This window comes from Thalassophryne amazonica, chromosome 1 (assembly GCF_902500255.1).
Source record: "Thalassophryne amazonica chromosome 1, fThaAma1.1, whole genome shotgun sequence".
NCBI lineage: Eukaryota > Metazoa > Chordata > Actinopteri > Batrachoidiformes > Batrachoididae > Thalassophryne > Thalassophryne amazonica.
Genome location: NC_047103.1, coordinates 3,849,406 through 3,993,584, shown reverse-complemented (window position 1 = coordinate 3,993,584; position 144,179 = coordinate 3,849,406). Strand labels below are relative to the sequence as shown.

At 44.1% G+C, this 144,179-nt stretch overlaps 3 protein-coding genes and 1 long non-coding RNA gene across 4 annotated transcripts in view; 1 reads left to right on the top strand and 3 right to left on the bottom strand.

Annotated features, from left to right (window-relative positions):
- Nucleotides 1-40,128, top strand: part of LOC117523559 (LYR motif-containing protein 4B) — a 69,195-nt gene extending 29,067 nt beyond the window's left edge. The window contains exon 3 of the mRNA XM_034185153.1: nt 38,671-40,128. Within this exon, the coding sequence (XP_034041044.1) occupies nt 38,671-38,718 (48 nt within the window). The 3' untranslated portion in view covers nt 38,719-40,128. The remainder of the gene's footprint in view (nt 1-38,670) is intronic.
- A 10,450-nt stretch (nt 40,129-50,578) lies between these two features.
- On the bottom strand, nt 50,579-51,715 carry ppp1r3g (protein phosphatase 1 regulatory subunit 3G). The gene has a single exon (XM_034180220.1). It carries the CDS (start codon nt 51,527-51,529, stop codon nt 50,762-50,764), a length of 768 nt encoding a protein of 255 aa, XP_034036111.1. The 5' UTR covers nt 51,530-51,715; the 3' UTR covers nt 50,579-50,761.
- A 2,307-nt stretch (nt 51,716-54,022) lies between these two features.
- LOC117518936 lies at nt 54,023-59,228 on the bottom strand. The gene is made up of 4 exons (XR_004563123.1): nt 58,708-59,228; nt 57,863-58,300; nt 57,656-57,738; nt 54,023-54,305 (listed from the first exon to the last, which is right to left on the bottom strand). It is a non-coding gene; the product is annotated as an uncharacterized LOC117518936 (long non-coding RNA).
- A 29,042-nt stretch (nt 59,229-88,270) lies between these two features.
- LOC117523467 (cytochrome b5) lies at nt 88,271-130,403 on the bottom strand. The gene is given in 6 exon segments (XM_034185052.1): nt 88,271-89,596; nt 104,074-104,108; nt 104,192-104,221; nt 105,393-105,505; nt 105,508-105,520; nt 130,127-130,403. Coding segments are annotated over 6 exon segments (414 nt in total). The 5' UTR covers nt 130,265-130,403; the 3' UTR covers nt 88,271-89,511.
- Nucleotides 130,404-144,179: the final 13,776 nt, after the last annotated feature.

Sequence of the window (144,179 nt, the reverse complement as noted above, 5' to 3'; positions counted from 1 at the left end):
ATTTGTCCATTTTGTTTTCCAACAATCTTACATTCCCCATCACAATGTAAGAAGATACGGCTGATATCTCCTCCCGGCTCTACAGCCCCGGCATTTCCTCCGCAGTTCTTTAGGGACATCATGTGTTTCCCCGTTCGGGCTACTGTGTCAGAGCTCCATCAGCTGGTCCCTCATGAAGAAAAGAAGCCCTGTGGCTGCTCCGCCATGGCCGGAACCCCGCACGGGAAAAGTAATCCAAATGCCAGTGAAATGATAAATAACCAGTGAAACAGCACGTATTCACTGGCCAATAAATTATTAAAAACTGTTATCTAAAAGAAAGTGTTGGAAGAAAAAATAAATGGTAAAAAGTGGTGAATGTCATGTGTGGCACAAATGGAGCAGGACACAAATGCAAAACTCTCCCAAGCAGACTGGTGCAAGAAAACAGGTTTAATATAATTAAACAAGCAAGGATTCAGTACACGGGTGGTCCAGACAGGTGTGAGGCTGACCCTTGGTCCAACAAACAGGCAGAGGTCAAAATACACAGCGTGGTGGCATTCAGGGCCAAAGATAAGTGCGAGGGCAAACCAAGGTCAAATACCAGCAGCTGGTTACGAGGCAAAACAAGACAAGGAACAGCTGGAAAGTGAAAAACATTCAACAATCTGGCGGTGAGCTGTGGAACAGTGAGGGCTTAAATAAGGGGCAGACTAATCAGGGTGTGAGTGAGCAACAGGTGTAAGGAAGGTTCTGGAAGGGGCGTGACTGACAAACACAAAGACAGGTGCAAGATAGTGAAGTGACCCAAAAAGCAAAGCAAACCAAGGCGTGAGAATTAAGAGGCAGAAAAACCCAACAGTGAAAAACATGATGTGCCCAAAGACCTACAATAAGTGACGTGAACAAAAGAAAAGGAGCAACCAAGGAAATAATGTGACAACCCTAACAGGACAACAACAAGAAAATAAAAGGCTATAACCAAAACTGATGCTGGCTTAAGTATAAATGCTATAACTGATAATAAAATGAAAAAAAAAAACAGACTACTAGCTAAACAGAAAAGAAATGACAGAAAACAAAACCAGTGACTAAAGAATACAGATGAAGGACAGCACAAAATAAATGATAAACAGAGAATGCAATAAATAACTAAAGGAACATAACCAGATTACTAAATGTCATAAAATAAATGGAGCAAAACCAGAGACTACAAAATCATAAACAGAAAACCAAACCAGTGACAAAAGCTTAATACAAAAAATTAGATAAACAGAACCAAACTGAGACTGAAGTGACTAAGGGACCAAGAGCGAAAAAATAAAAGGTAACACAATAATCGAAAACAATACGGCAAAACTGCTACTGAGACAAAACTGCACAATCACTAACAGAAGACCACAAATAAATGAATGATGAACAGAAAACAAAACCAAGGATAACATGAGCATGATCAGACTATAAGTACAGATGTACTGAACAAGGAAGCAGAAATCAGTACAAAACTATGACAGGAGGCCCAACAAGGGCAGGATCATGAGAGTGAAAAGACACAATGACGAGGAGCACTGTGGCAGGCAGCTGGCTGTACCAGTGTCATCTTGAAAAAAAAAAATGCAGTGCCTAAGAAAGGAGGAGGAAAGAGGTGAATGATTATGAAGGACCAAAGCATTCACTTTTTTGTATGTTAACTCATTGAGTGCCAGCCATTTTCAAAGTTCAGAAAATCCCAGTGCCAGGATTTCTTCAGCATTTGAGTGTTTTTTCAGGACCCATAGAAAATTGAGTTCTTTGTCCATGTCAACAACAAACATACCACAAGAAAAGAGAAGAAATGAAATTGGCTCGATGACGCGTCTTTGGCGCGGGGCGTTACTATCGGAAAAGACGCGATTTAGAGTCAATGGCATTGAGTGAGTTAAGCCTATATGCAGAAAAAGATCCACAATTTTGGAGTACTGCCATAATCGATGTTAAATGTCTACTTGGATTTGAGACATATAAAAGTGAATCATCTGCATACAGCGCAACCCTATGTTTTTAATTCTACGAGTCAATAAAGAGAGAAGGGGCAGACTTGACGTGTACCACGTGACAGAGTAAAATAGTCATATTTTACATTATTAGTACAGACAGAAGCTAGGGGCGAATTATACAAGAGACGAATCCAAGAAATAAATCTATTGCTAAAACCAAATTTCTTCAGGGCTGAAAAAAAGGTACTCCTATTCCACTTGATCAAATGCTTTTTTTGGCATCCAATGCAATTACCATTTCAGGGAGATTACTATGGTGTGTGAATTGCAGCATATTGAAAAAGGTATGTACATTAAAAAAGGAATGACTTCCTTTGATAAAACCAGTCTGTTCATTTGATATCTTAGAAGGGAGGATTCTGTCTATATGCGAAACTAACAGTTTGGCAAAGTTTTCACATCTGCAGTAAGGAGGTTAATGGGTCTATAAAAAGCACAGGAAGTCGGATCTTTTCTTTCTTCGAGCAGTAATATAAATGGAGACCTGTCTCAGTGTTGTGGGGAGAGAACCCTGTTCCAGGGATTACTTAAAAACTGACAAAAGTAGTGGCGCTAATTTCATATGAAATTTCTTATAGCAATCAGAAGGGAATCAATCAATCAAACAATTTTATTTATATAGCGCCAAATCACAACAAACAGTTGCCCCAAGGCTTTATATTGTAAGGCAAGGCCATACAGTAATTACGTAAAAACCCCAACGGTCAAAACGACCCCCTGTGAGCAAGCACTTGGCGACAGTGGGAAGGAAAAACTCCCTTTTAACAGGAAGAAACCTCCAGCAGAACCAGGCTCAGGGAGGGGCAGTCTTCTGCTAGGACTGGTTGGGGCTAAAGGAGAGAACCAGGAAAAAGACATGCTGTGGAAGAGAGCAGAGATCAATCACTAATGATTAAATGCAGAGTGGTGCATACAGAGCAAAAAGAGAAAGAAACACTCAGTGCATCATGGGAACCCCCCAGCAGTCTAAGTCTATAGCAGCATAACTAAGGGATGGTTCAGGGTCACCTGATCCAGCCCTAACTATAAGCTTTAGCAAAAAGGAAAGTTTTAAGCCTAATCTTAAAAGTAGAAAGGGTGTCTGTCTCCCTGATCTGAATTGGGAGCTGGTTCCACAGGAGAGGAGCCTGAAAGCTGAAGGCTCTGCCTCCATTCTACTCTTACAAACCCTAGGAACTACAAGTAAGCCTGCAGTCTGAGAGTGAAGCGCTCTATTGGGGTGATATGGTACTATGAGGTCCCTAAGATAAGATGCGACCTGATTATTCAAAACCTTATAAGTAAGAATAAGAATTTTAAATTCTATTCTAGAATTAACAGGAAGCCAATGAAGAGAGGCCAATATGGGTGAGATATGCTCTCTCCTTCTAGTCCCCGTTAGTACTCTAGCTGCAGCATTTTGAATTAACTGAAGGCTTTTCAGGGAATTTTTAGGAGAACCTGATAATAATGACTTACAATAGTCCAGCCTAGAGGAAATAAATGCATGAATTAGTTTTTCAGCATCACTCTGAGACAAGACCTTTCTAATTTTAGAGATATTGCGTAAATGCAAAAAAGCAGTCCTACATATTTGTTTAATATGCGCATTGAATGACATATCCTGATCAAAAATGACTCCAAGATTTCTCACAGTATTACTAGAGGTCAGGGTAATGCCATCCAGAGTAAGGATCTGGTTAGACACCATGTTTCTAAGATTTGTGGGGCCAAGTACAATAACTTCAGTTTTATCTGAGTTTAAAAGCAGGAAATTAGAGGTCATCCATGTCTTTATGTCTGTAAGACAATCCTGCAGTTTAGCTAATTGGTGTGTGTCCTCTGGCTTCATGGATAGATAAAGCTGGGTATCATCTGCGTAACAATGAAAATTTAAGCAATGCCGGCTAATAATACTGCCTAAGGGAAGCATGTATAAAGTGAATAAAATTGGTCCTAGCACAGAACCTTGTGGAACTCCATAATTAACTTTAGTCTGTGAAGAAGATTCCCCATTTACATGAACAAATTGTAATCTATTAGACAAATATGATTCAAACCACCGCAGCGCAGTGCCTTTAATACCTATGGCATGCTCTAATCTCTGTAATAAAATTTTATGGTCAACAGTATCAAAAGCAGCACTGAGGTCTAACAGAACAAGCACAGAGATGAGTCCACTGTCTGAGGCCATAAGAAGATCATTTGTAACCTTCACTAATGCTGTTTCTGTACTATGATGAATTCTAAAACCTGACTGAAACTCTTCAAATAGACCATTCCTCTGCAGATGATCAGTTAGCTGTTTTACAACTACACTTTCAAGAATTTTTGTCAGTCAGAACAAGATCTAAGATATGATTAAAGTGGTGGGTGGACTCATTTACATTTTGAGCAAAGCCAGTTGAGTCTAATAATAGATTAAATGCAGTGTTGAGGCTGTCATTCTCAGCATCTGTGTGGATGTTAAAATCGCCCACTATAATTATCTGAGCTAAGCACTAAGTCAGACAAAAGGTCTGAAAATTCACAGAGAAACTCACAGTAACGACCAGGTGGACGATAGATAATAACAAATAAAGCTGGTTTTTGGGACTTCCAATTTGGATGGACAAGACTAAGAGTCAAGCTTTCAAATGAATTAAAGCTCTGTCTGGGTTTTTGATTAATTAATAAGCTGGAATGGAAGATTGCTGCTAATCCTCCTCCTCGGCCCGTGCTACGAGCGTTCTGGCAGTTAGTGTGACTCGGGGGTGTTGACTCATTTAAACTAACATATTCATCCTGCTGTAACCAGGTTTCTGTAAGGCAGAATAAATCAATATCAATCAATCAATCAATTTTTTTATATAGCGCCAAATCACAACAAACAGTTGCCCCAAGGTGCTTTATATTGTAAGGCAAGGCCATACAATAATTATGTAAAACCCTAACGGTCAAAACGACCCCCTGTGAGCAAGCACTTGGCTACAGTGGGAAGGAAAAACTCCCTTTTAACAGGAAGAAACCTCCAGCAGAACCAGGCTCAGGGAGGGGCAGTCTTCTGCTGGGACTGGTTGGGGCTGAGGGAGAGAACCAGGAAAAAGACATGCTGTGGAGGGGAGCAGAGATCGATCACTAATGATTAAATGCAGAGTGGTGCATACAGAGCAAAAAGAGAAAGAAACAGTGCATCATGGGAACCCCCCAGCAGTCTACGTCTATAGCAGCATAACTAAGGGATGGTTCAGGGTCACCTGATCCAGCCCTAACTATAAGCTTTAGCAAAAAGGAAAGTTTTAAGCCTAATCTTAAAAGTAGAGAGGGTGTCTGTCTCCCTGATCTGAATTGGGAGCTGGTTCCACAGGAGAGGAGCCTGAAAGCTGAAGGCTCTGCCTCCCATTCTACTCTTACAAACCCTAGGAACTACAAGTAAGCCTGCAGTCTGAGAGCGACAGGGACTTAGAAGAGAGAGACCTAATGTTTAATAGACCACATTTAACTGTTTTAGTCTGTGGTGCAGTTGAAGGTGCTATATTATTTTTTCTTTTTGAATTTTTATGCTTAAATAGATTTTTGCTGGTTATTGGTGGTCTGGGAGCAGGCACCGTCTCTACGGGGATGAGGTAATGAGGGGATGGCAGGGGGAGAGAAGCTGCAGAGAGGTGTGTAAGACTAGTGCCGGGAGATTTTCGTGACTGTAGCGATTTAGTCGAGGATAAAATCTCTTCCAGATTAAGAGGAGCATCACCTTCTACTGCTTTTAAAGTATCAACTGTAGGGATTTCTAGGTCACCAAGGAATTAGTGCACATTTTCAGAGTTGGGAGGAAACTCGGATGTGTAAAGAGTGGCATAAAATGATTTTAAAAACAATTAATTTCAGTTGGGTCAGATATCAAAGTACCTGATGTATTTTTTTATTTGTACAATTTGCTGTGTGATGTCTGAGAAGGTGGCCCAGTAAGCGAGTAGCTTTCTCACCATATTCCATACCTCAAAATAAGTTACCACAAGACTGTAGTAACACCTACTCAGCTTCCATCATCAAGACCAAGTTGAACTGAAGTTGCAAATTAAGACTTTACTTATAAACGCCCAGGGAAGATTTCTGGGCACACTGATGGTCAAGTTTTAAAATTTCTGTCTTACGGTCTTTTTGTGTGGTTCTCCTGGACCTGGACAGGTGAGACAAATAAGAAATAGTTTGTCCTCTAAGATGAGCCTTTAGAGTTTCCCATAATAAAGTACTCAAGATGGCATCAGATTTATTAGTAATTAAAAAGTTAGCGATAGAAGATGAAATATACTCAAAGAAGGTAGAGTCAGCGAGTAGCAAGGGGTTGAACCTCAGAGGAGGTCGAGATGTATGGTGAGGGGACAAGACAATATCAAGAGCCAAAGGAGCATGATCTGAGAGGACAACTGGAAGATATTATGATTTTTTTATTTTTTTTTTATTAAAGAGCCACTAATAATAATAAAAAAAATTAAAACCTCTATATGAGAAAATGTGTGATGAACATGCGAGAACAAAAATAATGTTCTCTGTCTTGTAGATGATGAAATCTCCAAGGATCAGTTTTTGAGTCATGAATTCTGAAAAAGATCTGGATGGAGCAGAGGGGGTTTGTCCTGGAGGCAGATTTATCAAGTAGAGCATCAATAATGCAATTTAGATCACCTGTTATGTGTCGGACGCAGCCCGGAGAACCGACCAGCGTTTGAAGGACCCAGTATAAAATAAGCAGAGCACGGTACAAAGGATAACAGAGTTTAATAAACATAACAGTGATGTGATAAATATACAAAAGAGTGCGCGGTCTGGCGTGGTGGATTACGGTGCACTCCCAGCAGCACTAACGGTCCGGAGCCAGAACCAGTTCGGACCCAAGGACCCCGCCGACACCCCCCAGGTGGCCGCGACAAACCGAGTCTGTGAATGAAGAAATCATCATGTGAGTCCACACTCCACACACAGAGAGACCGCTCAAAGGTGTACAAACAGCAAACACTTCCTGGCTTAATTACTGATCAGCTTCCCACCCTGCAGGCATGGAACACCCTGTTCACAAACTCACTGCAGTGGAAGCTGATTAAAACGACTAACATAACAGCTTAATATAATAAGGTGTGAGGGACACCACATTTACTGACTGTACAAATGTTAGTCACAAAACCTGACGTACCTCAGGTAGTGTGCTGACGAGCGTGAGACCTCACCCTCTCCTCTTTCACAGACCATGCATCAAACCTGGATGTTCTCTGCATCCACTGATGATGAGATGGCTCTCGAGACGACGATCTCACCCATCTGGTCACAAGGTCGAGTCTCTGGCAAATACACACTGTGTACTCCAGACTTAAATGCCACCATGTTCCAATCCGTGTAGATGCACCACAGCTGTGAGTCCTGACGAGCCGCACCTGATCAGCCTCAGGTGATCAGGGTGAGGTCCTGGTAACTCAGCCACACAGCCACTCAGTCCCAAATGCGCACCACCTGGAATGAAAACCAAAAGACAGAAACAAAAGACAAACAAAAGCCAGCCAGGCACGCCAGCCACAACAGCACCCCACCCTCACGGGAAGCCTCCCGGCGACCACACAAACCTGGCCCAGGAGAAACACCCCCCTCCAGTTACCATGGCTGGAAACCGTATCTGCATACATCTTCCAACAGAATCTTCATTTAACAGAACGGTTGATGTCTTCTCCTCTGGCTGCATCTTTGCCTTTGTTTCTGTCTGTCAATTAGCACAGGTGTGGCCAGGAGTTCTTAAACCTGTGCGGTCAGCCTTTGTCCAACCATATTCACAGTCTGATTAGTCATAAAACAAAAAAGACAAACACAAACAACCAAACCACCCCCCCCCCCCCTCCCCAGAGGACCGTCCCATCAAACCCTGGGAAGAGGAGAAAAGAAAAACAACCCAAACTTAAGCTTGCAAATAAAAACGCTAACACCCCCCCCCCCCCCCCCCGACGACATGTAGGGACCAACACCCCCCAGAGGACATCCCGCCAGCTCCAGGAGTAATAACCACAGCCGAGCTCCCTCTGGGATCCAAAGTCACCCACGGGGACTCCCAGCGCCTCCCAGAGGACCGTTCCATCAACCCCAGGAGACGCCCCCCCTCATGACCAACGGACCCAGCCCCGGCCGTCTATGGCTAGATGGACCCACAGCCCTTTCCCCCCCAGAGGACACCACAGTCACACCCTGAGGGCGGAAACTGGGGGGAAAAACAAAAGGAGAAAAAAAAAAACAAACAAACAAACAAAACAACCCCAACCCCACCCCCTCGGCGCAGTGGAAACTGGAAACACGTCCAGCGTCACCAACCATGACTATACCCCAGAAGTCAACCGAGAGGAGTGGAACAGCGGTTATGGCAGACGGCACAAAACGGCGCCACCCCTCCGACTTCCAAATCAGCCACCAGCTGCGGGTATATTCCACTGCCCCAAACCTCAGCCACACCGATGGCAGACGGCTCAAAGGCGCGCTGAAGCCGGAGGTGGAACAGGGAATCAACAAAAAAAAAACAACACACCAAACCCCCCTCCCAGGTGCAGAGGTTACCTGGGAAACGCCCAGCATAACCAAACTGCACCACTCCAGCAACGCCGACAACCTACGGCTCACACGGCTGAAGCCAGAGGAGAAGAGAGGGAATAAAAAAAAAATACCCCAAACCCCCCCCCCCCCCCCCCCTCCCGGGTGCAGAGGTTACCTGGGAAACGCCCAGCATAACCAAACTGCACCACTCCAGCAACGCCAACACATACGGCTCACACGGCTGGAGCCAGAGGAGAAGAGGGGGCATAACAAAAACAAAAAAAAAGAAAAGGCAACCCAATTACCCCCCTATCACCCCCCAGAGGACCGTCCCATCAAACCCTGGGAGGTGAAACCAAAAGAAATAAAAAGAAAGGCTAACAGACTAACATACAGTTGCTTGGGTCCTTTTTAAGCTCCAAACAGACTGCAGGGTCACTACCCCAGACACTAATAGTGTAAAAAAAAATCCCACACAAAAACCAACTCAAAAATCACCCACAAAAAATGAATCAACACAAAACTAATAAGTGACTCATACCGTTAAGCTCAAACAAATGGAACACACCTGTTCCAACTTAAGAGCTTAACGGTAATGTGACTCAGTCACCAAAAGAGGGAGCCAGAGTGCTAAAAATAAAACCCCCTTTGGTAACAGAGAAAACAAACTCAAGCTGCTTTTCTGTGCGCAGCTGTGTGTAACACACAACCAAAAATGTGCTTCAACTAAGTAACGCCGGAGCTGACACAACAGACGCAGTAGTTATCTTCACCCGGGGAAACGGGGCTACAACTGTAACACAGTAAGCTCAGTGACCCGTGCCACAGAGCTCCGCCGTGCGCGTTCACCCATTACAGACACACTCTTGCAGCTCCCGTTTAAACCTCTTATCCGGTCGGAGCGTGACGCGAAGCCGTCGCCAGTCACACTCCACCACGACCCACGGATAAGGCACAACACAGGAACACAGCTGCAAGAGAGCTCAAATCAGTATTCAGTAATGGGTTCTCAAACACGCACCATCCGGGCGGAGAGCACCCGCAATTGATCCGGATAACGTCTGAACGTCTGCTGCCGCCTTCCCGGCGCGTTACCGTCTCTGCTACCGCTGGGTCCGTGATGTATGGCCAGAGACTACTGTTATGTGTCAGACGCAGCCCGGAGAACCGACCAGCGTTTGAAGGACCCAGTATAAAATAAGCAGAGCACGGTACAAAGGATAACAGAGTTTAATAAACATAACAGTGATGTGATAAATATACAAAAGAGTGCGCGGTCTGGCGTGGTGGATTACGGTGCGCTCCCAGCAGCACTAACGGTCCAGAGCCAGAACCAGTTCGGACCCAAGGACCCCGCCGACACCCCCCAGGTGGCCGCGACAAACCGAGTCTGTGAATGAAGAAATCATCATGTGAGTCCACACTCCACACACAGAGAGACCGCTCAAAGGTGTACAAACAGCAAACACTTCCTGGCTTAATTACTAATCAGCTTCTCACCCTGCAGGCATGGAACACCCTGTTCACAAACTCACTGCAGTGGAAGCTGATTAAAACGACTAACATAACAGCTCAATATAATAAGGTGTGAGGGACACCACATTTACTGACTGTACAAATGTTAGTCACAAAACCTGACGTACCTCAGGAAGTGTGCTGACGAGCGTGAGACCTCACCCTCTCCTCTTTCACAGACCATGCATCAAACCTGGACGTTCTCTGCATCCACTGATGATGAGATGGCTCTCGAGACGACGATCTCACCCGTCTGGTCACAAGGTCGAGTCTCTGGCAAATACACACTGTGTACTCCAGACTTAAATGCCACCATGTTCCAATCCGTGTAGATGCACCACAGCTGTGAGTCCTTACGAGCCGCACCTGATCAGCCTCAGGTGATCAGGGTGAGGTCCTGGTAACTCAGCCACACAGCCACTCAGTCCCAAATGCGCACCACCTGGAAGGAAAAACAAAAGACAAACAAAAGCCAGCCAGGCACGCCAGCCACAACATCACCACCAAAAATCAGAAGGTGTTTTTAAATCTGGGATCATCCCCAAAAGGTTGTCAGCAAACTGAGCATTACCAAAATATGTAGCGTAGACATTCAGCAGAACAACAGGACTGTGCAGGATTGTCCCCATAATCATTAAATATCTTCCATTTGTGTCTGTGACCATTTTAGAAAGCGAGAAATGTATTTTGTTACTAATTAAGTTTTCTGGGGGAAAATCATGTGTTTTAAGATGTTTCAATGAGTGAAAAACCCTCAACCTCTTTACAGGACCAGGTTAAGAATCTAATGGGACTACCTATAATACTACAGTCAGCCATATGTGCAGTTTTCCAGCAGCATTACTGTGTGGGTACGGTCCCATGTTGACAATAGCAAGCAATGCAAACATTGGGCCACCTTAAGCATCAAGGGTGTGAAACAGACAAAACACAGTAAACCAAACTAGAGCACCGCGCTCATAGAGTGCAAACCTCCGCCAACACTATTAGACAACTCCACAAAACTCACCTTGGGAAAAATGTAAGGTTAAAGTCCTGTTAGAAGTGACAGTAAATATGAAAAACTGGGATTCCAAACAGAAAGAGTAAGGTTTGCAAGGCAACAGATGGAAGTGTGCAGCTGGTGGAGCCGAATATGTGTCTGCTCACATGTGACTGCCCTTTTTGTTTTGTTGCTGTGCTCATGCTGTGTCGGTCTGATGCCGTCCTTCACACGCAGACAGACGTCACTGCAGCACGGAGCACAGAGAGAGGTGAAGTGGGTGGAGCCGCCTCCATGAGCCTGTCTTAGGTTTCTGTTTTTGGCACCATGATCGCACCGCTCTGATTCACCTTCTTGAAATGTGGGTTGTTCTGAGTGGAAATGCAATCGATTGGTTTGGATCACTTTATTTGGCTTCTTCCTTATCTGTCCCATTGAACGATGAGTTCTTTGAGAACTTCAGCACATGTTCTGGAGTTCAGCAGGGTCATATCCCTGATGTCATGTCTTACACACCAAGGGGCTCAGGTCCAGAGGTGCATCCCACAGGCCACAGCTGGACCGGCAGGAACTCCAGGAAGTGGCTGTGTGTGCGCCCCCTGCTGGGGGCTTGTTCAGACCAGACTCCAGCGATGAATTCATTCCTACTTGAGTGTAAAAACAGTCTACATGCAGCAGGTTCAGTTCACTCTGTGGGGCAGCCAGTGCTCTGTTGGCAGAAAGGTCCCACATTACGCCCGTCTGTCTGACAGCAAGCCCTTGAGTATGGCACCGGACCTCAAATGACTCGTGCACATTGTGTGGAAGCTCCTGTTGTCATTCTGTCTGTAATTATAACTCCCTTTGGATGAAGGCATCATAACGATTAACAAAGCAAGGCTGTGCAGCAGACCTGCCGGTAGAAACCAACACGCTGAGTTCACTGCGAGTTCTGGACGAGTTTGAGCCTTAACATGATCACGACTCCGACACGAGCATCATCTCAGGTCATATATTTGAAGACACGTGTTCTGTGATTTAAGAATGAGAGGACGGTGAGGAGGAATGAAGTTACTGTACTCTTGAAAATGAAGAGCATCTTCACCACGGGCTGGTCCAGATCGATGTCTGCTTCTCCTCCATTAGTTTGAAGTGGACTGCTGTTTTGAACCTCGTTCCTACAGCGGTGTCTCTTCAGATTGCCAACCTGCCATATCGATTGGCTCCTCTCAAATCACTGCCTCTCGTTGTCCTCGGCTTTGTCCTATCGATGTTTGTGTTCAAGTGTTTTGTCTTTTGTTTGTGTCCTCTTCTGCCAGAGGAGGAACCTCAAATTGTTAACGGCATAAACAGGCTGTGGAAGCGCATAAACAGGCTGTGGAAGCTTCACAGCCTGTTCATGCCGTTAACAAACACAAGAAGAAGAAATGTCCTGCAGCGAGATATACAAATGACATAAAAAATGAATAAATAAAAAGTATCTTGGCCTCGCAACATAAGCAGAGATTTTAAGTAGTTTTTGAGGCGGTAGGGGTCAGGTTAACATAGCAGACCACCTTTAAACCAACTAAGGGACATTTGTGAATGAATGAGTGAATTTATTTGGCACACAGACTTTTTTTTTTTTTTGGAACTTTTATTAAAACAATTCCTTGACAGATAGTCACACACTCACAAAGACAAAATTACGCTTGCCATTTGTTATTATAGACATGGTTTTAAAAAAAGGAGAAATAGCGTATAAAAGAAAATAGGCATCAGTGCACTCTAAATTCCCAAAATCTCAAAATAGGTGATTACAGATGACCATTTCCTTAAGTATGTCTCTCTCTTAAGTCTTAGTATTGAAGTGACGTCTTCCATACAGTTCACAGATCTCAGTCTTTGAGTCCATTGTTCCAGTGTCAGTGGAAAAGGGTTTAAGCCAGTTAATGGTGATGATTTTATGTGCTATTAACGCAAGCACTCTTAGCATGTATGTTTTGTCCTTATCCAAAACATCAGGTATTGTACCAAGCAACATAACCAGTGAAATATTAACTGGTGTATTAACATCCAAAATCTTTTTTATTTCTTTAGTCACCTGTTCCCAATAAACAGTTAGCATTGGACACTCCCAAAAAATGTGCGAAAAATCACCAATTTGTCCACACTTTCACCAGCAGAGGGCACTGGTGTTGTTATAGCTGGCCAAAACAGTAGGTGTCTTAAAAAATCTAAGTCTTAATTTCCAGCTAAATTCTCTACAATTTGGACTGCTTAAACATTTGTGCAATCCTCCCATGATTTATCCCAGTCTTTGTCCTCTGTTATAGTGTTAAGTTCCAATTCCCATTTATTCTTAATATCTAATGTACTGTCGTCTAGTTCAATACGTATGAGTTTGTATAAAACTGATATTTTCTTTTGTATTTTTTTGTCTTCTACAACCTCTATCCAGTATTGTTCAAAATCTGTTGGATGAGCTTTAATTTGTTCAAATTCTCTGTTTTTTCTCAAGATAATGACGTATTTGAAAGAATCTGAAAAGATTGTTACTTGGAATATTGAATTCTCGTTGTATCTGGGAGAATGATTTGAGGGTTGTTCCTGAAAACAATTGACCTATCATTTTTAGTCCTCTGTCTTTCCATTGACTAAAGCCACCATCTTGTCTCGTATTTGTTATTTCTAAAGCTCTAGACAAAGCTAAGGGTAATTTAAATTGTTTCCTAACTTTCTCCCACACACCTAAAGTAAATGTGATCCATTCATTCAGAATTTTAAGTTTCTTCCATTGTTTTCTCTCCATAAATAAAAGAGCTGATATTGGCCTATCTGGAACTGAACTCTGCTCTAACTGAAACCATCTCGTGTCAGTATCTGATTTACACCATGTGACCACAGCTTTTAGCTGAACAGCCCAAAAATAACTTTTAAGATGTGGAAGGGCTAGGCCACCCTTACCTTTTGGGGAGCAAAGAACTTTGAGTCTCACCCTGGGGCGTTTGTTTTGCCAAATTAATTTAGTTAAAAGCTTGTCCAGGAGTTTGAAAGTGGTATGAGGCACTGTAACTGGAAGAGAATTAAAAAGAAAAAGAAATCGCGGCAACACATTCATCCTTATAGTTTCTATCCGGGCTATAAGAGACAAAGGGAGTGTCTGCCACTTCTCTAGATCACTTCTGATTTGGGATATTAGTTTTCAATAATTTGAATTGTAAAGTTTTGATGTGTCGGGTGTTAAGATAACTCCCAGGTATCAGAAGCCGTCCTTTGACCATTTAAATTTAACATCAGAGTTTAATTGACACGGCCATTGTCCTGAAATCATCATAGCCTTTTTTATTTACCTTGTAACCAGATACGTCACCAAATTTGCCAAGACAGTGCATGAGTGGGGGAATAGAATGTAATGAATTTTTTATGTACAAAAGTATATCATCAGCAAATAAAGATATTTTATGCTCTATGCCTCCTTTATCTATAATGCCAGCTATTTGATCATTTATCCTTATCCATTCAGCCAATGGTTCAATGCTGAGAGCAAACAAAATTGTAGCGACTGTGCTGCCCTGCCTCACTCCCCGTTTTACCTTGAAAAACTCTGAACAGTAACCATTAATTCGAATTCTTGAAATTGGATCTCTGTTTATAGTATTAATCCAACTGATAAAAGTAGGGCTGAATCCAAATCTTTCCATTGTATAGTTCAAATATCCCCAGTCCACCCTATCAAACGCTTTCTCAGTGTCCAACGCCAGAAGCATTGTTGGGTGGTCAGATTTTTTGGCAGTGGATTGGATATTTAAAGCTCTTCTGATATTGTTTGAACCTTGCCGTCCGGCTATAAAGCCTGTCTGATCAGGATTAATAAGTTTTCCAATATATAGTTGCATTCGCTTTGCTAAAATCGAACCTAGAAGTTTGACATCGTTCCCTAATAAACTAATGGGCCTGTAAGATGCACACTCTTTCTGGTCTTTTCCTTCCTTATGAATTACTGATATTGTAGCCTCAGACCAGCTTTTTGGTGGGTCCCCTTCTTTTAGAGCATAGTTAAACACGTCACATAATATTGGGGTGAGTTCTTTTATAAATGCTTTATAAAATTCCCCACTTATCCCGTCAGGTCCAGGGCTTTTGTGATTTTTCAGTAATTTGATAGCCCCTTCTATTTCTATTTTTGTAATGGGTTTAGTTAAGTCCTCTGCTTCAGCCTGTGTTAATTTAGTCAAAGTCAAATCTTTAAAGAAGTTATCCAAATCATTAGTCATGCTTGAAGTCTCTGGTGTGTAGAGTTTTTCATAGAATTCTCTAAATGCTCCTGCTATGTCTTTTGGGTGCAACACTTCCTTTCTCGTTGTGGGATGAATTATTTTAGCTACTATGCGGTTGGCTTGGGCTTTTCTTAATTGAAAGGCCAGCAAGCGGCTTGCACGGTTGCCCATCTCATAATATTTTTGTCCTGTGAAACGCAATGCTCCTTCTGTGGCACACAGACTCAAGTGGGCCGACACAAAGCTTCTAAACACCCACCCCTTATACATACATACATACTTACATACACACACACATATACACACACACACACACACACACATATATATATATATATATATATATATATATATATATATATATATACAGTAGTGTTCAGAATAATAGTAGTGCTATGTAACTAAAAAGATTAATCCAGGTTTTGAGTATATTTCTTATTGTTACATGGGAAACAAGGTACCAGTAGATTCAGTAGATTCTCACAAATCCAACAAGACCAAGCATTCATGATATGCACACTCTTAAGGCTATGAAAGTGGGCTATTAGTAAAAAAAAGTAGAAAAGGGGGTGTTCACAATAATAGTAGCATCTGTTGTTGATGCTACAAACTCAAAACTATTATGTTCAAACTGCTTTTTTAGCAATCCTGTGAATCACTAAACTAGTATTTAGTTCTATAACCACAGTTTTTCATGATTTCTTCACATCTGTGAGGCATTAATTTTGTTGGTTTGGAACCAAGATTTTGCTGCTTTACTAGTGTGCTTGGGGTCATTGTCTTGTTGAAACACCCATTTCAAGGGCATGTCCTCTTCAGCATAAGGCAACATGACCTCTTCAAGTATTTTGACATATCCAAACTGATCCATGATACCTGGTATGTGATATATAGGCCCAGCACCATAGTAGGAGAAACATGCTCATATCATGATGCTTGCACCACCATGCTTCACTGTCTTCACTGTGAACTGTGGCTTGAATTCAGAGTTTGGGGGTCGTCTCACAAACTGTCTGCGGCCCTTGGACCCAAAAAGAACAATTTTACTCTCATCAGTCCACAAAATATTCCTCCATTTCTCTTTAGTCCAGTTGATGTGCTCTTTGGCAAATTGTAACCTCTTCTGCACATGTCTTTTATTTAACAGAGGGACTTTGCGGGGGATTCTTGCAAATAAATTTGCTTCACACAGGCGTCTTCTAACTGTCACAGCACTTACAGGTAACGCCAGACTGTCTTTGATCGTCCTGGAGCTGATCAATGGGTGAGCCTTTGCCATTCTGGTTATTCTTCTATCCATTTTGATGGTTGTTTTCTGTTTTCTTCCACGCGTCTCTTTTTTTTTTTTTTTTTGTCCATTTTAAAGCATTGGAGATCATTGTAGGTGATCAGCCTATAATTTTTTGCACCTGCGTATACGTTTTCCCCTCTCCAATCAACTTTTTAATCAAACTACGCTGTTCTTCTGAACAATGTCTTGAACGTCCCATTTTCCTCAGGCTTTCAAAGAGAAAAGCATGTTCAACAGGTGCTGGCTTCATCCTTAAATAGGGGACACCTGATTCACACCTGTTTGTTCCACAAAACTGACAAACTCACTGACTGAATGCCACACTACTATTATTGTGAACACCCCCTTTTCTACTTTTTTTTTTTTACTAATAGCCCAATTTCATAGCCTTAAGAGTGTGCATATCATGAATGCTTGGTCTTGTTGGATTTGTGAGAATCTACTGAATCTACTGGTACCTTGTTTCCCATGTAACAATAAGAAATATACTCAAAACCGGGATTAATCTGTTTAGTCACATAGCACTACTATTATTCTGAACACTACTGTACATTTACACATACCCAGCAAATGCCAGCACAGACAGTATAAATTAATAAAAAAGTAAATAGCCAGACAAACAGTGTACAGTCCTCAAAAATCAGAAACAAAAGTCTATAAACCTACTTCATCATATTATAAAAAGCTATCATATTGTTCTTATAGAGCCTTTTAAAGCTGAATAATGTACCAGATAATTTGGTGTTATTGGGACAATTTTTGTTGTGTGGGCTGCCAGAAGAGGAGGTACTGCTGGCCCACCACCAGAGGGCGCCCTGCCTGAAGTGCGGGCTTCAGGCACGAGAGGGCGCTGCTGCCACGGACACAGCCGGGGGTGACAGCTGTCACTCATTATCTCATGACAGTTGTCATCCATCTACACTTCATCATTCCACTCCATAAAAACCGGACGTCATCTCCACCTCGTTGCCGAGATATCATCTACCTGTGAAGGTAATAGTCTCAGCCTTAACTGTGTCTTAGTCTGAACTCTTTTTGCAGCCGCTTTCCTGTGGTGTTCCCTATCTGAGAGATTGGCGTTTGGTGTGATCAGCGACGGCTTCGCTTCACACCCCAACCAGATAAGTGGTTAGACAGGAGCTGCACGAGTGTGTGTTAGAGGTGGAGGTGGAATTCCCACCATTGTTGTTACTGGGTGTGCACGCACCCACATATGACTGTTTTTGCTCCTCGCCAGCAGTACCAGATCCGACACTCAGAGACGGTGGCCACCTGGGGACTCGGAACCTGGCGGCTCCAGTATTCTCCAGGTTCGGTGGCAGAGGAAATCGTGTGGTTCCGGTTCTTCTCAGGACGGACGTCTTCTATCCTCGAGCCTGCCCACACGTCACCTTTGTGGATTGACTGTTTGCTCAAATTCTGTAATCCTCTGTGTTTTTGTTGTGCTTTTTCACAACAGTAAAGTGTTCATATTCGACTCTTTCATTGTCCGATCATTTGCGCCCCCTGTTGTGGGTCCGTGTCACTACACTTTCCCAACAATTTTTCCAAATATTACAGAAATGCAATTTTTTTTTTTTACAGTAGTTCGAATCTGTGACTTCTCAAATACTAACGTTCTTCTCAAACTGTAACTGGACTCCCTCATTTTAAACAGATCCTGGACACGTTGAGGAAAAAGTTTGTTTTTGACTTTAATCTTTCTTTAACTTCTGGATCTGTTCCTAAATGTTTCAAATCTGCAGTGTAGAGAAGCTTGAATCTTCGACTGGACTGGGTTGCTTGACGCAAGGCATTTCGCTTCAAATCGCAGAAGCTTCCTCAGCTAAAATTCTTGCTCTGGTAGTCTGACTTCTGACTGACCCTAGTCAAGAACAAACAGAAGCCACAAAAGCTGGACTTTAAAACCTAACCAGATGCCTCCTACCGAGAGGCAGACTGCCATTGGCTAGTGACTAAACGATTGCTTTAATTAGCACCTATTGTGCTCTAGTTAGAACTCTCCTAATGACAGGGTTGCTGTCCCTCCTAACGATGGGACTGATGCCTCCCCTGATGGCGTGAAAGATTCATTACCATGAACAAAAGACTGAAACTGCTCAGACTACCAGAGCAAGAATTTTAGCTGAGGAAGCTTCTGCGATTTGAAGTGAAATGTCCTCGCATCAAGCAACCCAGTCCAGTTGAAGATTCAAGCTTCTCTACTGTGGAAACCACCAGGACAACTGAGAGCCTACACAGAACCAAATCTGCAGTGATTAAACCATTACTTAAGAAACCTAATCTTGACCCTAGTGTATTGAAAAACTATCGGCCGATATCAAATCTGTCATTTTGCTCTAAAATTCTGGAAAAAATTGTGTCACGGCAGCTCATAGACTATCTTACTGAGAATAATCTCTTTGAGCCACTGCAGTCTGCTTTTAGAAAATTTCATTCCACAGAGACGGCGCTCACTAAAGGGGTGAATTATCTTCTGCTTAAAATGGATTCGGACACCACTACGGTTCTGGTGCTGTTAGATCTCAGTGCTGCGTTTGATACCATGGATTATCATATTCTACTTGATAGGCTGGAGAATCATTTTGGGATTACTGGGAGTGCCCTTGCGTGGCTGATGTCATACTTGACCAGTTGTTCTCACTGTGTTTTGTACAGTAACACTACCTCTAACCTTAGTGACATGAAATTTGGGGTTCCACAGGGGTCTGTCTTAGGCCCCCTGCTTTTCTCCCGTTATATGGCACCCCTTGGGCACATATTGCTGTGTTTTGGGATTACCTTTCACTGCTATGCTGATGATACTCAGTTATACATGCCGATAACTGCTGGTAATCTCGTTCACATAAAATCCTTAGAAGATTGCTTTGCAGCAATGAGAAGTTGGTTGTCTAGAAACTTCCTACTTTTAAACTCTGATAAGACTGAAATGATTGTTCTTGGTCCAGTGAGACATCGGCATCAATTTGACCAGTTAACGCTCAGCCTCGGCTCGTGTGTCATACATCACACTGACAATGTGAGGAACCTTGGGGGAATTTTGATCGTTCGTTGTCCTTTGGCCTCCACAATAGAAATATTACTAGGACTGCTTTCTTCCAACTGCGAAATATAGCGAAGATTCGTCCCATCCTGTCTATGGCTGATGCTGAGACCCTGATCCTTGTGTTTATCTCTTCTAGATTGGACTACTGCAATGTTCTATTTTCTGGTTTACTACAGTCCAGCATTCGGGGTCTCTAGTTGGTTCAAAATGCTGCAGCCAGACTTTTGACACAAAGCAGAAAGTACAACCACATTACACCCATTTTGGCCCAATGGCCCAAGTCCCAATGAGATCAGATTTTAAGGTTCTGCTACTAACCTATGAAATTATTCATGGACTGGCACCTCCCTACCTAGCTGACTTAATTAAACCTTACGTACCGGCCCGGGCTTTACGTTCTCAGGGTGCAGGACTACTTTGTGTCTCTAGGGTGAATAAGAACTCTGTGGGTCACAGAGCTTTCTCTTATCGTGCCCCTGTTCTGTGGAATGATCTCCCTGCATCAATAAAACAGTCAGATTCTGTGGAGACTTTCAAGTCCAGACTTAAGACGCACTTATTTTCCCTTTCATATGTCTAGCATACTGGTACAGTTTTGTTTTATGCTTTTTACTCTTTTAATTCATTTTATTAGTAAACGGAGCGTGCCGCGGCCTCAGCTTTACCTAAATTCTAGATCTTTTAGTGAAGCTTAGGGCTAGTGGCCGGTGATCACCTTATCATTTCTTCTGTTTTCCTTGTTGATTAATGCTGGCAAATTATACAGTATTTTTGTCTTTCTGATGCCTGATTCTGTTTTTTCTCTGTTTAAGGTGCAGCTCCATCCAGAGGTGGAAGTTGTGTTTGTGTTGGAGACCCTCCTGTCCTGTTCACCAACAGCATTACTTGTATATTCGTCTGTGAATTGTTCTGTAATTTATGTCTGTATCATGGCCCAAGCAGAGGGTCACCCCTTTGAGTCTGGTCTGGTTGAGGTTTCTTCCTCAGACGGAGTTTTTTCTTACCACTGTTGCTCTGGGGGTTGGTAAGGTTAGACCTTACGTGTGTGAAGCACCTTGAGGCAACTCTGTTGTGATTTGGCGCTATATAAATAAAAATAAATTGAAAAAATATATGATTTGAATTGTGGCGTACTCAACCAAGTCCCAGAATTTTAAAATACAGCTGTATGTAAAAGTTTGTGCACCCCTGATGATTTCCATGATTTTCCTTTATAAATCATTGGTTGTTCTCAATATAGATTCAACAATACAATCAATGATAATTTTTTTTTATCAAAAACATATCAAAATTTATACTGTCAGTTGATTTTTTTTTTTCCCCCTTTTAATTTATGAACTATGTCAGTTATTTCAGTTTCATCTGTTTCTTCTTTTTTTGGGGATACAATTGAATTTGCTGAATTTTTACCCACATTGACAAAATAATCATTGAAATTATTAGCTATAGCATTGGTGTCTTTAACAATTTTGTCAGTCTTTGCATAAAAATAAGACATCTTTTAAATCATCTTTTTTTTTTCTTTTTGATGATTTCATTTAAAAGTTTCCAAGTACCTTTAATGTTAGTTTTATTTTATTATTTTCCATTAAATCTACTACTGTTTCTTACAAGTTCTCATAATGTTAGTCAGTTTGTTTTTGTATATCTTATATTTTCTTTCGACTTCATTAGTTTTAAATTTTATAAACTGCTTGCAAAATATTTTTTTTTCTTTTACATGCTTTCTGAAGCCCCTTTGTAATCGATGGTTTATCAGCATTCCGTTTATAACCAACATTTGACACAACCGGGCAATGTTTATCATATAAATTGGAAATAATACATGATTTATCTATGAATCATTTGTTCATTGTAGTAATTCCACATCCACAGCAAAGACGACACTTGTTTTTCACTTGGCCACTTATATTATGACTGTATACGCCAACTGAATGTCAAATGCAAAAAAAAAATGTCTCAAACCAGTCATCTTCAGCCTTTCAATAAGTGTTTGATTTATAACGTATCTACACATCGGAACACCCCACCGGAACACTCCTTTGACCATTTGCCCATCCCCCTTTTTAGATGAAAACTGATTAAGCGCCCTCTGTTAAATAAATTAATTTCATTACCTCAACACACTGGAAAAGCAAAAGAATAATCAAGTTTCACAATGTTTTTCTCAATGTTTCCACAGCTTACTTGTGACGATGTCATCAGTAGTATTCACATGACAATGATGTCAGTTTGAGAGTTTGCAGTACGACAGCCAATACGAAGACCTGGCAGTACTCACACTGTGACTGACTGAGTCAACTGATTAGTCATGGATTTAAATAATTTGCCTGGTGGGAAAAAAAATGCATCTCTGGTGGATTTGGGACTCTGATGGAATGAGTGGACAACCACTATATGTGGGTGTGCAGCACTTCCGAATGTGACCACAAGACAAACAGCTAACACATGGATAAAAATAGTGTCTACCGGATGTCCACTGACAAGCTAACGAACAAGTACAGGACAAAATGGTAAGCAAACGTGCAACCACTGGGAAACCTCTCTCTGAAGTTTTGAGCATGCACAAAACTTCAGACTCACTACACTACACTACAGACTCACTGGACATCAGCTGATAAGGAATGAAATTAAGGAATGAGAAAAGGATTTGTACAGAACAAAAAATGACACAATGATGAGATATTTGTGATTTATGACTGCTATGCTGTGGCCTGCCAAAGATTTAAATTCTGGGTCTGTTTATGTGTTTGGATCATTTACCTTCAGTCACAAACAGCCAGAAACATGTTATTAGCACTGTTCTGCTAATTGGGGGGGGGATACCAGGCGTTTCATGAAGTCATAATTGTATTGATCATTCTGTGCCTGGATCACAACAATAAATCACGTGCTTGATTTGGTACAAGAGGCCGCTGAATGTGGTGGGGAGATTTTAGCAAATGATTTTTTGGAAACAATCTACAAGTCACTGGTGCACACGGCCGCAGCTGACAGAAATCCTGCCAACTGCTTGCCTCATTTGAAAGACCTGTTAAGAAAGAACACTGAGTGAGAATGTTACATCCTCATGAGGACTTCAGAACCGTTTTCACTGTTTGGTTGGGATTTTAAATCAAACTGTAACACAGGAACATGGAAAAAACAAATAAAGCAGCAAACCTATCGTTAAGGAATAGCCATGGACATTTTGAGCATAAGATTTCAAAGCAAGTTTGAGTTCATACCATTGATCTAACATCAGCTCATTGATGTGTCATGGGGATCAGCAAGCAGCTGTTTGTCATTATTTTCAGCCAGTACGCAGGTACTGTGACTGCTTTACCAGCCGGGCAGAGTCTCTGACTTCCTCCCAGTTAATTCTGGTGTTCCTCAGGGATGTGTTCTGGCTCCTACGCTCTTCAGTGCTTGCATGGACTGGGTGTTGGGTCTGGTTGTGTAAACCTTTGCTGGTCAGGAAAGGTTTACTGACCTTGACTTCCTCGACATTATCTTTGTGGAATCAAAGGATACCCTGATCACAGAAGTTGTTTGAGTGTTTGGGTTTAAGGCTCTCCTGAATCAAGACTGCTTGAGGTTTCTTCCTCAGAGGGAGTTTTTCCTTACCACTGCTGCTCTGGGGGTTAGTAAGGTTAGACCTTACTTGTGTGAAGCACCTTGACCTGTGACCTAAGGAGATGACTGGATGTCTTTGGTCTGGAGTATCCTTGGATCCTGCTGGAATGTTTTTGTGTCAGACGGTTGTTTTGGGAGATTCCGATGAGGAGGATCACTGACATTGTGAGAGAATGTCAAATTATTCGTCGTGACCTTATGGTCAGGGTGGGGTTTTTTTGTCCTCACTGTGTCCAGTTCACAGTCGTGTGTTTGAAGCCTTTAAGCTGAGGCCATTGTTGAGGAAAGTGAAGAGTGATTAAAGTTGGAAAAGTGAGAAATAAGAGGGAACATTGGGAGCGTAGCAGCGCTGGCGGTTTATTTCCAGCTCCCTCCTCCTCCTCCTGTTTGGTGCGGTGAACTGAAACGAGATCTCAGCAGAGTCTGGCTGTTAGTGAGGGAACTCCACAAACACTGGGATATTTTTTTCCCTCAGATATGTGAGCACAGTTTGCCTTCTTCCTCTGTCGCTGTTTAATTAGTTTGTGGGCTGTAAAGGGGGGAATTAAGGTGACTGTGCCACAAAGAAAACCCTCATTACATTTTTATCTTTGACTTACCGCGTGTGTCACGTGCAATCCTCCGACTCCTGAGTGGGGTGCGGACATCATGGTTCATGTCCCACTTAATTAATCCTTAATAACGTTGTGATTGGTCGTTTTGAACGGTGACAGCGCGGGCAAATATTTCAATTCATTGGACCCAATTAACAAGCCCAAAAAACAATCCGGTGAGCTTGTTACAGCTGGTGGGGCGAGACTTAATGAGATAAAAACTAAAGGGGATTTCCAAGGTCACACGCACAGTTACAGTTACAGAGACGGGTAACCTGGACGTCCCACTGGACCGTATTTAAGATGTCTGTCTCTCTGCTGTTGCTCCATCAGCTCTGGTTTTGGTGGCAACAGGGAGAGCGGAGGGAGGTTCTGATTGCGCTCGGTCCTGTAAAAATACCCCGTGTTTGTGTTTGGCCTTCAGAGGTCTCCACCCGCAGAGCAACTCCAGTATCACTGTCGGGCCGATTTCTGTGCTCATTTTGTCTGAGTCACACTTTTGTGAACAGGATCAGGACAATGACGACAAATCCTGAGTTAACCCCAAACTACCAAGAAAAGTCAGACCTCAGTCATGTATGATTAAACCTTGGCAAATGTCTTCCTCCTGCAGGTCCAGTTGTACTTCTCTCAGTCTCATTGGTGTTTCTAGACAGTTTCCCCTGGAAAGTGAGGGTGGGGCCAGTTGTTCTCTCAAAGGAGTGCCTGGGGTGGTCTGGTCTCGATGATCTGTAGGGTCAAAGAGCTCCCTGTAGCCCACAGTCCAGTGTTTACCACACACCAACCAACCTAAAACATTAGTAACACACATTGATCACACCAGGATACAACATTTTAAAATCTCCTCATTAGCTCATTTAGCATCAGCAGGTTGACTTTTTTTTTCCCGAATGTGTGGAATCTGACTGGCTGAAGTGCCAGATTTCCCCTGAGGGCACATGGACATTTCTCGCCGAGCAGACGGCAAACGTGACTATTCTAAATGTTCTAGCTGAGACGTGCTCTGCTGCAAAGGGGGCAGACATCTGACAGTCAGAGTTTAGCGTGGAGGTGACGTTGCCCCGTTAAAGGAAAGATGCCGCGTGGGCTGTAAACGCGGTGTGGACTGGAGAGGAGTTGTAGATCCACTCGGAGTGCGCTGGATGTCCTGTTCTTCAACGTAGATGAATAATGAAAGTGAAGCCAGAGGAGACTTTTAGCTAAACTCACACAGGATGCTCGTGCCACAGGACACGTTCAGGGACAGGCGAGCACAGACACCCCTCACAACAGCGTGACGTCACTGATGGACCCGAACTGAAGCAGCAGCACGCTGTGAGGTGCAGAGAAAATGTCCTTCAAACCAATACCCCGCCCTGCCCAAGTGTCCTTGAGCAGGATGCTGAGTCCCACGTGGAGCGACGTGTGTTGTGTGTCTTATTTAATCCTCAGTGCCGGATCCTGCCAAGTCCAGGGGGGCTTTGAAATCTGGACTGAATTGGGTTTTATTTTTATAGCAGCATACAAACACGCTTCCTGTCCAGAGTCCTCACAGAACAAGGAGACAGATGGGGAATCTGACCGCTACAGAGGAACATCATTTCACTAAGACATAACAAGACAGTCAGACAGACATCATGGCGTCTCCGCCGACCTTATTCTGGAGCCATCTGAAGGTCACGATGGAGGAAGGACATAATTATAATTAATTAAACACATTTCAGTCGCTAAAAGGGGCAAATTTCTACAGTTTATTTATGCGGTTATTGATTTATATTAATCTTTTTTTTGTCTTCCATAATTAGTATCTGTTACATATCCTCGGTAAAGTTAGCATAGCTAGCCTAAGGCCCCACACACACACACACACACACACACACACACACACTTAGCATACAGACAGAAATAAAGAAAAACATCAATGGAGAAATAAAAAAAAAAAACCCAAAATGATAGTTGATCAACTGTAAAATACATTCATGACATTTACTTAATTGAGTCCCTTTTCAATCCTAAAATTGATTTGATTGATTGACTGAATTTTGTACTTTGTCTTTTTACTTCCTTCGCATCAGAAAGGACAAAATAAAATGAGGTCCAAGTCTTTAGGGTCCTGGTGCGTCCTCTCTTCCTGTCTGGTTGTCAGACTTGGACTCTAACCAGTATCCTAACATGAGGGCTGGATGTAAAATGGTAAATGGACTGCATTTATATAGCGCTTTTCCATCTGCATCAAATGCTCAAAGCGCTTTACAATCATGCCTCACATTCACCCCGATGTCAGGGTGCTGCCATACAAGGCGCTCACTACACACCGGGAGCAGTAGAGGATTAAAGGCCTTGCCCAAGGGCCCTTAGTGATTTTCCAGTCAGGCGGGGATTTGAACCCATGATCTTCTGGACTCAAGCCCAACACCTTAACCTCTAGACCATCACCTCCCCTCTGGATGTCTTTGGTCCCAGGTCTCTGTGGAGGATCTTTGGGCCCTGCTGGAATGTGAGAGAACATCAGACACCACATTTAGTCCATGTGGTCTTTGTCTGGACATGACCAGTGGAACTCAGTATTGAGGACCCCAGCAGCTGGAGAAGGCCAAGGACACGCCCACGTTTCACCCGGTCAAGGACATGCGCACGTTTCACCTGGTCAAGGACACGCGCACGTTTCACCTGGTCAAGGACACGCGCACGTTTCACCTGGCTGCAGCAGGCAGGCGGTTCACTGATGTCATGGACTCAGTTGTTGTTAGTTTGATTGGGACAGTCGCATGTTTGTGCACTTTTTGACTCTTGTGCATTGCGTGTTGGACCTCAGGGCAATGCGGCGAACAGGCAGCTGCTTTCCTTCTTGTTCCGTCTGATTGTTGCTGTTCTGAAAACATAAATAAATAGAGATGACAGTATCTCGGTGACGGTTCAGCGCCGGCATGTCAGAGAGTCGTCCCTCGAGAAATAAGACATGACTGGACTCAACCTTTTTTAAAATTTATTTATTTATGTTCTTGCTTCAGGCGGCTGCGTTTCTGAAATCCGATCAACCCGAACAAAACACACCAGGAGAAATGATGGCGGTTTTTATTTTTACACTCTGGTTAATTCTCCGTCTGTGCACTGAGGATGCCGGTGGAGCTTTTCCACAGATTATCCGTCTTAGTTTTCTTCTTCTCACTTTTATTTTTGGCCAGATGGTTGCCACAGCAACGCTGCCAGGTGTGTGAAAGAACTGATGCACGCTGCAGAGACTGAAAGTCGGTTCTTTGTGCAGCAGTCAGTGAAGTGACGTCTGTCTGGATATCAAAGAGCTCCTGACCCTGAACCCAGTGTCAACTCCGGTCTTAAGGATTCACTTACATCATCCTCATCAAAAACCTTCTGCTGGAAGTTCAACAAAATAAAATATGAGATGTGGAGTCCCACAGCCAGAGCTGTGTGTCCACTTCCTCTGCACAAAGGCAGAAGTGGTTTTCAGCAGTTCTTTGATTCTGCAGGTTCTGGTTTTCTGATGGTTGAGCAGCTATGGAGTCACTTCTGGTGATCTCAGGGTGACATTCTGATGTCTCATTGGGAACATCTGAACCTGATTCTGCGTCTCGCACTCCGGGGCCCTGGTACTCCCTGAAGCTGGGGTCCGGCTCGGTCCAACAGGCCAGTGGCTCAAAGTGAGGGTGTGTTTTCTGGAGGAAACTGGACAACAGATGTGAAGCTTTAAGGCTGAATGGCTTTTTATATTGAGTTGTGATTTTCATGTTTTCGTCCATCCACTGGTGTCGTTATGGGTCGAGGAGGACCGGAGCCTGTTGGACCACCTGTGGAACAAGAGGTGGTGTCAGTGTGCTGTCAGACATTTTAGAGACAAAATAATTAATGGGTCAATGAATACAGAAGGAAAATTAACTGCAGGTTGGCTCCAGTGCAGGGACCTTGACCTTGGGGGGTCTCGCAGTGCCCTGTTGGGTGGTCCCGGGAGGCACTGGCCCACTATCTCTGTAGGGTTCCAGGCCTCTCTGACAGTCAGCCCAAGGGCCTGTGTCTTGTATCTGGTGCTTGCAGTGCAGGTTCCCTCCTACCTGTGGAAAAGGTGGGGGAACCTTCTCCTGAAGTGGTGAGTCTGTGGCTCCAGGATGAGTTGACATTGATTAGCACCTCCGTTATTAGTCACATGGAAGCACTTTCGTAAAACTGTAGAACACAAATGAACAGTGAAAGCATTTCAGTTTGCATCTTGTTTATAGTGATAGTTGTTTGTTTTTTTTCTTTTTTTAATGAAATGAGGTGTTTTGTGAAGCTGAAGATTCAGCTGCTGCTGTTTTTTTGTTTTGTTTGTTTTTTTGTTTTTTTTTGTTTTTGTTTTTTCATCTGAGCCTCAGGATGGCAGAATGTTTTGTGGCACCTGAATGTTCTCGTGCTCTCCTGACATACGAACAATAAAAAGTGTTCAGTTTGTCATCTACCATCGAACTTTCTCGTCTTCCTCCTCCAGAACTTCCTGTCTCCAACCTGCATCTGTTTCCTCACAGAAGAAAGAGAACCTCATTTCAAACCTGTGTCCAGGAAAGGCTGCAGGTCCTGACGGCCTCAGCCCCAGAGAGCTGAAGGGATGTGCTGTCCAGCTGTGTGGGATTTTCCAGCACATCTTCAACTTGAGCCTGAGCCTGATGGTTGTTCCTGAGCTGTGGAAAACCTCATGTCTGGTCTCTGTGCCCAAGAAGAAGAACCCCAACACACTTAATGACTACAGACCTGTGGCCCTAACATCACATGTTCTGAAGTCACTGGAGAGGCTCGTCCTGAGGCTCCTCCACACAGTCACTGAATCATCACTGGACCTCCTACAGTTTTCGTACCAGCCCAACAGGGGAGTGAAGGACTCCATCATCTTCATGCAGCACAGAGCTTATTCTCACCTGGAGGAGGCAGGCAGCACTGTGACAGTCTTCTTCAACTTCTCCAGTGCGTTCATCACCATCCAGCCTGACCTGCTCAGCGATATGCTACGTGACATGAAGGTGGAGGCTCTATTGGTGGTCTGGATCACAGACTACCTCACCGGCCGTCCACAGTATGCGAGGCTTCGGGACATTACATCCAACACCATCAGGAGCAGCACAGGGCACCACAGGGGATGATCCTGTCTCCCTTCCTGTTCACACTCTACACTTCAGACTTCAGGGTCTGGTCACAGTCCTGCCGCCTGCAGAAGTTCTTGAAAAACTCTGCCCTTGTGGGCTGTATCGGCAGGGAACAGGAGTCTGAGTACAGGTTTGTGGAGTGGTGTGGACTCAACCACCTACAGCTCAACATATCTAAGACAAAGTAGCTGGTGGTGGACTTCAGAAGATGGAAGTCCCATCCAAATCCAGTTACCATCAGTGGAACTGAGGTGGACATTGTGGACTACTACAAGTACCTGGGTGTTCACATAGACAACAAACTGGACTGGACTGTAAACACAGATGCTGTGTATAAGAAAGGTCAGAGCCGACTACTTCCTCAGGAGCCTCAAATCTTTCAATGTCTGCAGAAATATGTTGATGTTTTACCACTCTGTGGTCAAGACAGAACTCTTTAGAGACTCTACAAGAGTTCTGTGTTGACTCTTGTAGACTCTACAAGAGTCAACACAGAAGTCAGAGTACCAGAGCAAGAAATTTAGCTGAAGCTTCTGCGATTAGAAGCGAAACGTCCTCGCGTCAAGCAACCCAGTCCACTCGAAGATTCAAGCTTCTCTACTATGGAAACCACCTGGACAGTTGAGAGCCTTCACAGAAATTTCTGTGCTGTAGTGTGCTGGGGCAGCAGGCTGAAGGCAGCTGGGATGAACAGACTCAACAAGCTCATCAGGAGAGCTGGCTCTGTCCTGGGGGTGGAGCTGGAGTCTGTGGTGGAGATGTCAGAGAGGAGGATGCTGAGGAAACTGCTCAGCATCCTGGACAGCACCTCCCGCCCCTGCATACCGGACTGATGTCCTGTCAGAGCACCTTCAGCCACAGACTGAGACCACCGGGGTGCACCACGGAACACCACAGGAGGTCCTTCCTTCCTGTGGCAGTCATTCTGTGTAACTCCTCCCCCTCTGCAGGAAGAATACATGATGAACAGCATTATTGTCGAACATCTTGTGCAAAGTCTTAAAAAAAAATTATTGTCACTGTTTCAGTACTCTGGCAAAATAATTTCCTTCGGAATAAATAAAGTTGATCTTATTCTTATAGACGTGGTCAGAAACCTTCAGAGTCCTATAAAAGGAGGGGATCGTAATCTAATGAGGTCACATGATCACTGTGGAACCAGCTCCAAAAAGCTCCCAATCCCAGTATGGTTGACTTCCGAGCTCCTAATCCTGTTGGTAAGGTCGACTTCCGAGCTCCCGATCCTGTTTTAAGGTCGACTTCGCAGCTCCCGATCCTCTGAAGGAAAAGTATGTATGTGTGACCTTGTTCTGTGGTTCCCAAAGTTCCTGACCATAGATGAGGGTTGGAATACAAATCCACTGATAAACTGAGACCTTTGCTGTCCAGTTCAGCGGTTGTTCTCTGAAACCATTCCAATCCATACGCTGTCTTCTGGTTCCATTTTGTCCTCCTTCATGGTCAAGACTCTGACACAGTTCAGGTCTTTGGCTTGTGAGCAGTGACGGGCGCTGAATGTAGACGGGTCGGTCCACATTTTGCAACAGAGAACCGTGGTGGATCTCTCCGTACTTTTTGAAATACAGATTTGCAAGCGCGGCTGATCTGCATCTTGCGTTGGTGTATTTTCTTATCATCAGTTAGGGCTGGCTTCAGCTCATCTGACGTTGTCCTGGTGGGAGTTGGACTGAAGGTCAGTCTGTCCACAGAAGTCTGTTTGTTCGTGATGATCTTCAGGATGAATGTGTCAGTATGTGCAGGAGGCTAAATTTACCTTTCCATTATAACACCGATCCAGCAATCAATCAATCAATTTTTTTATATAGCGCCAAATCACAACAAACAGTTGCCACAAGGCGCTTTATATTGTAAGGCAAGGCCATACAATAATTATGTAAAACCCCAACGGTCAAAACGACCCCCTGTGAGCAAGCACTTGGCTACAGTGGGAAGGAAAAACTCCCTTTTAACAGGAAGAAACCTCCAGCAGAACCAGGCTCAGGGAGGGGCAGTCTTCTGCTGGGACTGGTTGGGGCTGAGGAAGAGAACCAGGAAAAAGACATGCTGTGGAGGGGAGCAGAGATCGATCACTAATGATTAAATGCAGAGTGGTGCATACAGAGCAAAAAGAGAAAGAAACAGTGCATCATGGGAACCCCCCAGCAGTCTACGTCTATAGCAGCATAACTAAGGGATGGTTCAGGGTCACCTGATCCAGCCCTAACTATAAGCTTTAGCAAAAAGGAAAGTTTTAAGCCTAATCTTAAAAGTAGAGAGGGTGTCTGTCTCCCTGATCTGAATTGGGAGCTGGTTCCAGAGGAGAGGAGCCTGAAAGCTGAAGGCTCTGCCTCCCATTCTACTCTTACAAACCCTAGGAACTACAAGTAAGCCTGCAGTCTGAGAGCGAAGCGCTCTATTGGGGTGATATGGTACTACGAGGTCCCTAAGATAAGATGGGACCTGATTATTCAAAACCTTATAAGTAAGAAGAAGAATTTTAAATTCTATTCTAGAATTAACAGGAAGCCAATGAAGAGAGGCCAATATGGGTGAGATATGCTCTCTCCTTCTAGTCCCCGTCAGTACTCTAGCTGCAGCATTTTGAATTAACTGAAGGCTTTTTAGGGAACTTTTAGGACAACCTGATAATAATGAATTACAATGGTCCAGCCTAGAGGAAATAAATGCATGAATTAGTTTTTCAGCATCACTCTGAGACAAGACCTTTCTGATTTTAGAGATATTGCGTAAATGCAAAAAAGCAGTCCTGCATATTTGTTTAATATGCGCTTTGAATGACATATCCTGATCAAAAATGACTCCAAGATTTCTCACAGTATTACTAGAGGTCAGGGTAATGCCATCCACAGTAAGGATCTGGTTAGACACCATTTTTCTAAGATTTGTGGGGCCAAGTACAATAACTTCAGTTTTATCTGAGTTTAAAAGCAGGAAATTAGAGGTCATCCATGTCTTTATGTCTGTAAGACAATCCTGCAGTTTAGCTAATTGGTGTGTGTCCTCTGGCTTCATGGATAGATAAAGCTGGGTATCATCTGCGTAACAATGAAAATTTAAGCAATACCGTCTAATAATACTGCCTAAGGGAAGCATGTATAAAGTGAATAAAATTGGTCCTAGCACAGAACCTTGTGGAACTCCATAATTAACTTTAGTCTGTGAAGAAGATTCCCCATTTACATGAACAAATTGTAATCTATTAGACAAATATGATTCAAACCACCGCAGCGCAGTGCCTTTAATACCTATGGCATGCTCTAATCTCTGTAATAAAATTTTATGGTCAACAGTATCAAAAGCAGCACTGAGGTCTAACAGAACAAGCACAGAGATGAGTCCACTGTCCGAGGCCATAAGAAGATCATTTGTAACCTTCACTAATGCTGTTTCTGTACTATGATGAATTCTAAAACCTGACTGAAACTCTTCAAATAGACCATTCCTCTGCAGATGATCAGTTAGCTGTTTTACAACTACCCTTTCAAGAATTTTTGAGAGAAAAGGAAGGTTGGAGATTGGCCTATAATTAGCTAAGATAGCTGGGTCAAGTGATGGCTTTTTAAGTAATGGTTTAATTACTGCCACCTTAAAAGCCTGTGGTACATAGCCAACTAACAAAGATAGATTGATCATATTTAAGATCGAAGCATTAAATAATGGTAGGGCTTCCTTGAGCAGCCTGGTAGGAATGGGGTCTAATAAACATGTTGATGGTTTGGATGAAGTAACTAATGAAAATAACTCAGACAGAACAATCGGAGAGAAAGAGTCTAACCAAATACAGGCATCACTGAAAGCAGCCAAAGATAACGATACGTCTTTGGGATGGTTATGAGTAATTTTTTCTCTAATAGTTAAAATTTTATTAGCAAAGAAAGTCATGAAGTCATTACTAGTTAAAGTTAATGGAATACTCAGCTCAATAGAGCTCTGACTCTTTGTCAGCCTGGCTACAGTGCTGAAAAGAAACCTGGGGTTGTTCTTATTTTCTTCAATTAGTGATGAGTAGAAAGATGTCCTAGCTTTACGGAGGGCTTTTTTATAGAGCAACAGACTCTTTTTCCAGGCTAAGTGAAGATCTTCTAAATTAGTGAGACGCCATTTCCTCTCCAACTTACGGGTTATCTGCTTTAAGCTACGAGTTTGTGAGTTATACCACAGAGTCAGGTATAACTCACAAACTCGTAGCTTAAAGACAGCAGCAAAGACTCATGGAAAATATTCCCACCAAATGCTCCAAATGGACCCAAACAGTAAATGTCACTTTTCGGGTCCTAACCACACACTCCGAGGTGTGTCCGAGCAGTTAGCACTCAGCAAGATCATCACGGGTTTGGTTCCACCAAAGTCCAGTTCATAGTCTTCTGGGCACTCTGCTTTTTCTTCCACCAGTAACACAAATATGTATGTTCATCTGCTAGCGGGAGTCGCCGTAAAAGCATCCACTCAGTTTGAAAGAGTGTGAGGGCGGATCCTGCTAATGGCGCTAAAGTGTCGTCACCACACAAATTCAACAGCATGATCCACAAACAAATGAACCTCCTCAGTGGCCGATTCCTGTCCGATAATGGGGGTCGGCTGGTGGATTTCACGGTTTTGGGTTTCAGCCTAATTTTTTGTGAAAACCATTAAAGCACCAAGGCGTTCACTTCAAAAGCAGGAAGTGTTTCCTGAATCAGCATCAGAACTTGCCCCACATCAGACCCGTCCTCATCACGTCTACTGAGAATAACGCTGACAACGATCATAAAATGGAAAAAGAATGGCAGGTTGGTAGTTAAAGTAATTGCAGGGTGAAGCCGCTGTGATGTAACCTGAAACAAGGGGCGAGATTAATGGAGATGATGACAGAATGAGAAACAAATACATGTCGAGATAAAGTCGAGTGATGGAGGGAGTCGGGCGGAGGGAGGGGGACAATCCTTTGTTATGCTGCCACAGCCGCAACAATTTACATGAGACTTAGGCCTCCTGTGTGCTGATTGGTTCATAGAGCCACCGCCGCTGAACCAGCCCACGCCCTCCTACGCCACACGCCAGCCAACCAGAAGGCAGCTCGCCGGGATGCTCCCTGCAAGGCGAGACAGGGCTTTCACTGATGGAGTAGAAAGAGAGGGAGGAGAGAGTAAAAGATGCCTTAACTCATTTCTGTGCAAATGGCTTCCCCCGGTGGCCACACAGTCATATAACCACACACAAGCAGTTGCAGTGAAAGTTTAAAATTTTGCCGTGTCTGTGGATTCACAAAAGCTGCTGTTCATACAACCCCAATTCCAATGAAGTTGGGACGTTGTGTAAAATGTAAATAAAAACAGAATACAATGATTTTCAAATCCTCTTCAACCTATATTCAATTGAATACACCACAAAGACAAGATATTTAATGTTCAAACTGATAAACTTTATTGTTTTTGTGCAAATATTTGCTCATTTTGAAATGGATGCCTGCAACACGTTTCAAAAAGCTGGGACAGTGGTATGTTTACCACTGTGTTACATCACCTTTCCTTCTAACAACACTCAATAAGCGTTTGGGAACTGAGGATACTAATTGTTGAAGCTTTGTAGGTGGAATTCTTTCCCATTCTTGCTTGATGTACGACTTCAGTTGTTCAACAGTCCGGGGTCTCCGTTGTCGTATTTTGCGCTTCATAATGTGCCACACATTTTCAATGGGTGACAGGTCTGGACTGCAGGCAGGCCAGTCTAGTACCCGCACTCTTTTACTACGAAGCCACGCTGTTGTAACACGTGCAGAATGTGGCTTGGCATTGTGTTGCTGAAATAAGCAGGGACGTCCCTGAAAAAGACGTTGCTTGGATGGCAGCATGTGTTGCTCCAAAACCAGGATGTACCTTTCAGCATTGATGGTGCCATCACAGATGTGTAAGTTGCCCATGCCATGGGCACTAACACACCCCCATACCATCACAGATGCTGGCTTTTGAACTTTGCACTGGTAACAATCTGGATGGTCTTTTTCCTCTTTTGTCCAGAGGACACGACATCCATGATTTCCAAAAACAATTTGAAACGTGGACTCATCAGACCACAGCACACTTTTCCACTTTGCGTCTGTCCATTTCAAATGAGCTCGGGCCCAGAGAAGGTGGCGGTGTTTCGGGATGTTGTTGATGTTTGGCTTTCACTTTGCATGTTAGAGCTTTAACTTGCACTTGCAATGGTTTTCTGAAGTGTTCCTGAGCCCACGCGGTAAGATCCTTTACACAATGATGTCGGTTTTTAATGCAGTGCTGCCTGAGGGATCAAAGGTCACGGGCATTCAGTGTTGGTTTTCAGCCTTGCCACTTACATGTAGAAAGTTCTCCAGATTCTCTGAATCTTCAGATTATATTATGGACTGTAGATGATGGAATCCTTAAATTCCTTGCAATTGAATGTTGAGAAACATTGTTCTTAAACTGTTGGACTATTTTTTCACGCAGTTGTTCACAAAGTAGTGATCCTCACCCCATCTTTGCTTGTGAATGGCTGAGCCTTTTGGGGATGCTCCTTTTATACCCAACTAGAAGCACTCAGAGAGTGCAAACCTCTGCCAAAGCCATAGGGTCACTGACCCTAAAGAGATTCCCTCCTTGGCACATTGATCTATTCAACAATTCAGTGTTACAACCAAAACTATGATACATACACTTTTCTTTCCTTTATATTTGACATCCTTGACCATGAAAACATACCACTAGAACTTGGAATCACTTTTATGTCTTTATTAGTTCAAAAGTTATTGTATAAAAACGATTTTTCGGTAATGGCAGTTTTCTTCTGGATCTAGCTCCATAACATTTGAAGCTACATCAAATCTGATGACACCTTACTGAATCAGTACAGATTCAGCTACAATTTGGTGTTAGTTGTGCATCTCTAGCTTCATTTGTCACCTCACACTGACATATTTTCTATTTTCCCTATATTTTTGCATATTCTTGATCACCACATCCGGAATCCGGATCCGATCATCACCAAACTTTGTTGTTTGATAGAACATTTGACTATGTTACACCCTAATGTTTTTCAATCCTGTCTATGGCTGATGCTGAGACTCTGATTCACGCATTTGTCTCTTCTAGATTGGATTATTGTAATGCTTTATTTTCTGGTCTGCCGCAGTCTAGCATTCGAGGACTTCAGTTGGTGCAGAATGCTGCTGCCAGAATTTTGACACAAAGTAGAAGGTTTGACCACATTACTCCCATTCTGGCATCCCTTCATTGGCTACCGGTTTCTGCCAGATTGGATTTTGAAGTTTTATTGTTGGTTTATAAAATTGTTCATGGACTGGTGCCTTCCTACTTGGCGGACTTGGTTAAGCCCTACGTACCTGCGAGGCCTTTGCGTTCGCAGGGCGCAGGGCTTCTGTGTGTTCCGAGGATGAACAAAAAGTCTGTGGGGTATAGAGCCTTCTCCTACCGTGGTCCGGCTCTTTGGAATGATCTACCTGCTGTTATTCGGCAGTCTGACACGGTGGAGATTTTTAAATCAAGAGTGAAGACCCACTTTTTTAGACTGTCTTATCATTAATTTTTTAATCTGTTTGTGTTTGCTTTGTAATTTCTTTTTATTCTACTGTGTTTTATCTTTTAACTGTGCTTTTCTTGCTTTTAATTTTGAATTTAGATTAATTTGTGTTGTTGTGAATTATGTGAAGCACCTTGGTGTGACTTTGTCGTGATTTCGCGCTATATAAATTAATAAATTAGTAAAATTAAGCCTTTCTGCCTTGCTTTTGTGGAGTTAGAAACTAGAATGTCAAAATTCCCCCTATCCCGCAATGGTGAAGAATCCTTTAAAAAATTCCTGGATCCGGATCGTGATCCGGATCACCACTAAAATTTAATCACTTGTTCCTCTTGTCATTTCCAACCACTCCACAAAATTTTATCAAAATCCGTTCAAAACGTTTTGAGTTATCCTGCTGACAAACAGACAGACAGACAAACAAACAAACAAACGCGACCGAAAACATAACCTCCTTGGCAGAGATAACCATGACACTCACCTGTTTCCAATTAACCTGTTCACCTGGTGAACAGGTGGTCTTTGAGTATTCATCAACTTTCCCAGTCTTTTATTGCCCCGTCCCAGCTTTTTTGAAACATGTTGCAGGCATCCATTTCAAAATGAGCAAATAGTTTCACAAAAACAATAAAGTTTATCAGTTTGAACATTAAATATCTTGTCTTTGTGGTGTATTCAGTTGAATATAGGTTGAAGAGGATTTGAAAATCATTGTATTCTGTTTCCATTTACATTTTACACAATGTCCCAACTTCATTGAAATTGGGGTTGTACTGAGTCAGACCAGAATAGAGGTTATAGTGAGGGGGCATGGCCAATTAAATGTAAATGCTGTTTTGAATGTTGTGAGATAGTTGACTGATTCTCATGATTGTGGAGAGAAAGCTGAGTCTAAAGTGGAACAGAACCATTGAAGGGGTGGAGCCTCTTAATTAAGAAGGAGGCCTGGAAGCCCATCGGGTCGGCATTTGTCCCCGGATACTGTAGAATGAAGCGGATGAGAGTCTAGGACCCCCCTTGGGATGTTACTTCCCAGTTCCATCTGAGTGGACAGAGATGATGCAGATAGTTTCTTTTCCAAGTGCACAGACCAGATGCAGGAATCAAACCTCGGTCTGTGTGCTGGTAGTCCAACTCTACATTCCGCTGATCCACTTGTTCTGCAGCATTCATTGTGCATTTACACATAGGCAAGACACGCTATGAATGTCATATTTGCATCATTCTTGGCACATTCCTGACATTGTTAAGGTGACTTAACGCTTCTGAATAGGTTTCTTAATAGTGCATGTTGGTGCGTGATATTCGTGATTTTCGTAGAGCATGTTTTTGGCTGTCAGAAAATCTCCCATGAATGTTACGCACCACCCTCATTTCGCCTCACATCGTGGAGGTCGCAACTGAGCGTGTTGATCTGTCTTGATTAGTGGTGATCCTTAATAGAGTGTGACACCATTCTTCTCTGACGTGCGCACAATTAAACCCTGCTACACCGCATTCAGTTTCATTGCTGCAGTATGCTGAAGAAGGACAGTGACGCCAAGTCGGCTAAAAGTCTTATTCCAATGCTCCTCAGCGCGCTCCTGCAGGTGTTCCACCTGCTACTGCGCCTCATGTTTGGGAAAACGAGCAAGATGAGAGTCAATTGGAGCCACACATCTGGCTCTCTCTGTCTCCTCCTCCTTTCTGCGCCACTCCATGGCACAGAGCCCAGCTAAGCTTGCAGTCACAAAGTTCTTCTGCTGGATTTTGAGCAAACTGGAGCTATCTGAATTGTTCAGCAATTGACGGTTGGATGAATATGGGTGTGTATTGGAGATAATTCGCCTCATTCACAACGTGACAGAACTTAAGGATGCGCTGTTACGCATGATAGCATGCAACAACGCAGAACATTAGTCTTGACTGTGCATAATGGTTCCTGATAATGGTTCCACAGCAACATGTGCCATTAATCATAACGCGTGGTAACAGGTTGCAGCAGTTCCTGAGGACACCTGACGCCTCTGCCTCAAATCATCACATTCGTGATCAGCAGCCAAGAATATATACTTCGTGGCATTCGTGACGTGCCGTCGTTATGTGTAAATGCAGCATTAGGAAGAAGAGGAATGAAATGAATTGGAGCGTTCAGGCGAACTGAAAACCTCACACTTTTTATTTCTTCTCATCTCTTTTTGTCTCTCAGGTGAACATCGGACAAATGTACAAGACCAAGAAGCTGGTGGTGGAGTAGTCCAGAGAGGACCAGAGAACTGGTCCAGAAAAAGACTTCTCAGCGTGAGCGTGACTGTACTGCTTTGGACTCTAGTTTGGGTCACTGGATGCAGGTGTGAAATGCATTGTGGGATATGGAGGACGGAGTAAAGTATTAAGTCCTGATGTTGATGTTATAAATCAGAAAACATTGGGATGTATGGAAAATGTAAATGGGGAAAAAAACCCCACAGTGATTCTTACATTTCCTTTGATTGTTTCATTACAGACTGTATGAACCAATCATGTTTTTTTTGTTGTTGTTGTTGTTGTCTGTTCAGCTTCATTTCATTTGTTAACATTCATCCATTCCTGCATTCCAGGCCTGCAACATGTTCCAAAAAAACATGTTGCTGTTCCTTCTCACAACACTTCAAAGATGTTTTGACGTTGAGGACACCGAGTGATGAAACATTTCAGGTGTTATTTTGTCCAAATCCTTTTGCAAACAGATCTTAAGATGTCCAACAGTACGAGGTTATCGCTGTTGCACTTTTCATGACAAAATTTTCCACATATTCTCAGGGCTGGAAACAGGCTAGTCCAGTAACCGTCCCCTCTGCTTCTGCAGCCATGTCTTTGTAATGTGTGCAGAATGTGGTTTTGTTCTGTCTTGTTGAAAAATTTATGAACATCCCTGGAAAAGATGTCATCTTGAAGGAAACACATCTTGCTCTAAAATGTCAGTGTACTTTTCTGCATTTATGCTGCATCACAGAGTGTAAATGACCTTTGACAAGGACACGGACACAACCCCAGACCAGGACGGACCCTGGATTTCGGACTTGTTGCTGATAACAGTCTGGATGGTCCTTTTTGTATTTGGGCCAAAGCACATGGTGTCCATTTCTTCTAAAAAATATATGTGGAATACTGATTCATCTGACCACAACACACATTTCTGCTGGGTGATGGTCCAACCAAATATCTCTGAGCCCATAGAAGTCAACACTACTTCTGGACAAGGTTAGCATCAGGCGTTTTCATTTTTCTTTTTTTTTTTTCTTAGAGTGGGGTTTTAAGTATTATTTGTGAATGTAACTCTGTTGTAGTACTTGACAAAAGTTTCCCAAACTAATCCCTTACTTATGTAGTTAAATCAGCTATTTATGAATGACTGTTCTTGACGCAGTGCCATCTGAGGGATCAGACATTGCAGGAATATTAACAAAAGAAAAGACGCTGACCAGAAAAAAAAAAACATGAAATATCTCTGGTCCATACTGTCTGAAATCAAAGTAAATGTTAGATTCCACCCCTCATTTTCCATATCGCACCAAATCTTTCCTGATTTGGGTTGTACATTGAAGTGGGGATAAATACTTGTATGACTTTTATTTCAGAAATTCCACATCTGCCTGTCAGCCTTAAAATAAATATTTAAATATTGCTTTAGTGCAGTGTTTGTTGTTTTTATACATTAAATTCAGTTTCATTGCAGTCCCACAAAAAAGATTAACAAACATCAAACCATAATTTAAAAGTGTGCGCGCATGCTGAAAAATGTACACATGACAAGAGTTTTAAACTATTTTATGATGTCACAAATCAAATGTGTGAATTTGTAGAACTTGTAAAGTTTTTAAAGGTAGAAAGAGACCATCATTAAAACTGTCAGAATAAAATTTTGAGATTTTTTTGTAATATGTAATTTTAATTAATTCAATGTGATCATTAAGCCTCAGTAATCATCACTGATGGATATATGATTTAAGGAACCATGTTGAGTCGGAGCCCGCTCAATGGTGCTCTTGTTCCCCAGTTCAAAATCACCCATGGTCATCCCCAGGGGGAAGTGCATTTGGTGTCCAACCTGTGCCAAATCAACTTGCGGATTCCTATTGGATCCGCAATGGCGACCCCCCCCCCCCCCCCCCCAAAAAAAAAGCAGAACCAGCCAAAAGAATCGCACATGCCAACCTCTCTTATGAGCTAGTAAACCCAGGCTAGTCGCTACAGTAGCTTGCTAAGCTGGGTTGTTAGAGTTGTGTTTCCTGGTTGTGTGGCCACCAGGTGGCGTTTGCTCTGTGATTTATAGATTCATATATGACAAATGGCTCTGACCAACGTGCCACTAAGTCACCAAACCTGTAGCCACGGCCACCCAGACCATGTGCAGCCTCAGCTGCAGAACCTTTACTTTGTACAGAGTCAACTAAAACGAGACTCTATTTTAAGGTTTATATTTACCTGGACTTGCTGTTCAGGGTTCAAGGTTGACTTTGTGTTGACAGTCAGGTTTTTAGGACGGAGAGCAGGGCCGGTTCACGGTCAGCACTGCGGTCCAGTTTTCCTCCAAATGTTTATGACAGTCAGAAAACGTCTGACATCAAAGTTTAGCCTTCAACTGAACCACTGAGTCACAAAGTATCTGCTGAAATTGATTTCCTCTGATTAAATTTAGAAGCTCTGGTTTTTGATCATTACAAAACTCAGGATGTGACTTACAGGATTTATACTCCTTTAAACCAGCTATTAGCTGACGTTGAACTGGTTTTAATGATGCTAAACTAAAGGGGAACTGTCTTAAACTGGATAACGTTGGGCTACATGTCAGGGGAACTGGATTTAATCTGTTATTTAGGTGCTTCAAACATGTTAAGTGGATTAGGACTTCATTTAAAACTGGTGTTGTGGTACTTGAGTCCGGTCTGGGTCCCAGCTTGATCTCACTACCTCCAGACTCTATTTTGACTCGACCTTGTCCACTCCAAAATCTCAAAGTCAAGGCCAAGCTTTAGGATTTTTGGAGTGGTTGAGACAGTCTTTGAAAGTAGCAAAACCAAGTTTGGACCAAGACTGGACTCGATTGCTGTAACGTTTCTTAAAAGTCAGTGGAATCATCATCAGTCAAGAGGAAAACTGCATTAATCCTTTGTAGTCACTGACTGAAGTCAGTTTGTCTTCAGACAGTGAAAAGCAGCCCTGTTGGGTTGTGTTCACATGACTGACTTGGCCACTGAAGAGTTTTCCATGTCTCAAGGAGCTCTGGGGTTGCTTTGGTTGTCTGTTTTGGCTGATTGTCTGTCTGCACTGTGAAGCTCAGTCCGATCTGTTCGGTAGCATTCTGTTATGTGTCGGACGCAGCCCGGAGAACCGACCAGCGTTTGAAGGACCCAGTATAAAATAAGCAGAGCACGGTACAAAGGATAACTGAATTTAATAAACATAACAGTGATGTGAAAAAATACAAACAAATAAGTGCGCGGTCTGGCGTGGTGGATTTGCGGTGCGCTCCCAGCAGCACAAAACGGTCCGGAGCCAGAACCAGTTCGGACCCAAGGACCCCGCCGACACCCCCCAGGTGGCCGCGACAAACCGAGTCTGTGAAAGAAGAAATCATCATGTGAGTCCACACTCTACACACAGAGGGACCGCTCAAAGGTGTACAAACAGCAAACACTTCCTGGCTTAATTACTAATCAGCTTTACACCCTGCAGGCATGGAACACCCTGTTCACAAAACTCCACTGCAGTGGAAGCTGATTAAACGACTACATACAGCTCAATATAATAAGGTGTGAGGGACACCACATTTACTGACTGTATAAATGTTAGTCACAAAATCTAACGTACCTCAGGAAGTGTGCTGACGAGCGTGAGACCTCACCCCCTCCTCTTTCACAGACCGTGCATCAAACCTGGACGTTCTCTGCATCCACTGATGATGAGATGGCTCTCGAGACGACGATCTCACCCGTCTGGTCACAAGGTCGAGTCTCTGGCAAATACACACTGTGTACTCCAGACTTAAATGCTACCATGTTCCAATCCATGTAGATGCACCACAGCTGTGAGTCCTGACGAGCTGCACGTGATCAGCCTCAGGTGATCAGGGTGAGGTCCTGATAAACTCAGCTACACAGCCACTCAGTCCCAAATGCGCACCACCTGGGAGGAAAACCAAAAGACAGAAACAAAAGACACACAAAAGCCAGCCAGGCACACCAGCCACAACAGCATTCAGCCAAATCTGAACCGATCATTTGGTCTGATGCACGTCAGAATAAACATGAATGACCCAGCTCCACTGCAGCCGGACATGTCGTCACTCTGCCTCCAGTGTGTTTGAAAGATGATGTGATCCTTTGAATCAGTACCTGGTCCTTCTCCAGACTCACTAAATTTTGGTTTGATCTCTCCAGAGACTCTTGTTCCAGAACTGGGAATGTGCTGTTAGAGGTTTTCTGGTAAATGTCTAACCCAGTCTTACTGTTCTTAAGTGATCCCAGTGGTTTAGACCTTGTCCTAAACCATCTGTATTTACCTTCATGAAGATGTCTCTTGATTGTCAGCTTTGACCAATGAGTCATTGCCCTCCTCCACAGTGTTCTGGACTTGGTTCAGTACTGGGAGGTTTTGGGTTTTTTTTTTTTTCTTCTTCTTCACCGGGGACAGAATTCTGCCATCGCCCACTTCGGTTGTCTTCTGTGGTCTTCCATGTCTTCTGGTATGTATGTTCTTTCTTCTTAAGACTGGACCACATTGTTGATTTGGCCACTTTTAAAGCTTCTGCTGGTCATCTGATAGCGTTATGTTGCTTTTTTTATGTCCATCACTTGCACGATACCTTTTGACCGAATATTGACAGTTCCAATAAACATCTGCCAAATGTAATTTCAAAACGTGGAATCAACTCCAGCCCTTTGACCCCTGAAACAGGACTCGTCTGAACATCCAGCTGCTTGTCGGTAAGTTGTCCAACTGCTTCAGGGCTCTGGGCGTGGACGGACTGTGTGTAAACGGTTAAAGTAATAAACTTTGTTAACTCCTGTAAGTAAGTCACGTTTCAAATTTACTCGCAGTTGATTTGTGGACCTGAAAATTTAGACAACTGTATAAATGTCAGTGTTGATTTGACCATTTTTGGGAGTTATCGTCAGTGCGGATGAGTCTGGATGATAATTTTTAAACACGTGTGGCAGGAGTGTGTGTAAATTCCATCCCAATCTGAACCGGCAGTCAGGATCTAAAGAATCACATCCAAAAACTTTGAATCGTCCAGAATCTTCCGCACTGATGAAGTCCTCATCACTGACCTGCAGCAGCCGGAGGAGGAAGAAAAAGATCCTGAACCCACTCCAGATGAACAAATCGTCACCATCCAGGAAGAAATCGCACTTCACATGGTCGAAACTGTTGTAATATGGCAAGGTCAGCTGATTTTTAGCGTTTTTTTGGTCAACCTCATTACCTCGCGGTTTCAGATAACCCGCAGTCCGATTTTGTGGACCCCAACTCTTGTGAGTTAACAAGGTTTACCTGTATTTGTGTTTAACCTCTTGAATTCCACACCACAAGGCAGCGTTACAAAAAACATTGTCCTGAATACTTATGGACCGGACTTGATTCTGCTCTCGTTTAAATGAGTCATGTTAACAGAACCTGGCCCAGGACCTGAGCCGGATCAGGTCTACAAGTGTATGAAGTCATTGAAGTCGAACAGTGAAATCAGCTGGTGGATTTTTTTTTGTTTTTTGTGTGACCTGTTGATTTGTTCCCTGAAACCTGCTAAGAGTTTCACCTGAAATCGCGATGGGTAACAAACGGTCTGTGTGTCACTCCCAGACGGCGTGAGCACACGGGGGGGAGCTGAGTTTGGTTTTGGGTGGTTGGGGGTGAAGGTGACTGACCCACCAGCTCTCCGCTGCTGCTATTAATGGGACTCGTATTGGTTTAAGGATGAGCTCAGTGACCCACTTCCACACAAATCCAGGTCACATTGCTCAACACTGGGTGTTTCATCAGTCTCATGCAGGACGCTCTCCGGGGGTTCTGCTGGCTCAGGCACGTGTTCCGTATCGTTACCAAACAGGGCGGACTTGAACTGCTCACATATGACAGGGCAATTTTTTTTTCCTCTATTTTTTCTTCTTTTGAACAAGATGAGCATGTTTGTGACATTTGAGGTCACATGAGAACATGGACAGAGTGCAGACGTTTTCATCATTCTGATCCAGTTTTAGCTTGCCTGGGTCGCCAGTCGGCGGCAGCATGTGTAAACATCTTCTCCTTCAAACTGCTGAGCCAGTGAAGCTGAAACTTGGCATAAATGTTCCCATCCTGTAACGACACCAAAGTTTGTTTGAGGCGTTCAAATCCAGTGTCTACCATGGCGGCCATATTGAAAATGCCACCTACAGTCAATGGTTAGTGGTTTTTAAAGATATTGAGCTGATATTTGGTACAAGGGTAGCTAGTAGGTAGCTCCAAAACATATCCACTGGATCTTTAAGATTTTTCTAATTTTGACCTTAATACGATCTTTGGAGTTTGGCCATGCCCACTTTTCTAGCTTGTGTCTTGTGTCAGCCGGTGGAGCTACAGTCCCCGTGACACGGTTTGTCATTGTTGTGCTTCAAAGCTGGAACCTGTCAATCAACATACAACTGTAGGCCCAAAGGGATGAGGACAGATAATAACAATTATTCATATTATGTATATAACACTTAGGCACCAAGTGCTTCACAAAACCAAAAACACACAGTGCCATGAGTTAATAATAATTAAAACTATTTATTAAAGCACATAAAACAGAATTAAAATATAAAACCATAGAAATTTCCCACCGTCAACAAATGTGTTTTTTGTCAACATTTAAAAAAATGTCAGCAGAACTCGACTGCCTCATATGACATGCAAGCAATCGACCAGCTGCTGGTTTCTTATTAACCTTTGGAGCATGCAGTAGCCCCCGCCCCTCTGATATAGCACCAAATCACAACAAACAGTTGCCCCAAGGCGCTTTATATTGTAAGGCAAGGCCATACAATAATTATGTAAAAACCCCAACGGTCAAAACGACCCCCTGTGAGCAAGCACTTGGCGAAAGTGGGAAGGAAAAACTCCCTTTTAACAGGAAGAAACCTCCAGCAGAACCAGGCTCAGGGAGGGGCAGTCTTCTGCTGGGACTGGTTGGGGCTGAGGGAGAGAACCAGGAAAAAGACATGCTGTGGAAGAGAGCAGAGATCAATCACTAATGAGTAAATGCAGAGTGGTGCATACAGAGCAAAAGGAGAACCCCCCAGCAGTCTAAGTCTATAGCAGCATAACTAAGGGATGGTTCAGGGTCACCTGATCCAGCCTAACTATAAGCTTTAGCAAAAAGGAAAGTTTTGAGCCTAATCTTAAAAGTAGAGAGGGTGTCTGTCTCCCTGATCTGAATTGGGAGCTGGTTCCACAGGAGAGGAGCCTGAAAGCTGAAGGCTCTGCCTCCCATTCTACTCTTACAAACCCTAGGAACTACAAGTAAGCCTGCAGTTTGAGAGCGAAGCGCTCTATTGGGGTGATATGGTACTATGAGGTCCCTAAGATAAGATGGGACCTTGATTATTCAAAACCTTATAAGTAAGAGAGAATTTTAAATTCTATTCTAGAATTAACAGGAAGCCAATGAAGAGAGGCCAATATGGGTGAGATATGCTCTCTCCTTCTAGTCCCCGTCAGTACTCTAGCTGCAGCATTTTGAATTAACTGAAGGCTTTTCAGGGAACTTTTAGGACAACCTAAAAATAGTGAATTACAATAGTCCAGCCTAGAGGAAATAAATGCATGAATTAGTTTTTCAGCATCACTCTGAGACAAGACCTTTCTAATTTTAGAGATATTGCGCAAATGCAAAAAAGCAGTCCTACATATTTGTTTAATATGCGCATTGAATGACATATCAAAAATGACTCCATGATTTCTCACAGTATTACTAGAGGTCAGGGTAATGCCATCCAGAGTAAGGATCTGGTTAGACACCATGTTTCTAAGATTTGTGGGGCCAAGTACAAAAACTTCAGTTTTACCTGAGTTTAAAAGCAGGAAATTAAAGGTCATCCATGTCTTTATGTCTGTAAGACAATCCTGCAGTTTAGCTAATTGGTGTGTGTCCTCTGGCTTCATGGATAGATAAAGCTGGGTATCATCTGCGTAACAATGAAAATTTAAGCATGCCATCTAATAATACTGCCTAAGGAAGCATGTATAAAGTGAATAAAATTGGTCCTAGCACAGAACCTTGTGGAACTCCATAATTAACCTTAGTCTGTGAAAAAGATTCCCCATTTACATGAACAAATTGTAATCTATTAGATAAATAGATAAATCTATTATCTAAATAGATTATCTATTAGATAAATTAGATAAATAAAGTCAACAACAAAACTTTATACTCTGCCAACGTATGAAGAGCCAGCCAATGGGCACATGCCAGCACTGGGGTCATGTGATCAGACTTTAGCATTCGAGTCAAACCTCAACACAAAAAACATGGATCAATAACTCTGCGTTGGCCAAAGACCCTGTTAGTCTGATCTCTTCAGTTTTTAACAAATTAAAAAGTGCTGCTCTTCTACTCTCAAATACATATGTTGGTCCGGAATTACACCATGATTCCCAACTGTCACCCAGTGAAAGGGTGAATTAATCAAATGTTTGTTTGTTTGTTTTTGTGGGCCAATGACCTTCATCTCTTATTTGAGCTGAGAAGTACAAAGTTCAGTTAAATTTATGAACATTGTTATAAAAACAGTGAAAGATCACAGTGACTCTGATTTCCAATATTATAAATAATGAAATGGTTATAAAAATTGAATCATAAAAGAAACATGGCACAATGAAATGAGTGTATCGTCCCAATTTGTGGCTGTGGAAGTGAAATGAGGCACATAATGAAAAGTCTCATGACTTGTGGGGAAAAGCTGTTGGCCATTTTGGTTGTTCTTCTGTGATCTGTGAGAGAGAACGCCGGTTTATTCGATCCTTGTGTTCCATAAACAAAGTGGAATAAAACTTCTTCACATTTATTTCCTGTGATGGCCGGATTTGTGGGTGTGGCCAAACACAGGAAGGTGATGCACAACAAATGTTATGTTATGTTTAAATTGCATAAACATCTGGTGGGTGTGGCAAATATTAGTGTTTTTTTTGGGGGGGGTTGTTTTTTTTAACTAATCACGCTGCTGCTGTTCTCTCTCTCACAGATATCTGGGTGGATACCCAAGTAGTGAAACAGCACATTTCTGAGCCATATATAACATTTGTACAAAAACAATGAATCGAGCAGTTTCTCATCACTGCTGCAAACACAGAGGAGAGAATAAAATTGGGGGGTCCTGTGGCATCCTCATCCACTCATCACTCATACTCACTCATTTTCACCCGGGTTCTAGTCGCGGGGGCAACAGCTCCAGTAGGGGACCCCAGACTTCCCTTTCCCGGGCCACACTGACCACCTCTGACTGATGGATCCCGAGGCATTCCCAGGCCAATGTGGAGATCTTCCCCAGGGTCTCCTCCCAGATGGACGTGCCTGGAACACCCCCCTAGGGAGGCGCCCAGGGGGCATCTTTACCAAATGTCCGAACCACCTCAGCTGGCTCCTTTCAACGCGAAGGAGCAGCGGCTCTACTCCAAGCTCCCCGCGGATGACCGAACTTCTCACCCTATCTCTTCTCATCCTCACCCAGAACATAAAAAAAAAAATCTCTGGCTTTTTTCACATTATTGTTTTTAACAGTAACTTTCAGCTTCTCCATTTTTCACTCGGGGTCACCACAGCAAATACTTGCATCTGCATGTTGATTTGGCACAAGTTTCACACCGGATACCCTTTCTGACACCATACCATATTATATGGAGAATGGGTATGGGTGGTATTGAGCCAGGAACCTATTGATGTCAAAGCAAGCGCACTAACCACTTTTCCACCACGCTGCCTCCTGCACTGTAAAACATGCAGCTGTGTTTTGTGCACTTGCTACCTCTCTTTAACACAAAGAGCTCTTACAAGTTTTGGATGTTAAACTCAACTTGAGTTGTAAAGTTGAGTTTAACATCCAAAACTTGTAAGAGGTAGTCTGTGAGTCAGCCAGAGAGGGACTTAGAGAGGGATATATATATATATATATATATATATATATATATCTCCAACAAGACCAAGCATTCATGATATGCACACTCTTAAGGCTATGAAATTGGGCTATTAGTAATATACTGAGAGAGACAGAATCTATAAAAAATCCAGAAAATCACATTGTATTATTTTTAAATAATTTGCATTTTTTTGCATAAAATAAGTATTTGATCCCCATACTAACCAGCAAGAATTCTGTCTCACAGATCTGTTAATTTTTCTTTAAGAAGCCCTCTTATTCTGCACTCTTTACCTGTATTAATTGCACCTGTTTGAACTTGTTGCCTGTATAAAAGACACCTGTTCACACAATCAATCACACTCCAACCTGTCCACCATAGCCAAGACCAAAGAGCTGTCTAAGGACACCAGGGACAAAACTGTAGACCTGCACAAGGCTGGGATGGACTACAGGACAACAGGCAAGCAGCTTGGTAGAAGACAACTGTTATTTTTATTTATTAGAAAGTGGAAGAAACACAAGATGACTGTCAATCTCCCTCGGTCTGGGATTCCATGCAAGATCTCACTTTGTGGGGTAAGGATGATTCTGAGAAAGCTCAGAACTACACAGGAGGACCTGTTCAATGACCTGAAGAGAGCTGGGACCACAGTCACAAAGATTACATTAGTAACACATGATGCTGTCATGGTTTAAAATCCTGCAGGGCAGCAAGGTCCCCCTGCTCAAGCCAGCACATGTCCAGGCCCATTTGAAATTCACCAGTGACTATCTGGATGATCCAGAGGAGGCATGGGAGAAGGTCATGTGGTCAGATGAGACCAGAATAGAGCTTTTTGGAATCAACTCCACTTACCATGTTTAGAGGATGAGAACAACCCCAAGAAAACCATCCCAACCGTGAAGTATGGGGGTGGAAACATCATACTCTGGGGGTGCTCTTCTGCAAAGGGGACAGAACGACTGCACCGTATTGAAGGGAGGATGGATGGGGTCATGTATTGTGAGATTTTGGCAAACAACCTCCTTCCCTCAGTAAGAGCATTGAAGATGGGTCATGTCTGGGCCTTCCAGCATGACAATGACCCCAAACACACATCCAGGGCAACTAAGGAGGGGCTATGTAAGAAGCATTTCAAGGTCCTGGAGTGGCCTGGCCAGTCTCCAGACCTGAACTCAATAGAAAATCTTTGGAGGGAGCTGAAACTCCAAATCTGAAAGATCTAGAGAAGATCTGTATGGAGGAGTGAACCAAAATCCCTGCTGCAGTGTGTGAAAACTTGGTCAAGAACTACAGGAAACGTCTGACTTCTGTAATGGCAGACAAATGTTTCTGTACCAACTGTTAAGCTCTGTTTTTCTAGGGGGTCAAATACTTATTTTATGCAATAAAATGCAAATTAATTATTTAAAAATCACAATGTGATTTACTGGAGTTTTTTAGATTCTGTCTCTCACAGTTGAAGTGAACCGATGATAAAAATTACAGACCTCAACATTCTTTGTGAGTGGGAAAACCTGCAAAACTGACAGTGGATCAAATACTTATTTTCCCCACTGTGTGTGTGTGTGTGTGTGTGTGTGTGTGTGTGTGTGTGTGTGTGTGTGTAAGAAACTAATATGTTGCAGTTTTTTTTTTTTCTGCAAGAAAAAGCTTTTTTTCACGTAGATTTATGGAGTTACTCCTCTGAGTCTGAGAAAAATTAAAATAAATAGGAATCAGTTTTCATTCAAATATTTATTATAACAGTATTTTGTATTTTTATTTATCAAACAGGTCTTCATTCTCAAATGCTAATTACCAACAAAGACATGATTCAACACGTTAAACTGAGAACTGTGTACATAAGTGCATAATGACTAACTTCTTCAAAAATTCTTCAAAGTGCCACTTTGGTGACGTCTCGGGAAGATTTTCCATCCATTGTGCGCGTGACATTTGAGTGCGATCAATGAAGTCGGGAAAGTGACGCTTTGTGGCGTTTTGTGTGTTGTTTCTTTCCCCTGGAAAGTGTGTGTGCGGACCAGGTGAGGAGCTGCTCTGTCCAAACACCGGATGGGAACCGGAGTCAGAAAACTGGGAGGATGGAGAGCTTTTACGCGCGGATGATGAGCTTTTACGCGCGGATGGAGACCGTTTACGCGCAGCGCATGCGCCGTTCAGGTGCCGTAGAAGGCGGCGCTGACGAAGGTCTTGGGGCGGGCCATGCAGCGGCACACGAGGGTGTAGTTCTGACCTCCGTTGTTGTCCCAAAACTCTCCCTCCTCGCTACGCAGGTAGATGGCGAGGTGCAAGGCAGAGCCCGGGTCCATGAAGGGCGGCGTGTAGACCGTGAACCCGAAACGCTCCCCCACCAAGTCCGGCTGGTCCACGGACACGGGCAGAGCCTGCACGTCCGAGTAGGAGAGCCAGTCGTTGAAGGTATACCGGACCCCGACCTGTTTGTCGGAGCTGCCGCTCAGGACGCGGATCTGACCGCGCACGTCGCAGTGCGTGGTGCTGATCGTCTCCAGGCAGACGCGGAACAGCCGGACCCGGTCCTCCGGCGCGGCCGGCTCCGGGAAGCAGGCCACCAGGCGCTCGGTGTCCAGGCCCGAATTGAGAGACACGCACAGGTCGCTCCGTAAGTCCTGCGACTTGAAGATGCGGTGTCTGGACAAAACTTTGGACGGGACCTGCGGATCGTCCATGGCACTGAAGTGTTTGATGCTGGCGAGGTTCAGACCCAGAGAGTCGGCGAACTTCACGCGCTTCCTCCCGTTGGCTCCGGGTTCTGCCTCCAGCAGCCCCGGGTAGGCGGGCAGGGACTTGGCTCTCCGCCGGTCCTTCATGAATTTGTCCAGCTGGGACGCGTCCATGTCGTCCTCCAGGTCGACATCCTCCGGGTCGTCCTCCACCAGAAAGGCTCGGTCCGGTGTCGGGTCCATGAGGGTTCAGCCGGAGAGCTGATCCAAACATCAGTGCCGCTCGGGATCCGCGTCAGACCCTGGTTTTAGGTTTCCGGTGGTCTGTGACGAGTCCAGGGGTCCGCCCCGTTTCACCTGACAGGAGCGCAAATAAACGTCAGCGTTCACACACAGGCCCAAAGTGTCCCCAAAGTGGTGTTTGTTTGAAAGACACACAACAGGAGCTGTTCTCAGGTCAGCGCACGCATCAGATCTCAGACAAAAAAGTGACGCTCTTTAAAAAAACACAAAATTTAGTCTGTAAGTGCAAAAATGATAATAAAAATATAAAAAAATCACTTCATGTCAGTACGAATCAGCTGCTTATAAATTCTGAAGCACAAATCTTGTCATTTGCACTCAGAAACGCCCTCAGTTCACCATATATGGTAACAAAACATCCACTTGTTGCTTAAGTTTGTCTCCAGAATAAGAGGGAAGAAAATCAGTTTTGGTTTATTGTTTTTTTTGTTGTTTGTTTTTTTGGAGATTGTACAGTACAATCCCTTGTACAGAGATTGTACAGGTGTGTTGGCCAAGTGGTTAATGTGCTTGGTTTCAGTGCAGAAGGTTCGGGGTTCAAATCCCACCCCTGCCACATTTCTCCATGTAATGCGTAGTTGTGTCAGGAAGGGTAAAACTTCTGCCAAATCAACATGCAGATCCACCTTGGATTTGTTGTGGTGATCCCGAGTGCAAACAAGGGAGCAGCCGAAGGGACTTACCTTTACTGTGGATATTGTAGAGAGAACAACATAAATGAGCCACTAGGTGACGACAGTGAGTCGGCCCAAAGTTTTGAATCCAACCATTTGTAACAACCTTTCACTGGCGGTGTCACGTGTTTCTTAATTTAGATGTGACAATCAGTTATGCACATACATTTAAATGAGCTTTAAGAAGCTTGCAAGGTCACTGCAAGAACCAGCATAAAACTTCACAATTAACAATGAGTAGACAATTACACTGGTCAAAACAAAAAAAATCTTGCATGGAGTTTGAGAACTAATTTAGGGTCATTTTGGGTGCTGAATCTGAGCTCAGATTTTCTCCATCACGTGAGATTGTAAATTTCCAGTTTTCACGGGTGTAATGGGGCGTGACTTCAAGACTCAAAAACCTTCAAATAACAGACTTCAATTTTAAATGTATTAAATAAAATCTTTCCTGGACAGGAAGGTGCTACTCCGCCTGCAGGCCCACTAACTCCGCCCCCCGCCTGCCTTTTACCCCCTGCACTCCAGCCACACCCCAGATGGGCGGGCCGCTACCCTCAGCATGAATGATTAAAGTTATATGTGTTTGCATGAAACAAGTTGCATTTTAACATCTGACGTGCAGTGTGCTGCAACATCATGTATCAAAGTAAAACTGTGTTTGTCTGTGTGGCGTCACAAGCAGAGGAATGTGTGTCGTGGCATCCCAGAGGAAACACCAGGATACTATTATCATAAGAAGATTTGAGTTTATTAGCAAGTTGTATTATGACTTATATCACAAACAAATTAGCCATGAAACATAACATCCAACAACATGACAGTTTTTTACGATCTGCATGTTCTGTATTGATGGATGATCCAAGACCCAGCTAACAATGGAATGTTGCCTGAACGTTACATCAAAGTGGCAGTAATGTTGCATCACAACGTTGTAGGAACGTTCATTTGTAGACTCTCCAGAACGTTCCAGGGATGTTGCCAAGAACGTTGCCAACCAACCAACCTAGAATGTCCCCCAACACGCAGGAACACTGTGAACACTGCATGAGTCTGTAAATTGCAAGTTTATTACTTTAGAAGTATTATTACAATAGCAATGCATTAAGCCATGGACAAGTTCTCAGTAACTTGATTAGTTCTCATCCGCCCTCTAGTATTATTACAATTACAATAGCATTAAGCCAGGGATCAGTTCTCATTCGTGATGTGTGACCCATGACTAAGGTTCAAAGATTTTGTTATTTTCACTGTGCAATTGTATACACTAGAAAACGAAATTTCTTTTCTCAATCAGTGACTTCAGTGCAATAAAACTTCAATAGAATAATTTACCTTACATAAATAAACACATAAAATAATAGTCATAGAAACAGGTCAAATACACTCCAATCTCTCAGGTACTAAGCCAGGTGACATCATCCAGTATTATTACAGTTACAATAGCATTAAGCCATGGATAAGTTCTCAGTATAAAATGAACTAGAAGGGTCAACGTTAAACAAAAACTGAAGATGTCTCCACCGCCCACCCTTTAAAGCAGCAACATCAGTTCCGGATCCAGACCGGTTTGGACTGATGCTGTTGCATCGGTCAGATTTTTTTTTTTACACATTGTTCGTCATCTGTAAAAAAAAAAAAAAAAAACTCAAATAATCCTGAATAGTGCCGAACGTGTCCCCGTGGTGAACACAGCTTTTGATTTGTTCCCACAATGGTGGGTGGATCACAAAGGTGGATCAAAACAAACATAGCGTCAATCCAGTTGAGTTGATGATCATGGCATCCAGGAAAAAAAGTTGTGCAAGGAAAATTGGGCACTTATTTCATGTCTCCCCTGCACCTTACAGAGGGGGAGGCATAAGTTCTCAGTATAAAATGAATCACTTCTCATCTGACCCATGACTAACTGTGGCATCATCACTCATGGCACTGCCGTCCATGGCGTCATCATTCACTACACAATGGTCCATGGCATCGGCATCCACCCCAGCATCTGAGTCAGCATTAACGCCAGTACCAATTATTTCATCCTCCTTTTCCTAAAAAACAAAGAAAACCATTCATAAAAATACTATACAATAACTTCTATAGTGCCAGTCCCCTCAGCACAGTGAAGTTCAAGGGCGCTCAACCAGTCTATGTATTAATATGCAGAATCCTTAATTCAATATCTCAATTTTTACAATTCATATTTTAATTTTTCTGAGGATACTATTCAATGGTTTCAATCCTATCTTTCGAACAGAAAGCAGCGTGTTGTTGTGGATGGTGCCACATCCACATATCTCCCTAGTTATGTTGGTCTTCCACAAGGCTCCATACTAGCCCCTCTTTCTGTATAGAAATGATCTCCCTGATGTGTGCTCTGAACTAAATATGCAAATGTATGCAGATGACGCAGTAATCTTTACCCAGGGAAAGAGTGACAAAATATCTGTAGACATCACAAATGCACTATGTAAAATACACAAATGACTACATAAAAATTGTCTTCTGCTGAACACCAAAAAACTGTATGTATGATGTTCACCAAAAGACCAATTAAGCTAGCCAGATCCCATGTTTTCTTGGAAGGGGAAGAACTGTGCTTGTGAACCAATTCTAATATCCCTGAGTGATATCAGACCCAAATCTTACATTCAAAAAACATATCAAAAAGGTAAATCACACTGTAAAGTTCAATCAATCTAATTTTAAACAGATAAGACCGTTTATTACAATAGATGCGGCCAAATCTTACTTACACTTCATGTCACATATAGAGTATTGCATTACAACATGGTCCTTTGCAGGAACAACTGTACTGAAACCAGTAGAACAATTGTACAAAAAAGCCATAAAAATATTGGACCAAAAAAAAAAAAGATTTCTCATCACCGTCCAATCTTAGAAAAATATAAGCTTTTAAGTTTTGAGAATTTCATGCTATTTAAAATGTGTTGTGTTGTGTACAGGTCCCTACACAATTTGGCCCCACCCCCTCTAAGGAACTACATTAACAGGAAAAGTAACAATGAAATTAACACCAGATCCTCCGCTAGGGGTGATTGTGAGATTAAATTTAGAAAAATTGTCTTTGCTCAAAATGTACTCTCTATTAGGGGCAGTAGCATGTGGAATACTCTGCCAACGACAATCAGGTTCAGCCCCACATTTGCTTTATTCAAGATACAGCTTAAAACATGGCTGAAAGAAAACCAAACCTGTAATCATTACAGGTTAAAGACATGCGAAAACAATATACTTTCATATACACGCACACAACAACACATAGGTAAGCTTATGCACACCAGCACTTTAAAGAGATAGTGCAGCTGTATCGAGCACTTTACCATCGCGACAAAGCACTTTAATTCAGCATCTTATAATAAAACTGACTGTACCTGTACACACCTACAACTGAATTCTACCTCAGTACTTTCCTGCAATTTATATTGAGACAACAGCATTTTAACCTCCATCTTGACCGGAACAGATCAACTCCTCCTTTATATGGCTCTGGGTTATATTAAAATGACACTGTATTATATTGTAAATTATCAATGTTTTTATGCTTGTTAAATGCTCTGTGTTTTATATTATGTCTGGAGACTACGGATGGAAATTAGTATTATGCTAAAACTGGCATATTTACGTTAAAGTGTGCGCCATATATGTGTGTGTGTGTGTGTATATATATATACACGAGGTCTGTCCATAAAGTATAGGTCCTTTTTATTTTTTCAAAAACTATATGGATTTCATTCATATGTTTTTACGTCAGACATGCTTGAACCCTCGTGCGCATGCGTGAGTTTTTCCACGCCTGTCGGTGACGTCATTCGCCTGTGAGCACTCCTTGTGGGAGGAGTCGTCCAGCCCCTCGTCGGAATTCCTTTGTCTGAGAAGTTGCTGAGAGACTGGCGCTTTGTTTGATCAAAATTTTTTCTAAACCTGTGAGGCACATCGAAGTGGACACGGTTCAAAAAATTAAGCTGGTTTTCGGTGAACATTTTAACGGCTGATGAGAGATTTTGAGGTGATACTGTCGCTTTAAGGACTTCCCACGGTGCGAGACGTCGCGCAGCGCTCTCAGGCGCCGTCGTCAGCCTGTTTCAAGCTGAAAACCTCCACATTTCAGGCTCTATTGATCCAGGACATCGTGAGAGAACAGAGACGTTTCAGAAGAAGTCGGTTTCAGCATTTTATCCGGATATTCCACTGTTAAAGGAGATTTTTTTAATGAAAGACGTGCGGACGGGTCCGCGCGTCGGGACGCAACCGGCGCGGTGCGGCGGAACAGGAAAAACACCTCTGTGTTGATAACATTTGTAAAATCCAGGCGGCTTTTGATGGCTTTCAATGGAGTGAGTATATGAGAAATTGTTTAACAGCTGGACATGTTCCAACTTGTCCTTAAGGCTTCCAATGGAGGTGTTTTTCCTGTGGCGGAGCGTCGCAGCGGCTGCGAGCTGACGCTGCAATCCGCCCGCACGTCTTTCATTAAAAAAAATCTCCTTTAACAGTGGAATATCCGGATAAAATGCTGAAACCGACTTCTTCTGAAACTTCTCTGTTCTCTCACGACGTCCTGGATCAATAGAGCCTGAAATGTGGAGGTTTTCAGCTTGAAACAGGCTGACGACGGCGCTTGGGAGCGCTGCACGACGTCTCGCACCTTGGGAAGTCCTTAAAGCGACAGTATCGCCTCAAAATCTCTCATCAGCCGTTAAAATTTTCACCGAAAACCATCTTAATTTTTCGAACCATGTCCACTTCGATGTGTCTCACAGGTTTAGAAAAAATTTCGATCAAACAAAGCGCCAGTCTCTCAGCAACTTCTCAGACAAAGGAATTCCGACGAGGGGCTGGACGACTCCTCCCACAAGGAGTGCTCACAGGCGAATGACGTCACCGACAGGCGTGGAAAAACTCACGCATGCGCACGAGGGTTCAAGCATGTCTGACGTAAAAACATATGAATGAAATCCATATAGTTTTTGAAAAAAATTAAAAGGACCTATACTTTATTGACAGACCTCGTATATATACTGTCTATAAACAATTGTACGTTCGTTAATATGCACTGTCCCTGTCAAATAAACCAATAACGAATGAATGAATTCCAATTGTCAACACAGCCGAGTGACAGTTACACTATGGAGGGAAGGTGAGCCCACACAGATAGGTTTTAAGATGTTTGCGGAAAGAGAATACAGAATGTGAGGAACGGATTGAGAGAGAGAGATTGCTCCAAAGAGCTGGGGTGCATGTGAGCCGGTCACGGTCTTTACTCTTGAAACAGTCAACACTGGACCGGGATTTGATTGAAGGGAATGACTAGGTGTGGCCATGGTGCTAGTACAAGTCACCTGTGAGTTGCTGATGCCATAAAAGTTTAACTACTTACCCTCTTTGCTGCATGGCGCAGTGTTTCAGTTAACGCATCATCGATAGCATCTGGTAAAATTTCCATCTTGTTGCTGAAGGCTTCTGTCACAAAAACAAAATAAAAAACGGTCTTGTATTTTCCTCTTTTTTAACTGGAGAAACGATAAAATTCTTTTTAATTGCTAACTAAAATTAAATGATGCAGTGAGACACCTTGATAACTTACTCTTCAAAACTCTAGAGAGTGAGAGGCTGCAGGGCTTGCTTCCCTTTCCATCCTTTGAGGCTGACGCCAGCCCACAACCGCCACATCCCAATTCCGCCGAGCATCGTCCTGGCAAAGGAGTTCAGCATTGATCCAGATAGCTGTTTCAGCAGATTCACCTATGACAGAGTAAAAAGAAGTATGTGTGCAATGGCAATATGCAACTTTTATGAAAATAACCTCTTCTGCAAAAGTGTTAGGAACAATAATTGACCCCTGTCCTCCTAAACTCCTGGTCCTCCAGCGTTTTGCTGAATTGGTCCAGCTCCTCCGTTGTTTTAAGTCTGGCCTGCATTATCTCCAATGCAGTCAGCTTCTTCAGCAGCCTGATTCCTCACAGTAGTTGTAGTATTCCGTCCACCTTTGACTCCAGTCTGTCGAGTCGTTGCTGTGTACCATCTGTTACAAAGTTGCTTCAAGTTTAGTTTACATGAAACAGCTCCAGTGCTGCTGAAAGCAGGAACACGTATATAAACACAGCAGAACTACTCGATCAGTTAATAGGCCTCTCATGCAATGAAATCTGATGACATGGTTGTTTGTATAAATACATTATTAAGATGGCATCGAGCTGGCAGCTCGGTTATAGAAATGAGTTTGTAGAGGGGCAGCTGGCTCTTATTAACAAATTCCATAAAAACCTGAAACATATCTGTGCCTCTCGTGTGGCCTTTCAAAGGAAAAATGCTCAGCAGTTCTTCTTTTACATTCATGTTGTCAAAAAACATTCTAATAAAAACACATAGCTGAGCCACGTCCACAGTATCAGTGGATTCATCGAATTGCAGAGAAAAACACTCACATACCTCAGTATCATTCTTCAGTTGCTGATCAATATCCTCCGCATGAACTCGCATCGTCGTGCAACAGACTTTCTTGAGAGCTGCACATCCTGCAGACACGATCTCATTCTGATTTTTAAAATCGGCAAAGATCACATCTGCAGCTTCCATGAAAGCTTCTTTCACAATTTCACCATCCTTGAATGATTTCTTTCTTTTTGCCAGAACACGGCTGGCACGATAAGAAGCTGTGGTTGCAGCCTTACTGGTGGTATTTGTCCGGGGAAAACGGCCTGTTGTGCTCCAAGCCGGCTTTTAGCCGGGAAGCTAGCATCGTAGCTCTTGTGGATCGTCTTAAAATGCCGCTCCAAATTACCTTTCTTCGGTAATGCCACGTTTGCATTGCAGATAAAGCAGATGGATTTGCCATTTGAATAAACGAAAAAATAATCTTCCTCCCACTCCGGATGAAAATGATAAGTTTGGGATCTTTTTCCTCCGCCATTATACGCTCGCGTCACTCTCCACTGTAGCTCCTCACGACCTCTTGACCCTGCGCATGCGCAGATAGAATGAACCGCGGGAGTTCCCCCAATGCGATCGACCGGTCAATCCGGACTAGACTATCATCGGGACGGTAGGTCTACTAAAGTATCCCTGAGAATGAAAACTTTCGGAAAATTAAATAAGTTATAAAATATAAGTGTTAAGAAAGAAAATACAGGAATCACTTTATTTAAATTTACAACAATACCAATTCAAAGAAACGTCCAAAAACTGTAACAAGTAAACGTTCCTGATGGAAGTTGCCAGGAGGTGGACAGAACGTTCCCAATTGTGCAACAAAAATGTAACGTCCCAGCAACGTTACAAGGACGTTCCGTGTTAGCGGGGAGTTTCTCATTCACTCACGTGTTTGATGCCACTAATCGCACAAAAACAGCTTCAAAAGCATATTTTTAAAAACCGGCTTCACAAAATGTGAACAAGAGCTGTAATATTTATGGCGCTGAAGAGGTGTGTGAGGCTGCAGCTTTCAGTGATACAAAAAATTCAAACCAACATTTTGAACAATAGTTCAAAATGTTGGTTTGAATTTTTTTTGCTTTATATTGTAAGGCAAGGCCATACAATAATTACGGAAAAACCCCAACGGTCAAAACGACCCCCTATGAGCAAGCACTTGGTGACAGTGGGAAGGAAAAACTCCCTTTTAACAGGAAGAAACCTCCAGCAGAACCAGGCTCAGGGAGGGGCAGTCTTCTGCTGGGACTGGTTGGGGCTGAGGGAGAGAACCAGGAAAAAGACATGCTGTGGAGGGGAGCAGAGATCAATCACTAATGATTAAATGCAGAGTGGTGCATACAGAGCAAAAAGAGAAAGAAACAGTGCATCATGGGAACCCCCCAGCAGTCTACGTCTATAGCAGCATAACTAAGGGATGGTTCAGGGTCACCTGATCCAGCCCTAACTATAAGCTTTAGCAAAAAGGAAAGTTTTAAGCCTAATCTTAAAAGTAGAGAGGGTGTCTGTCTCCCTGATCTGAATTGGGAGCTGGTTCCACAGGAGAGGAGCCTGAAAGCTGAAGGCTCTGCCTCCCATTCTACTCTTACAAACCCTAGGAACTACAAGTAAGCCTGCAGTCTGAGAGCGAAGCGCTCTATTGGGGTGATATGGTACTATGAGGTCCCTAAGATAAGATGGGACCTGATTATTCAAAACCTTATAAGTAAGAAGAAGAATTTTAAATTCTATTCTAGAATTAACAGGAAGCCAATGAAGAGAGGCCAATATGGGTGAGATATGCTCTCTCCTTCTAGTCCCCGTCAGTACTCTAGCTGAATGAATTCTAAAACCTGACTGAAACTCTTCAAATAGAACATTCCTCTGCAGATGATCAGTTAGCTGTTTTACAACTACCCTTTCAAGAATTTTTGAGAGAAAAGGAAGGTTGGAGATTGGCCTATAATTAGCTAAGATAGCTGGGTCAAGTGATGGCTTTTTAAGTAATGGTTTAATTACTGCCACCTTAAAAGCCTGTGGTACATAGCCAACTAATAAAGATAGATTGATCATATTTAAGATCGAAGCATTAAATAATGGTAGGGCTTCCTTGAGCAGCCTGGTAGGAATGGGGTATAATAGACATGTTGATGGTTTGGATGAAGTAACTAATGAAAATAACTCAGACAGAACAATCGGAGAGAAAGAGTCTAACCAAATACCGGCATCACTGAAAGCAGCCAAAGATAATGATACGTCTTTGGGATGGTTATGAGTAATTTTTTCTCTAATTGTTAAAATTTTATTAGCAAAGAAAGTCATGAAGTCATTACTAGTTAAAGTTAAAGGAATACTCGGCTCAATAGAGCTCTGACTCTTTGCCTGGCTGCTGAAAAGAAACCTGGGGTTGTTCTTATTTTCTTCAATTAATGATGAGTAGTAAGATGTCCTAGCTTTACGGAGGGCTTTTTTATAGAGCAACAGACTCTTTTTCCAGGCTAAGTGAAGATCTTCTAAATTAGTGAGACGCCATTTCCTGTCCAACTTACGGGTTATCTGCTTTAAGCTGCGAGTTTGTGAGTTATACCACGGAGTCAGGCACTTCTGATTTAAAGCTCTCTTTTTCAGAGGAGCTACAGCATCCAAAGTTGTCTTCAATGAGGATGTAAAACTATTGACGAGATACTCTATCTCACTTACAGAGTTTAGGTAGCTACTCTGCACTGTGTTGGTATATGGCATTAGAGAACATAAAGAAGGAATCATATCCTTAAACCTAGTTACAGCACTTTCTGAAAGACTTCTAGTGTAATGAAACTTATTCCCCACTGCTGGGTAGTCCATCAGAGTAAATGTTATTAAGAAATGATCAGACAGAAGGGAGTTTTCAGGGAATACTGTTAAGTCTTCTATTTCCATACCATAAGTCAGAACAAGATCTAAGATATGATTAAAGTGGTGGGTGGACTCATTTACATTTTGAGCAAAGCCAATTGAGTCTAATAATAGATTAAATGCAGTGTTGAGGCTGTCATTCTCAGCATCTGTGTGAATGTTAAAATCGCCCACTATAATTATCTTATCTGAGCTAAGCACTAAGTCAGACAAAAGGTCTGAAAATTCACAGAGAAACTCACAGTAACGACCAGGTGGACGATAGATAATAACAAATAAAGCTGGTTTTTGGGACTTCCAATTTGGATGGACAAGACTAAGAGTCAAGCTTTCAAATGAATTAAAGCTCTGTCTGGGTTTTTGATTAATTAATAAGCTGGAGTGGAAGATTGCTGCTAATCCTCCACCTCGGCCCGTGCTACGAGCGTTCTGACAGTTAGTGTGACTCAGGGGTGTTGACTCATTTAAACTAACATTCATCCTGCTGTAACCAGGTTTCTGTAAGGCAGAATAAATCAATATGTTGATCAATTATTATATCATTTACTAACAGAGACCTAATGTTTAATAGACCACATTTAACTGTTTTAGTCTGTGGTGCAGTTGAAGGTGCTATATTATTTTTTCTTTTTGAATTTTTATGCTTAAATAGATTTTTACTGGTTATTGGTGGTCTGGGAGCAGGCACCGTCTCTACGGGGATGGGGTAATGAGGGGATGGCAGGGGGAGAGAAGCTGCAGAGAGGTGTGTAAGACTACAACTCTGCTTCCTGGTTGCAACCCTGTATAGTCACGGTTTGGAGGATTTAAGAAAATTGGCCAGATTTCTAGAAATGAGAGCTGCTGGGATGGATGCCGTCTCTCCTAACAAGACCAGGTTTTCCCCAGAAGCTTTGCCAATTATCTATGAAGCCCACCTCATTTTTTGGACACCACTCAGACAGCCAGCAATTCAAGGAGAACATGCAGCTAAACATGTCACTCCTGGTCCGATTGGAGAGGGGCCCAGAGAAAACTACAGAGTCCGACATTGTTTTTGCAAAGTTACACACCGATTCAATGTTAATTTTAGTGACCTCCGATTGGCGTAACCGGGTGTCATTACTGCCGACGTGAATTACAATCTTACCAAATTTACGCTTAGCCTTAGCCAGCAGTTTCAAATTTCCTTCAATGTCGCCTGCTCTGGCCCCCGGAAGACAACTGACTATGGTTGCTGGTGTCGCTAACTTCACATTTCTCAAAACAGAGTCGCCAATAACCAGAGTTTGATCCTCGGTGGGTGTGTCGCCGAGTGGGGAAAAACGATTAGAAATGTGAACGGGTTGGCGGTGTACACGGGGCTTCTGTTTAGGGCTACGCTTCCTCCTCACAGTCACCCAGTCGGCCTGCTTTCCTGGCTGCTGGGGATCTGCTGGAAGGCAGCTAACGGCGGCTAAGCTACCTTGGTCCGCACCGACTACAGGGGCCTGGCTAGCTTTAGAATTTTCCACGGTGTTGAGCCGAGTCTCCAATTCGCCCAGCCTGGCCTCCAAAGCTACGAATAAGCTACACTTATTACAAGTACCATTACTGCTAAAGGAGGCTGAGGAATAACTAAACATTTCACACCCAGAGCAGAAAAGTGCGGGAGAGACAGGAGAAGCCGCCATGCTAAATCAGCTAAGAGCTAGTAGCTGCGCTAAGGTAGCAGATTCCTAAAAACACACAAAGTGAATAATGTGTAAATAATTTAGAGGTGATTCAGCAGAGGGAGTGCTTTAGTTAAGGCACGTGAAGATTACACTGTGAAACAAATCGTTATCTAGTTATCTAGATCAATCTAACTGCGCAGATTAAACAGCTAACAGATACAGCAAAACACCGCTGTGCTGCGGAACAGGAAGTGATACAATACCGCAGTGAGAGCCAACCACCAGTAGAGGCAAGCAAGTCACCAAACTTAGTTTGTGCGTTATGCACAATGACTCCAAGAAGGTTATTGCGGAGTCACGTGGGCACGGCGAACAAGATGGCAGCTGGTTAGAAACCCTCCGCTCTTCGGCTTGTTTTTTGAGTGATTCTTTTGTGGTCCAGGCTTCCACTTAATGCCACTCTTGTTCTGCTGGGCTGTGTAAGAGCAGTTGTCGTTCTTTTTAAGAAAATTAAGCTATTTAATCCCGCAATGGCCGCCTCAAAGCAATTTAAAAGTTCGGGTCGCGTGGCCACCCGCAACAGTCCTCCACATGAGGAAGAAGGTGACGAAGCGTCCTCTCCTCCTAACTTGGCTAAGTTGTTTACTGAAGTTGTTAAAATGAGTAATATGCTGCAAAGTGTCGCTACTGATGTTTCTACAATAAAGCAGACGACAACTGAACTGAATACAACAGTGGTGGCGATGCAGGAGAGGTTAACGGAGGCTGAGACGTGCATTTCCTGCCTAGAGGACACGTCGGAGCGGCTCCACACTGCAGACGGTGAGAGGAGGAAACAGGTGGACGATATGTGGAACCGCATCCAGGCCCTCGAAAATCACAGTAAGAGGAACAACATGCGAGTCATTGGGTTAAAAGAGATGGTTGGTGCTGACGGGACACTGTTGAGCTGTGTTTGAAAGATGTTGGTTGAGGGGCTTGGTGTGCGTGATGATGCCGAGTTTGAGATTGAGCGCGCCCACCGTTTCCCCACCCCGCTTTCAGATCCAAACCAACCCCCGAGGCCAGTGCTCATATGCTTCCTGAGGCAGTCAGCGAGGGATAAAGTTATTATGGCGGCTAAGGAGAAACGCGGGTTTGACTGGGGAGGATGCCGGTTGTCTGTGTTTCCTGATATGAATAAAGAGCTGGCGGAGAAAAGGAAGGCTTTCACAGCCGTGAAGCGAAAGCTACAGGAGCACAACGTCAAATACACCCTGGCGTTCCCGGCTACACTGCGCGTGAAGTGGAAAGGGAAAAACGTGAGCTTCAACTCGCCAAAGGCAGCGGAAACGTTTTTCATTGATGATGATGAGTAGGAGGAGCTCAAGCAGCAGTGACAGGGGATCTCTAATACGACTGAATGACGTCACTGTAAGGAGCCTGCAGGAGACACCTGGTGTTTGACTGTGGGAGAGGGGGCAGACCTCGCCACCTGTCATCCTGGAGGGAGAGAAAAGGAGCAGCGTCCTACGGACCTGATAAGGTTTTTTTAGGTTGCCTTTTTTTTTCCTAGGCTGCATTAGGCAGCTCTACGGTAGATCTTTTGTTAAAACTGTTTGGATGGTTTATATAAAGGAAATGTTCTTTTTTCCATTTGTTTTGCTTTATTTTGGCTGGGTGCACTCACATATTAGGCTTTTCAGAGGACAAGAATGTTCATTTCTGTTTAAAGGCATGGCTACAGGTTTAAGTTATATTGCAATTCATAATTTGTAATGACTGGAAAATATACTCAACAAAAATATAAACGCAACACTTTTGGTTTTGCTCCCATTTTGTATGAGATGAATTTGTTGTGTTTAAATTTTTGTTAAGTGTATATAAAATGTATGTCTTGGAATATTAATGGATGTGGAAATCCAATTAAAAGGTGTAAAATATTGGCATATTTAAAGACAAATCAAGCAGATGTACAACCCCTGGCAAAAATTATGGACTCACCGGCCTCGGAGGATGTTCATTCAGTTGTTTAATTTTGTAGAAAAAAAGCAGATCACAGACATGACACAAAACTAAAGTCATTTCAAATGGCAACTTTCTGACTTTAAGAAACACTATAAGAAATCAGGAAAAGAAATTGTGGCAGTCAGTAACGGTTACTTTTTTAGACCAAACAGAGGGAAAAAAATATGGAATCACTCAATTCTGAGGAAAAAATTATGGAATCATGAAAAACAAAAGAACGCTCCAACACATCACTAGTATTTTGTTGCACCACCTCTGGCTTTTATAACAGCTTGCAGTCTCTGAGGCATGGACTTAATGAGTGACAAACAGTACTCTTCATCAATCTGGCTCCAACTTTCTCTGATTGCTGTTGCCAGATCAGCTTTGCAGGTTGGAGCCTTGTCATGGACCATTTTCTTCAACTTCCACCAAAGATTTTCAATTGGATTTGCAGGCCATGACATTGACCCTGTGTGTCTTTTTGCAAGGAATGTTTTCACAGTTTTGCTCTATGGCAAGATGCATTATCATCTTGAAAATGTTGTGTGGGCCGCCAGAAGAGGGCGCCCTGCCTGAAGTGCAGGCTTCAGGCACGAGAGGGCGCTGCCGCCACGGACACAGCCGGGGGTGACAGCTGTCACTCATTATCTCATGACAGCTGTCACCCATCTTCACTTCATCATACTACTCCATAAAACCCGGACGTCATCTCCACCTCGTTGCCGAGATATCTTCGACCTGTTAAGGTAACTTCTCAGCTGCAGTCAACTCTGACAACTCTGTGGTGTTTCCTTATCTGCTGGATTGGCGTTTGGTGTGATTAGCGACGGCTTTGCCTCACACCCCAACCAGATAAGTGGTTAAACAGGAGCTGCACGAGTGTGTGATTTGAGGTGGAGGTGTTGTTACTGGGTGTACACACACCCACATCTTATTGTTTCTGCTCCTCGCCAGCAGTACCAGATCCGACACTCGGAGACGGTGGCCACCTGGGGACTCGGGACTTGGCGGCTCCAGTATTCTCCAAGATCGGCGGCGGAGGAAATCGTGTGGTTCCGGTTCTTCTCAGGACAGACGTCTTCTGTCCTCGAGCCTGCCCACACGTCATCTTTGTGGATTGACTGTTTGCAAAATTCTGTAGTCCTCTGTATTGTGGTTGTGCTCATTCACAACAGTAAAGTGTTCATATTTGACTCTTTCACTGTCCGTTCATTTACGCCCCCTATTGTGGGTCCGTGTCACTACACTTCCCCAACAGGATATCTCGGCCAGCGTCATGGATCCCGAGGGGCGTCACCCATCTGTTGAACAGCCAATGGAAGAGCAGGGTGCACAGGCGTCTGCAGGAGGCGTGATTGGTGAGTTGCAGCAAATCCTCACCGCCTTTACCGCTCGGTTGGATCTGATGACCGAGCAAAATGTCATCCTTAATCGCAGGATGGAGGCTCTCACCGCACGGGTGGAAGCGCGCGCTCAGGGCGCTGCTGCAGCTCCTCCTCCTGCCGACCCAGTGCAGAATATAGATGTTCCATTGGTCATTCAATGACCCCCCCCCCCCACCATCCCCTGAAGCATACATAAGTCCCCCAGAGCCGTACGGAGGTTGTGTGGAGACGTGCGCAGACTTTCTTATGCAGTGTTCGCTCGTCTTTGCACAGCGTCCCATAATGTACGCGTCTGACGCCAGTAAGGTGGCTTATGTAATTAACTTGCTTCATGGTGAGGCACGCGCTTGGGCTACAGCGCTTTGGGAGCAAAATTCACGGCTCCTTACCACTTATACTGGGTTTGTGAGGGAGTTCAGAACGGTTTTTGATCACCCTAACAGAGGAGAGACCGCTTCAACAGTGCTGCTGTCAATGAGACGGGGCGCCGGAGCGCAGCCGAGTATGCAGTCGACTTCCGCATTGCGGCTGTGAGGTCTGGCTGGAATAACGTTGCGCTCCGCGCCGCCTTCATAAACGGACTGTTGTCGGTCCCGAAGGAGCACCTGGTAGTGAAGGAAGAACCGCGGGATTTAGATGGGCTTGTTGATCTCGTTATACGGTTAGACAATCGGTTGGAGGAACGCCGTCAGGAGCGAGACGAATGACTTGGCTGGGCACGCGCCGTCCCTCTCCCTTCCGGGTCCGAAAAGGTTCCGCCCTCCCCACGCTCCACAGCCTCAACGCTCCGTGTGGCTACAGCTCCCCCTGCTGACGAAGCTATGGACACGAGCAGGGCCACATTTTACAGACAGAGGAGGCTGGCCCGCAGGGAGCGCTTTGTCTGCGGCTCGAGTGAGCACCAGCAGAGAGACTGCCCCAAGCGGTTTAAACACCAACGCCCGCCCCTAGAAACTGGGCTTAGGGTGGGCCAAGACATTCACGTGGGACACACACATATTTCCACAAGACTTCCAGTTACAATCCTGAGCAGGGATTTAACCCTTCAAGCCCCAGCACTGGTGGACACGGGGTCAGAAGGGAATCTGCTAGACAGCAGATGGGCTAGGGAGGTAGGGCTCCCTCTGGTGGCGCTCCCTTCGCCATTGCAGGTGCGGGCACTAGATGGCACCCTTCTCCCTTTAATCACACACAAGACACAACCTGTAACTCTGGTGGTGTCTGGAAATCATCGGGAGGATATCGAGTTTTTTGTGACTCCTTCTACCTCCAGAGTGATTTTGGGTTTCCCGTGGATGTTGAAACACAATCCCCGGATTGATTGGCCGTCTGGGGTGGTGGTTCAGTGGAGCAAAACCTGCCATCGGAGGTGTTTACGTTCCTCGGTTCCTCCCGGTTTACAGGCTAAAGAGGAGGTCAAAGTCCCTCCCAATCTGACGGCGGTGCCGGTTGAATACCACGATCTTGCTGACGTCTTCAGCAAGGATCTGGCACTCACCCTTCCCCCGCACCATCCGTACGATTGTGCCATTGATTTGATTCCAGGCGTGGAGTTCCCATCCAGCAGGCTGTACAACCTCTCACGACCTGAGCGGGAATCAATGGAGACCTACATCCGGGACTCATTAGCTGCTGGGCTGATCCGGAATTCCACCTCCCCGATGGGTGCAGGTTTCTTTTTTGTGGGCAAGAAAGATGGCGGAGTGTCCATGCATTGATTACAGGGGGCTGAATGAGATTACGGTTCGCAATCGATACCCGTTGCCCTTGTTAGATTCCGTGTTCACCCCCCTGCATGGAGCCAAAATGTTTACGAAGTTGGATCTTAGGAATGTGTATCACCTGGTTCGGGTCCGGAAGGGAGACGAGTGGAATACGGCATTTAACACCCCATTAGGTCATTTTGAGTACCTGGTCATGCCGTTCGGCCTCACTAACGCCCCCGCGACGTTCCAAGCTTTGGTTAATGACGTCTTGCGGGACTTCCTGCACCGATTCGTCTTCGTATATCTGGACGATATACTCATCTTTTCTCCGGACCCTGAGACTCATGTCCAGCATGTACGTCAGGTCCTGCAGCGGTTGTTGGAGAACCGGCTGTTTGTGAAGGGCGAGAAGTGCGAGTTCCACCGCACTTCTTTGTCCTTCCTGGGGTTTATCATCTCCTCCAACTCCGTCGCCCCTGATCCGGCCAAGGTTGCGGCGGTGAGACATTGGCCCCAACCAACAAGCCGTAGGAAGCTGCAACAGTTCCTCGGCTTTGCAAATTTCTACAGGAGGTTCATTAAGGGCTACAGTCAGGTAGTTAGCCCCCTGACAGCCCTGACCTCTCCAAAAGTCCCCTTCACCTGGTCGGATTGGTGCGAAGCCGCGTTCAAGGAGTTGAAACGACGGTTCTCGACTGCACCAGTTCTGGTGCAGCCCGACCCTAGCCGCCAGTTTGTGGTTGAAGTGGACACCTCTGACTCAGGGATAGGAGCCGTGCTATCCCAGAGTGGAGAGACCGATAAGGTTCTTCACCCGTGTGCCTACTTTACTCGCAGGTTGACCCCGGCTGAACGGAACTATGACGTTGGCAACCGAGAACTCCTTGCGGTGAAAGAGGCTCTTGAGGAGTGGAGACACCTGTTGGAGGGAGCGTCTGTGCCTTTCACGGTTTTCACTGACCATCGGAACCTGGAGTATATCAGGACCGCCAAGCGGCTGAACCCCAGGCAAGCCCGCTGGTCACTGTTCTTCAGACGTTTTGACTTCTGGATCACCTATCGCCCCGGGACCAAGAACCAGAGATCGGATGCCTTGTCCCGGGTACACGAAGACGAAGTCAAAACAGAGCTGTCGGATCCACCAGAGCCCATCATTCCGGAGTCCACTATCGTGGCCACCCTCACCTGGGACGTGGAGAAGACCGTCCGGGAGGCCCTGGCACGGAGCCCGGATCCTGGAACTGGGCCGAAGAACCGACTCTACGTCCCACCAGTGGCCAGAGCTGCAGTCTTGGATTTCTGTCACGGTTCCAAGCTCTCCTGTCATCCAGGGGTGCGAAGGACCGTGGCAGTTGTCCGGCAGCGCTTCTGGTGGGCGTCTATGGAGGCTGACGTCCGGGAGTATATCCAGGCCTGCACCACCTGTGTCAGGGGCAAGGCAGACCACCAAAGGTCCCAAGGACTTCTCCAGCCGCTTCCTGTGCCTCATCGCCCCTGGTCCCATATCGGCCTGGATTTCGTCACGGGCCTCCCGCCGTCCCAGGGCAACACCACCATCCTCACGATAGTGGACCGATTTTCCAAGGCGGCCCACTTCGTGGCCCTCCTGAAGCTCCCAACGGCCCAGGAGACAGCAGACCTCCTGGTCCACCACGTCGTCCGTCTGCATGGGATACCTACTGACGTTGTCTCGGATCGTGGTCCCCAGTTTTCCTCTCAAGTCTGGAGGAGTTTCTGCAGGGAACTGGGGGCCACCGTGAGTCTCTCGTCCGGGTACCACCCACAGACAAACGGACAGGCAGAACGGGCCAACCAAGAGTTGGAACAGACCCTCCGCTGTGTGACATCCGCGCACCCGACGGCCTGGAGTAACCATCTGGCCTGGATCGAGTATGCACATAACAGCCAGGTGTCTTCTGCCACCGGCCTCTCCCCGTTTGAGGTGTGTTTGGGGTACCAGCCCCCATTGTTTCCCGTGGTAGAGGGAGAGGTCGGTGTGCCCTCGGTCCAGGCCCACCTACGGAGGTGCCGTCGGGTGTGGCGCACCACCCGTTCTGCCTTGTTGAAGGCCCGGACGAGGGCTAAGGCCCATGCAGACCGCCGGCGGTCCCCGGCCCCTGCATACCAGCCCGGGCAGGAGGTGTGGTTATCAACGAAGGACATCCCCCTGCAAGTGGACTCCCCTAAGTAGAAGGACAGGTACATTGGACCATTCAAAATCCTCAAGATCCTCAGCCCTGCCGCAGTGAAGCTCCAACTCCCAGCTTCACTGCGGATCCATCCTGTTTTCCATGTGTCCAGACTGAAACCACACCACACCTCACCCCTCTGTGCTCCCGGTCCGGCGCCGCCTCCTGCCCGGATCATTGACGGGGAGCCGGCTTGGACAGTGCGCAGGCTCCTGGACGTCCGTCGAATGGGCCGGGGGTTCCAGTATTTGGTGGACTGGGAGGGGTATGGACCCGAGGAACACTCCTGGGTGAAGAGGAGCTTCATCCTTGACCTGGCCCTCCTAGCCGATTTCTACCGCCGACACCCGGATAAACCCGGCCGCCAGAAGAGGAGGTACTGCTGGCCCACCACCAGAGGGCGCCCTGCCTGAAGTGCAGGCTTCAGGCACGAGAGGGCGCTGCCGCCACGGACACAGCCGGGGGTGACAGCTGTCACTCATTATCTCATGACAGCTGTCACCCATCTTCACTTCATCATACTACTCCATAAAACCCGGACGTCATCTCCACCTCGTTGCCGAGATATCTTCGACCTGTTAAGGTAAATTCTCAGCTGTAGTCAACTCTGACAAATAATCTGAGCTCTTTTTGCAGCCGTTTTCCTGTGGTGTTTCCTTATCTGCTGGATTGGCGTTTGGTGTGATTAGCGACGGCTTCGCCTCACACCCCAACCAGATAAGTGGTTAAACAGGAGCTGCACGAGTGTGTGATTTGAGGTGGAGGTGGAATCTCCACCATTGTTGTTACTGGGTGTACATACACCCACATCTTATGGTTTCTGCTCCTCGCCAGCAGTACCAGATCCGACACTCGGAGACGGTGGCCACCTGGGGACTCGGGACTTGGCGGCTCCAGTATTCTCTAGGTTCGGTGGCGGAGGAAATCGCGTGGTTCCCTTTCTTCTCAGGACAGACGTCTTCTATCCTCGAGCCTGCCCACACGTCATCTTTGTGGATTGACTGTTTGCAAAATTCTGTAGTCCTCTGTATTGTGGTTGTGCTCATTCACAACAGTAAAGTGTTCATATTCAACTCTTTCATTGTCCGTTCATTTATGCCCCCTGTTGTGGGTCCGTGTCACTACACTTCCCCAACAGAAAAATGATTTCATCATCCCCAAACATCCTTTCAATTGATGGGATAAGAAAAGTGTCCAAAATATCAACGTAAACTTGTGCATTTATTGATGATGTAATGACAGCCATCTCCCCAGTGCCTTTACCTGACATGCAGCCCCATATCATCAATGACTGTGGAAATTTACATGTTCTCTTCAGGCAGTCATCTTTATAAATCTCATTGGAACGGCACCAAACAAAAGTTCCAGCATCATCACCTTGCCCAGTGCAGATTTGAGATTCATCACTGAATATGACTTTCATCCAGTCATCCACAGTCCACGATTGCTTTTTCTTAGCCCATTGTAACTTTGTTTTTTCTGTTTCTGTGTTAATGATGGCTTTCATTTAACTTTTCTGTATGTAAATCCCATTTCCTTTAGGCGGTTTCTTACAGTTCAGTCACAGACATTGACTCCAGTTTCCTCCCATTCGTTCCTCATTTGTTTTGTTGTGCATTTTCGATTTTTCAGACATATTGCTTTAAGTTTTCTGTCTTGACACTTTGATGTCTTCCTTGGTCTGCCAGTATGTTTGCCTTTAACAACCTTCCCATGTTGTTTGTATTTGGTCCAGAGTTTAGACACAGCTGACTGTGAACAACCAACATCTTTTGCAACACTGCGTGATGATTTACCCTCTTTTAAGAGTTTGATAATCCTCTCCTTTGTTTCAGTTGACATCTCTTGTGTTGGAGCCATGATTCATGTCAGTCCACTTGGTGCAACAGCTCTCCAAGGTGTGATAACTCCTTTTTAGATGCAGACTAACGAGCAGATCTGATTTGATGCAGTTGTTAGTTTTGGGGATGAAAATTTACAGGGTGATTCCATAATTTATTCCTCAGAATTGAGTGATTCCATATTTTTTTGTCCCTCTGCTTGGTCTAAAAAGTAACCGTTACTGACTGCCACAATTTTTTTTCCTGATTTCTTATAGTGTTTCTTAAAGTCAGAAAGTTGCCATTTGAAATGACTTTAGTTTTGTGTCATGTCTGTGATCTGGTTATTTTCTACAAAATTAAACAACTGAATGAACATCCTCCAAAGCCAGTGATTCCATAATTATTGCCAGGGGTTGTAGTATTTCTTCAAGAGACTCACCTAAGTGAGGGGGAGGAGTTGAGGTTTAAAGTGGGTTGGATAGGTCATATTTTTTATAGTTCGCATTCAAGTGCTCGCAACGGTGTAACCATCCTCATTAAAAGAAATATTCACTTTTCATTGATAAAAGAAGTCAAAGATGCAGTGTTGGGAAAGTGTAGTGACACGGACCCACAACAGGGGGCGTAAATGAATGGACAATGAATGAGCCGAAAATAGAACACTTTACTGTTGTGAATGTGCACAACGAAATACAGACGATTACAGAATTTTGTATGTAGTCAATCTACAAAGGTGATGTGTGGGCAGGCTCCCAGGCAGGATAGAAGATGTCCGTCCAGAGAGGAGCCGGAACCCACACGATTTCCACCGCCACCAAACCCGGAGAATACTGGAGCCGCCAAGTCCCGAGTCCTCAGGTGGTCACCGTCTCCGGCTGTGGGATCTGGTACTGCTGGCAGGAAGCAGAAACAATCAATGGTGGGTGTGAGCACACACCCAGCAAACAGTCAGCAAAAAACAGTCTTTAGTTTCCAACGGAGGAAAAACCTCCACCTCTAATCCAGAAACCCGGCACGTGCAGTATCAGTGAGTTACTTAGCGAAGTTTGACGTGGGGAGTGAAGACGTCAGCCCTCCACGGACCACAAACCCAGCCTCCAGCTGCAAGCACTCACAGAAACGACTGCAAACAATACAGAAGCAAAAACTGTATGTGAAAGACTCAAAAACAGCTGAGCAGTTTACCTTCTTGGCTTGAAGATATCTCGGCAGGGCGGTGGAGTTGCTGCCCGGCTTTTATGGAGATGGTGATGAGGTGGTGATGAGTGACAGCTGTCAGGTGGTGATGAGAGAAGCTGTCATTCCCGGCTGCTCCCGTGAGGCGGCTGCGCCCTCTCATGCCTGAAGCCCGCACTTCAGGCAGGGCGCCCTCTGGTGGTGGGCCAGCAGTACCTCCTCTTCAGCGGCCCACACAACAGGACCCCCTCTCAACGGGCGCCTCCTGGCGCCCGACCAGGCTTGTCGGGGTGTCGAGAGTAGGTCGGCCAGGAGGGCCGGGTCCAGGATGAAGCTCCTTTTCACCGAGGAGCGTTCCTCAGGTCCATACCCCTCCCAGTCCACCAAGTACTGGAACCCCCGGCCCTTCCGACGGACGTCCAGGAGCCGGCGGACCGTCCAAGCCGGCTCCCCGTCGATGATCCGGGCAGGAGGCTGCGCCGGCCTGGGAGCACAGAGGGGTGAGGTGTGGTGTGGCTTGTTCCTGGAAACATGGAAAACCGGGTGGAACCGCAGTGAAGCTGGGAGCTGGAGCTTCACTGCGGCCGGACTGAGGACTTGAGGATCTTGAAGGGACCGATGTACCTGTCCTTTAGTTTCGGTGAGTCCACTTGGAGGGGGATGTCCTTCGTAGAAAGCCACACCTCCTGCCGGGGCTGGTATGCAGGGGCCGGGGAGCGCCGGCGGTCTGCATGGGACTTAGCCCTCGTCCAGGCTTTCAGCAAGGCAGAACGGGCGGCGCGCCACACCCGACGGCATCTGCGCAGATGGGCCTGGACCGAGGGCACACCGACCTCTCCCTCCACCACGGGAAACAATGGGGGCTGGTACCCCAGACACACCGCAAATGGGGAGAGGCCCGTGGCAGAGGACACCTGGCTGTTATGCGCGTACTCGATCCAGGCCAGATGGGCAACCCAGGCCGTCGGGTGCGCGGATGTTACACAACGTAGGGCTTGTTCCAGTTCCTGGTTAGCCCGCTCTGCCTGACCATTCGTCTGTGGGTGATACCCGGACGAGAGGCTCACGGTGGCCCCCAGTTCTCTGCAGAAACTCCTCCAGACTTGAGAGGAGAACTGGGGACCACGATCCGAGACAATGTCTGTTGGTATCCCATGCAGACGGACGACGTGGTGGACCAGGAGGTCTGCGGTCTCCTGGGCCGTTGGGAGCTTCGGGAGGGCCACGAAGTGGGCCGCCTTGGAAAATCGGTCCACTATCGTGAAGATGGTCATCATGCCCTGGGACGGCGGGAGACCCGTGACAAAATCCAGGCCAATGTGGGACCAGGGGCGATGAGGCACCGGAAGCGGTTGAAGAAGTCCTTGACTCTTGGTATGGTCCGCCTTGCCCCTGGCACATGTGGTACAGGCCTGGATATATTCCCGGACTTCGGCTTCCATAGACGCCTACCATAAGCGCTGCCAGACCACTGCCACGGTCCGTCGCACCCCTGGATGACAGGAGAGCTTGGAACCGTGACAGAAGTCCAGGACAGCAGCTCTGGCCTCAGGTGGGACGTACAAACGGTTCTTCGGACCAGTTCCTGGGTCCGGGCTCCGTGCCAGGGCCTCCCGGACGGTCTTCTCCACATCCCAGGTGAGGGTGGCCACGATAGTGGACTCAGGTATGATGGGCTATGGTGGATCCGACAGCCCTGTTTTGACTTCGTCTTCGTGTACCCAGGACAAGGCATCCAATCTCTGGTTCTTGGTCCCGGGGCAATAGGTGATCCGGAAGTCAAAACGCCCGAAGAACAGTGACAGGCAGGCTTGCCTGGGGTTCAGCCGCTTGGTGGTCCTGATATACTCCAGGTTCCGATGGTCTGTGAAAACCGTGAACGGCTCCGAAGCTCCCTCCAACAGGTGTCTCCACTCCTCAAGAGCCTCTTTCAGCGCAAGGAGTTCCTGATTGCCCACGTCATAGTTCCGTTCAGCTGGGGTCAACCTGCGAGAAAAGTATGCACATGGGTCACGTAGCGTCACGTATGGGTCACATTGTGTCACATATGGGTCACGTTGCATCACGTATGGGTCACGCTGTGCCACGTAGTGTCACATATGGGCGACGTTGCGTCATATATGGGTCACGTTGTGTCATGTACGGGCCACGTTGTGTCACATAGGGGTCACATTGTGCCATGTAGTGTCACATATGGATTGCAAGGTGCCACGTATGGGCCATGTTGCGTCACATATGGGTCGCGTTGTGCCATGTAGTGTCACATACGGGCCACACTGCTTCACGTATGGGTCACGTTGTACCACGCATGGGCCACGTTGCATCATGTATTGGTCACGTGGTGCCACGTACGGGCCACGTTGTGTCATGTACGGGCCACGTTGTGTCACATAGGGGTCACATTGTGCCATGTAGTGTCACATATGGATTACATGGTGCCACGTATGGGCCATGTTGCGTCACATATGGGTCGCGTTGTGCCATGTAGTGTCACATACGGGCCACACTGCTTCACGTATGGGTCACGTTGTACCACGCATGGGCCACGTTGCATCATGTATGGGTCATGTGGTGCCACGTATGGGCCACGTTGTGTCATGTACGGGTCACGTTGCATCACATATGGGTCACGTTGTGCCATGTACGGGCCGCATTGCATCACGTAGGGGTCACGTTGCATCACATATGGGTCACGTTGTGCCGCGTACGGGCCACGTTGCATCACGTATGGGTCAGATTGTGCCACGTAGTGTCACATACGGGTCACGTTGCGTCATGTATGGGTCACGTTATGCCACGTCATGTTAATTATGTGTCAGAGTTGTTCAGAGTTGGACCTGAAAAGAACAACTCCGTTAACACAGAAAATAATCATGCAGGGGACACTGAATTTCTTTTCCTGATCAGGAGAGAGCAAACGAGCGTCACCCTCTGCTAATGACCGTCCTGTCAGCTCTGAAGGGCCCCGCCCATCTGCCTCCCATAGTTATTAGAATAAAGTTACATACAAGCATATGGAAGGACAAAATACCAAAACACGTTAGCAACACAAAGTCTGGTCTCACATAGATATGAAATTGTTATGGCTTTAAGCCTCCAGTCTCACGAAGTAAACAGTGTAACCCTGAACTAATATGCAGGTCACACCGCTCCCTGCTCAAGGCTGGACTGTTAATTAGAACGTACATCTGTGCTCAGGAAAAACATAATCTAAGCAAAACAGTCTGCCCTCTCACTGAGTCAAAGATCGTCTTGTCTTGTGAGCAGTGTAAGGATTACTTAAACAGTTCATTGAATATAGTGAATAGACATGTATCAATCAAACAATGTAGTGAATATAACTACTTTAGGAATTCAGTGATTAACAAAGAGTAATATTAAAATGAAACACATTGATATTGAATTGAAACACATGCATATAAATGTGTATATGGAGAATGAGATCAGACAAAATCAAAGACAGCAAATCAAAGTAAAGACATTAATAATTGATAATATATTGAAAATTCCTGACAATATGGGTCACGTTGCGTCATGTATGGGTCACGTTGTGTCACATATGGGTCAGATTGTGCCACGTAGTGTCACATACAGGTCATGTTGTGTCACGTATGGGTCACGTGTCATGTACGGGGCACGTTACATCACATATGGGTCACGTTGTGCCACGTACGGGCCACGTTGCGTCACGTATAGGTCACGTTGCATCACGTATAGGTCACGTTGTGCCACGTAGTGTTACATACGGGCCACACTGCATCACATATGGGTCACATTGTGCCACGTAGTGTTACATACGGGTCACGTTGCGTCACGTATGGGTCATGTTATGTCACATATGGCTCACGTTGTGCCACGTACGGGCCACGTTGCATCACGTATAGGTCACGTTGTGCCACGTAGTGTCACGTTGTGCCATGACCAGGCCATGTTGCGTCACGTATGGGTCATGTTGTGCCACATAGTGTTACATACGGGCCACGTTGCATCACATATGGGTCACGTTGTGCCACGTAGTGTTACAAACGGGTCACGTTGCGTCACGTATGGGTCACGTTGTGTCACATATGGGTCACGTTGTGCCACGTAGTGTTACATACGGCTCACATTGTGTCACATATGGGTCATGTAGTGTCATGTACGGGGCGCGTTGTGTCACGTATAGGTCACGTTGTGCCACATAGTGTCAAGTATGGGTCACGTTGTGCCATGCATGGGCCACGTTACATCAGCTTCTGCTACTGTCAGCTTCTTAGACAGGTAGGCGCACGGATGCAGCCTACTGTCAGAGGGGTTATGCTACGAGAGGATCACACCCACACCAATATCAGAAGCATCGACCTCAACCACGAACTGTCGAGCAGGGTCAGGAAGGAGCAGCGTGCTTCTTTAGGATCCTGAAAGCCTCATTGCACCCCAGTGTCCGGACAAACGGCCGGAGGGACGATGTGACCTTATGTAAAGGAGATGTGATAGTACTGAAATTACGTATGAATTTTCAGTAGAAATTGGCAAAGCCCAGGAATTTGTACCTCCTTCCATGAGGATGGAACTGTCCAGTCACGAACGGCCGTAACCTTATCAGGGTCTATTTTTATCTCTCCCTCAGCTATAACAAACCCCAAAAACAAAATGGTTGGCTTGTGGAATTCATATTTTTCAGCTTTAACAAAAAGATTGTGGTGCAACAAGGTTTGAAGTATGGTACGAACATGGCCAATGTGGGTTTCTGGGTCAGGAGAGAAAATAAGGATGACAATCCAGGTACACGAAGATGAAGTTATTCAGATATTCCCACAGTACGTCATTAACTAAGTTCTGAAAACTACTGGGGCATTGATCAATCAATCAGTCAATCAATCAATCAATCAATCAATTTTTTATATAGCGCCAAATCACAACAAACAGTTGCCCCAAGGCGCTTTATATTGTAAGGCAAGGCCATACAATAATTATGTAAAACCCCAACGGTCAAAACGACCCCCTGTGAGCAAGCACTTGGCTACAGTGGGAAGGAAAAACTCCCTTTTAACAGGAAGAAACCTCCAGCAGAACCAGGCTCAGGGAGGGGCAGTCTTCTGCTGGGACTGGTTGGGGCTGAGGGAGAGAACCAGGAAAAAGACATGCTGTGGAGGGGAGCAGAGATCGATCACTAATGATTAAATGCAGAGTGGTGCATATAGAGCAAAAAGAGAAAGAAACAGTGCATCATGGGAACCCCCCAGCAGTCTACGTCTATAGCAGCATAACTAAGGGATGGTTCAGGGTCACCTGATCCAGCCCTAACTATAAGCTTTAGGCTTGAGGCTGAACGGCAGTTTTCCATTCATCTCCTTGTTTAATTTTGTCTAAATGGTAAGCATTACGATGATCGAGTTTGATGAATATCTTGGCTGCTTCTAATAACTCGAAAGCTGAAGAGATGAGTGGCAGTGGATAACGGTTCTTTACGGTAATATCATTAAACCCACGATAATCAATGCAAGTACAGAGGTGACTTGTCCTTTTTCTCTAAGAAAAGAACCCCGCCCCTGCGGGCAACGACGAAGGTCAAATCAAACCAGCCGCTGAGGACTCCTGTATATATTCATTCATGGCGTTGCATTCATGGGTCCTGGATATTTTTGGCTAGCCTCTGGAAGAAGAGGTCATGGAGTGCCACGGGATTCCATTCACTCTTGGCTGCCAGAATGCGGAAGTCGATGGCGTAGTCAGTGACTCGGTGGCTGCCCTGCTTCAGCCTCATCAGGGTACGTGCAGCTTCACGCCCCAGAGATGTGTGCTGAAACACCAACTGAAGAGCAGCGGTGAATGCCGGAAGAGAGGCACAGGTGGCAGACTGACAACCCCATTCAGTTGTCGCCCACGCCACAGTGTGACCAGTCAGGTGAGTAATCATATAAACTATCTTCATCCTATCAGATGGGAACGTGCATGACATGAGCTCAAAATGTAACTCACACTGAGTAATAAATGTCACCGGATCCACCTGAGAAGCGTTCAGGTGGAGACAGCTGATTGCAGTAGACAGGTTCAGGTACAGAAGCCAGTGCGGCTGCTGACGGTCCCGGTGGAGGTGCACTTGTGCGGCCGGTGGCCGTAATGGTAGAAGCCTGATGATCGAGTCTTGACAGTAATTGACCTATCTGGGCGATCGATGACGCCATAAACATGTCTTGGCGTTTCGCAAGGTTGCTAAACCCGGAAGAGAAAGCAGTGAGGTGGTCATGTTGCTGCGCAAGCTGCTTACTGTGGTAGCGTACTGCCAACTGGAACAGGTCCATCATTGGCCAGTTTGTTCTATCAGGCTGGATGGTCAGGAAGTGCAGGACACAAATGCACGGCTAAAACAGACCGCTCTGGTTGTAAAACGTCTGTACTGGAGTGGATAGCAAAGGCCAGTGCACAAGTAGGCAGTCAAGAAAAAGCAGCAGTACAAAAATCAGGCAATCGGCGTGGTCGAAGCAACAGGCTGGAGGTCAGGAACACACAATGAGGCAGGCAGGACTATGGAATGTAGGAACAGAGCTGGAATGAAGACACAATGCACAACAAACTGGCAAATCAGGAACAGGTGTGCATCGAAAGCACCAGAACAAGGGTGTGGCCAGAGAGTGGGAAACACCCATCACCAAGAGACAGACAAGAGAGATAGTGACAGACAGACCCAAGCAGAAAAACCCAGCAAGAGAAAGAACACAGAAAAACAAAACCCAGCAAAACAGAAAAGTAACAAAACAAACCAAAGAAAATAAAAAAGAAAACCAGACAAATATTCAAACCTTGACACTGTAGCTTCTCCCTAGCTACAGTTGACACCCTGGATGGCCACTGTACCCAGATGTATACTTGGCTGCAGGGGTGCCGAAATGGGGAGAATAGGGATAATGATTCTAGGAGCCCATAATTGACAGGGGCCCAGACAGGCCCCTAATACAATTATAATACTGAGAAAGTAATATGGGGGTGGCCAAGTAAGATCTCTTTTCATCGGGCCCAAAATCCCTGGCGGCGCCCCTGCTTGGGTGGTCAGTTTTGGGGTCCGGCCTGAGGCGTGTTTGGCTTCACTGTCTTGACTCAGATGAAGGTTTTATTTTTCTAAAGGTGCGCACTCATGAACGTTATAGTAAACTGTCATCTTTCTGGTCATTTTATGGCCGTTACAGTAAAACCTGATGCCCTGTAATAATATAATAATCTGTAATAATAAAATTTGTAATAATACCATAATCTGTAATAATATAATAGGTGATAATACCATAATAATCTGTCATAATATAATAATCTGTAATAATATCATAATATGTAATAATACAATAATCTGTAATAATATAATCTGTAACATAATTGGAATAAAATAATGATCTGTAATAATATAATATGTAATACCATAATCTGTAATAATATAATAGGTAATAATACCATAATAATGCCGTCTGCGTCGTTGGTTGGGCTTACCTCGAAGCCTGAGCAGAGTTGAGCAGAGCAAACCTGACTGATTTGAAGAGTTTCAGTCAGGTTTTAGAATTCATCATAGTACAGAAACAGCATTAGTGAAGGTTACAAATGATCTTCTTATGGCCTCGGACAGTGGACTCATCTCTGTGCTTGTTCTGTTAGACCTCAGTGCTGCTTTTGATACTGTTGACCATAAAATTTTATTACAGAGATTAGAGCATGCCATAGGTATTAAAGGCACTGCGCTGCGGTGGTTTGAATCATATTTGTCTAATAGATTACAATTTGTTCATGTAAATGGGGAATCTTCTTCACAGACTAAAGTTAATTATGGAGTTCCACAAGGTTCTGTGCTAGGACCAATTTTATTTACTTTATACATGCTTCCCTTAGGCAGTATTATTAGACGGTATTGCTTAAATTTTCATTGTTATGCAGATGATACCCAGCTTTATCTATCCATGAAGCCAGAGGACACACACCAATTAGCTAAACTGCAGGATTGTCTTACAGACATAAAGACATGGATGACCTCTAATTTCCTGCTTTTAAACTCAGATAAAACTGAAGTTATTGTACTTGGCCCCACAAATCTTAGAAACATGGTGTCTAACCAGATCCTTACTCTGGATGGCATTACCCTGACCTCTAGTAATACTGTGAGAAATCTTGGAGTCATTTTTGATCAGGATATGTCATTCAAAGCGCATATTAAACAAATATGTAGGACTGCTTTTTGCATTTACGCAATATCTCTAAAATCAGAAAGGTCTTGTCTCAGAGTGATGCTGAAAAACTAATTCATGCATTTATTTCCTCTAGGCTGGACTATTGTAATTCATTATTATCAGGTTGTCCTAAAAGTTCCCTAAAAAGCCTTCAGTTAATTCAAAATGCTGCAGCTAGAGTACTGACGGGGACTAGAAGGAGAGAGCATATCTCACCCATATTGGCCTCTCTTCATTGGCTTCCTGTTAATTCTAGAATAGAATTTAAAATTCTTCTTCTTACTTATAAGGTTTTGAATAATCAGGTCCCATCTTATCTTGGGGACCTCGTGGTGCCATATCGCCCCAATAGAGCGCTTCGCTCTCAGACTGCAGGCTTACTTGTAGTTCCTAGGGTTTGTAAGAGTAGAATGGGAGGCAGAGCCTTCAGCTTTCAGGCTCCTCTCCTGTGGAACCAGCTCCCAATTCAGATCAGGGAGACAGACACCCTCTCTACTTTTAAGATTAGGCTTAAAACTTTCCTTTTTGCTAAAGCTTATAGTTAGGGCTGGACCATCCCTTAGTTATGCTGCTATAGACGTAGACTGCTGGGGGGTTCCCATGATGCACTGTTTCTTTCTCTTTTTGCTCTGTATGCACCACTCTGCATTTAATCATTAGTGATCGATCTCTGCTCCCCTCCACAGCATGTCTTTTTCTTGGTTCTCTCCCTCAGCCCCAACCAGTCCCAGCAGAAGACTGCCCCTCCCTGAGCCTGGTTCTGCTGGAGGTTTCTTCCTGTTAAAAGGGAGTTTTTCCTTCCCACTGTAGCCAAGTGCTTGCTCACAGGGGGTCGTTTTGACCGTTGGGGTTTTACATAATTATTGTATGGCCTTGCCTTACAATATAAAGCGCCTTGGGGCAACTGTTTGTTGTGATTTGGCGCTATATAAAAAAATTGATTGATTGATTGATTGAGTTGCCCTTTATGGCAATAAGACCAAGCTGACGCTCCCTATCAAAAGCCTTACTGAGGAGTTTAGGGTTATCAGAGCAAGAGAGGTGCTCCAATATAGGGATTCCAAGGACATGAAAGTATCCCAAGCAGGTATTGAGGTGAGGACTGGCAGAAAGTGGAAGGCACAGGAAGCTGTGGACCAGGCAGAAGCACGGCTGCGTCACAAGAAGCTTGTGGGTTCTGTGGCAATCGGCCGGGCGGGCCTGGGTACTATCCCAACAATCCACTATAACAAAACTGAGGGCAAGGTAAGGCAGGACCTGGTTCAACGCAAAGTGAGAGCTGGGGTTGAGGAGCAGCGTGCAAGCCAAATGGTGGGATTGAGACAACAGGGCGCATGGACCAGATGGGAGGGAGCCATAGAGAGGAAGATCTCGTGGCCGGGGTTGTGGAAGGCAGAACCCTACCGCATTAAATTCTTAATCCAGTCAGTTTATGATGTCCTACCCAGCCCGTCGAACCTTTTCACTTGGGGCAAGGCTGATACCTCAGCATGCCCCTTGTGCCAGGGGAGAGGAACTCTGGAACACATCCTCAGCAGCTGCCCCAGAGCGCTGGGGGATGGTCGCTATCGTTGGCGCCATGACCAAGTGCTGAAAGTAGTTGCTGAGTCCATCAATAGTGCCATAGTCCAGTGCAAGAGCTTGAAACCATTAAGGCGGGAAATCTCGTTTGTGCGAGCTGGAGAACAACCACCCACCCGACCGAAGGCCCAGACAGGTCTCCTGGGTGCAGGGAAGGACTGGCAGTTGAGGGTGGACCTGGGGAAACAGCTTCGCTTTCCTGAAAACATCTTGGAAACCAGTCTTAGACCAGACATTGTTCTGTTTTCAGAGTCATCTAAGCAGGTTATTATGCTGGAGCTTACAGTGCCCTGGGAGGAGAGAATGGAGGAAGCCAGTGAGAGGAAGAGGGAGAAGTATGCTGAGCTGGTGGAGGAGTGTCGCAGACGGGGGTGGCATGTGAGGTGCCTTCCCGTCGAAGTTGGAGTAAGGGGCTTTGCAGGAAAGTCACTCTGCAAGGCCTATAGCCTCCTGGGTATCACCGGAGCACGCAAGAGAAAGGCCATCACTGCAGCATTTGAGGCTGCAGAGAGAGCTTCATGGTGGTTGTGGATCAGCAGGGACAAGCAGTGGGCGACAGCTTCTTGGACACAGGCCGGGATTTGATCACTCCCGGTCGGGTCGCCTGGGCAAGGGGGTCTGAAGTTGAAAGACCTGAAACCCCCCATGACCCCAGGTACTATCACTGATGATGTGTCCAAGATTTTGCATTATGAAGTGTATGTAACCATTATGTAATTCTGGCAAGGCCAGTGACAGCCAGGAATAGACTGGTTGACGACCATGAACAGAGTGGCGACAGCTTGGAGAGACAGCAGACAGCGCGGAAAGACGGCAAATGGCAGGAAGGGCTAGCAACCCGACCTGCATCTCCTGAGAGGAAGAACCCAATTTAGCTACGAAAAGTCCTAAAGAGACATACCCCCAGGGGAGCCCGAGAGGGGGGGAGAATGAGCACCCCAAACGGATGGATGGCTAGTAAGGGGTACGAGTGGCAGAAATTTGATGACGATGTTGATGGTATCCTGGAAGCTACCATGAGGGGAGGAGGGGAAGAGACATACCTCAAAATCTCTCATCAGCCGTTAAAATTTTCACCGAAAACCAGCTTAATTTTTCGAACCGTGTCCACTTCGATGTGTCTCACAGATTTAGAAAAAATTTAGATCAAACAAAGCGCCAGTCACTCAGCAACTTCTCAGACAAAGGAATTCCGACGAGAGGCTGGACGACTCCTCCCACAAGGAGTGCTCACAGGCGAATGACGTCACCGACAGGCGTGGAAAAACTCACGCATGCGCACAGGGGTTCAAGCATGTCTGACGTAAAAACATATGAATGAAATCCATATAGTTTTTGAAAAAAATAAAAAGGACCTATACTTTATTGACAGCCCTCATATGTAGGTGCAAAAGGGCAGATATTTTCTGGACTCGTCCCTGTGCTGAAGGACGGTTCACTTTGTTAGTTTGTTGGTTTCTGGTTTTGAGATGAGGAGCAATACGTCTCCTTTCATGTACCTGCTTTTTTCTTTTTTTTTACAAACTCAAAGGGCTTAAAATCGCCACATTGCCAGTAGAGGGCAGTATTTACTCACTTTCAATCCGTCTTCTGGCCCCATCGCTTGAATAAAATCACATGAGAACTACAGAAAAATGATTCTGATATATTTTTAAAGTGCCATGAAACAGGTTGTGGTCGCTGTTCATTACGAGGGAGATCAAAGATGTTCTAACTGCCAAAAAGGGGGAGGGGGGATTCAGATCTGGCAACTCTGATCAATTAAAGATGATCCAGAGAGGCCCAAAAATAAAGATTGAGATGGAAAAAAAGGCAACAGAGGAGGAAGTTGGAGGGAAACCTTCAGGAAAAAACATCAAGGAGGCGTGGCCAGGAAGGTAGACAATCACCGGAAGTAAGGCACCTGCTGCTGTGACCAATGGGGGAGGGGCGGGAACAAGGGACGGAAGACCTTTTTTGTGTTATCCTCTGCAATTTTATATCTTGTATGTATGTATTTTATGTACTTGTATTTTATTGCCAAATCAAATAAAAAAAAAAACCTGCCTGAGTCATGTTACACGGCCCCACTTTGCTCCCCCTCGTCCCCCAGAGGACGTCTGCACTGTGTACTCCCACAGACACACACACACACACACCATCTACTCCCCACACACACACACCCATCAGTTACCACACCAACATGCTTCACAACTGACCAAGTGTGGAGACAACTGAGGAAGGTCCAGGCTGGAAAGGCTGCTGGTCCTGATGGTGTGAAACTTGAAATACTCCAGGAATCTGACACTCATTGGGGGGTCCCTCAAGTTTTCAATACAGTCTACAGAGCATCCCTGATAGGTTCTTTTATCACGGTGAGACCTCCAAAAAGAATTGGACAGGAAACGGACTTCAAAGTTTAGATGTTGTATTGTAAAGAGTTGTTACACCGTTACAGAGTCAGTGTCTATGTGAGCTGGCTGCAGGGTGGTGAAAGTGGGGTGTGTCTGTTCGCAGTGCATTCATGGTTCTTCTTCTTTGTCTTTCGGCTGTTCCCATCAGGGGTCACCACAGCAGATCAATCGTTTCCATCTCACCCTGTCCTCTGTATCTTCCTCTGTCACACCAACCACCTGCATGTCCTCTCTCAGCACATCCATGCATCACCCCTTGAATTTCCAACTTCACACTCATCACCCTGTCAGACACTCGCTTAACCTCCAACACACTTACTCTTCCTTTAAAATGATTCAAAGTCCCCACTCTCATTTCCACCCTTCTAGTTTTCTTCTTCTCCCGCTGTTCGTGGCAACGTTTTCCTCCTCTTTTTCATCGTCTTCGCCCAGCAGTAGCCCAATTTCCACCGGCACCCTGTTGGGCAATAGCACCGGTGGCAGACGTTGTTAACCCGGGCCGCGACCGATCCGGTATGGGAATTCGATTCTGAGTCTGCATAGTTGGGTTGGTTTGTTTTACACCGGATGCCCTTCCTGACGCAACCCTCCTCATTTAGCTGGACTTGGGACCGACACTCAGAATGTACTGGCTGCACACCCCATGTGGCTGAGTTGCGGTGCATTCATGGTTGTTATGTAAAAAAATCTTATAGTGTGTGTTTATGTATGTAGTGTAGTGTCACACAATAAAAACAGTGTTCCATCATGCTGATTCTTTTTCCAAACTGACATGAATACTTTGGATCAATTAAACATATATAAAAAGATCAGATGGTTTTATCAATTCAACAGCTGTAAAAGGATCTAATAGTTTTACCAAATACAAGGACATTTTGTGCGTCAGCCATTTTCAAAGGCAGTTAGGTTAAGATCAGATAGTTACAAGGACATTTTGGATGTGCGTCAGCCATTTTGTGTTATGCATCATGGAACACTCTTACATCCCTGTGTTGTGGAAGACATCCTGTCTCATTCCTGTGTCAAAGACACTGCAGATACAGACTGGTAGCTCTGATGTTCCACATCATGAAGACCATTGAGAGACTAGTTCTAGACAACTCCCAGTTACTGTCAGGTCTGCTCTGAACCTGACCCCTCCAGTTTGCCTAACTGCCTTGATGAGGTGTGGAGGACACCATGATATACCTCCTCAACAGGGTGTATGTTCACCTGAATAATACGGCGAGCACAGTGAAGGTCACGTCCATAGATTTCTCCGGCCCATTCAACACCACAAGGCCATCTCTTCTCGGGCAGAAGGTTGACATTAGTGTATGTGGATGACCCCTTGTGTCCTGGATTGTTGACTGTCTCAGTGGAAGACCTCAGTATGTACACCTGAAGTGCCTTCACACCTCTGATTTCAACTACCAGACAGAGTCCTGCCATCTCCAGAGGTTCTCTGATGACTCTGAGGCTGTGGGATGTGTCTGTCAGGGTGAGGAGACTGTGCGCAGGACTGCGGTGGAGAACTTTGTCCTGTGGTGTGAGGACAACCACCTTCAACTGATTGAAAGGAGGAGAAAGGCGCTGGTATCCCGCTGCCTTCCGGAGAACAAATGTGGATACTGGAGGATTCCAAATACTACACATCAACAGTAAACTGTTCTAAAAACATGGAGGAAGTTCAAATCACCTGTACTTGCTGAGATCCTTAAACATCTGCAGGTCAATGCAGAGGATGTTCTCGGAGTCTGTGGTGTCCGGTGCTGCAGGCTGAGAGCAGCAGATGCTAACAGGCTCAACCAACTGGTCCTTCAGGCCTCTGGACTCACTCAAGGAGGATGATGCTGAAGACTTATGCCATCTTCAACAACCCGTCTCAGCCACGACATGACACACTGGGTTAGTCCAAGTACACTCAGCAACTCAGGTGCACCCCGGACCACCACCAGATCCTGCCTGTGGCTCTCAAACTTTACAACCCAAGACACTGAATTAGACCTTCCAAAATGTAGACCTGGGTTCAAACCTGAACCTGTCTTTGTCTTTGGAGAAGACAGGCAGCATTCTGCATCGTCTCAGTCCACCCAGCTGTAAATGGGGACTGGGTTTAACCTGTGATGGACTGGCGTCCCGTCCAGGACGAGTCATAGACTTTCAACAGCTTGATGCTACGGAATCCGGAGATAAACACCAACGGGCTTCTGGACCAATACTGGACTCACTTCTGCACTGAAATATCACCTGTGCAATAAGATGCTTCTTCTTGTCACGTTAATTATGGGACAGCTGTGACAAACGCACGTCCTCGAGACATTAAACATTCTGCTCCTGATCCGGCGTTTCTACTCCATCTATAGACACAAAGAGATGTTGATGTGAAGCTCAGAACTTCTGGGTGTCAGCGGACTGCGTCACCTCGCACGACCACGTGATTCCATTGGGTCTTACTGCAAAAGTTCCCATGTCTGCACTGCCACCTGGTGGTTCTTGTTTGCAACTACAGCAGTGGATTTCATTTTCATTTTGATTTACACAAAAACAACTTCAAACTGAATGAATCACATGAAGAAGAGATGTTATGACTTTAAAAAGAGACAAGAAATATAGTGAACATTCTGAAAAATAAAGAGATCAAAGTCAAGGTATGACAATCATTTTACTACAAAAAGCAGTAAAATTACAGTAAATAATGCCATTTAAATTCTTGTTTTCATTTCACAAGACATTTTGGCCCAAAACATCAATTTGTCAAACAAGAACTTTAAACTGGTTTTACAAAAAGGCACTTAGCTGCACAGACGCAAAAGGTCACGTATTGGTTTGAGCCGCAAAGAGCTGATTGAGGTTTAATATGCAACAAATGTTTGTGTGCATCCTTCAGAATTACACTTCATTCACTGTGTCACAAACAGAACACAAAAATTAAAAAAAAAAAAAAAAGTGCAGCGGATCTGCGTTTAACCTCATTTAGAATCAGGTGCAAAGACACAAACTAAACATTATTATTATTATAATTATTACGACTAAATCATTCTAACGTGTTGCATCATTACTGAGGAATTCCAAAAAATTTTTGTACCCAGAGAAACATAAGCAGAATCTTTACGGTCACATGAGCAGTTTGGCTGTAAATCTTCAAACAAAATTTGAAATAATTTCAGCGTGAAATGTTCTCTGCAGCGATCCACGTGAGATTAACCACCACGACCTCTGACACACTACAGCACGCTGCCAGCCAATCACAGGATGACCTGTTAGCATCCAACCTGTAGGGGGGTCTTCTGTTAGCTAGATGTGTCGTGTAAGACAAACATGTTGATTCGTTATATTGGATTGGGATGGACTCCAAACAGGTGGATAAAGTTTATGAGGCGGGAAACGGGTAACAACCAACAGACAGCAGCAAGCTAGCCTAGTCCAGCAGCGACAGTGGCTAGCCTGGGCTAATGAGCATGTAACAACACAGATCATTTTAAATTCAGATTATTAGCAAACAATTCAGTGACACAGCTAGCTAACAGAACTGCCTGTACGTTGGACACCAACAAAAACGGAACCTGAAATTTTATATTGAAACAGTTGTTGCCATGTGACTGGTTACACAGTGAAATGCTTTGTGGGTACTGTAGTTCTGTGGAATGTCGTACGCAGCATGGAGTCACTGGACCCTCCTGAGGACAGCGTCTCCATCAGATGATGTCCTCAGGTGTTCTTCAGTCTGACAGTCGGTCCATCTGATCCAGGACGGCTGTTTAGTGCTGGGAGGAGCCTCAGGGTTCAGACACAGTCATTGGCTGGTGCAGCTGTCGATTAGAAATTGGGGAATGTGGACATAGTGCACGTGGGGGACAGCAGAGAGGCGTGTCCTGCTTTGATGACATCACTCTTTGTCTGCGATGAAGATACGGTACAAGAGTGTGATGATGGCCGCCGACAGGATGGGAATGATCCAGTTCACCCACCAGCTAGAGCGGAAACAGAAGACATTTATTAGTGCTGGACTCAGCATCAGACAAACCTCCAGCCTGTCGCACTGGACACATCATGGACTTAACGTACATCAGACACAGTACAGGACCTGTTTAGGGAACCGTGTCTGCAGGAGGCAGTTCCCAAAGTGACAATGCAAGAAGAAGGAGACGCGTGAGGATAACCACCAAGACACTCAAACAACCCTGAAGACATTCTCAGCTTCTGTGGCTGCATTTGGACAAACTGCGCAGTGCAAGTTTTGCATCACCAGTTAAACAGCTTGATGATGAAGTTTTAAAGAGGACGTTCTGAAAAAATTCAACATTAAAAGTTCAACTGCAGTATGACAGAAAAGATGGAAGTCGAGATCTGATCTGAAATCCTTCTCTGCTCCACTACGAAGCTGTGAGGACAGACTCCTTTGTGAGGACAGGCTGCTCACAGTCCTGTTCAATGTCTGAACTCTCTTATTAATCCCAGTGATGTCTCCCTCCTTTTGTTCCAACGCCTCCACTTTGTAACAGTTTTTTAATCACCAAAGTGTCTGTCCTCAGACCGGCTCATTCAGGCGTTCGGTTCTTCACAGACACTGATTTTTCTCTGTGTTGCGATCTACAAATTGTTCTTTAGACATCATTCGTCCTCGTCTCCTCACAGAAGTTGTTGATTCAGTAGGAGCCACTGTTTTGTTGATGGTTAACACCAGTCTTACCGCTGACTGTGTGCCTTTAGCTTTTAAACATGCTGTGGTGAAACCTTTAATTAAAAAGAAAGATGGCGGTCCTTCCATCCTTGCTAATTTTAGGCCTATATCCCAACTCCCCTTTTTATCCAAGGTGTTGGAGAGAGCAGTCAACATCCAGCTGCAGTTGTTTTTAGCACAACATGACATTTATGAAAAGTTTGAGTCTGGCTTCAAACCCAGACATAGCACCTAAACCGCTCTACTGAGTTTTTAATGATTTGATTTTAGCTGCTGACTCAGGTAGTCCTGCCATCCTGATGCTTTTAGACTAGTCAACTGCCTTTGACACAGTGGACCATGTGATTCTGCTGCATCATCTCGGGCAGCATGTGGGCATTACAGGCTCTGTTCTCACCTGGTTCAGTTTTTACCTCAGAGCAGAGCTTTTCTCTGCAGCTGGGCCAATTTTCTTCAGATGTGGCCCCACTGACCTGTGGAGTCCCTCAAGGCTACATTCTAGGCCCTATTCTTTTCCTTTTATCTATGTTAACCTATTCAATCTTAATGAGTTCAAGACAGAGGTTATCCTGTTTGGGGGGAGAACTTCCACAGCCTGCTCTGCTTATGTCCTGGTTCCCCTGGGTTCCAACATTCACTCCTGTGTGAGGAACCTTGGGGTGATTCTTGACATCCTAAGTTTCTTCCAGCTCCATCTCCTACTCAAGTCAAAGCCATATTTCTCTAGGATTGACCTTGAGAAGGTCATCCAGGCCTTCGTCACAAGTAGACTAGATTATTGTAACTCTGTACGTTGGCTTGGATCAGACCTCTCTAAACCGCCTTCAACTTATTCAGAACGCATCTGCTCGTCTCTTTTGGGAAAGAAATAGTCTGACCACATTACGCTGGTCTTGGCTGCTCTTCACTGGCTTCCGGTCTGTTACCAGGTTGATTTTAAACTTCTTTTAATTGTTTTTAAAGCCCTCAATGGCCCCAGTGTATCTTTCAGAGCTTCTTCTTCCTTACAGCCCAACCAGAGCCTTAAGGACTTCTGACCAGCTGTTTTTGGTGGTGCCTAAAACCAGATTAAAGACGAGAGGTGACAGGGCCTTTGCAGCGGCCGCCCCCAGGCTCTGGAATAGTCTCCCCTTTAATATTAGATCATCCCTGTCCTGAGAGACTTTTAAAGCCTCTCTAAAAATCTATTTTCTCTGGTGTTTCCTAAATGAGCGATTACATGTTTCATCTTAGTATTTCTTCTGTTTTTCCTGTTGCTTAATGCTGACAAATTATATGTCTGTTTTTTCTCTCTGTTTGAGGTGCGGCTCCATCCAGAGGTGGGAGTGGTGTCTTCTTCTGCAGGTCTCCCGTCCTGGACACCAGCATGGACTGCCAAAATCTCCTGTATATTTGGCTAGTGTGTCTGTATCATGGCCCAAGCAGAAGATCACCCCTTTGAGTCTGGTCTGCTTGAGGTTTCTTCCTCAAATCCTCAGAGGGAGTTTTTTTCTTCCCACTGTCTCCTGTGTTCTTGCTCTGGGGGTTAGTAAGGTTAGACCTTACTTACGCGATGCACCTTGAGGCAGTTTTGTTGTGTTTTGATGCTATACAAGGTCTATTAGAAAAGTATCCGACCTTATTATTTTTTTCAAAAACCATATGGATTTGAATCACGTGTGATTACATCAGACAAGCTTGAATCCTCGTGCGCATGCGTGAGTTTTTCCACGCCTGTCGATTGCGTCATTCGCCTGTGAGCAGGCTTTGAGTGAGGAGTGGTCCACCCCCTCGGCGGATTTTCATTGTCAGGAAATGGAGGAATGATTTGGGCTTTTTTTCCCCATCAGAATTTTTTCAGAAACTGTTAGAGACTGGCAGCTGGAAACCATTCAAAAAATTTATCTGGCTTTCGGTGAAAATTTTACAGGCTTCACAGACAATAAGGACTGTTACTACAGCTTTAAGGACGGCTTTAAGGACGCTCGGCGCGCCGCGCTCTGTGCCGCCATTGAGAGCCACAAACCACCGTATTATTTCTAAACGGATGGCTCTGTGGAGCCGGACCGTCGTGTGCACTTTCTCTGGTTATCACAAGAGCTGGACATCAACCATTTTCCGGCAGATTTCATGCATTTATTTCCTCTAGGCTGGACTATTGTAATTCATTATTATCAGGTTGTCCTAAAAGTTCCCTAAAAAGCCTTCTGTTAATTCAAAATGCTGCAGCTAGAGTACTGACGGGGACTAGAAGGAGAGAGCATATCTCACCCATATTGGCCTCTCTTCATTGGCTTCCTGTTAATTCTAGAATAGAATTTAAAATTCTTCTTCTTACTTATAAGGTTTTGAATAATCAGGTCCCATCTTATCTTAGGGACCTCGTAGTACCATATCACCCCAATAGAGCGCTTCGCTCTCAGACTGCAGGCTTACTTGTAGTTCCTAGGGTTTGTAAGAGTAGAATGGGAGGCAGAGCCTTCAGCTTTCAGGCTCCTCTCCTGTGGAACCAGCTCCCAATTCAGATCAGGGAGACAGACACCCTCTCTACTTTTAAGATTAGGCTTAAAACTTTCCTTTTTGCTAAAGCTTATAGTTAGGGCTGGATCAGGTGACCCTGAACCATCCCTTAGTTATGCTGCTATAGACGTAGACTGCTGGGGGGTTCCCATGATGCACTGTTTCTTTCTCTTTTTGCTCTGTATGCACCACTCTGCATTTAATCATTAGTGATCGATCTCTGCTCCCCTCCACAGCATGTCTTTTTCCTGGTTCTCTCCCTCAGCCCCAACCAGTCCCAGCAGAAGACTGCCCCTCCCTGAGCCTGGTTCTGCTGGAGGTTTCTTCCTGTTAAAAGGGAGTTTTTCCTTCCCACTGTAGCCAAGTGCTTGCTCACAGGGGGTCGTTTGACCGTTGGGGTTTTACATAATTATTGTATGGCCTTGCCTTACAATATAAAGCGCCTTGGGGCAACTGTTTGTTGTGATTTGGCGCTATATAAAAAAATTGATTGATTGATTGATTGACTTTTAACAAGAGATTTTGTCATGGAAAGCCAAGCGGAGGCTTCGCGCGTCACGATGGATTCGCTACTGGAACGAGTGCTGATGTCCACGTCTTTTCACAATTCCTGTGCTAGTCAGATGACGTCCCGGATAAAACACAGCGTCCAGTTTGGAAATGAACGGCACATTCCACTGTCACAGGAGTTTTTGTCATGGAAAGAGGAGCGGAGGCTTCGCGCGTCGCGGCGGTGCCGCATGGCGCACAGCAACGCCGTGATGAAGCCTCACGGGACATGTTCTGGCATGTCCAGGCACATCCACAATTTCTCGGATAATCACTTGATGGAAAAACCACCGACAGCTGTCTGAACGCCATCTTAAAGCCGTCCTGTGAGACCAAAACGGAGGTGGTTTTGTCTCGCTCCAGTAGCGAATCCATCGTGACACACGAAGCCTCCGCTCGGCTTTCCATGAAAAAAATCTCTTGTTAAAAGTGAAATCTGCCGGAAAATGGTTGATGTCCAGCTCTTGTGATAACCAGAGAAATGGCACACGATGGTCCCGGATCCAGACAGCCATCCGTTTAGAAATGATCCGGTGGTTTGTGGCTCTCGATGGCCGCACGGAGCGCGGCGCGCCGAGTGTCCTTAAAGCCGTCCTTAAAGCTGTAGTAACAGTCCTTATTCTCTGTGAAGCCCGTAAAATTTTCACCGAAAGCCAGATAAATTTTTCTAATGGTTTCCAGCTGCCAGTCTCTAACAGTTTCTGAAAAAATTCTGATGGAAAAAAAGCCCAAACCATTCCGCCATTTCCTGACAATGAAAATCTGCCGAGGGGGCTGGGCCACTCCTCACTCAAAGCCTGCTCACAGGCAAATGACGCAACTGACAGGCGTGGAAAAACTCACGCATGCGCATGAGGGTTCAAGCTTGTCTGACGCAATCACACATGATTCAAATCCATATGGTTTTTGAAAAAAATAAGGTCGGATACTTTTCTAATAGACCTCGTATAAATGAAAATAAATTAAATTAAATTATTTCCTACTACTTTTTACTCTTTATTTTACTTGGTCTTTTATCTGTTTTATTGCCTGTTATTTTTAATTCATTTATTTACGACTGGGGGTGACTTGGTGCTCATTTTTTAATTATGTGCAACACCTTGGTCGACTGCTGTCATTTTAAACATGCTTTAAAAATAAAGGTTAAGTTGTGAGGACAGACTCTCAGACACACTCACAGACGCTCAGACACATTCACAGATACACTCACAGACGCTCAGACACACTCACAGACGCTCAGACACATTCACAGATACACTCACAGACGCTCAGACACACTCACAGACGCTCAGACACATTCACAGATACACTCACAGATGCTCAGACACACTCACAGATCAATCAATCAATTTTTTTATATAGCGCCAAATCACAACAAACAGTTGCCCCAAGGCGCTTTATATTGTAAGGCAAGGCCATACAATAATTATGTAAAACCCCAACGGTCAAAACGACCCCCTGTGAGCAAGCACTTGGCTACAGTGGGAAGGAAAAACTCCCTTTTAACAGGAAGAAACCTCCAGCAGAACCAGGCTCAGGGAGGGGCAGTCTTCTGCTGGGACTGGTTGGGGCTGAGGGAGAGAACTAGGAAAAAGACATGCTGTGGAGGGGAGCAGAGATCGATCACTAATGATTAAATGCAGAGTGGTGCATACAGAGCAAAAAGAGAAAGAAACAGTGCATCATGGGAACCCCCCAGCAGTCTACGTCTATAGCAGCATAACTAAGGGATGGTTCAGGGTCACCTGATCCAGCCCTAACTATAAGCTTTAGCAAAAAGGAAAGTTTTAAGCCTAATCTTAAAAGTAGAGAGGGTGTCTGTCTCCCTGATCTGAATTGGGAGCTGGTTCCACAGGAGAGGAGCCTGAAAGCTGAAGGCTCTGCCTCCATTCTACTCTTACAAACCCTAGGAACTACAAGTAAGCCTGCAGTCTGAGAGCGAAGCGCTCTATTGGGGTGATATGGTACTACGAGGTCCCTAAGATAAGATGGGACCTGATTATTCAAAACCTTATAAGTAAGAAGAAGAATTTTAAATTCTATTCTAGAATTAACAGGAAGCCAATGAAGAGAGGCCAATATGGGTGAGATATGCTCTCTCCTTCTAGTCCCCGTCAGTACTCTAGCTGCAGCATTTTGAATTAACTGAAGGCTTTTTAGGGAACTTTTAGGACAACCTGATAATAATGAATTACAATAGTCCAGCCTAGAGGAAATAAATGCATGAAGTAGTTTTTCAGCATCACTCTGAGACAAGACCTTTCTGATTTTAGAGATATTGCGTAAATGCAAAAAAGCAGTCCTACATATTTGTTTAATATGCGCTTTGAATGACATATCCTGATCAAAAATGACTCCAAGATTTCTCACAGTATTACTAGAGGTCAGGGTAATGCCATCCACAGTAAGGATCTGGTTAGACACCATGTTTCTAAGATTTGTGGGGCCAAGTACAATAACTTCAGTTTTATCTGAGTTTAAAAGCAGGAAATTAGAGGTCATCCATGTCTTTATGTCTGTAAGACAATCCTGCAGTTTAGCTAATTGGTGTGTGTCCTCTGGCTTCATGGATAGATAAAGCTGGGTATCATCTGCGTAACAATGAAAATTTAAGCAATACCGTCTAATAATACTGCCTAAGGGAAGCATGTATAAAGTGAATAAAATTGGTCCTAGCACAGAACCTTGTGGAACGCCATAATTAACTTTAGTCTGTGAAGAAGATTCCCCATTTACATGAACAAATTGTAATCTATTAGACAAATATGATTCAAACCACCGCAGCACAGTGCCTTTAATACCTATGGCATGCTCTAATCTCTGTAATAAAATTTTATGGTCAACAGTATCAAAAGCAGCACTGAGGTCTAACAGAACAAGCACAGAGATGAGTCCACTGTCCGAGGCCATAAGAAGATCATTTGTAACCTTCACTAATGCTGTTTCTGTACTATGATGAATTCTAAAACCTGACTGAAACTCTTCAAATAGACCATTCCTCTGCAGATGATCAGTTAGCTGTTTTACAACTACCCTTTCAAGAATTTTTGAGAGAAAAGGAAGGTTGGAGATTGGCCTATAATTAGCTAAGATAGCTGGGTCAAGTGATGGCTTTTTAAGTAATGGTTTAATTACTGCCACCTTAAAAGCCTGTGGTACATAGCCAACTAACAAAGATAGATTGATCATATTTAAGATCGAAGCATTAAATAATGGTAGGGCTTCCTTGAGCAGCCTGGTAGGAATGGGGTCTAATAAACATGTTGATGGTTTGGATGAAGTAACTAATGAAAATAACTCAGACAGAACAATCGGAGAGAAAGAGTCTAACCAAATACCGGCATCACTGAAAGCAGCCAAAGATAATGATACGTCTTTGGGATGGTTATGAGTAATTTTTTCTCTAATAGTTAAAATTTTGTTAGCAAAGAAAGTCATGAAGTCATTACTAGTTAAAGTTAATGGAATTAACTTTAACATCAGACACATTCACAGACACACTCACAGACGCTCAGACACACTCACAGTCAGACACATTCACAGACGCTCAGGCGCACTCAGACGGTCAGACGCACTCACAGACACACTCACAGACGCTCAGACGCACTCACAGACGCTCAGACGCATTCACAGACGCACTCACAGACGCTCAGACGCACTCACAGACGCTCAGACGCACTCACAGACGCTCAGACGCACTCACAGACGCTCAGACGCACTCACAGACACACTCACGGACGCTCAGACGCACTCAGTCACTCAGACACACTCACAGACGCTCAGACACAGTCACAGACGCTCAGACACACTCACAGACGCTCAGACACATTCACAGACGCTCAGACACACCTCACAGAAGCTCAGACACATTCACCCAGAACACTCACGTCGCTCACTGGACACACTCCACCAGACGCGCAGACACAGTCACAGACGCTCAGACGACAGTCACAGAAGCTCCGACAGCAGTCACAGACACACTCACAGATCCGCTACAGACACACCACAGACACACTCACAGTCGCTCACAGACACACTCACAGTCGGCATCAGACACACTCACAGACGCTCAGATGCACTCACGATGGTCCGACACATTCACAGACAACCTTCACAGTCACTCAGACACACTCACAGACGCTCAGATGCACCTCACAGATGGTCAGACACCATTCACAGACCAACTCACAGTCACTCAGACCACCACAGACGCTCAGATGCACTCACAGCATGGTCAGGACACATGTCACAGACACACTCACAGACGCTCAGATGCACTCACAGATGGTCAGACACATTCACAGACACACTCACAGTCCCTCAGACACATTCACAGACGCTCAGATGCACTCACAGATGGTCAGACACATTCACAGACACACTCACAGTCCCTCAGACACATTCACAGACGCTCAGATGCACTCACAGATGGTCAGACACATTCACAGACACACTCACAGTCACTCAGACACACTCACAGATGCTCAGATGCACTCACAGATGGTCAGACACATTCACAGACACTCACAGTCACTCAGACACACTCACAGATGCTCAGATGCACTCACAGACAGTCGCTCAGACACTCAGTCACTCAGAAACACTCACAGACGCTCAGACACACAGATACCCTCAAAGACGCTCAGACACAGTCACAGACGCTCAGACGCACTCACAGACGCACTTACAGACACTCAGACACAGTCACAGACGCTCAGACACACTCACAGATACACTCACAGTCACTCAGACACATTCACAGACACAGTCACAGATGCTCAGACGCACTCACAGACGCTCAGACGCACACAGACGCACTCACAGACACTCAGACACAGTCACAGACGCTCAGACAGTCACAGATGCTCAGACACACTCACAGTCGCTCAGACACACTCACAGATACACTCACAGTCACTCAGACACATTCACAGACACACTCAAAGACACTCAGATGCTCAGACACACAGATGCTCAGACACACTCACAGACACACACACACACTCAACGCACTCACAGGCACACACACACACACTCACAGACGCACACACACACACTCACAGACGCTCAGACACATTCACAGACACACTCACAGTCACTCAGACGCACTCACAGACGCTCAGATGCACTCACAGATGGTCAGATGCACTCACAGATGGTCAGACACATTCACAGACACACTCACAGTCACTCAGACGCACTCACAGACGCTCAGATGCACTCACAGATGGTCAGATGCACTCACAGATGGTCAGACACATTCACAGACACACTCACAGTCACTCAGACGCACTCACAGACGCTCAGATGCACTCACAGATGGTCAGATGCACTCACAGATGGTCAGACACATTCACAGACACACTCACAGTCACTCAGACGCACTCACAGACGCTCAGATGCACTCACAGATGGTCAGACACACTCACAGATGGTCAGACACATTCACAGACACACTCACAGTCACTCAGACACACTCACAGATGCTCAGACGCACTCACAGATGGTCAGACACATTCACAGACACAGATGCTCAGACGCACTCACAGACGCTCAGACACACTCACAGACGCACTCACAGACGCTCAGACACAGTCACAGACGCTCAGACGCACTCACAGACGCTCAGACGCACTCATAGACGCTCAGACACAGTCACAGACGCTCAGACACAGTCACAGACGCTCAGACACAGTCACAGACGCACTCACAGACGCTCAGACACATTCAGACATGCACAGACGCACTCACAGACGCTCAGACACATTCAGACATGCTCAGACACACTCACAGATGCTCAGACACACACACAGACACACTCACAGACACATTCAGACATACTCAGACACACTCACAGACGCACAGACACACACACAGACACACTCACAGACACATTCAGACATACTCAGACACACTCACAGACGCACAGACACATTCACAGACACACACACAGACACACAGACACATTCACAGACACTCACAGACGCACAGACACATTCACAGACACACACACAGACACACAGACACATTCACAGACACACACACACACACAGACACATTCACAGACACACACACACACACAGACACATTCACAGACACACACACACACACACTCACAGACACATTCAGACATACTCAGACACACTCACAGACGCACAGACACACTCAGACACATTCAGACATACTCAGACACACTCACAGACGCACAGACACACTCAGACACACTCACAGACACATTCAGACATACTCAGACACACTCACAGACGCACAGACACACTCACAGATGCTCAGACACATTCAGACATACTCAGACACACTCACAGACGCACAGACACACTCACAGATGCTCAGACACATTCAGACATACTCAGACACACTCACAGACGCACAGACACATTCAGACATACTCAGACACACTCACAGACGCACAGACACACTCACAGACGCTCAGACACATTCAGACATACTCAGACACACTCACAGACGCTCAGACACATTCAGACATACTCAGACACACTCACAGACGCTCAGACACACTCACAGACGCTCTCACACACTCACAGACGCTCTCACACACTCACAGACGCTCTCACACACTCACAGACGCTCTCACAGATGCTCAGATGCACTCACAGATGGTCAGACACATTCACAGACACTCACAGTCACTCAGACACACTCACAGATGCTCAGATGCACTCACAGATGGTCAGACACATTCACAGACACTCACAGTCGCTCAGACACACTCACAGTCACTCAGAAACACTCACAGACGCTCAGACACACTCATTGACGCACTCACAGATGCTCAGACACATTCACATACACTATCAGACGCTCAGACACTCACAGACGCTCAGACGCACTCACACACACAGACGCTCAGACACCCTCACACACAGACATACACACACACACTCATTGATGCACTCACAGTCAGATACACTCACACACACTCAGACACTCAGACACATTCAGAGACAATCAGACACAGTCAGACACACTCTCAGACGCTCAGACAGTCACAGACGCTCAGACAGTCACGGACGCTCAGACAGTCACGGACGCTCAGACACACTCACAGATGCTCAGACACATTCAGAGACAATCAGACACACTCACAGACGCTCAGACACATTCACACATCACAGACACTCACACAACTCATGACGCACTCACACACATTCACAGACACTCAACACACTCATTGACGCACTCACACACATCACAGACACTCACACCCGTCATTGACGCACTCACACACACTCACACGCACTCAGACACACTCACAGACGCTCACACACACTCATAGACGCACTCACAGACACATTCAGACACACTCATTGACGCACTCACAGACACATTCAGACACACTCATTGACGCACTCACAGACACATTCAGACACACTCATTGACGCACTCACAGACAGTCAGATACACTCACACACACTCAGATGCTCAGACACATTCAGAGACAATCAGACACACTCTCACACACTCAGATGCTCAGACACATTCAGAGACAATCAGACACACTCTCACACACTCAGATGCTCAGACACTCTCAGACACATTCAGACACAGTCACAGACGCTCAGACACATTCAGAGACAATCAGACACAGTCAGACACACTCTCAGACACATTCAGACACAGTCACAGACGCTCAGACACATTCAGAGACAATCAGACACAGTCACAGACGCTCAGACACAGTCACAGACGCTCAGACACATTCATTGACGCACTCACAGACACACTCACAGACGCTCAGACACATTCACAAACACTCAGACACATTCACAAACACTCAGACACACTCACAGACGCTCAGACGCACTCACAGACACACTCACAGACGCTCAGACACATTCACAAACACTCAGACACACTCACAGACGCTCAGACGCACTCACAGACACACTCACAGACGCTCAGACGCACTCACAGACGCTCAGACGCACTCACAGACGCTCAGACACATTCACAGACACTCACACACACTCATTGACGCACTCACACACACTCACAGATGCTCAGACACATTCACAGACGCTCACACACACTCAATGACGCACTTCACACACTCACAGACGCTCAGACACATTGACAAACACTCAGACACACTCACAGACGCTCAGACGCACTCACAGACGCTCACACATTCACATACACTATCAGATGCTCAGACACACTCACAGACGCTCAGACGCACTCACACACACAGACGCTCAGCCACCCTCACACACAGACACATTCAGACACACTCATTGACGCACTCACAGACAGTCAGATACACTCACACACACTCAGACGCTCAGACACATTCAGAGACAATCAGACACAGTCACAGAAACTCAGACACATTCAGAGACAATCAGGCACACTCACAGACGCTCAGACACATTCAGAGACAATCAGACACACTCAGTCAGACACACTCACAGACGCTCAGATGCACTCACAGATGCTCAGACACATTCACACACACTCACAGACGCTCACACACACTCACAGACGCTCAGACACACACAGACGCTCAGACGCACTCACAGACGCTCAGACACATTCACACACACTCACAGACGCTCAGACGCACTCACAGACGCTCAGACACATTCACAGACACACTCACAGACGCACTCACAGACGCTCAGACACACTCACACACTCACAGACGCACTCACAGACACACTCACAGATGCTCAGACACACACAGATGCTCAGACACACTCACAGACGCTCAGACACATTCACACACACTCACAGATGCTCAGACACATTCACACACACTCACAGATGCTCAGACACATTCACACACTCACAGATGCTCAGACACATTCACAGACACACTCACACACACTCATTGATACACTCACAGACACATTCAGACATACTCACACACACTCACAGATGCTCAGACACACTCATTGACGCACTCACAGATGCTCAGACACATTCACAGACACACTCACAAACACTCAGACACATTCACAGACACACTCAAAAAGCTCAGACACTCACAGACACTCACACACTCAATGACGCACTCACAGACATACTCACAGACACACTCAATGATGCACTCACAGACACACTCACACACTCAATGACGCATTCACAGACACTCACACACTCAATGACGCACTCACAGACACATTCAGACATACTCACAGACACATTCACAGACACTCACACATTCACGACACTACACACTCAATGACGCACTCACAGACATTCACAGACACTCAATGACGCACTCACAGACACATTCACAGACACACACACTCATTGACGCACTCACAGATGCTCAGACATACTCACAGACACACACACTCATTGACGCACTCACAGACACATTCACAGACACACACACTCAGTGACGCACTCACAGACACATTCAGACATACTCACAGACACACTCACACAATGACGCACTCACAGACACATTCAGACATACTCACAGACACACTCACACACTCAATGACGCACTCACAGACACATTCAGACATACTCACAGACACACTCACACAATGACGCACTCACAGACACATTCAGACATACTCACAGACACACTCACACACTCAATGACGCACTCACAGACACATTCAGACATACTCACAGACACACTCACACACTCAATGACGCACTCACAGACACATTCAGACATACTCACAGACACACTCACACACTCAATGACGCACTCACAGACACATTCAGACATACTCACAGACCACTCACACACTCAATGACGCACTTCACAGACACATTCAGAATACTCACAGACACACTCACACACTCAATGACGCACTCCACAAGACACATTCAGACATACTCAAGACACCACTCACACACTCACAGACGCACTCACAGACACATTCAGACATACTCACAGACAACCATCACACACTCAATGACGCACTCACAGACACATTCAGGACATACTCACAGACACATCGACACACTCCAATGACGCACTCACAGACACATTCAGACATACTCACAGACACATTCAGACACACTCACAGGCATGATCAGACACACAGACGCTCAGACACACTCACAGACGCACTCACAGTACGCTCAGATCAGACTTTGAAAGAAAAGTCTAAATATGTTTGTAAAATGTCGTTACAGTTTAAACTCAAACACACTGCAGACTGACACACCACTCCCTCTTCCCCTCCTCCTTCTTGTCCTCCCAGAATGCACACAGAGGAACTGACGTGGAGACTCACTGTGAGCACAAAAAAAACAAAACACTGAGACGTTCTTCTCAAACCCAATTTTGAACGTTTTCAACGAGGCGCGTGTGTCTCCTGGAGATGCGGTGAAAATTATGTCTTGCGTCCAGACTCTATTGTTGTCAGAGTGAACGCTTCCTTTTGGAACCCAACTGAAATCCGTGGTTGCGAGGGAGAACTTCAGTCCCTGGTCCCGAGTGTCCTGTGGAGCCGGACTTCACGGCACAGGGAACTTTCTCAGACCGTCACCCGACTTGTGCTTTCACGGTTATCTGGATCTGCGTTCCTGATGTCGGCACAAACTGGACTCTCCAGGTTCACATGGAGGGACGACAACATTTGAACTAAATCACTTTAACTAGCACAGAGTTAAATGTTTAACAAAGATAAACCCTGGATGACTGATTGAAATGACTAATTAACCACTTCAACGATAAACCGGGAACGTTGGGACCTGCAGGTTTCTGTGTACCTGTTGTCGTCTTTCACAGGAGTGACGTTCGATTCCTGAAAGACACAAATCACACAGAGTTAAGGACACACCGACAAGATGTACACCAGCTGTGACATCATCAACCCGCTTCACTTACCGCCGGTTTGGCGAGCTTGTCTCTGTCATCCTGGACACACACAAAATCAGACACAGAGTCAAAGGACGTGCGTTTAAACCACTTAATTATTCATCTGACATCATCAGCTGTGCCTGCATGCTGATTGGTGGAGACTTAAAAAAAAAAAAAAACATTCCTGTTGAACTTTTTCCTGCCATTTAATTTGCAGCTGATAGGTGATGATCAGTAAAAATAACAAAGGATCATAATGAGGAGCAGTGGCTTATGTCAGCCCAATCAACTGAATCAACACTTTGTGAAAATCCACGTACGTAGGTCATGAGGAAGTACTGTGTATCAGCGACGCTTCTTTCTACAATGATTTCCGTAAAGTGTTTAAATTAAAGCAAAGCCAAAATATCACCGGACCAAGTCCTCAAGAAAGCTGTGATTACTTATGATTACTTACCGGATAAAACCAGAGCACCAAAACAGCATCAAACACTGAACACTGACAACACCACAGAAGGGCACTGGACCAAAACTGAGCAACCCAGAGCAAATCACAGCGAGCATGAATACAGGTCCAAACTCACACTTAAACAGCACAGGATTACTGGCACCAAACCCGGGTTCAAACACTGTGGGATATTGGCCCAAATCCGGGTTCAAACACTGTGGGAATTGGCCCAAACACTGTGGGATATTGGCCCAGATCCGGGTGCAAAACACTGTGGGATACTGGCCCAGATCCGGGTTCAAACACTGTGGGATATTGGCCCAGATCCGGGTTCAACACTGTGGGATATTGGCCCAGATCCGGGTTCAAACACTGTGGGATATTGGCCCAAATCCGGGTTCAAACACTGTGGGATATTGGCCCAAATCCGGGGTCAAACACTGTGGGATACTTGCCCAAAACTCGGATTAAAACACCTTGTTAAATTCAAAACAGTCATAAAGTCTTTAAATGTTCTCATTATTACTGTGAAAGAAGTGTCTTGTGAAACTGGATCAAAACATCGAAATCTCTATTTCAGCATGTTGAAAAAAAAAAGATAAAATTATTTTTGCCAGAAAAGACTAAATTACGGACCAAAAATCTAACAGGTACTAGCTACATGAGGGGGAGGAGCTCCAATTATGTCACAAACTGAGGATTAAACATGCTGATTGGCTCCACATAACAAGCCACGCCTCTTTGAGAATGGGAAAACAGTGAATTGGGAAGCAGACTGACCGGGTGCAGCTGGCCGATCGCCATGCCGCTCGCCATCTCTCTGGCGTCGGTGGAGTGGCCGACGTCCTCGAAGCTCTCGGTGGCGTCTCCTCCCGCCTGCTCCCTCAGCACCCCTCTCCTCCAGGATGCTGAAAAACATTCTGAGCGTCAGCGCCTCATTCTGCCGCGTGCCTGGAGGTCCCGCCCACATATGGGTATGTCCACGCGTCAAATACGTGTGCTGTGTCCATTGTTCTTTTTCTATTCTGTTTCTTTGATAGAGGTTTCTCTATATTGTAATATATTATCAAATATTAATGTCTTTGTCTTTACTTTGCTGATTGTTAATGCCGTACGTTGATGAACTGCCTTTCATCTTGTTTTGATTCTGTTCTGTTTCCATATATACATATATAGCATGTGTAAGAGTTCATGCACCATTATTCGTCTAAATAATCACTCACTGTAAAACAGTAATATAAACTGAACTGTTGAAGTACTCATTACAACTGCTCCATGAGGAAAAGTAACATTTGTTCTATCTGCTTAATGAATGTGCAGACTGTTTTGCTAAAGCTAGGTTTTTGCTGAATGTAACCGTGCTCAGTCGCGATTCATGCAACTGGGCCGGTTCAGTAAACCCTCGACATCTGCGTTGTGTGATTTTATTGAAGATCGGGAGGCTCACTTCAGATCGTGGTTTATTCTGAACAAAATGGAAAATAATCAGACATCACAGCTCGGTGTCTCATTCCGACAGCACCCTTGAGCGTCTCTCTCATACACTGATAATATAAGTAATGAGTGTATATAAAAATAAAACAAAAGCATATTTGTACCTGAACAAAATGGAAAAATAATCAGGACATCACAGCTCGGTGTCTCATCCGACAGCACACTACACACAAGTTGGTGTGGGGGATAAACAGGTAGTTAATATTGTTACAAAGATGTACACACCTGTAAATGATATGAGCACCGCTAATACATATTTCAGCTCAGTTACAGCTTCATATCATACCAATTGTGAATAAAACAAAAGAAATGCCCAACGGTGTTGCGCTCTGCAACTCACCTTGAGCGTCTCTCTCATACACTGATAAGGCGGTACCTCTGCCTACCAGGTTTATATAGTCCACAGAGAGAGAGGGCGCTCTTGAGCCATGGAATTAATGAAAACCACACAACAAGCAAGTGGAATGAAACCCCACAGTCTCTGTTACATTCCCCCCTACTAAATTACCACTTTGCTACCCGAAAGAAGAGAGAACGAAGAAAAAAAACTGAGTTTCAACCAGTATTCAAACATCAGGTACAGTAAACCACCATGTACATAAGAAAGAGGGGGAAGAAAAAAAAAAGAGAGAAAAAAAAAGTATTCATTCGACCCCCCCCCCCCCAAAAAAAAACCACCTTCCGTTCTTTACGCTGAGGTAACAACCTGAAACTACAGTCACAAACCCAGAAATAAACATCTGCTCAGGGCCAGTATGAAATGAGATCGGCCAGACCTCACTAACACACACGGGGATCGAAAATATGCCTGTTACATACTTTACAATAATATGACTGAATTCATTCAACCAACAGAGCGTGAAGCAGAAGAGATCTTAAGACTTCTCACTTTATTGACAACCCTCCAAGAAAGAAAGAACAAAACCACCCCTTGAAAGAGAAAAAGAGAGAAGAAAAAAAAAAATTTTTAGGCCCACTGCTCAATATGTGAAGAGACCCCTTTTTATTAAACTAACCCTATTCGTTGATGCATTGTTTCGATAAGCCTGGAAACAGGTCTCAATAGCCTCCCTGCTCTCGTTCTAACATGACCATCACCAACCATGTCTCCAACAGACACAATGGGACTCTCATCAACTCTACACAAGTGGTTATCACGTCGGTCATCAGTCGCAGTGTTGCCTTTCCCAACGACAACAATAACACTTGGCCTTACAGGCACCTCAACAGGGGACGTCTGTACAGATGTGAGAGGCAGGTTAGTCTCCGGTTCATCGTGAGTCTCTAGTTTGTCAAGAGTCTCCGGTTCAGTCAAGGACACCGAAAATGTGGAGGTTAGTTTGGAGTGAAGATCAACATCAGCTTCCTCCAAATCCACCCCACCCGAAACCCTGGAAGATAAGACTTCAGACACCCAAACTTTTGTTCTGTACTCCGCCGATTCCTCAGACTCGTCTGAAATTGCCACTCGCTTTTCAGGTAGTTCTTCAGCGCTAGGCACTGATGATACATCAAACTCACTTTGGTCAGAAACTTCAGCTAAAGGGAGAAAATTAACTGGCATTATCAGGTTTCGGTGGACAATTTTCTCCTGGCCTGTGATGTGATGTTGGATCTTGAAAGTGTGGCTTTCTGTGTTTTTTCCTATCACAACATATACTGCACTCTCCCAATGGTCTGCAAGTTTCTTTTTGCCTCGCTGCCCCTTGTTGGCGAGTAACACGCGGTCCCCAACCTCGACACTGGCCCCTCGCACGTTTTTATTGTAGAGCTCAGTATGGCGGCGCAGCTGCTTTGAAGCGGTGATTTGGGCTATTTCCATGGCCTCTTTTAGGTCTTTCTTCAAGGTCTGCACATAGCGGTCATAGTCCGCAACTTCTTTGTTGTCCAGAACTGAACTGAAGATAGTGTCAACCGGAAGCCTCGGCACTCTGCCAAACATGAGCAAGAAAGGTGCAAAGCCAGTTGTCTCATGGATCGTGCAGTTGTATGCAAACGTGAGAGACTTAAGTGCATCTGGCCACCTTTGCTTGGCTCTTGGAGGAAGTGCTCGAATTATGTTGCCCAAGGTTCGATTCATCCTCTCACAGGACCCGTTGCCCATAGGATGGTACGGAGTCGTGTGAGACTTCTGAACCCCGCAACACTGAGCAACTCAGCGATCAAAGCGCTCTCAAAGTTAGCCCCCTGATCAGAATGCAGGCGCTTTGGGAACCCATAGATGCAAAAATAGTTATGCCATAACTGATGTGCAACTGCTTTTGCCGATTGATTAGGGCACAAAAACGCATGAGCCATTTTAGTGAAATGATCTGTGACAACAAGTACATCCAATGACTTGTTAGCATGATCCTCAGCTGTCCAGAAATCAATGCACACCAGCTCTAGGGGCTCTGATGTTCTAATGTTCTTCAGGGGTGCCCGAGCTTCTGGTTCTGGTGATTTACTGACTAGACACCGTCTGCAGTTCCTGACATAATCAGTTACGTCTTTATGCAGACCAAGCCAAAAGAACCTCTGCCGTGCAAGGTACAATGTCCGCTGCTGCCCTTGGTGGCCAGCCTTGTCATGTACACCCTGCAAAACCTTTGGTCGCAAGGAAGATGGGACGACGTACATATAGGTCTTTTGTTTTGTGATCGTATTCCTTGCCACACGATACAAAATACCGTTCCTTAAGGTAAGCCTGTCCCAACACTTCAAAACCTGACAACTCCAGTAGCTTCCTTGCTGCGCTCCCTCCTGGATGGTCTACGACCCCTCTCCAAATAGAACAACACTCTGCTCAGGACACTGTCATTTCGCTGTCTCTCTGCTAGAATCTCGAGAGGGATCACCTCGAAATCAACATGCTGTGGAGTCAGCACAGTCTGAGAGAACTGAGGCAACAAGTAAGCCTGTGGGCACACTTTCCAGTCAGACTGGTGGTGAGCCTGAAAAATGGCCCCCACCTCCCCGATGACAAAGATCCAGACTGAGCAACCAATGCTGACTGTGAAGTGAGTGGTTGGCATCCAGCTGTGAATCTGTCAGATGGCTGCACAGACTGACGAAAAGCATCCTGTACAGACAGCCGTTGCTTCAGCCAGCAAGTCATCATAAGGCACCCTTATCAGCCGATAAGATGCGCACAGGGTCACAAAAGGCTCTCTGCTCAAGGCATCTGCGACTGTATTCTTAGGGCCTGCTATGTACTTTATGTCAAATCGGAAAGGTGCCAGCTTAGCCACCCATCGTTGCTCACATGCATCCATCCTGGCTTTGGACAGTATGTAAGTCAGAGGGTTATTATCTGTCCAAACTGTGAACTGCTGACCCCTTAACCAATGGTGAAATTTGTGACACACTGCCCATTTCAGCGCAAAAAATTCCAACCTATGGGCTGGATACTTGGACTGTGCCTACGTGAGCGACTTACTTGCAAAGGCAACTGGCCTCGCGGTTGAACTTCCCTCTACAGTCTGTGACAAAACAGCGCCAAGACCATTGCAAGAAGCATCCACAGAAAGCAAGAATGGTCTACTGAAATCAGGGTGGGCCAAGGGGACCTGCTCCAGCAATGCCTGTTTCAGTTTGTCAAAAGCTTGGCTGCACTCATGAGTCCAGTCAGCTTCAGTCAGCTTCCTTTGCAACTGCTTGCGCTTATGCCCAGCTCCACGAGGGCTCCGAGCACCCGTTGTAAGTCCAAATAACAGCTTTGCAATGGACGAGCAACCCTCGATGAACTGCTGGTAGAACACTACCATGCCAAGAAAGGACCGAATCTTTCTCTGAGATGGAATGTTGGTACCCTGCTCCATGAGGTCCGATTCTGTCAGTGACGTAATGACGGCCACTTTGTCAGGATCAGATCTTATACCATCGGCAATGATGATATGCCCCAAAAATCTTACAGATCTCTGCAAGAAGTGGCATTTCTTTGGAGCCAGCTTGAGATTGTGAGCCTTGAGGCGCCCAAAGACCATCTCTAAACGCTCCAATGCCAGCTCCTCTGTGGGGGCAAACACCAACACGTCATCCAGGTAGCATAGCACGCTGAGAAAGTTCTGGTCACCGAAAATTCTCAGCATCATTCTCATGAAGGCATCTTTGACTGTTCGGGCGTTAAGCCAACGAAAATCATTGCATATCCTAATCTCGCCCGACTTTTTCCAAACGAGTACCAACGGTGAGGCAAACTCACTGCTGGATCTCCGGATGATCTCTCTCTCCTCCATTTCATCCAATGCTTCCCTGAGTTTCTCATACTGCGTAGGTGGTACACGTCGGCAGGGAAGTCGGAAAGGCTTTTCATCGACAACTCTGATCCGATGTACCCAGCCTGCAGCCTTACCACAGTCCAGCTTGGCTCTGGAGAAAATGGACTGATATTCTGCAATGAGATTGACCAGCCTCTCCTTGCAGGTAGATGACACCTCGCATGAGTCAATGTTCAGATCAGACAACTCCAGGCTGTCCAAAACCGAATGCCAAAGATCAGTTTGACAGCCTAGTTTTCTCGGTGGAGGCTGATCGGGCAAGCTGGAAACTTCCGTGGTCAGGCTGTCGTTGTCACAGCAGCAACTGGACAGCTGCACGTTCTGCTGCACACCACACTGAGAGCCACCAGCCTCATTAAGGTCACCAAAACGCTCCACTGCCACACAGGAGTACACGTCAGCCATTTTATCATTACTTCTTAATGTGACAGGCTTCTCAGAAGGGTTAATCACCTTGAGAGGCAAACAGCTGTCATCTCTCAGCAGTGCTACGGTTCTCCCTACGATCACCGATCGAGGTCTCGCTCTTGAGGTTGTTGGCTCCAAGATAACGGTGCTACCAGCAGGCAGTTCGCTTGGTCCCCGTAGCGTACACCAGACCAGGTGTTCGGTCATGGGCTCTAGTGTCACAGCCTTTTTTAACTTAACAGTGCCAATTTTGTCCGGCACACCAGCTGACAATTAGCGCGTATGTGGTCGGAGGCAAAACATGAATAACATAGCTGACGGGTTCTGCAATGGTAGTGTGTGGTGTGTTCCGTGTCTCCACAAATGTCACATGGCACAGATGGTCTGCCAATGAATCTGGAATTCTGCCGGGCACCAACTTCGTACCTAGACTGTTGTGGCTGCTGTTGAAGAACCTGTTCTAACATGGCAATAAGACGATCGAGACGATCATGGGAACCCTCTGTCTGCGGTCCACAAGATGGCAGTGTAACTGGCTTCTGAGCTGCAGCAGTGTGGGTGTTCGTCACCTGTTGGCTACTGATAGTCACTTCCTGCAAACTAAGCTTCTTGTCTCTGCTATGTTCAACCAGTCTCTCATGAATTTCTGCTGCAGTCCACTTTTGCATGGGCTTACACTTGAAAATGAGCGCTAACTCAGGGTCAGGACAATGGCGAATAAACATGGCAGTCAAGTCTCGAGACAAATAATCAAATGCCTTTTTCTGCCTCCTCAGACAGTCTTCTGCCATTCCATGGACCTGTTATTCTTAGCCAGTAGTCAAATGGGTGCTCACCTGAACTTGGTAGTGTGGCATAAAAGTCAGCCAAGGGTAACCCTGAATAGACTGTATCAGAGAAGTGTTGTTTTAGAATCTCAAATATTGGCTCTGGGCCCCCAGTTAAGGAAATAGATGGCTCACTACGTATGCCAACCCTCACAACCTCACGCGCCCTCCCCACCAACCTACTCAGGACTTCCTCAGCCTGTTCCGCGAGAGGAACCCCCTTCTTCTTCAAATAGCCTACCATAAATAGCCTCTACTGGTGGTTGGCTCTCACTGCGGTATTGTATCACTTCCTGTTCCGGAGCACAGCGGTGTTTTGCTGTATCTGTTAGCTGTTTAATCTGCGCAGTTAGATTGATCTAGATTATGATTTGTTTCCCAGTGTAATCTTTACGTGCCTTAACTAAAGCACTCCTTCTGCTGAATCACCTCTAAATTATTTACACATTATTCACTTTGCGTGTTTTTAGGAATCCGCTAGCTTAGCGTAGCTACTAGCTCTTAGCCGATTTAGCATGGCGGCTTCTCCTGTCTCTCCTGCACTTTTCTGCTCTGGGTGTGAAATGTTTAGTTATTCCTCGGCCTCCTTAAGCAGTAACGGTACTTGTAATAAGTGTAGCTTATTCGTAGCTTTGGAGGCCAGGCTGGGCGAATTGGAGACTCGGCTCCGCACCGTGGAAAATTCTACAGCTAGCCAGGCCCCTGTAGTCGGTGTGGACCAAGGTAGCTTAGCCGCCGTTAGTTACCCCCTGGCAGATCCCGAGCAGCCGGGAAAGCAGGCCGACTGGGTGACTGTGAGGAGGAAGTGTAGTCCTAAACAGAAGCCCCGTGTACACCACCAACCCGTTCACATTTCTAACCGTTTTTCCCCACTCGACGACACACCCGCCGAGGATCAAACTCTGGTTATTGGCGACTCTGTTTTGCGAAATGTGAAGTTAGCGACACCAGCAACCACAGTCAATTGTCTTCCGGGGGCCACAGCAGGCGACATTGAAGGAAATTTGAAACTGCTGGCTAAGGCTAAGCGTAAATTTGGTAAGATTGTAATTCACGTCGGCAGTAATGACACCCGGTTACGCCAATCGGAGGTCACTAAAATTAACATTGAATCGGTGTGTAACTTTGCAAAAACAATGTCGGACTCTGTAGTTTTCTCTGGGCCCCTCCCCAATCAGACCGGGAGTGACATGTTTAGCCGCATGTTCTCCTTGAATTGCTGGCTGTCTGAGTGGTGTCCAAAAATGAGGTGGGCTTCATAGATAATTGGCAAAGCTTCTGGGGAAAACCTGGTCTTGTTAGGAGAGACGGCATCCATCCCACTTTGGATGGAGCAGCTCTCATTTCTAGAAATCTGGCCAATTTTCTTAAATCCTCCAAACCGTGACTATCCAGGGTTGGGACCAGGAAGCAGAGTTGTAGTCTTACACACCTCTCTGCAGCTTCTCTCCCCCTGCCATCCCCTCATTACCCCATCCCCGTAGAGACGGTGCCTGCTCCCAGACTACCAATAACCAGCAAAAATCTATTTAAGCATAAAAATACAAAAAGAAAAAAATAATATAGCACCTTCAACTGCACCACAGACTAAAACAGTTAAATGTGGTCTATTAAACATTAGGTCTCTCTCTTCTAAGTCCCTGTTGGTAAATGATATAATAATTGATCAACATATTGATTTATTCTGCCTTACAGAAACCTGGTTACAGCAGGATGAATATGTTAGTTTAAATGAGTCAACATCCCCGAGTCACACTAACTGTCAGAATGCTCGTAGCACGGGCCGAGGCGGAGGATTAGCAGCAATCTTCCATTCCAGCTTATTAATTAATCAAAAACCCAGACAGAGCTTTAATTCATTTGAAAGCTTGACTCTTAGTCTTGTCCATCCAAACTGGAAGTCCCAAAAACCAGTTTTATTTGTTATTATCTATCGTCCACCTGGTCGTTACTGTGAGTTTCTCTGTGAATTTTCAGACCTTTTGTCTGACTTAGTGCTTAGCTCAGATAAGATAATTATAGTGGGCGATTTTAACATCCACACACATGCTGAGAATGACAGCCTCAACACTGCATTTAATCTATTATTAGACTCTATTGGCTTTGCTCAAAAAGTAAATGAGTCCACCCACCACTTTAATCATATCTTAGATCTTGTTCTGACTTATGGTATGGAAATAGAAGACTTAACAGTATTCCCTGAAAACTCCCTTCTGTCTGATGATTTCTTAATAACATTTACATTTACTCTGATGGACTACCCAGCAGTGGGGAATAAGTTTCATTACACTAGAAGTCTTTCAGAAAGCGCTGTAACTAGGTTTAAGGATATGATTCCTTCTTTATGTTCTCTAATGCCATATACCAACACAGTGCAGAGTAGCTACCTAAACTCTGTAAGTGAGATAGAGTCTCTCGTCAATAGTTTTACATCCTCATTGAAGACAACTTTGGATGCTGTAGCTCCTCTAAAAAAGAGAGCTTTAAATCAGAAGTGCCTGACTCCGTGGTATAACTCACAAACCCGTAGCTTAAAGCAGATAACCCGTAAGTTGGAGAGGAAATGGCGTCTCACTAATTTAGAAGATCTTCACTTAGCCTGGAAAAAGAGTCTGTTGCTCTATAAAAAGCCCTCCGTAAAGCTAGGACATCTTTCTACTCATCACTAATTGAAGAAAATAAGAACAACCCCAGGTTTCTTTTCAGCACTGTAGCCAGGCTGACAAAGAGTCAGAGCTCTATTGAGCTGAGTATTCCATTAACTTTAACTAGTAATGACTTCATGACTTTCTTTGCTAACAAAATTTTAACTATTAGAGAAAAAATTACTCATAACCATCCCAAAGACGTATCGTTATCTTTGGCTGCTTTCAGTGATGCCTGTATTTGGTTAGACTCTTTCTCTCCGATTGTTCTGTCTGAGTTATTTTCATTAGTTACTTCATCCAAACCATCAACATGTTTATTAGACCCCATTCCTACCAGGCTGCTCAAGGAAGCCCTACCATTATTTAATGCTTCAATCTTAAATATGATCAATCTATCTTTGTTAGTTGGCTATGTACCACAGGCTTTTAAGGTGGCAGTAATTAAACCATTACTTAAAAAGCCATCACTTGACCCAGCTATCTTAGCTAATTATAGGCCAATCTCCAACATTCCTTTTCTCTCAAAAATTCTTGAAAGGGTAGTTGTAAAACAGCTAACTGATCATCTGCAGAGGAATGGTCTATTTGAAGAGTTTCAGTCAGGTTTTAGAATTCATCATAGTACAGAAACAGCATTAGTGAAGGTTACAAATGATCTTCTTATGGCCTCGGACAGTGGACTCATCTCTGTGCTTGTTCTGTTAGACCTCAGTGCTGCTTTTGATACTGTTGACCATAAAATTTTATTACAGAGATTAGAGCATGCCATAGGTATTAAAGGCACTGTGCTGCGGTGGTTTGAATCATATTTGTCTAATAGATTACAATTTGTTCATGTAAATGGGGAATCTTCTTCACAGACTAAAGTTAATTATGGAGTTCCACAAGGTTCTGTGCTAGGACCAATTTTATTCACTTTATACATGCTTCCCTTAGGCAGTATTATTAGACGGTATTGCTTAAATTTTCATTGTTACGCAGATGATACCCAGCTTTATCTATCCATGAAGCCAGAGGACACACACCAATTAGCTAAACTGCAGGATTGTCTTACAGACATAAAGACATGGATGACCTCTAATTTCCTGCTTTTAAACTCAGATAAAACTGAAGTTATTGTACTTGGCCCCACAAATCTTAGAAACATGGTGTCTAACCAGATCCTTACTGTGGATGGCATTACCCTGACCTCTAGTAATACTGTGAGAAATCTTGGAGTCATTTTTGATCAGGATATGTCATTCAAAGCGCATATTAAACAAATATGTAGGACTGCTTTTTTGCATGTACGCAATATCTCTAAAATCAGAAAGGTCTTGTCTCAGAGTGATGCTGAAAAACTAATTCATGCATTTATTTCCTCTAGGCTGGACTATTGTAATTCATTATTATCAGGTTGTCCTAAAAGTTCCCTAAAAAGCCTTCAGTTAATTCAAAATGCTGCAGCTAGAGTACTGACGGGGACTAGAAGGAGAGAGCATATCTCACCCATATTGGCCTCTCTTCATTGGCTTCCTGTTAATTCTAGAATAGAATTTAAAATTCTTCTTCTTACTTATAAGGTTTTGAATATTCAGGTCCCATCTTATCTTAGGGACCTCGTAGTACCATATCACCCCAATAGAGCGCTTCGCTCTCAGACTGCAGGCTTACTTGTAGTTCCTAGGGTTTGTAAGAGTAGAATGGGAGGCAGAGCCTTCAGCTTTCAGGCTCCTCTCCTGTGGAACCAGCTCCCAATTCAGATCAGGGAGACAGACACCCTCTCTACTTTTAAGATTAGGCTTAAAACGTTCCTATTTGCTAAAGCTTATAGTTAGGGCTGGATCAGGTGACCCTGAACCATCCCTTAGTTATGCTGCTATAGACGTAGACTGCTGGGGGGTTCCCATGATGCACTGTTTCTTTCTCTTTTTGCTCTGTATGCACCACTCTGCATTTAATCATTAGTGATCGATCTCTGCTCCCCTCCACAGCATGTCTTTTTCCTGGTTCTCTCCCTCAGCCCCAACCAGTCCCAGCAGAAGACTGCCCCTCCCTGAGCCTGGTTCTGCTGGAGGTTTCTTCCTGTTAAAAGGGAGTTTTTCCTTCCCACTGTAGCCAAGTGCTTGACCGTTGGGGTTTTACATAATTATTGTATGGCCTTGCCTTACAATATAAAGCGCCTTGGGGCAACTGTTTGTTGTGATTTGGCGCTATATAAAAAAATTGATTGATTGATTGATTGATTGATAAAAGTTTCCCACTCATGAACTGAGAGACTGTCATGTCCGTCCCCCTTAAAACTCACAGGCTCTTTAATGTCAGGCCTGACAATAACATTCATCATCGATGACTCCGATACTGCAGTGCCAGGGGCCCCACTCAGACTATGTCCCACCCCACAGCTTAAGCGTGACTCGATGTATGCTGCAATGCTTTCACCAATAGACAGCCCAATCTTTGTTGCCATACCCGCTAACAGTTGGTCGGACACACCTGCATCATCTAGTATAGGAGTGATCGGGTCACTCTGTGGTGCTCCAGTGGTAGAGTCTTCCAAAGAGAACAAGCCCCCCAAACATGGCTCTGGTGTAGAGGAGTCTGGCCTGTACAACCCCCTTCCTCTACCAAATGCAGGCAATGGTGTAAATGTCACCAACCCTCTCCCTCTACCGACCACCCTCTGACTCTCCATCCCTCCTTTACTTCGCTCCCTTTTTATATATATATATATATATATATATATATTTTAGTCACAAATACAAATGAGCAGCACACAATTCAATACACGAAGAGAAATAACCCTAAAGCTATATGGATTCACTTATAGCACACACACACACACAAAAAAAACACCTCACAAAATAAAAAAAACAAATACCGACATATTTCAAATGTCAGGACACACCGTTCCACAAGGAGAGAAACCAGATACCTGTTCCGAGTCAAACGTGACTAACCACTGTCACCTAGCGGCCAAAGGGTGCACCTGCCCGGTCTGTCCCCGCTGAAAGGGGCTGCAGATCAGTGACGTCACGGCGCGCCTTCCCGTAGCCCGCCAGAATCCAGGAGGCGGGAACGTCACAGCCCGCCAAACAAAAACCAGACGACACTCCCGCGCCAACTCCTATCAGGAGGTAGACGGAGCACTCTCAGTAGTGAAGCAAACGTCGTCCTCAAGGCCCGCCAATGGCGTCCAGGAAATAGACGGGTCCTCCGACGCGATGAAATTGAAGGCAGGTTCACGGCACCAGTGTAACCGTTCTCAGTCGCGATTCATGCAACTGGGCCGGTTCAGTAAACCCCTCGACTCTGCGTTGTGTGATTTTATTGAAGATCGGGAGGCTCACTTCAGATCGTGGTTTATTCTGAACAAAATGGAAAAATAATCAGACATCACAGCTCAGTGTCTCATTCCGACAGCACACTTGAGCGTCTCTCTCATACACTGATAATATAAGTAATGAAGTGTATATAAAAATAAAACAAAAGCATATTTGTACCTGAACAAAATGGAAAAATAATCAGACATCACAGCTCGGTGTCTCATTCCGACAGCACACTACAACACAAGTTGGTGTGGGGATAAACAGGTAGTTAAATATATGTTACAAAGATGTACACACCTGTAAATGATATGAGCACCGCTAATACATATTTCAGCTCAGTTACAGCTTCATATCATACCAATTGTGAAATAAAACAAAAGAAATGCCTAACGGTGTTGCGCTCTGCAACTCACCTTGAGCGTCTCTCTCATACACTGATAATATAAGTAATGAAGTGTATATAAAAATAAAACAAAAGCATATTTGTACCTGAACAAAATGGAAAAATAATCAGACATCACAGCTCGGTGTCTCATTCCGACAGCACACTACAACACAAGTTGGTGTGGGGATAAACAGGTAGTTAAATATATGTTACAAAGATGTACACACCTGTAAATGATATGAGCACCGCTAATACATATTTCAGCTCAGTTACAGCTTCATATCATACCAATTGTGAAATAAAACAAAAGAAATGCCTAACGGTGTTGCGCTCTGCAACTCACCTTGAGCGTCTCTCTCATACACTGATAAGGCGGTACCTCTGCCTACCAGGTTTATATAGTCCACAGAGAGAGAGGGCGCTCTTGAGCCATGGAATTAATGAAAACCACACAACAAGCAAGTGGAATGAAACCCCACAGTCTCTGTTACATGAACACAGATTACAACTGCTCCCATGAGAAAAGTAACATTTGTTCTTCTGCTTAATGAATGCGCAGACTGTTTTGTTAGAGCTGTGTTTTTGTCGAGCACAGATTAATATTTCGGCCTTGAGCAGAGAATAATGCAGCCTATACACTAGTTCAAGGCTGGCGCTGTAATGTCTCAATTTGAAGAACAATTATTATCTGTCTGAGCAAGACTGCAGGGCACCTTCCAGGTGCAAAGTGATACAAGTATGAATTGACTGAAGAAATGCAGCTGTGCCTTGCATATTGTTTTGTAATATGTCTGTGTGCAATAAATTCAGGAGCAGAGTGGGCGGGCCCTTCAGAGCTGAATGACGGACAGTGACGAGGGGTCATGCTGGATCTCCCTGATCAGGAAATTAAATTCAGTCTCTGGCGTGATCATTCTCTGTGTTAGTTAACTGAGTTGCTTTTTTTACAGATTTCAACTCTGACATCTTGGTCCTTCGAGCCGGATGCCAATAGACGAGAACGGTGGTCGGCCCGTGATGGAGGAACCCGTTGGAAGACCGTGGCCACGGCCGGGACAAGTTCCCGCAGACCCTTTTCCGGGGGGGACGGGTCTCCTCCCTAACGGGTCGGCGCCTAACGGGGTGAAGGCATACAAACTTCAGCGGTGGTGACAGAGTGTGATCACGGGTGAGACTGCTTTTCTTTATGTGCATGTGTGTGCGTGTGGCCGGGACCACCGTGAGGAAAAACCCCGTAATATCTTTTTTGGTTTGTCTCTTGGCTTAAACACTGTAAGGTGTGAGGCTAATGCCTGGCTGTAAAGCGTTAAAGTTTATTCTCTGGGAGAGAAAGAGAAAAGTCAGGTGGCGCAGTGGTTAAAGACCATCTGTTATGGAGCCGCGTGCGCGTGCTGCATTTCCCGCTGTGTCAGACACCTGATGTGGCTGTTGGCTCCAGATTGAGCCGGCAGCGGTTACAATTGGCAATTAAAAGAAGCAAGAGACAACTGAAAGACCACTTTCGGGTCCGGAACAGCGCGTAAAAAACTGTACAGTGTTTAGGTCGGTGAAACCTTAGGTGGGCGAGCCATAAAATTCTGATATATTATATAAATACATTATATAAATTCTGATATAAAAACTGGTTGGAGCAGAAGCGTGATAACAGCTGAAGCGCAGCGGTGTGAATGTGTTTGTGTGAATGTGTGTGTGTTTTTATGACTGAGAACGTACACAACTGAATCACGGGGGCCTGTCACCAGTTTTAACCCACTGGCAGAAACGAAGCCCTGTCTGTGAAGTAGGTTGTAACCATTCTATACGCACCACACCTGTTTGTGAACCTACAAGTCTGGAAAGAAGCCATAAGCAAGGTCACCCACCTCTCAGAGGTCGAAGTGGTGACACTTTTCAGACTGATCGATGACCAAACAGTGAAAAAAGAACAACAGCCTGTTCGTTTAGATCTGCCTCTGAGATAACCCCACGAACAGCTAAAATGGGTAACCGCTGTTGTTCTCACAGTAAACATGACACACAACCACAGTCTAATGATTTCAGGTATATGGAGGTTAAATATCCCGGGTCATCTAAACATTTAAACATGTGGCAAAACAGATCAATTTTTCAGGGAAATTACAGCCAGAAACAACAACAGAATTAGTGGAAAATATAAAGAGGAAAGTTAAGGACTCTGCAAAAAAAAAGCAAAAGAAGTGTGGATTAGAGAATGCACTAAAATGGAAAAGTGAAGCCTACAGGCGGCGTGAGGGTGAGAATAAAGTCAAAAACAAACTGAAGCAGGGACAAGACGACCTTAAGAGCATCTTTTATAATAAAAATGAAATTGATAACGAGACACCGGGAGGGAGCCAGAGGCCCCCTCTGCAGAATCCAGGTGCAGACCTTTACCCAGCCACAGATAATACTGAAGCTACAGCAAGTGCACCTCCTCCACTCACCAGACCACCAATCACCTGAACACTTAAAAATGTGGCGAGAGACAGTTAACTTCTCTGGAAAATTACAGTTAAACTCCACAACAAAGTCATTTGATACCATAAAAGAGAACACCAGTGATTTTACAAAAAGGCAAGAGAGATGTGGAGTGAAAAATATACCAGATCATGCTTTTACACCAAAAACAGCAGTTTTTAAACCTGCTGGAGCAGTCATAATGATGTGTGAGGAAGAAGTGTATTTTGTAGGAAAGGGCAAAGGTCAGCGCCGCAGAGTGGCCAGAGGCAAAGCCCGTGGACGTGAGATAAAGAGGAAATGTTGGAAGTGTGGGAAGAATGGACACTTTTCGCCGTTTTCAACATGAACTTTGTTTATGTACATATAAGGTTGCAGTTCTTCCTTTTCTAGAAGATTATACTTGTTAGCAATTTTTCCTTACTTTATTCTGCTGTCGCTATATAGACAGATTGTGTAATTACTGTGACTTGTTTTAGATAAAACTGTCAAGGTCACAGTCGCTGGCTCCTCAAACATTTTAAAGTGTGGAGTTAAGATATTGAGAAATAAGTGCACATTAATCAATTTTGTACGTGTATATGAGTGTGAGTTGGTGTCCAGGGTAAAAGAGTATTTTGAGGGAGAATTCTGAAGTAGATCTGTTGATGAAATAAAACTTTTCAGCTTGTTAAGATGATAACTCAAAGACAATAAATACTATCGTCTTCCTACTTTCCATATTGAATGATCATGTAACTGGGATGAAGTGGTTAAAATATGGTTGATTTTTGTACACTGGATAAGGTGTAAAAGTTGGTTAGTTTCACCTACTTAACAGATTTTAAGCAAAGCTGATCAAGATTATATTTCAGTAGAGTGATTAATGATTGATTTATTGTTGTGTGATTCTTTTCTGTCTGGGGGAAAAGAAGAAAATTCAGATTGACTGCTTCAATTGAACATTGCAGTATTTGGCCAATCTTGCCTCAGTAATCATGAATGAGCTACTGTGGAACTGACCACTTAGATCAATGAGTTCCAGCAGGTATTCATGAACTTGCTGGAAACAGGCTCATCTTGGCAATGAAGACTTTGAATTATAAAACATTTCCATGAATCAGTTCCCAGTATACATATTAAATACTGCTAAAAGATTGAAAAATTGTCGATTGACTGATCCACTAATTATTTTTGATGACATAACAGACAGAAGGGAGCAGTGGTTGTGGTAGATTCTCTGAGGACTAAAAAAAAAAAAAAAAAACTTATGGTGAGACTGTGATTGCATACCCGGTTCTTGACCTCTGGGCCCCAAACAGAAAAGGTCTTCTATCAGTCCACTGTAATTAACAGTTCCGTTGAGTTCTACGTGTCTACATGTGTGTATAATATGTTGCGTGTAATGTAACACAGGTCTTCTTTGGACCTGTGGTTTTTATTTGAGAAGAGTTGGTTTATTTTGCTTGTTTGTTGTAGCAGTTGTGGTATTCTGTTCCTGGTCTGGGGTGTTGGAGGAGTGTGTACACACACAGCTGCTGAGGGAAGCTCTAAATGCTCACCTCCCTCCTCCTCCTCTCCCTGCCGCTCCACACACACAACTTGAGAAATTGAGAAACACTGCAGTAATGTTTTGTTGTGCTTTAACACATGAAACACAGGGGTTTTACATGTAATTGCTTACATGTAATTGATACTAGTGTTTTAAAAGTGTTTGTTACTGTTAAATTTAGAGGGATATTGTTTATTTGATGTAATCAATTCATGTTTTAATGTTGTTTTGTATTACGTTGCATTGACTTTACCAAATACATTCAGTGTTCTATTTTTTTGAAGCGTGGTTTGTTTTGGGAACAAAGTGTAATTTATCACTCCAGCTGAAGAGCAGAGCAGAAGGTTGTATGATATGTGGACAGAATGTATGTGCAAGTGACAGTTGGATTAAGAATGTTGAAGTAAAACAGGTTTGATGACTGTAACATGTTTATTGAGCTCCTGTTAGACGCATTAATGTTGGTGAGGGTGAACTGACAGCAATGTAGAAGCAACAAATAATAATAACTCAATATTTTGATCATCTGTGTTCTGACTGAAATAATGTGAACTCTCATGAGATGTAACTAACCTCTGCTGCAAATCAAACAAGAAGCTGCAGGCTTTCAAAAAGCATTGATGACCAATGAAGTGCTTATTAATTATTAGTTGATGTATGCAGATTAAGTTAGGCCTTAAAGGATAGAGATTGTTGGACAACTTTTCACATGATTATTGTCCATCCTGACCCATAGTTATTCCTGCGAACCAAACATTGTTCATGTATCAGATTCTGTCATTATTTCTATTTATTATTGATGTTTAAGCATTGATTAATCCAACAGATCTATTCTGGGATAAATTGCTAAAAGATACTTCAATTCACTTTCAATAATCCTGTATGTTTAATGTTCTGTGCAATTAAAGCTGTTTAGACATGACACCTCTTAATGGGTGTTCCCCCACCCCTTGGAACCCCTGCCCAGTATGGAAGGCTGTGAGCCCATGATGGGTAAGATCCCATCTTAAACCCTGGGACAACCTAAGGCAGGCCCAGTCATGATTACTCGACCTTGTCTCTGTGACGCTCTGACTCACTAGGACATGAGGACATGGCACTGGGGTACTGTGGTGGGGTCAAATTTGCCCGTATGCCTACATGGTAGGCAGTGTATGTATCTACTCAACAAAAATATAAACGCAACACTTTTGGTTTTGCTCCCATTTTGTATGAGATGAACTCAAAGATCTAAAACTTTTTCCACATACACAATATCACCATTTCCCTCAAATATTATTCACAAACCAGTCTAAATCTGTGATAGTGAGCACTTCTCCTTTGCTGAGATAATCCATATCACCTCACAGGTGTGCCATATCAAGATGCTGATTAGACACCATGATTAGTGCACAGGTGTGCCTTAGACTGCCCACAATAAAAGGCCACTCTGAAAGGTGCAGTTTTATCACACAGCACAATGCCACAGATGACGCAAGATTTGAGGGAGCGTGCAATTGGCATGCTGACAGCAGGAATGTCAACCAGAGCTGTTGCTCGTGTATTGAATGTTCATTTCTCTACAATAAGCGAGAATTTGGCAGTACATCCAACCAGCCTCACAACCGCAGACCACGTGTAACCACACCAGCCCAGGACCTCCACATCCAGCATGTTCACCTCCAAGATCATCTGAGACCAGCCACTCGGACAGCTGCTGAAACAATCGGTTTGCATAACCAAAGAATTTCTGCACAAACTGTCAGAAACCGTCTCAGGGAAGCTCATCTGCATGCTCGTCATCCTCATCGGGGTCTCGACCTGACTCCAGTTCGTCGTTGTAACCGACTTGAGTGGGCAAATGCTCACATTCGCTGGCGTTTGGCACGTTGGAGAGGTGTTCTCTTCACGGATGAATCCCGGTTCACACTGTCCAGGGCAGATGGCAGACAGCGTGTGTGGCGTCGTGTGGGTGAGCGGTTTTCTGATGTCAATGTTGTGGATCGAGTGGCCCATGGTGGTGGTGGGGTTATGGTATGGGCAGGCGTCTGTTATGGACGAAGAACACAGGTGCATTTTATTGATGGCATTTTGAATGCACAGAGATACCGTGACGAGATCCTGAGGCCCATTGTTGTGTCATACATCCAAGAACATCACCTCATGTTGCAGCAGGATAATGCACGGCCCCATGTTGCAAGGATCTGTACACAATTCTTGGAAGCTGAAAATGTCCCAGTTCTTGCATGGCTGGCATACTCACCGGACATGTCACCCATTGAGCATGTTGGGATGCTCTGGACCGGCGTATACGACAGCGTGTACCAGTTCCTGCCAATATCCAGCAACTTCGCACAGCCATTGAAGAGGAGTGGACCAACATTCCACAGGCCACAATTGACAACCTGATCAACTCTATGTGAAGGAGATGTGTTGCACTGCATGTGGCAAATGGTGGTCACACCAGATACTGACTGGTATCCCCCCCAATAAAACAAAACTGCACCTTTCAGAGTGGCCTTTTATTGTGGGCAGTCTAAGGCACACCTGTGCACTAATCATGGTGTCTAATCAGCATCTTGATATGGCACACCTGTGAGGTGGGATGGATTATCTCAGCAAAGGAGAAGTGCTCACTATCACAGATTTTGACTGGTTTGTGAACAATATTTGAGGGAAATGGTGATATTGTGTATGTGGAAAAAGTTTTAGATCTTTGAGTTCATCTCATACAAAATGGGAGCAAAACCAAAAGTGTTGCGTTTATATTTTTGTTGAGTATAATTAGAGTATTGGATCATTGCTGGGAATTGAATTGTCATATTAAGATTGGCCTGCACGTAATAATCGATATTAATCAATGCTTATCATTCATCCAATCAATCAGTTTTGGCAAATTAATGCATCACAATGTCCACCAAACCACTGATGGTGTTTATGCCTGATCCTCAAACAAACCGGTCCTACCCTGCAGCCTTTTGAAGTGAGCAGCTCTCTTAAGTCATGGACCATGTCCTGTTTCTACGGCTGGGATGGTTGGACTGATTAATACTCATTTTGTGACGTTTGGATTTCAGGCATATGCAAAACATTACTGCAGAGCATGTTTAATTTATGCAAAGCACAACTCGCAGGGGAATGAGAGGCCAAAACAAGGAAAATTTCCAACCCCTCAATACCCATTCCAAATAATCCATATGGATTTTACTGAATTGAACCAATGTGAAAAAAAATATATTGCCTAGTATTGATTGAAGCATATAGCAAATGGGTAGAGGTGTTCCCTGTTAAACACGCAGATGCTCTGACAGTTGCAAAGATACTTTGTAGAGACATAATTCCAAGACATGGACTACCTGAAACAATGTACAGTGATAATGGTACATATTTTGTAAATACAATCATCCAACATTTGACAGAACATTTGAAAATAAATGCAAAAACACATTGTGCTAATCATCCTCAAACTGCAGGTTTAGTGGAAAGAACAAATAGAACAATTAAAAGTAAGCTCAGAAAATGTATGGAAGAAACAGGAAAAAACTGAGTTTATTGTTTGGATTTGGTGAAACTGTACATGCATATAAAACCCAGCTCAGAGACTGGCCTTACGCCATTCGAAATTTTGTATGGCAGGCCCTACAGAATACCAGATTTACAGAAAATAGCTGAGCCTGATAGTAAGGATGAGGGATTAGTTGATTACATGAGACGTTTGTTATCCCATAAGAATGTCATACACGCTAACACGATACCAGACTCTCCTATTTCTGTGCAGGGCCCTGAGAATCAGATCCAGATTGGTGACTGGGTGCTGATAAAGACTATTAAGAGAAAGAACTGGTCATGTCCAAGGTGGGAAGGTCCATTCCAAGTGCTGCTAACCACCCCCACTGCAGTGAAAATTGCAGAGAGGTCATCTTGGGTGCATCTATCCCACTGCAAAAGACAAAGATTCCTGAAAGATCCCGAACTAGACAAGGGAGCGATGTGTAACAGTGTCGGCTGATGGCCTATGGGCCCAGCAACGGCTGGAAGCTCGTCATAACAGAGACAGAGAGTGACCAGGAGTGAAAAAAGACAAAGACCAGAGGTTGAAGCAGATACCAGGGTCCTGAAGCAGACGAGTAACCAGCTGTGACCAAGGAGAGGCCTGTCAACTTGAACCAGAATCAGAAGCAGATGTACTACAAGCTTGAAATACAGCACTGACATGACCAGATCAGGAGACAGAAGCAGACGAAACTGCATCTTTGAGAACGGGAGACGAGAATCCTGTTCTATTCCTGTGCACCTGTGTTTGAAGAAAACGTCAAAAGCAGGGCACAGGACAGAGTACATGACACATTATTTTAATTCCACTTGCAGCATGCCTTACACATACTGATGATAGTACAGATTTATGCACTACAGCTGAAGGGAAATAACAAAAAAAAAAAGTTCCAGAGTCCCTCAGTCCCTTGCTGAACTGAACTGAGACTGTGAACTGTCACCTTCAGCCCCTAAGCCCAGACAAACTGCACCTTTTGAACTGTCACCAAAGAAAGAAGACATCTTTAAGATCAGAACTGTAGTTTCTCTCTGTCCCTTGAAAGAAGAAGAAAAAAAAAAAACAGGGACAGAAGGAGAGAAATATCAACAGGTTGTTCAAAACACTGTTTTAGCCATGGAGAGCTTTGCTGCCAGAGCAGAATGCAAACTTCGCACCCTGATGATGATTTTGACAATTACTGCTGTGATTGTGGCATTTACTGTGTGGTGGTATAATATATATATATATATATATATATATATATATATATATATATATATATATATATATATATATATATATATATATGAACCATGTTACACTTCAGACCAGAAGAAAGTGATATCTTTATTCAAATCTGTGACAAGCATCTTTTTACTAACCGTAGGCCTGTGTCTTTCTAGTGTCACAATTTTCAAAGATATTGGAAAAACTTTACAATAACAGATTGGGTAAATTTATTGAACAACCCAACTTGCTTAATGGCAGTCAATATGGGTTTAGATGCAATAAAAGAGATTAATAAACATGTGGACCAAAGGAAAATAGTGATAGGATTATTTGTTGACATAAAAAAGAGGCTTTTGACACATTCAATCACAACATATTATTTCAAAAGATGGAGCTTTATGGGATCAGAGAAGTAGCTTTGAATTGGATTAAAAGCTATTTACAAAACCGGAAACAGTTTGTTAAACTTGGGGACTGCTGTTCTTCATATCCGGACATCGTTTGTGGAGTTCCTCAGGGTTCTGTGTTAGCACCGAAGTTATTCATATTGTATATCAATGATTTATGTAAACTCTCGGATCTGTTTAGAACAGTCCTCTTTGCGGATGTTACAAACTTATTTTGTTCAGGGGATAATTTGCAACAATTACTAGATGATCTGGGATCAGATATGATAAAGTTGAAGAGATGGTTCAATATGAACAAACTGTCACTAAATTGGTCTAAAAACTAAAATAATGTTATTTGGAAACCATAAAAAAATGGACAAATACAATTAAACATACAAGGGGTAAATATGGAACCTGTCAAAGAGAACAAGTCTTCAGGTGGGGTCATCGATGACAGAATCAACTGGAAAGCACATATTCAATATAGTCAAAAGAAAGTATCAAAAAGTACGGCAATATTAAGCAGGGCAAAGCACATTCTTGATGATAAATCACTACATACTCTGTATTGCACATTGATTGCACCTTACTTGACTTGGTGCAAGTATGGGGCAATAACTACAAAACTACAGTACAACCATTATTCAACCTTCAAAAGAGGGCATTAAGAAAAATTTATAATGCGGGTAATCAGGATCATACCAATCCACAGTTATTACATCACAGATTTTAAAAGTTCGTGACATAATTTCATTTAAGACTGTTCGATTGATGTATAAAGTAAAAAATAATATATATATATATATATATATATATATATATATATATATATATATATATATATATATATATATATATATATATATATATATATATATATATATATATATATATTAAGCAAGTACCTCTCAGAATTCAAGGATATTTTATACAACGAGAAGGAATATATAATTTAAGGGGTTTGTATGGTTTTAAAAATTGTGGGCGCAAGGATGACCAGGAAATGCTTCTGTGTCTCTATTTGTGGCCAAAAAAATTGGAATAAGCGACCTGAGAAACTCCAACGATGTCCAAATATCAATCAGTTTAAATATTTATATAAAGAAATGGTGTTCGACGGATGTGTATCTGATGGAAAACGTTGAATTGTGTTGTATGATGAATGTGCTTCCTTTAAATTCTTACTATTGAATGTTCTGGGGTAACTACCTTACTATACTAAGTATTGTGATTTGTCCTCTTGCTTGACCAATGGCTCAACGGATGATTTCCACCACAGTTAATGGCTTATTACTGGCCCGTTACTATATTGCGTTATTGCTATTGGATGCTGAATCATGTCACCCCATCCAAACGGGGCAAACTGATGGTTAAGTACACTGTAAGTTTCTTCCAACCGGTTTTTAAGAAAAACTGCCACCGTCAGTTTGAAATGACGCCTTCAGATTTACTCATCAGCTGTACGTCTGAATGTTACACACCCCCTGGTGATGACATCATCAACATGAGTGTGTGAGCTTTAACACACAACCTGTTGGACCCCATCAATGACCTCCGACCTCACTTTTACTTTATCTGAATTTGAGGGTCGAGTGTGTCACCTGCACAGGTCCACCTGACACTGGCCACGCCCCCTCAGACAAATGTATTTACTTATGTTTTATTAAAATCAAGATAAATATCTGTCACCAGGTGTTTACTGATCGGTAATAATTAATCAGCAAACTGAACCAAAGGTCAACGACCTCCAGTACAGACAATGACTGTTGATGTATTTATTTATTTATTTATCTTTAGAACATTATGAGATGTTTGAAGTCTGGCTGAACCCTCGTGATCCTGTTGATCAGTTATTGGTCAGTTTCTCAGAAACTGATTGATTGTTGATCAGCTTCTCAGAAACTGATCAACAATCAAACTGTCGTGACAAAATTCATTTCACTCAACTGAAAACTTATTGACTCATCCTGCTAACGGACGCCGCTGATCACATGACCTCCTCCTCACCACAGGTTCATCCAGGCTGTCGAGACAAAGGTCAAAGTTCCACCCTAGAAGATAAACACCTGTTTGCTCAACGCTGCTGCCGGAGAGCTCGCGCGGAGTTAAAATATCATCATTAAACAAACTGACGGCGGTCTGCAGTTTGTGGAATACAAATCTGACATTTCCACTTTAATGCGCCTGCAGAGACACGGCAACGAGATTTCGACAGTCTTATTTTATAATTTCACTTTTATGCTACACGGCAGAATCACCGTCTGCCACCAGAAGAAGAAGAGTTCCAATTCAGGGGCTGCATCCTTTGTAGGCCACATAGTGCGGCGACAAGGCCCATACTTGTGTCAAACGCTCACTGTCAGGCGGAGGGCGTGTGCAGCCTTCATATCCAGAAAACAATACATCCAGAAAACAGACGTGTCTTTTACAGCCCAATCAATCCCACGAATCACTGCACAAAAGTGCCTCCCATGCCACCCAAAAAAAGACAATCTAAATGTACAATCATAAATAAGTACTGATAAATAATTCCTAAATTACAGGTAGCTTGTCAAATTGCAGCTGTCAGGGTTGCTAGGCAACAGGGGGTGGGCCGGAAAAAGTTAACACTCTGTGGGCTCAATGGCCTGTTCAGCCAGTGCAGTCCCAGAAGGCTTGATCTACTTAGGACACAGCCTTTGAAGGATACAGCCCCTGAATTGGGACATGGACCATGTGCTCCACACGGCCTGGGAAGAAGGAAATTTCTATAAGTGGAGGATCCAGAAACATCATCAGAATTTCACAACTGTGTAAAACATCTGGAAGTGCTCAACCTGTTGCACAATTTCAGAAGTATTGTTCAATTTTCCCAGCTTGAAATCAAAGCCGAGCCTGAAACTGATGTGCAAAGCTGTGTGAGACAGTTTATCCCCAGCGACCTTCCGAGCGTGCTGGACAAGGTTCCACAGGGAACCTTTTGAGGACCATAGGGATTCTGAACTCAAACTTACACATATTTTTTGCATGTTATCCTAGTTATGTTGTCTAAAAATCATCAAGTCTTTCTTTCCTGCGCTGACTTCCTCACCTCCTCCAGGAACTTTGTGACGTCGTAGATGTTGTGGTTGATGATGATCCAGGTGGATTTAAAGGTGTTGTGCTCCTCCACCTCCGACAGCCGGTAATACTTCACTCCAGCTGCGCTCTGCAACTCTTTTTCGCCCATTTCTTTGCTTTAACCAATTTTTAAAAAGGACAAAAAGCGGCTCAACTGCGACCTGAGCGCGTTTATATCGTCTGACGAGTCGTGACTTCGCACAAATGGAGCGACTTTTAGTCCAGTTTCTCAAAGGAATTCTGTTTCACCGAGAAACTCGCGCAGCCGGAATATCACCCTGCATCCGGTTTGACGTTTCAAAATAAAGGCTTCATCTCAGACTTTCTGTGACACAAAATTAAAAAGGTGGAAAATATTACATGAAATGTTCAACAATTGATGTACTAATCTACAGTTTCCAATTTATGAACATTCTATGTAGTTTTTATATTGCATATCATATCATATATCATGTGATAACATAGGAAGTCCCTTCGGCTGCTCCCTTGTTTTCACTCGGGGTCGCCGCACAAGTTTTACGCCGTATGCCCTTCCTGATGCAACTCCACATTACATGGAGAAATGAGGTAGGGGTGGGATTTGAACCGGTGTCGCTGACCGAACGGTCCCCCTAAAAATCAGTTCCCCCGATGACAGTTCACAGATTATCACCTCGTTTCTGCTTCAAACTGCCTCCAGTCATCATCTATCTCAGCGGCAGATATCTGAAGCTTTTCTAAACGGACTGTATTTATATAGCGCTTTTCCATCTGCATCAGACACTCAAAGCGCTTTACCATAATGCCTCACATTCACCCCAATGTCAGGGTGTTGCCATACAATGCACTCACTACACACTGGGAGCAATAAGGGATTAAAGACCTTGCCCAAGGGCCCTTTGTGATTTTCCAGTCAGGCTGGGATTGGAACCAAGGATCTTCTGGTCTCAAGCCCAACGCTATACGAGGTCTGTCCAAAAAGTATCAGACCTTTTTATTTTTTTCAAAAACCATATGGATTTGAATCATGTGTGCTTGCATGAGCCAAGCTTGAACCTTCATGCGCATGCTTGAGTTTTTTCACGCCCGTCGGTTGCATCATTCGCCTGTGAGCAGGCTTTGTGTGAGCACTGGTCCACCCCTCTCGTTGGATTTTCATTGCGAGGTGGAACGATTTGGAGCTTTGCTGCATCAAATTTTTCCAGAAACTGTGAGAGACAGCCAGGTGGAAACCATTCGGAAGATTCAGATGGCTTTTGGTGACGATCCTGTGGGCATCACACAGATTAAGGAGTGTTACAACCAGTTTAAAGACGGCGCACAATGGCGGAGGGCGCGCCGCGCTCTGAGCGGCCATCAACAGACTGAAACGACCAGATCATTTCCAAAGTGAACGCTATGTTGATCCGGGACGTCGTCTGACTACCAGAGAAATTGCAGAAGAGGTGGACATCAGCACTTTTTCGGCACATTCCACTGTTACAGGAGATTTTGTAATGAAAGACGTGCGGAAGTTGGAAGTCTCAAAGGACATGTTGTGACATGTCCAGCTCTTACACAATTCCTCAGATACTCACTCGACTGAAAAGCCACCGAAAGCCGTTTGAATCTTCCGAATGGTTTCCACCTGGCTGTCTCTCACAGTTTCTGGAAAAAATTTGATTCAGCGCTGCTCCAATCGTTCAGACATTTTCCTCGCAATGAAAATCCAACGAGGGGGGAGGACCAGTGCTCACTCAAAGCCTACTCACAGGCGAATGACGCAACCGACAGGCGTGAAAAAACTCACGCATGCACACGAAGGTTCAAGGTTGGCTCATGCAAGCACACGTGATTCAAATCCATAAGGTTTTTGAAAAAAATAAAAAGGTCTGATACTTTTTGGACAGACCTCGTATCCACTAGACCATTCCTCAGGGATGTGTATTGGTTCCTTGTCTGTTCAATGGAGTGGACGTTGGACTGGGTGCTGGGTCGGGTTGTGGAAACCAGCAGCTTGGGTGCCTTTGAGTAAAGGTTGACTGCCCCTGACTTTGGAGTTGGACAATACTGTTATCTTTGTGGATCCATGGATTCCCTGATTGCAGCACTTGAGAAACTGAGTGTGTGTGTGTGTGTGTGTGTGTGCGTGTGTGTTTATGTAAATTCCCTGTATTCTGCCAATTGCAAGAAATGAGGCGCTATTTTATTTTGAAAGGTCGTGCTCCTTTTGCATTAGTATTTCAGGAAGTTTTACAAAGCTTCATTGCGTCACGACTAGTGATCCCGCCTCATCCTTATCCCAGGATCATTATTGGTTGCTTTCTTACGTTGCTTTGACTGTCCGACTCCCTGATTGGCTGTTTGTCTGAAGCACAAGGCCAAAGTTCATCTGTCGAGGAAACGTCTTCTCACGCAAAGAGGGCGTGGCCTTTCTTGTCTGAGCGTATGTTACGTTTCTTTGATTTAACAGATTCAGAGCTCAAACTCGTCATCACATGTGCGGGTTTATCTTTTAAACCTTCCTGCAGAAGTTCACTTTTGTCACTTTGTAACACTTTTAAATTCTTGAACAACACTGAAAATGTTGCAACACAAAATGTGACAATTTACAAATGAACTCAAAACAAGAATCACAAAAGTTTGAATTCACCATTTGTTTGATGGTGACAACTTTAAAGTGCAAATATTTAAATTTAGTCAGAATTACTTTTACCTGGATTTTGTCTCAGCATGCAACAAGAACAGAAATATTAAATAAAAATAATATAATTTCACTAAATTATTAGTCACATTAAAATCATGTCATTTCAGTGAGTTACTAGATTAAAATCATATCATTTCACTGAGTTATTAGTCAGTTTAAAATGTAACTTCACTGAGTTATTAGTCAGATTAAAAGGTAATTTCACTAAATTATTAGTCATATTCAAATCATGTAATTTCACCAAGTTATTAGTCAGATTAAAATCATGTAATTTCACTGGGTTATAAGATTAAAATCATATCATTTCACTGAGTTATTAGTCAGTTTAAAATGTAACTTCAATGAGTTATTAGTCAGATTAAAATCATGTAATTTCACTGTGTTATAAGATTAAAATCATATCATTTCACTGAGTTATTAGTCAGTTTAAAATGTAACTTCACTGAGTTATTAGTCAGATTAAAAGGTAATTTCACTAAATTATTAGTCATATTCAAATCATGTAATTTCACCAAGTTATTAGTCAGATTAAAATCATGTAATTTCACTGTGTTATAAGATTAAAATCATATCATTTCACTGAGTTATTAGTCAGTTTAAAATGTAACTTCACTGAGTTATTAGTCAGATTAAAAGGTAATTTCACTAAATTATTAGTCATATTCAAATCATGTAATTTCACCAAGTTATTAGTCAGATTAAAATCATGTAATTTCACTGGGTTATAAGATTAAAATCATATCATTTCACTGAGTTATTAGTTTAAAATGTAACTTCAATGAGTTATTAGTCAGATTAAAATCATGTAATTTCACTGTGTTATAAGATTAAAATCATATCATTTCACTGAGTTATTAGTCAGTTTAAAATGTAACTTCACTGAGTTATTAGTCAGATTAAAAGGTAATTTCACTAAATTATTAGTCATATTCAAATCATGTAATTTCACCAAGTTATTAGTCAGATTAAAATCATGTAATTTCACTGTGTTATAAGATTAAAATCATATCATTTCACTGAGTTATTAGTCAGTTTAAAATGTAACTTCAATGAGTTATTAGTCAGATTAAAAGGTAATTTCACTAAATTATTAGTCAGATTAAAATCATGTAATTTCACTGTGTTATAAGTTTAAAATCATATTTCACTGAGTTATTAGTCAGTTTAAAATGTAACTTCACTGAGTTATTAGTCAGATTAAAAGGTAATTTCACTAAATTATACTCAACAAAAATATAAACACAACACTTTTGGTTTTGCTCCCATTTTGTATGAGATGAACTCAAAGATCTAAAACTTTTTCCACATACACAATATTACCATTTCACTCAAATATTGTTCACAAACCAGTTTAAATCTGTGATAGTGAGCACTTCTCCTTTGCTGAGATAATCCATCCCACCTCACAGGTGTGCCATATCAAGATGCTGATTAGACACCATGATTAGTGCACAGGTGTGCCTTAGACTGCCCACAATAAAAGGCCACTCTGAAAGGTGCAGTTTTGTTTTATTGGGGGGGGATACCAGTCAGTATCTGGTGTGACCACCATTTGCCTCATGCAGTGCAACACATCTCCTTCACATAGAGTTGATCAGGTTGTCAATTGTGGCCTGTGGAATGTTGGTCCACTCCTCTTCAATGGCTGTGTGAAGTTGCTGGATATTGGCAGGAACTGGTACATGCTGTCGTATACGCCGGTCCAGAGCATCCCAAACATGCTCAATGGGTGACATGTCCGGTGAGTATGCCGGCCATGCAAGAACTGGGACATTTTCAGCTTCCAAGAATTGTGTACAGATCTTTGCAACATGGGGCCGTGCATTATCCTGCTGCAACATGAGGTGATGTTCTTGGATGGCACAACAATGGGCCTCAGGAGCTCGTCACGGTATCTCTGTGCATTCAAAATGCCATCAATAAAATGCACCTGTGTTGTTCGTCCATAACAAACGCCTGCCCATACCATAACCCCACCGCCACCATGGGCCACTCGATCCACAACACTGACATCAGAAAACCGCTCACCCACACGACGCCACACACGCTGTCTGCCATCTGCCCTGGACAGTGTGAACCGGGATTCATCCATGAAGAGAACACCTCTCCAACGTGCCAAACGCCAGCGAATGTGAGCATTTGCCCACTCAAGTCGGTTACGACGATGAACTGGAGTCAGGTCGAGACCCCGATGAGGACGACGAGCATGAAGATGAGCTTCCCTGAGACAGTTTCTGACAGTTTGTGCAGAAATTCTTTGGTTATGCAAACCGATTGTTTCAGCAGCTGTCCGAGTGGCTGGTCTCAGACGATCTTGGAGGTGAACATGCTGGATGTGGAGGTCCTGGGCTGGTGTGGTTACACGTGGTCTGCGGTTGTGAGGCTGGTTGGATGTACTGCCAAATTCTCTGAAACGCCTTTGGAGACGGCAGCAGCCAATTGCACGCTCCCTCAAATCTTGCGACATCTGTGGCATTGTGCTGTGTGATAAAACTGCACCTTTCAGAGTGGCCTTTTATTGTGGGCAGTCTAAGGCACACCTGTGCACTAATCATGGTGTCTAATCAGCATCTTGATATGGCACACCTGTGAGGTGGGATGGATTATCTCAGCAAAGGAGAAGTGCTCACTATCACAGATTTAGACTGGTTTGTGAACAATACTTGAGAGAAATGGTGATATTGTGTATGTGGAAAAAGTTTTAGATCTTTGAGTTCATCTCATACAAAATGGGAGTAAAACCAAAAGTGTTGCGTTTATATTTTTGTTGAGTATTCAAATCATGTAATTTCACCAAGTTATTAGTCAGATTAAAATCATGTAATTTCACTGGGTTATAAGATTAAAATTATATCATTTCACTGAGTTATTAGTCAGTTTAAAATGTAACTTCAATGAGTTATTAGTCAGATTAAAATCATGTAATTTCACTGTGTTATAAGATTAAAATCATATCATTTCACTGAGTTATTAGTCAGTTTAAAATGTAACTTCAATGAGTTATTAGTCAGATTAAAAGGTAATTTCACTAAATTATTAGATTAAAATCATGTAATTTCACTGTGTTATAAGATTAAAATCATATCATTTCACTGAGTTATTAGTCAGTTTAAAATGTAACTTCAATGAGTTATTAGTCAGATTAAAAGGTAATTTCACTAAATTATTAGTCAGATTAAAATCATGTAATTTCACTGTGTTATAAGTTTAAAATCATATCATTTCACTGAGTTATTAGTCAGTTTAAAATGTAACTTCACTGAGTTATTAGTCAGATTAAAAGGTAATTTCACTAAATTATTAGTCAGATTAAAATCATGTAATTTCACTGTGTTATAAGTTTAAAATCATATTTCACTGAGTTATTAGTCAGTTTAAAATGTAACTTCACTGAGTTATTAGTCAGATTAAAAGGTAATTTCACTAAATTATACTCAACAAAAATATAAACACAACACTTTTGGTTTTGCTCCCATTTTGTATGAGATGAACTCAAAGATCTAAAACTTTTTCCACATACACAATATTACCATTTCACTCAAATATTGTTCACAAACCAGTTTAAATCTGTGATAGTGAGCACTTCTCCTTTGCTGAGATAATCCATCCCACCTCACAGGTGTGCCATATCAAGATGCTGATTAGACACCATGATTAGTGCACAGGTGTGCCTTAGACTGCCCACAATAAAAGGCCACTCTGAAAGGTGCAGTTTTGTTTTATTGGGGGGGATACCAGTCAGTATCTGGTGTGACCACCATTTGCCTCATGCAGTGCAACACATCTCCTTCACATAGAGTTGATCAGGTTGTCAATTGTGGCCTGTGGAATGTTGGTCCACTCCTCTTCAATGGCTGTGTGAAGTTGCTGGATATTGGCAGGAACTGGTACATGCTGTCGTATACGCCGGTCCAGAGCATCCCAAACATGCTCAATGGGTGACATGTCCGGTGAGTATGCCGGCCATGCAAGAACTGGGACATTTTCAGCTTCCAAGAATTGTGTACAGATCTTTGCAACATGGGGCCGTGCATTATCCTGCTGCAACATGAGGTGATGTTCTTGGATGGCACAACAATGGGCCTCAGGAGCTCGTCACGGTATCTCTGTGCATTCAAAATGCCATCAATAAAATGCACCTGTGTTGTTCGTCCATAACAAACGCCTGCCCATACCATAACCCCACCGCCACCATGGGCCACTCGATCCACAACACTGACATCAGAAAACCGCTCACCCTACACGACGCCACACACGCTGTCTGCCATCTGCCCTGGACAGTGTGAACCGGGATTCATCCATGAAGAGAACACCTCTCCAACGTGCCAAACGCCAGCGAATGTGAGCATTTGCCCACTCAAGTCGGTTACGACGATGAACTGGAGTCAGGTCGAGACCCCGATGAGGACGACGAGCATGAAGATGAGCTTCCCTGAGACAGTTTCTGACAGTTTGTGCAGAAATTCTTTGGTTATGCAAACCGATTGTTTCAGCAGCTGTCCGAGTGGCTGGTCTCAGACGATCTTGGAGGTGAACATGCTGGATGTGGAGGTCCTGGGCTGGTGTGGTTACACGTGGTCTGCGGTTGTGAGGCTGGTTGGATGTACTGCCAAATTCTCTGAAACGCCTTTGGAGACGGCAGCAGCCAATTGCACGCTCCCTCAAATCTTGCGACATCTGTGGCATTGTGCTGTGTGATAAAACTGCACCTTTCAGAGTGGCCTTTTATTGTGGGCAGTCTAAGGCACACCTGTGCACTAATCATGGTGTCTAATCAGCATCTTGATATGGCACACCTGTGAGGTGGGATGGATTATCTCAGCAAAGGAGAAGTGCTCACTATCACAGATTTAGACTGGTTTGTGAACAATACTTGAGAGAAATGGTGATATTGTGTATGTGGAAAAAGTTTTAGATCTTTGAGTTCATCTCATACAAAATGGGAGTAAAACCAAAAGTGTTGCGTTTATATTTTTGTTGAGTATTCAAATCATGTAATTTCACCAAGTTATTAGTCAGATTAAAATCATGTAATTTCACTGGGTTATAAGATTAAAATTATATCATTTCACTGAGTTATTAGTCAGTTTAAAATGTAACTTCAATGAGTTATTAGTCAGATTAAATCATGTAATTTCACTGTGTTATAAGATTAAAATCATATCATTTCACTGAGTTATTAGTCAGTTTAAAATGTAACTTCAATGAGTTATTAGTCAGATTAAAAGGTAATTTCACTAAATTATTAGATTAAAATCATGTAATTTCACTGTGTTATAAGATTAAAATCATATCATTTCACTGAGTTATTAGTCAGTTTAAAATGTAACTTCAATGAGTTATTAGTCAGATTAAAAGGTAATTTCACTAAATTATTAGTCAGATTAAAATCATGTAATTTCACTGTGTTATAAGTTTAAAATCATATCATTTCACTGAGTTATTAGTCAGTTTAAAATGTAACTTCACTGAGTTATTAGTCAGATTAAAAGGTAATTTCACTAAATTATTAGTCATATTCAAATCATGTAATTTCACCAAGTTATTAGTTAGATTAAAATCATGTAATTTCACTCAGTTATTTGTCAGATGAAATTGTAATTTCACAGAGTCATCCAATAAATAAAGATGACCGTGTGTGCGTGTGCGTGCGTGTGTGTGTGTGTGTGTGTCGTTCTCTATGCAAAGCCACAGTAATGAACACCAAGCTTGGTATGGTGACTGGGGGCACCAAGGGGGAGGTCACTGGAGCCCTCAGGTTGAAAGCATATGTGCACGAACACACACACACACACATTTGTCAGCCTTATATATTAGATCACGATCCGCTCACTGGAGCCCTTCTTTTCACAGTTCACATGGTACTCAGGTCAGGTAGCAGCATCACACTTTACTACATAGTATAGCGGCTGCGGCTACTGTGCACTTCAATTACAATCTGAGCGAGTCAGCACACACCGCGTGTGAGTGTTTTTTCAGTTTAAATGTTGCTCCTGTGTGTCAGAGGGCTGCAGTGATGTGACCTGCTGTCACCTTTTATCATCATTCACTCGAGTGTCATGAATGTCACAAATGGCTCTCCAGAAATTAATGATGACAACATACACACAATGTAGTGCAACTTACTACACCTTAACTAAAGCGACGTGAAATATACAATGACATGGATAAAATTTGACAGTTAAAATGTTAATTTATTAAAGGAAAAAAAAAAAAAACCCTGAATACATCACAAAATAATAATACATTTCACAAACTTCTCATTGGCACACAAATAGGCCCCTTTTAAAATGTATTTAAATTATTTGTTTCCACGTTGTGCATTTGTTGTGTTTTATGTTAAAAACACAAAAAGTTTGATTGAAATATTTCGTTTGCGTAAATTAATGCAGACTGTGAGCTCATGTTCTCACACAATCTTTTTTTGTCGCAAGATTAATATATTTTTATTTTATTATTTTATGAACACAAACATTTTCAAACAAACCTTCATTGTCTGCTTAAAATGTGAGGTTTGATAGAAGCACCATATCGGCGTTTTAAAGAAAATCTCATTATTTCAGTGAGCTAGCTTAGCTCCGTTAGCTTGTTTAGCACGTTAACAAACAAAAAGAGGTAAGTCAGACTTTAACGTTCTCATAAGTGCTTAATTTATGGCATAAATCTGTTGAGGCCAGTTTTGTAAAATGAAGTTAAATATTTTAACAGTTTATGATTTATTTTAGAACAGAAGATGTAATAAAAGATTGTGAAATTATTTGAAGAAAAAGTGGTACTTTTTTATAAGAGTAACTATATGTTTGGAAGCAAAATGCGTTATTTTAAAACTGAAATAATTTAATGAAGGTGGTATTGATATTGTACCGTACATTAATGTGGTCCAAGATCAATAACCACATGAAGTCAAAAACATGATCAGAACAATCATCAAATTTTGAGCATGAAATCATAACCATTGATTTGAAATACACAGATTTAAGAATAAAGTTGTGCGGTTCATAGAAACTGATATCTTGAGAAATAAAGACGTATTGTTCTGAGACTAAAACTATAATTTGTGTTCTGTCATCTCGGGTCTGCTGTTAACATTCAAACCATGAAAGAAGAAATTATAAAAAGAAAACAAGTGATAATTCTAAACGCTGGCAGCTTCCATGTTTTGTTTCTTCCACTTTCCTGTGAGTGAAACCGAGTCATGTTTAAATTTGTGTGCGGGAACAATATGCATCATCATTCATGTTTGTAGGTGGGATGCTGTGACCTTTTGGCCTTTGGGCACATTACAGAAGCTTGATTGTCCAGGGGTCACATATGGATCATCATTTAATGAGCTCAAACAGCTGATTGGAACAGCTGGTTTGTAAAACTAGCTGTTCCAATCAAACCAATATCAATACCGATACTGAAACTGATTCTGAATCTGCTGGAGTAAAAAAATGTACGTTACTGATATATATCTATATCTATATCTATATATATATATATATATATATATATATATATATATATATATATATATATATATTGGCGCCACATAGCTGGCGGCATAGTGTGCACTTGTTTCTGTTTCTGTCCACTCTGATTGAAACTTGACTGCAGGTGGTTGCTTTGCCTCTGTCTCTTTTAGCTAATGTAGCCAAGGGGTGATGGGCCCTTAGATAAAGATAAACCTGTCATACAGCAATGCTTGACAGCATTGTAAACAATGTCCTCTGCTGGACAAACTATGTAATGTCACCATTTCCAACAGCCACAGTTTTTTTCTACATTGTTTATTCTGTAAAATAGAAGTTTTCATTTCTGACAATAACCCAGATACTGATATTTTCACAAAAGGCTCATATCAGTCGATATTATTGTCAACAATATTATCGTCAGCAGATATATCAGTCGGGCTCAAGATTAAAGTCTTGATGCCTGGTGTGTGCAGGATGAGCGTCGCAGACCAGACCTCGCTGTTTTTCCTTGCGCTCCCCGACCTGAAGAAGCTTTGTTATGTCACCGTGTCCCTGCAGGACCGGGATGAAGACATGAGGAGCAAACAGATCAAAACCTGCAGGTGCACGTCATTACAGCTGTTTTACACTGTCCGATTCTGTGCTTTACCTCACATAACTGTTTGCCTAACAAATTGGCAGTGAGCTGACCCACACTGTCCTGTGGAGGTGCTGTTGAGTAACTGTGTTTTCCTGCAGAGAGCTGGTGCTGCTGTTCGCTGACCTTTTGGCCTCTCCTGCTCTGGACTCCTTCTCTGAGATCACGGTGGTCATGGCTGTAAGAGACATACTCAGGTTTTACTTCACGAAGGCATGTGCATGTCCGTGTGCAATGAGTGATCATCACCACCAGAGCTTTTAGTGGTTATAGGCTCCAAAGACTCTGAAATTCACTTAAAAATGGACAAAGAAGAAACCAGAGTATACGGTGCATCCAGAAAGTATTCACAGCACTTTTCTACATTTTATGTCTTATTCCAAAATGGATAAAATTATTTTTTCCCCTCAAAATTCGACACACAATACCCCATAATGACAAAAAACATTTTTTAATTAGATTTTTGCAAATTTATTAAAAATAATAAAAAGCTAAGAAATCACATGTACATAAGCATTCACAGCCTTTGCCGTGAAGCTCTAAATTGAGCTCAGGTGCCTCCTGTCAGTGTTTCCACTGATCATCTTTGAGATGTTTCTGCAGCTTAATTGGAGTCCACCTGGGGTCATTTCAGTTGATTGGACATGATTTGGAAAGACACACACCTGTCTACATATAAAGTCCCACAGTTGACAGTCAGAGCACAAACCAAGCATGAAGTCAAAGGAACTGTCTGTAGACCTCTAAGACAGGATTGCCTGGAGGCACAAATCTGGGGAAGGGAACAGAAACATTTCTGCTGCTTTGAAGGTCCCAATGAGCACAGTGGCCTCCATCATCTGTAAATGGAAGAAGTTCAGATCCACCAGGACTCGTCTTAGAATGGAACAGAATAGAAACTTTATTGTTATTGTGTGTATATATATATATATATATATATATATATATATATATATATATATTCATACATACAACAAAACTTGTCCTCTGCATTTAACCCATCCTAATTACAGCTAGACACTATCCAACCACTAGGAGCAAGTGGGCAGCCACAGTCCAGCGCCCGGGGAACAACTCCAGATGTGGAGACGCTGCCAGACCCTGCCAGGAACAGACCCTAAATAAGCGTGTTTTTGATTGTGGGAGGAAACCCACACAGACACGGGGAGAACATGCAAACTCCACACTGGGGGAGGTGATGGTCTAGTGGTTATGGCATTGGGCTTGAGACCAGAAGATCCTTGGGCAAGGTCTTTAATCCCCTAATGCTCCCGGTGTGTAGTGAGCACCTTGTATGGCAGCACCCTCACATCAGGGTGAATGTGAGGCATTATTGTAAAGCGCTTTGGGCGTCTGATTCAGATGGAAAAGCGCTATATAAATGCAGTCCATTTACCATTTCCACATAGAAAGGCTGGGAGGAGAGCTGGCTGCCCGTCTAAATTGAGTGATCGGGGGAGAAGGACCTTGTCAGGGAGGTGACCAAGAACCCGATGGTCACTCCATCAGAGCTCCAGCATTCCTCTGTGGAGAGAGGAGAACCTTCCAGAATGACAACCATCTCTGCAGCAATCCACCATTCAGGCCTTTGTGGTAGAGTGGCCAGATGGAAGCCACTCCTTAGTAAAAGGCACATGGACGCCCAGCTGGAGTTTGACAAAAGGCACCTGAAGGAGTCTCAGACCAGCAGAAACAAAATTCTCTGCTTTGATGAGAAAAAGATTGAACTGTTTGGCGTCATGTTTGGAGGAAACCAGTGAAGCATGGTGGTGGCAGCATCATGCTGTGGGGATGTTTTTCAGCAGCAGGAACTGGGAGACTAGTCAGGATTGAGGGAAAGATGAATGCAGCAATGTACAGAGACATCCTGGATGAAAACCTGCTCCAGAGCGCTCTTGACCTCAGACTGGGGCAACGGTTCATCTTTCAGCAGGACAGTGACCCTAAGCACACAGCCAAGATATCAAAGGAGTGGCTTCAGGACAACTCTGTGAATGTCCTTGAGTGGCCCAGTCAGAGCCCAGACCTGAATCCGATTGAACATCTCTGGAGAGATCTGAAAATGTCTGTGCACCGACGCTCCCCATCCAACCTGATGGAGCTTGAGAGGTGCTGCGAAGAGGAATGGACCAAACTGCCCAAAGATAGATGCACCAAGCTTGTGGCATCATATTCAAGAAGACTTGAGGCTGGAACTGCTGCCAAAGGTGCATCAACAAAGTATTGAATAAAGGTTGTGGATACTTATGGACATGTGATTTCTTAGGTTTTTATTTTTTTTATTGCAAAAATTTCAAAAAAAACTTTTTTATGTTGTCATTATGGGGTGTTGCGAGTAGAATTTTGGGGGAAAAATAAATTTCATGCATTTTGAAATAAGGTTGTAACAAAATGTGGAAAAGGTGAAGCGCTGTGAATACTTTCCAGATGCACCGTATTTTCTTCTTGTCTGACCATTATTAATGTTGATCTCTTCAGCCCTCACCAAAAAACAAAAACAAAAAACAAGTCATTGATGAAACACACCCTGAAACACAGGAAATTTAATTTTAACATTTAATTATTTGTTTCTTCTCTTTCCACAGATGACATTTTTCAAGAAGGGCATCCTTCAAGCATTTGGACAGAGGTGCCACCTGCAGGTCAGTGTCAGTGATGACTTTATTAGATGAAAATACCTGAAAACATGAATTTTGTTTTGCAGGTTTGTTGTTATTTCATGGTGAGTGTAAATTTTCATAATAAAGGAGTGAAAGTGTTTAAATTACACTCATTAATTACTACTGGGACTAGTACCCACACAGGTTTTTACAGCAGTGGGAACTAATCTTCCTGAATTCTTCCTGTCTCGTGTGTCTCTTTGTAGCTGGATGGTCCTCAGGGTGTGTTGCGGGCATCCTGCAGTGTTGTCTGTCCTACTCTCTGATCACCAGACTGAGTCCCAGTTGGAACAAAGCCGGACTCTACCTCGTCTCCGGTACGCCTCACACATTCATGCAGAACACAAACGTGTTTATTGAAACAACAGTATCAATGTTCGTCCTAAACTCACCCAGAAAAAACAAAACAGAAAAAAATAGACAGTTTTTGTTTTACTTCCAACTGCCTGATGGTTTAGTTTCATGTGGTGTGAGAACGTACGAGTGACATGCAGCTCTTCCTACATACGCATCGTGTCAGACCCACAGGAAACCTGACGCTCACTGGGCGGCTCACATATCGAGTTCGGTGTAAATTATAGGCGTCTCACCTGACACAGCAGGTT

Excerpts from the sequence above, each read along its gene's own strand:
- ppp1r3g (XM_034180220.1), bottom strand. The coding sequence starts at position 51,529 with ATGGACCCGACACCGGACCGAGCCTTTCTGGTGGAGGACGACCCGGAG.